This window comes from Silene latifolia, chromosome 11 (assembly GCF_048544455.1).
Source record: "Silene latifolia isolate original U9 population chromosome 11, ASM4854445v1, whole genome shotgun sequence".
Lineage (NCBI taxonomy): Eukaryota > Viridiplantae > Streptophyta > Magnoliopsida > Caryophyllales > Caryophyllaceae > Silene > Silene latifolia.
Genome location: NC_133536.1, coordinates 190,205,267 through 190,349,445, shown reverse-complemented (window position 1 = coordinate 190,349,445; position 144,179 = coordinate 190,205,267). Strand labels below are relative to the sequence as shown.

The 144,179-nt window shown below is 40.1% G+C and overlaps 1 protein-coding gene and 2 non-coding genes across 3 annotated transcripts; 2 read left to right on the top strand and 1 right to left on the bottom strand.

The window, feature by feature from the left end:
- Positions 1 to 12,808: 12,808 nt before the first annotated feature.
- On the top strand, positions 12,809 to 12,915 carry LOC141616477 (small nucleolar RNA R71). The gene has a single exon (XR_012530824.1). It is a non-coding gene; the product is annotated as a small nucleolar RNA R71 (small nucleolar RNA).
- A 43,093-nt stretch (positions 12,916 to 56,008) lies between these two features.
- On the bottom strand, positions 56,009 to 131,187 carry LOC141614521 (uncharacterized). The gene is made up of 9 exons (XM_074433266.1): positions 131,143 to 131,187; positions 129,579 to 131,059; positions 129,000 to 129,435; positions 128,156 to 128,885; positions 120,429 to 120,501; positions 120,077 to 120,317; positions 57,560 to 57,862; positions 57,068 to 57,106; positions 56,009 to 56,029 (listed from the first exon to the last, which is right to left on the bottom strand). Exons 1-9 carry the CDS (start codon positions 131,185 to 131,187, stop codon positions 56,009 to 56,011), a joined length of 3,369 nt encoding a protein of 1,122 aa, XP_074289367.1.
- LOC141616136 (small nucleolar RNA R71) lies at positions 98,934 to 99,040 on the top strand. The gene has a single exon (XR_012530505.1). It is a non-coding gene; the product is annotated as a small nucleolar RNA R71 (small nucleolar RNA).
- Positions 131,188 to 144,179: the final 12,992 nt, after the last annotated feature.

The following is a 144,179-nucleotide window of genomic DNA, read 5'->3' as shown; positions in this document are numbered from 1 at the left end:
ATTGTTGAGGACACATTTCCCAACAATATCTACATGGAGCCATCTATCAACCAATAGCCTCAAAGAATTGTAAGGCTTGGTATGAATTCTTCCAACATTCAAAGTTTATTCAAGGAGAATAAAATCGAGTCCCGTAAAATGATTGGTGTCTTTTCTAGCAATTATGGTATTTCCCACAACTTTGTGCCATATTCTTATGCCCGGATGATGGACCAAAAGAGCACGACAAGCTTTAAAATCTTCAAATTTCTTCCCGGAGATTGCCTCCCAAAGAGGCTCGGGATCATACTTCCCATATTGCTTATAAAATTTATGTTCATCGCTAAGACCCAAAATTTTACCCAATTCCGGAAAGGTAATGCGTCTACTAGTGTTAGCTAGACGAAACTCAATATTTTCCCTATTCTCAACTTTTGTCACTTTTAAAGAACTTAAGAGTTCCAAAACAAGGGAGGGGTATGTTACTTCCTTCATTTCAAACAATTTCTTCAAACCCATGGCATTGAAAAAGACTCTTGTTTGCTCAAGAACACCTAATTTCTCTAAAGCATCTTGACATATGAATTTGGTGGATTGGATTTGTTTCATAGCAAACTTAACAAATGTATCCCTATGGGCATCGGAAATGAAAGTTACCTCCGGATAATGCAAGAGTTGGTTAATTACCGGAGTAGAAGGTGATGCTTCCATAGAAATTTGTTGAGGTGGTTGTACTTCCAAGCTTGGTGTTGCTACCACCATTGCCATAGCTTTCTTCATTTGTAGAGCTTTTTGCCTTTGAGAGAGAGATGTAGTCTTTGGTGCCTTTGCTTTTGCTTTTGTTGCTCCCTTTGTTCTTGCCATTTTATGAGCTAACCAAGTAAAGAGTCAAAAATCTTCAAATTGTAGAATGCCCAAATCGATTTTGAAGGTGAAAGGCCTTGCCTTTATAAGAACAAAAATCAATTCAAAGGTGAAGATTTTGTGCTTGGTTTTGATTTTTGATGAAGATGGAGTGATTAATTTGTTGTTTGAAGGATGATTTGATTTGATTTTGGTGAGTTTTGATGAGGGTTTTTGTTTTTGAGATGGATAGGATGAGGGTTTTGATGTTATGGGTAGTGTTTATGAGTGAATGAATGAATGAATGAAGGTGGGGGTGGGTATTTAAAGAACTCGGCAACATTAGGACGCAGGCGCAATCCGTGCGGATTAGGCGCAATCCGCTCGGATTCTTCAGCTTCAAATTTTCAAAAATCCCGCCTAAAGACGGGCGGATTCTGGGGGATCCGCTCGGATTCCTTGACATGAGACGGGCGGATTCTTATCAGGACGGACGGATTCTTGTCCAGAGATTTTTCTTTGTTTTTCTTCAGCTGCAAGACGGGCGGATTGTCCATAAGACGGACGGATTCTGTGAGACGGGCGTCTTTCAAGAAATCCGCTCGGATTCTTCAACAGACAAGAAATTGCAGTTTTCAGCACAGCCCAAGACGGGCGTCTTCTCAGCAGGACGCTCGGATTTCTTCAGACGGGCGGATTATGAGGAATCCGCTCGGATTCTTTTCCTTTGCTCCCGGATTTCCCTTATCATTCTTTCTTTCTTTCTTTCAAATCTTGTGTTCTTCATTGTGGGGGCACTACTAAGGCATGAATAGCCTAGGCAATTGCCATCCCCACACTAAGGTAAAGCACTACACATCATTAGTCCCTCCCTCACTTCTCTCTTTTTATGACAATTATTTTGATCAAAGTAAATAAAATCCAAAAATGACGAAAATGCAATACAAAAATTAAAAAGTAAGTTAGGGAGTTAGAAATATTTACAAGTGGTGGTTTAGGGAGGACTCCACCAAACTCTCATTCTTGATGAGATGTCAAGGGGGCATGTTCAAGGTGTTGTTGATGTTGCTCAACACCTCGAAGAAATAATTAAAAGCTTGTTCATTGTTGTGGTAGAGGTCCTCAATAGACCGTGGCCCTTGTTGTTGATCATGATCGATGGCATGCCCAATGTAGGGATTAAAGATCCCTTCAAATTCGTCGTCCCAAAGACCACAAACTTCATTGAGTTGATCATTGAAAATCTCTTGCTTGGATGGAGACAACTCTCCCAATTTCTTCTTTTGGCCAATGAGGCCATCATCTTCCTCCTTGGTTGATTTTGATGAGCTTTGCAAGCTCTCCTTGCCACAATTCACTTGCTCTTTGTGAAGGAAATGTAGATCTATATACATACTAACATACTCATATATGTTAAAATTAATTTGTCATAAAATTAAATGTGGATTTTATGCATGCAAACATTAATAAAATAAGATAAGAAAACATTTTCTCACCATAAAGATTTCGGTCATAATGGGCACTAACAAGATCTCCTTCTTGTTAGTTCTTGAGCTTTCCATTAATGGATGAACATTCTTGACTTCAAATTAGAAGCCCTCCAATTAGTAGCACCCAAGACAATCCCTTAATCCCACAAATAAACATGTACTAGATGTTTGTATTGTAGTTTACCTTAAAATCTATTACTTATACTCATATACTACTTCTAGTAATCTTAGTAATTTATATGAACAATTTAGATTAAAATCTCATCCTTTTTGATGAAGATGGAAGAGAGAGAAGAGAGAAAAGCATGAACCATTTTGCATGTTTTGTAAGAATGAATTATATCATCATATGAATGTGTGTAAGGAAAATAAAATAACCAACCACCCAAAAAAGAGAGTGTCACGTTGGAATAGCCAACATTGACATCATTTCTTTTCCTTTTACTCTTCTAAAAAATAGTAGGTGTGTAAGAGGTGTAAGACTAGTAGTAGGTAGGCATCATTATGTTTGTTTTATCAAATAAAATAAAACAACCAAAACCCACTAACACACCCTCCATTTTCGGTCCATATACTTAAAATGGACTACCATTTTATTTTGTCAATTTGTCATTTGTCACACAATATGTCATATGTAGCATGATACATGTTATTAATTAATTTAATGCATATTTATCACATAAATATCATTTTATGAATTAATTAAATTTCATACAACAAATTGACTAGTGATACTTGATCACATAAATAAAATGGGTCATATAGTTATAATTCACAACTTCTTGTAATTATAATTAACCATTCATTCTTATCTTTTATTGTTTCTCAAACAATAAATAATTTTAGCAACAAAGCATTTTATTACTAAAATAAATCTTATTTAATCCCATTACAATAAGATATCAATATTCTCTCTCACAAATCGAATTGTTCAATTTTAAGGAATTAATTAATCTGTATCGGTATACAACTAATTAACCTTTTCAATTAAGGGAATCGTCCTTTAGGTGTGACCTCAAGGGATCAACTGATCACCACCGTCGCACGACAGTAATGTCAAACTCTAGCCAGCCAATCATTACCGATATGTGTGGACCAGTTGACTATATATGTAATGTATCATCCCTTTCGTATTCTTGTAATGAGATTTAATAATGATATTTAAATCATGTGATCGCACTATTGTTGAGGACACATTTCCCAACAATCTCCCACTTGTCCTCGACAAGTGTGCGTCACCAATTCTCTTGTCCTATTACTATCTCCCACTCAATGCAAGGTGTCTTTCGGGTCGTACTTGCAAGTGATCATATCGAGAGTGGTTTCCTCGATCTGGAGAATAACTGATTGACCGGAATTTATCCACCATGGATACCTTCCGAGCGTGGCCACGCATTTCTAGTTAATTACTCCTCGAGTGGCCCTGAGATATTGTTTTAACCCTGACAAGGGGGTGGACAATTCCTATCGCACTTATTCCCTTCGACTAGCCACAACCATCATAACCCAAAATATGCCCATTTGACCCCATTTACGAAGGTCGTAGTAACATAAATCAAAGTTAATCTGAAACTGTGCCATCTTAGCTGAACAGTCTTTAGTCAAAAGAATCGACTCATTAGAATACTATAGTAGCTCTCGCCACGACCAGGCTATATAAATTTTCCAGAACTCTATAAGCGGTCACTGCCCGACAAAGTGTTCCTAACAGTCTGCCTATGTGATCGACTAGTCATCTCACATGACTCTATGGCACTTGAACTTGCCATCAATCGCATCACACTCTAGTCACTTCGAGACGTCACCTCATACAAGTGACTATGGGCGAATACAATGCTAATCCGTGTTCACTTTAACGGGGTTCAATTGTCTCTACAACCCGTTTGGATGTAACAAAGTATAATAAAAGAGTTTTAAAGTAAAACTCGAACGACAAATGCGATTATCACATATGAATAGTCAATGCCTGATTACTATTTCATGTTCTATAATCTAATTTGATCTTGTACGTAGTTGTTCATTTCAATTCAATTGAAATGACATGACTCATCATGTTTAGCCTTTGAGAAGGCTTTGGTTAGTAGGTTTTATCAATTTCTTGTACCTTACTCAACCTCACTACATACTCGTTTTCCTTTGTAATGTATACATTTGCATTACAAAACTTTCTGAGTACGTGTCGAGATCCAATCAAGACATAGGCCCTCTTAGCCTAAGAATAGCTCCCACTGTTTTCACAGTGTGCGGGACTCATCCTCTTGCACATCTCATGATTGCAAGTGTACTCAATTTCCGTTATAAATATCTCTCATTGTTCTTTATTGCCTAGAACGATTCTAGAAAATCTACTTCTTAATTATCATAGCAACAATGGTATCTTAACCATCCTAATGTGTTTTGATTATGGTTTTGTCGGAAACCATGCGCAACCTCAATTGTCAATTGTCACTTGTGTAACACCCTTACACAAAATTGCATCATAAACACTTTGCTTTACTTCCTTAATGCTTCTGCATGCACTTAAGGGTAATCTTTATGGCTTATTTGGCAAAGATTACTTAAATTCGATTTTGAAACAATTCATCATACTCAAGGTATATGAAGTGCTATACATCATTACTCATTTAATTGATCCGGCAGCGGAAGCAAATGGAATCAATCAAATATGTTCAATTTAATTTGAACTAATCATGAATCTTATCAACATAAGACTTCTTATTGACGCTAATATCATGTGGATTTATCTGCATAAATCTAGATATTAAAGATGTATTATAATACTCCAAAAGTCTTAAATCATTCTTGATGATCAATATGTCATCCACATATCGGACTAATTAAAATTTCCGTAACTCCCACTAAACTCCATGTATAAACACCACTTCTCGACTTATCGAGAAATGTTTTTATCACATGATCAAAATGTTGATTCTAACTCATTGATGTCCTACTTAAGACCCTCTCTTAAGTTTCACATTATCTTAGGATTGCAAGAATCTACTAAACTCAAGACATGTATTGAATACATTCCTTCTATTGAAGAAGTGGGTTATAGATTCACTTGCTGTATGCATATCCTCATAATGAAACGCAATCCCTAAGAAGATCCAAATAGACTTAATCATTTCAATTAGTGCAAAACCCTTTGCAACCAATCTTGCTTGAAATATCTCTTTATTAGTCCAAAACCCTTTGTCACTAATCAAGCCCTTTCGTTTCGGATTTTCATGGCTCTAAGCCTTGTATTGAGTTGTGACTTAAACACTCTTATGTAAGTCATATGTTCATTACTTTCTAGAAGTAATCAACTTGAATCAAACAATTTCTTTTGTAAGTTATAAGCTCTTTACTTTCTTAAAAGTAGCATGAATTCATCATTTTTAACAAGTGACGAATTTAACCTCCTAGGTTTAAAAGAAACAACTTCTTACACAAAACGTCTCATGTAGTCAAGAAAGACCAGTTTCTTGCGACATAAGATTCTTTGTGGCTCTTTGAATAATTTCTCCCACTCTGTCTTCTAGAAATAAACTTGTATTTCAGAAAGACAGCTTCATGAGCCGCAAACCCGTCGTACTCGTGATAATTGAAAGGGAAAAATGAGCATTTGTTTCTTGTAAAAACTTACAAACATGGTACCCTTACCATTTCATATCTCATATGATTTGATTTAGTGGAAAAATAATTTAGACAAAATGATAAAATCCCCAAAAGGATCAAGTAACTCAAAATAACTTGATCGAAGTCCAAACCTTATCGAATAGTGTTTGAATTCATATCCAATCACACATTATTCCATAATGTGTGTTAAGAGAGATTAATTTGTGATACAATATCACATTTCCTTTGGCTTATATCAAAGTCTTCACTTTGATAATCCCATCACGACTAAATCGTGATTCCTTGAATTCTTGAACTTCTTCAAAGATTTCTCTATTTACCTTATTAAGTGAACACACTAGTGTCAACTTAAATCGTTGGTAAAAGAAAATGATCAACCTATTTTGGATAAATGATTTATAATCTCGATCTCCTTTTTCAACCAAAAAGGCACGAGATATCTTGCTTTGAATACAAGATACGCATACCATTAACAATCTAATGGTTTCAAGAGTACTCGATAACTCTTTGCGTTCATCATTCCAAAATTTAAGGTTTAATCTTGGGTTACCAATTTGAATCTTACATCATCTACATGATATATCATTCTAGTTTGGTTTAGAATATAATCACCTTGATAATGGGCTAGCCATACATCAAATCGTGGTGTATAGGGTCACAAAAGTGAAGACCTCTTTTTGTATCTTAACAAGTTTGTATTCTTATTTAGAGTTTATGTACTTAATAGTCACAATTAAGTACAACTCCAAATCCAAAAACTAGCTTGAGTACACAATTACTCTATCTCTCGTCATTATTGATGCTAGTCGTCATATTCTAATCATCTTATGTGTTGAAAACAATGATGAAAACCTCCACTGGTTTCTAATATTGACGAAGTAGTACTAGCAAAATTTATGTTTAATCAAATAAACATTTAAAGAAGAAGGTCCCATTAGATGTCCCACAACTAACTTGTTAATTCTTCAATAATTTAGGGTAGTTTCCTTTCTTGTGTCCAACATTTAAGACAATGGAAACTTCATCGGTCGGGATTGATAGGTTTAGTATCGTCATTCTCAACAACTTTACCTTTAACATTACCTTGTATCAATTCCATTATAATCTTTGCTTCTTGAACCTCGTCCTCATCTTAACGGTTTAAGAGAATGCTCCCACTCATTTCAATGAGTCTTTGCTTTGAGAAGCAAAATTGAATTTATGAAGATTACTCTTCATTTGTTCGTTTTAGTCTTAAAACTTTCATTGAAGTGGTTGCGTTATTTTGGTCAATTACGAATTCTGACAAAACTAATTACCAAAACAATTTATTGCTTCAAGGTACTTAATTCAATTAAGTATATGAAGAACAATCCATTGTAAGTAGATGTGTTAGTCAAGAATCAAAAACCTGTTTGATAATGAATAACTTTTATCTATACTCTTTACAAGAGATCCTTAGCAATGGTTCATTTGAGGTTTTAGAAGCAAATTCAAATTTGTCTTTAGTTACGATATTTTAATGGAGTTTTGAATCAAAAACGAAATGATATCGTATATGAATTGTGGTAAAGAAATAGAACAATATGATAACGGAATAGTGGAAAACATAACATTCATCGTTATATTAATACTTGTAAACAAGTATAGCATTTACATAGTGACCTCTACCCAACTATGATAAATGATTCCAAGATCCAAATTCATATTAACTTGGGCACGGGGTAGCCGATGAAACCCTTATCAATATAACTCGGTGGATTAACTCTTTAATCGATTCTACTTTTAGAACTCTCGGTCGATAAAATTACTCTAATATTTATCTATAGCCCAAAACACATCAACAAGGGCACGGGGTAGCCGATGAAACCCTTATCAATTACTTTTGTTGAGTTCAATCCAAATTTCGAATAAATGTGTCCATTATCCAAACCCACATTAATTTAGGCACGGGGTAGCCGATGAAACCCTCATCAATATGAATTCGGTGGATTAACATTTATCACCCACTTCCCCTACGTAACAAGGTTTGTACCCCGGGGTAGCCGAGTGCACTCCCTCGCGAAATAGGTTTTCATGGTTTCTACTATTTGGTAAGGCTATGTCTCAATTGATTGTTTTAGCGAGAGGTCGTGTCAATTTATTATCTATCACGTTTTAAGTGAACTAAAGCGGTGAACTACGATAATTCTAATTGACACGGTCGATAAACTCGATAAGACGATGCATGTTTAGTTATGGCGATTTAGCGATGCATGTGACATAAAATAAAATGCAAGCATAAAGATAAATAAATCCTAGTATGGCCTTTCCTAAAATAGAAAAACTATTAATCTATTACATATTCGGAAACCAACTCCATTGGTCCCTTGAACTTCGGTTGTGGCACGCATCTCGAGGTAACACCGTCTTTATGTATCGCCATTCTTGAAGAAATCCGTCTTTTGGAACTCCGGAATGAATAAAATTACATAATAAATTACATAATTTCCTATTATACATTTGTAACTAAAATAAAATAAATCTATTAAATTACAAAACGGTGATACGAGATCACAATAAAAATTACAACCGAATCGATATTCCCATACATTTCGGGAAATACCAATTAAAATCTAAGGCCATACTAAGTAAAATTACATAATTCAAAATTACATAAATTAAAATTATGACAATCATAAAGAAAAATGCAGCATTATAATATGTATGAACATGCTCAATTTTTATGCTAAATCGCCTTTTAATTAGCCAATATCGTATATTACTCGGTTTTTACGGATTTGCGTGATTTCAACATTTTATAATCACAAAATACATAAACTCATATTTATGCATAAGTTAATTACCCTAACCTCTTAGGACTCAAAATATAGTCTTCACTAATAATTTGACCATAATTAACTTTTATTTACTTAAATTGTTCATAAATGGACAAAAATTACAAAAATAAGCTATTTAACTTCAAATAAATCCAAAAATTTCAAATAAATTCAAAATTTGAAATTTAAAATTCATGAACATTCTGGAAAAATCCATGACACTCATAATGTTCAAAAACTTAGGTTAAAAATTTCGAAATTTTTCCGGAAAAACAATGTTGCGGTTTATCGATATTTAATAAAATAATCATAAAAACATGGATAAATTATTTTCATTAACTTTTCAATTTTAGATCTGAAAAATATAATAAAATGCAACATTAGACGTTTTTCCTAAGTCATAGGTTATGTTTTATTAATTTTCAACTAATAATGTCACTATTTATGCCATTTTTCTTCAAAAATTCATAAATCATGCTAAAAGACTTCTTTATAGCCAATTATTTTACACACATCTTGTAAAATTGCATGTGACAACATATTAATTTTCTATGACCAGATTCGAAATTTAACTCATATTAACCTATTTTTCTCTTAAATTCGAATTTAATAATGAAAAATTCATTTTTCGAGCATAACAAGTCCAAAAATTTTGAAAATTTGCAGGTTATCTCAAAATAATATATGTAACAACATATCCAAAAACCAACTTAAAATTCGAAGTATAGCTAATTTTCGACCAAAAATGACATTTTTACTCATAAAATCACATTTAAATGTCATTATTATTAAATATGAACAATAAAAATCCGAAAAATTAACCAAAATATCCTAAAACACTTTAGGACCAGAAGTATTAACATGCATGTAATTATTTCGTGATATGTCATAATAACACAAATTTTATAAGTTTTATTTTGTTATTCATATAACTCGGAAAAACTTTTAACCAATTTGCATGCAAACAACCGTGGCTCTGATACCAATTGAAGGAAATGTAGATCTATATACATACTAACATACTCATATATGTTAAAATTAATTTGTCATAAAATTAAATGTGGATTTTATGCATGCAAACATTAATAAAATAAGATAAGAAAACATTTTCTCACCATAAAGATTTCGGTCATAATGGGCACTAACAAGATCTCCTTCTTGTTAGTTCTTGAGCTTTCCATTAATGGATGAACATTCTTGACTTCAAATTAGAAGCCCTCCAATTAGTAGCACCCAAGACAATCCCTTAATCCCACAAATAAACATGTACTAGATGTTTGTATTGTAGTTTACCTTAAAATCTATTACTTATACTAATATACTACTTCTAGTAATCTTAGTAATTTATATGAACAATTTAGATTAAAATCTCATCCTTTTTGATGAAGATGGAAGAGAGAGAAGAGAGAAAAGCATGAACCATTTTGCATGTTTTGTAAGAATGAATTATATCATCATATGAATGTGTGTAAGGAAAATAAAATAACCAACCACCCACAAAAAGAGAGAGTGTCACGTTGGAATAGCCAACATTGACATCATTTCTTTTCCTTTTACTCTTCTAAAAAATAGTAGGTGTGTAAGAGGTGTAAGACTAGTAGTAGGTAGGCATCATTATGTTTGTTTTATCAAATAAAATAAAACAACCAAAACCCACTAACACACCCTCCATTTTCGGTCCATATACTTAAAATGGACTACCATTTTATTTTGTCAATTTGTCATTTGTCACACAATATGTCATATGTAGCATGATACATGTTATTAATTAATTTAATGCATATTTATCACATAAATATCATTTTATGAATTAATTAAATTTCATACAACAAATTGACTAGTGATACTTGATCACATAAATAAAATGGGTCATATAGTTATAATTCACAACTTCTTGTAATTATAATTAACCATTCATTCTTATCTTTTATTGTTTCTCAAACAATAAATAATTTTAGCAACAAAGCATTTTATTACTAAAATAAATCTTATTTAATCCCATTACAATAAGATATCAATATTCTCTCTCACAAATCGAATTGTTCAATTTTAAGGAATTAATTAATCTGTATCGGTATACAACTAATTAACCTTTTCAATTAAGGGAATCGTCCTTTAGGTGTGACCTCAAGGGATCAACTGATCACCACCGTCGCACGACAGTAATGTCAAACTCTAGCCAGCCAATCATTACCGATATGTGTGGACCAGTTGACTATATATGTAATGTATCATCCCTTTCGTATTCTTGTAATGAGATTTAATAATGATATTTAAATCATGTGATCGCACTATTGTTGAGGACACATTTCCCAACACTTTGAATGGAGCATCTTCAATTTTCTTCCTCCATTGGAGTTCCGATTTCTTCCTTTCATCTTTTCGGCTATAATGATCAATCATGAAACATGGCTCATGCAAACGAGGAGCTCTCATGGTCTTGTCAAGATTAAAAGTTATGCTTTCATCTCCCACTTCTAGAGTGAGCTCTCCATGTTTCACATCAATCACCGCACCCGCGGTGTGTAGGAAAGGTCTTCCTAAGATGATTGGAATGTTGGAATCTTCCTCCATATCAACGATGACAAAGTCCACCGGGATGAAAAACTTCCCAATTCGCACCGGGACATCTTCCCATATGGTGTCTTCGTCGATCTATCGGCCATTTGAAGAGTGATATTGGTACATTTAAGCTCTCCCATTCCCAACCTTTTACTTACCGAGTACGGCATGACACTCACACTAGCCCCTAGATCACACAAGGCTTTGTTGATCGTTGTGTCGCCAATGGTACACGGTATTGAGAAGCTTCCCGGATCCTTTAACTTTGGAGGTGAACTCCCTTGAAGTATTGCACTACTCACCTTAGTAAAGGCGATAGTCTCTAGTTTCCGGATTGACTTCTTCTTTGTGAGGATATCTTTCATGTACTTTGCATAGGCCGGAACGTGATTGATTAATTCCGTGAAAGGAATTGAGACTTCTAAATTCTTCACAATTTCCATGAATTTTCCAAGTTGATCATCAAATTTGGGCTTGGCTTGACGACTTGGAAAAGGAAGTCTAACCACAATGGGCTCCTTCTCTTTGGCTTTGTCTTCATTTTTCTTTGAACTTTCTTCTTTCGATGATTCCCCTTCTTTGGGACCTTGCACCACAACTTCATTCTCACTTTGCTCCTTCGGTGCTTCATATGTTGTACCACTTCTCAAGTGAATGGCACTAACCGTTTCATGTCTAGGGGGATTACCTTGAGGCGGTAATTGCCCTTTTTGCCTTTGTGAGTTTGAGGATGCTAGTTGGGTCAATTGTGTTTCCAACATCTTGGTGTGAGCTAGAATGTTGTTGATGGTGGTATCCTTTGCTTGGCTATCCTTTTGCATTTGGGTGAAAAACTCTTGTTGATTTTTTTGCATTTGAAGGACCGCTTTTTGGACATCAAAACTTTGGTCATTGTGGTGATTGTATGGATTTTGATTTTGGTAACTTTGGTTTTGATTGAAAAAGGGTCTTTGATTTTGATTTCTCATGGGTGGTGGAGTGTATGTTGGTTGAGGATTTTGGACATTTTGGCTCTTGTATGAGAGATTTGGATGGAACTTGGTATTTTCATTGTAAAAATTTGAATAAGGGGTGCCACTTTTGTAAGCTTGGAAAGCATTAACTTGTTCGGTTGTTCCCCTACATTCACTTGAGTCATGACCCAAGGTTCCACAATTCTCACATATCCCGCTTGGGATTGATGAGGATGCCGTCATGGCATTGACATGATGCTTTGATGATTTTGAGTTTTCCTCAAGCCTAGCCATAGCTTGTTCAAACTTCAAGTTGATTGTGTCAATGTGAGCACTAAGTTGAGCACCCAATTGAGTAACGGTGTCCACTTCATACTTTCCTCCTCTAGTAGCCTTGCGAGGCCTACTATATTGCGAATTATGGACCGCCATTTCCTCAATCTTGTTCCATGTTTGATTGTCATCAACTTCGGTGAACATTCCATTTGATCCCATATTGAGAATGTTCCTTGAATCTTCATATAAACCATTCCAAAATTGTTGCACTAAAAACCATTCGCTAAGTCCATGGTGAGGACATGAGCGACAAATACCTTTGAACCGCTCCCAAGCTTCATACAAAGACTCTTCATCCCTTTGCTTAAAACCCGTAATTTTAGCTCTTAGCATATTGGTCTTCTCCGGTGGGTAGAATTTTTTGTAGAAAGCTAGAGCTAACTTCTTCCAAGAATCTATTCCAAGAGTGGCCTTATCAAGGCCCTTCAACCATTGCTTTGCGGTGCCGATTAACGAAAAAGGAAATAAGACCCATCTTATTTGGTCTTGAGTCACGCCCGTTTGAGAGATAGCTTCACAATAATCACAAAATGTTTCCATATGAGAATGAGGGTCCTCACTAGGCATTCCCCCGAATTGGCTCCTCTCAACTAGTTGGATGAAGGCGGACTTGGCAATAAAGTTTCCGGTGAGACGCTCGGACTGGCAAGGACGGACGGATTCTCTACAATCCGCTCGGATTGTAGTTCAGCAGCTTTCCTTCTTCTTTTTCTTCCCTTTTCTTCACGAATTCCTTGGGGATTTCCTTGGGGACTCAAGGATCCTTTTCTCAACAATGCTCTTCTATTATGCTATGTACAAAGGCCTTCTAGTCTTGTCTCTCCTTGATGCTTGGTCATTGAATACGATCAATTTAGCCTCGTTTTGCCATGAAAATGCAAGATTCTTACTCCTTTCCTACCAAGGGATCAAAATCTCAAAGAATATGCAAAACAAAGAACTAAAGATAAGAAATGACCCAAATAGGCACTAAAAAGCATGGAAACAATGGTAATTCGGGGGCTAAATATGCGCTAATTATGGTCACATCAATATACTTATAGTTTTTCTTGTTTTAATTTAGTATATATTCATCATTTAATTTTGTTCTTAATTTGTTCTTTCCTTTTCTCATTTTTGGCGGAAATGAGACAGCAACAACATTTTGGCAGAGGAGAAAGCAGATTGGAATTGCCCTTTTTTGTGTCCAACAAAGCAGAAAATGACACCTACTGGGTTATGGAAGAGGTCACGAGAATGAAGCAGAGGTCACAAATTGACATTTTAATGTATTTGGTCACAAATTAACAACTTTGGTCACCAATTAAGTAGCTTAATTAAGTCATTAACCATGACCAAGCAATTGACCTTGCTTGGGGATGGTCTAAGGCACCCCTCTTCAGACGCCCAATATTAAATCCCAAGTAACCACTTCAGCTGCTTGCTGGAAGAACAACTATTACCGTGATTGGCATGTACCTGTGTGTGGTCCCCATATTTGCGAAAATTTGTTATTGCTAATCTATAATTAAAATAATCTATTTCACAGCCGGGACGACTTATGACAGATAATGTCCTTATTGCTTTCGAGATGTTCTATCATATGAAGAACTCGAGGAGTGGTGGGGGTCACATGGCGTTGAAACTCGACATGTCGAAAGCTTATGATCGGGTAGAGTGGGGCTTTTTGAGAGCGGTGCTGAGTACTATGGGATTCGAGGCTAAGTGGGTGGATCGGGTGATGATGTGCGTGGAGACGGTCTCTTATGATGTGAATATTAATGGCCGGTTGTCTGAGGTGTTTGTACGTGAGCGTGGACTGAGACAGGGAGATCCTATTTCTCCTTACTTATTTATACTATGAGGAATTCTTCTCGAGTATGATTCGTAATGCGGTCATGAATAACTCAATTCATGGGATTAGGATCTCTACAAATGCTCCTGTGATTTCGCACTTGTTTTTTGCCGATGATATTATAATATTCGTGAAAGCTAAGGAATCTGAGGCGGGATGTGTGAAAGATATTTTACATAGGTACGAAATGGCGTCAAAGCAAATGGTCAATACGGATAAGACGACGGTGTCATTTAGTAAGGACACGATAATGGCTAGAAGGCAGGGCGTGTTAGGGGTTCTGAATGTGTGTGTGGTCGATGAACAGGAGAAGTGTTGGGGCTGGTGTCCTTTACAGTTAGTGCAAGGACTCACAAATCTCTAAAAGGATCAAAGGGCATACTTTTGGTATTATTATCAGTTGATCCACGTTTATCAATAACGGTTGGCTTGCTAGATAAGTTTGACGTTATTGTCATACAGATGGCGGTGATCAACTGGTCCCTAAAAGTCACACCTATAGGATACGTTTGAGAGATGTGACAGTATGAAAATACAGTCATGTTGATGCCAAATTTGACTAACCAGTTAGTCGGAGTTATTGACTAGTAATTAGTCAAACGCGATGTTGAGATAATTATTTAATACGGATTAAATAATAATGGCTAAGGCTTAATTTAAGATTAATTCGTAAATTAAATATAAACGATTTATATTTAATTAATGTATATTGAATTTATTTAATTATACAATATTGTCTTTGTCGGACATGTATTAATATATCGACTGAGTCATGTTACTAGTTGATACGTTAATAACCGATAACCGATGACGATTTATAATTGAAAACCCGTCATATACATTTTAGTAATTTCGAGCTGAACTACGAGTTAGAATAAGGAGGAAGTGAAAGCCCACTCCCTCCCCTTGGGCTCTCGGTTTGGCCGAACAAGACAAAAGGAGAGAGCCTCTCTCCTTTTGACCGAAGCAATTCATTTTGTCTCAGAAATTAGGTTTTGAGAGTATTTTTCTCTGGAAACCTAGATCTCACATCAGAAACTCACAAAACGATTCTCTCAATATTGCAAGGCAATTAGAGAATACATTTCTAGCACAAGGGCATAGTCTCAGACGGTCTTGGGTGCAACGATTAGGAGGAAATCTCTGTTGATTTCTGTTCTTTACGCCGCACATCAAAGGACCCGAGGTTGATTCTTAATCTTTATCGTTTTCTATTGTATTTCGTTTATGACCATAAATCGCATGTTAAATTTACGTTATAGTCCTAAATTTAAAGGGTCTTATACAGATATTACCCTACAAGAAGTACTTGGGGCTACCTACAGTGGTCGGGCGGTCAAAGCAGGCACTAACGAAGATCGTGCAAGATAAGATGAGTAAAAAAATTACAGGGATGGTGAGGTATGCTGCTCTCTAAAGGAGGTAAGGAAGTCTTGATAAAGGCAATTGGCCAATCTATTCCTACCTATATTATGAGCGTCTTTAGGCTACCGGCTAATTTTTGTGATGAATTACGCTCGCTTGTCTCTCGGTTTTGGTGGGGTGGGGAGAATGGTAAGCGAAAAATACCTTGGATTGCGTGGGCTAAGATGTGCTGTCCTAAAAGTCGGGGAGGATTAGGATTTCGGGACTTCAATAAATTCAATAGTGCCCTTCTTGGAAAGCAAGCATGGCGGATGGTTACTTGCCCGGATTATCTCATGGTCCGTGTTCTTCAAAGCAAATACTTTGATGGAAGCTCGTTTATGGAAGCCGAGTTGGGGAGCTGTCCAAGCTATACTTGGCGGGGTATATGGGAGGCGAGGAGGGTTTTGGAGAAGGGATTAAGGAAGCGGATTGGGGATGGAGTTTCGACAAAGGTGTGGAGTGACATGTGGGTGCCCAACACGCAGTCCACGTGAATCGTTACGGCGAGGGGGAGCTCTGATGCGAATATGCGGGTGGCTGACCTGTTTCTTAATGGTGGGAGTGGCTGGGATCGAGATAAGGTACGTTCTCTTTTTATTCCTTTTGAAGCGGAGAGGATTTTAAATATCAGTCTATGTGAAACAAGCGTAGGTGATGAGTGGTGTTGGGACCCCGACAAAGACGGAGAATACTCGGTCAAGTCAGCATACAATATTTTGACAGGCGAGGGGATTGATGATGTGGGACAATCGTCTGTGTCTAGGGAGAAGGAGTTGTGGAATATGGTTTGGAATGTTCCCGTTATACCTCGAATTAAAATTTTCTTTTGACAGCTATGTAATGAAACTTTATCTACAAAAACAAATTTTGCAGCCTGATCAGAATTGACGGATACTACTTGCCCACGATGTCGAGATTGTGTGGAGACTTGTCTTCATGTGACTCGGGATTGTGGTTGGGTTGGGGGGGGGGGGGGGGTTGGGATGGGCTGTCGATTGAGGTAAGGCAGGACGAGGGAGTACGGGGGGGGGGGGGGAAGAGAGTAGGTTGATGCGGTTTTTAGGGCGCTTGGGAGTAGAGAGCGAATGGAATTTATGGGAGGGTGTTGGGCTATTTGGGAGAGGCGGAATAAAGCGGTCTTTGAGGATGGGGAGTGGAGAGAGGATTGGGTTGTGAAAAGGGCACGAGACATATTGGAGGAGATTAGGGGAGTTGGTGCTAAGACGACAAGTCAGAGGCCTGGTGTCGGGGTGGGGAAGGTGGATGCAGCGAGTTAAGGGTAGGAGAGTAGTGGGTGAGACTGCCTGAGGGTGTTCACAAGGTTAATGTAGATGCGGGTTTTGTGAAAGGGGAAGGCGTGGGGGTGGGGAGCAGTGTGGAGGAACTGGTCGGGGACGATAGAATGGGCGGTCACGGAACAGGGCAAAGGCGATGTTGTACCAAAGGTGGCGGAGGCGCTAGCTATTTTTCATGGTGTAAGTGCAGCTCAGGGGATGGGGGTGAAGGATCTCATTGTCAAGAGCGATTGTTTGCATGTGGTCGAAGATTTGAAGAAGCGAAGACTTGGTCGAGGCGATAGTTTTCTTATCTACAATGACATTTTTTCTTTGTGTTCCTCTTTTGATTCATGTTCTTTTGTTTTTGCTAGTAGGAAACTTAATAGTGTAGCTCATGCTCTTGCGCATTTGTGCCCTTGGTCGGTGGGTAGGCGTATCTGGTTACATGATGTACCTTGTTACATTACGATCTTGGCTGAACCTGATTTAGTAATGCATTGAACCCGTTTTGGGTTACTTCAAAAAAAAAAAAATCTATTTCACATAATTGAAATTGGTTCGTCGTTCATATTACAAACTTCAGGGAAGCTATTTTGGGAGAGGCAATTGGTACAACCATTAGATTTGAGATTAGCACAAAGATTAATTACGCGGTGTAACACCCCCACTTACCCGGCCAAGGTAAACAGAGATGTTACTCATCTCGGTTTTCCGAGGTAGTGCAATCAAAAACGCAATTGAGAAACAAGTTAGGTTTTTAAAGTTTAGTGACATAATCATTACAAACCAAGTGTCAAAACTGTTAAATTACAAGTTCCAAAATTCAGAATGAAAGCATGAGAAATTAAAGGGTCAAAAACTACAACTCAAGGTGATTATCAACTCGGTGTAAACAGCATCCCAAGTCCTCAAGATCCAATGCATCACCAAGTACCTGAAAATCAACCTTTACATATGATCGGAAATATTATATGGATCACGATAGATAGTTAAAAACGGTTTTGACACAAGTAACACATAAGTCAACCACGTGGTTGAGTACAGAAGTTCTATACACAATTAAACCTCAAGTAGTGACAATAATGAATGGCATATGGTCAACAACAACCTCAAATATAATAATAAATTTAATATTATGAATATTATTATTAATGATAACTTTAGTAGTGTATAAATAGAACGCTTTCTTTATCAAAATTAATCTTCACGCAATTCAGACTATTCTTTTCTACAACACTTTTGTTGTGAGGTTTTAACTAAAAGAGGAAAAAAATAATAGTTTTAACACATAGAAGCTATCACTAAATAGATAGGATGGAGTTGAGTCTTGGATTTCTAAGACTCAATTTAAACTTTATCGAAATTATTGTAGATTATCGGGAGTTTTGAGTCAAGACTCACCAATAATCTTACCCTAATTCTTATATTATACAAGTAGCATTTATAAGATCATGTAAAATATCATAGTATCATACTTATATCATAAGATAATGTATTAGTTAATGTAAAGCTCGTAGTAAATAGGAAAAGGTCGATTAGTGACCAACTTTTGCGACCAATCATTTATTGGTTGCTAATCAGCAACCGTTTTCAAATTGGTCGCTTATTAACAACCAATTTACCATTGGTTTCAAAATTTATATGTTAGTTAACAACCATTTAGAAGTTGGTTGCTAATTAGCAACCTCCTTGAAATTGGTTTCAAACATTAGAGCAACTAGTATTGGTGCCCGGCTTCGCCCGGGCTACCTCTACTTACCATTAATTTTTTTTCATTAAATAAAATTTACTTAAAGTTGCATAACCCATAAATTTATTATTAATATATTTTTCTATGACATATCTTAAAATTACGATAAATAAATTTTAAGACAAATTCACTACTCCCGCTATTAATATTTTACTCTTATTAATGAAACAATAGTAATAACATTTCACTACTTGCCCGTAATCATTGTTAGTTTCACTACTCCCGACGTAATTATTGTTATTGTCACTACTGCCGCATTAATATTGATAATTTCAGTACTCCCGCCGTAATTGTTGTTACTTCCACTATTGTCGCATTAATATTGATTATCTCACTACTCCCGTTGTTGTTTCTTCCACTTTCACTAATCTCGTTGATAATATTGTTACTTTTACTATTTAAATGAGTGATTACTATCATATAACTATATCCAATGTTACTACAATTCTTTTCTTTACTGACGAAATTACTTTTACTACTTAGGCATGCAATTTTAAGTAATCAATACCATAAGTGAGCATATTTATACTAATTAATTATTTTATTTTAAGAAATTTTACCATATTCTAGTCTTCTATAAATATTTAGGAAAATTACCAAGCATCTTCTTTCTTTTAGGCTCCTTGAAATTGACCATCTTAATTAATTATTTTATTTTAAGGAAATTGACCATCTTAATTAATTATTTTATTTTAAGGAAATTGACTATGTTTTAGTTTCTTATAAATGTTTAGAAAAATTACCAAACTTCTATATAATTTAATTTTAACCCAGACTATATAATATTTGCATTGAGATCCCTTAATCGGGTCCATCACACGGTGCTAGTGATTTAAAACTATATAGTATATTTAATTTGTATAATTTTCTTTAATTACATTGAAGTCCCTTGGTTTCTGAATTTAATATATAGTACTAGATTTGGTGCCCGGCTTCGCCCGGGCTACCTTTATTTACCGTTAAATTTTATTTTCAATGAAATAAACTATGTTAGAGTTGTCTAACTCACACGTTTACAATTTGTAATATTTCTACGACATATCTTGTAATTATGATGGAATGTAAAATTTATTTTTAAATTATGAGTCACGTTCACTACCCCGCTAGTAGAGGACAAGATGATGGAAAACCGACTAAGATGGTTTGGCCATGTGAGAAGGAGACCTATGGACGCACCAGTTAGGAGGCTGGAGACTTGGAGAATAGAAAATGTCCCTAAAGGTAGAGGAAGACCGAGACAGGCATGGTTGAGAGTGATAGAGCATGATATGAGATTTCTGGGGCTTGAGGAGAGTATGGTGACGGAGAGGGCACAATGGAGGGAAATGATACATGTGGATTTTTAGTATTTGATATTTTTTTGACATATTTAGCGTTTTTATTTAATTTAAAGAAATTAAATTATTTATTCTTATCTCCTTTATTAAACTTTTTTACCAACCACTTTTTTATAGATTTTACTTGGTTTACTTTTAAGGCATTCCGGATCCTTAATTCTATTTCGGTTTTTAAAATCGTTTTAATCTTTTCTCTCAAATTAAATTTTAAGTTTTTATAAAAGAAATCCGGAATTCGATTTTAAAACCCCTAAGTTTACCTTGACTTTCCATTACATTTTCGTTCTTCCTTTTGTTTTTCATTTTCCCTTTTTATTCGCATTTTGAGGCATGCGTTCACCCATGGACGGTTCGAAAGGATGATTCATGTCAGCCGACCCCAAATCATTTTGGGATTAAGGCTCTGATGTTGTTGTTGTTGTTGTTGTTGTTGTTGTTGTTGTTGTTGTTGTTGTTGTTGTTGTTGTTGTTGTTGTTGTTGTTGTTGTTGTTGTTGTTGTTGTTGTTGTTGTTGTTGTTGTTGTTGTTGTTGTTGTTGTTGTTGTTGTTGTTGTTGTTGTTGTTGTTGTTGTTGTTGTTGTTGTTGTTGTTCACTACCCCGCTATTAATATTGTTACTTTCACAACATTCTTTCTTAATATCATTACGTTCACTACTCCCGTGGTTACTATTGTTTCTTTTACTAATTCCTCTATTATTTTCCTGTTAAATTCATTATTCCCGTTAATTTTATCCGGCCTATATTTAAATAAATAAAATATTTCCTTGAGTCGATTGGTTATTTAATTGTTCATACTTTTTCTCATTGTTACCACTGCCCACTATCATTATTATAAGGGTTTTTTGATAACTACTACATTTGTACTACATTGTTTTAAGAACTACTACCAAAATAATTTTCGTTTAAAAACTACTACTAATAAGTTTGATTTTTTTTAAAAACACTACCAAATCTCATCGAAACCCAATAAAACACAATTTCAGCCATTTATTTTTGAATTTTCATCTTAAGTAGTAAGTTTTATCGCTTAAACCAGTTAGTCTGAAGATGTTTAAGCAACTTTTTTACCTTAGATTGGTGAATTAGATGAAGCTAAGTTAAAGTGATTTTGTCCCAAAATGATTGACAAACGGTAATGTTGGTAGTGTTAAAAGGATAAAATGCACAACTTAAGATGAAAAATCAAAAATAAATGGCTAATATTGTGTTTTATTGAGATTTGGATGAGACTTGGTAGTGTTTTTTAAAAAATTCAAACTTACTGGTAGTAGTTTTTAAACGAAAATTATTTTGGTAGTAGTTCTTAAAACACTATAGTACAAAGGTAGTAGTTATCAAAAAACCCTTATTATAACTTTCACTACTCCCACATTAATACCGTTAATTTTATTAATCTCGTTGTTGCTACTATTACTTTTACTACAATTAATTTAATGTATAATTCTATGATGATACTAATTAATTCCATAAGTGTGGCATGTTAATTTTAAGGAAAATCACTATATTCTTGTGTTTTCTAAATTTAATTACCTTAATTTAATGTAATTTCCATAAATATTCTTCATCAAGGCATCTTTATATTATACTTTTAACCAAAACTATATAATATTTACATTGAGGTCCCTTTATCAGGTCCATCACACGGTACTATCGATTTAAAACTATATAGTATAATTAATTTATATAGATTTCTTTAATTACATTGAAGTCCCTTGGTTTCTTGAATTAATATATAGTATTGATAGCAATGGGTAGTTTTTGTTTTTGGGTTTGTCACAAGAACTTTATTTTGGTGAGTTTGTCCATTGTGACAAAAAAGTTTTTGTTCTTGGGTTATTCATTTGACAAACTTGGTTTGAAAATAAGAACTAAGTTTGTACCAAAAACCAAAAAAAATTGACCAATAAATATATATCTTTATTATGATTTTGTCTATTACCAATACTCTTAAGAACTTTATTTAAAGTTCTTCTATTGCAGGTAAAAGTTTCAAGTTTGTGTAGTTTGTCAAAATATGACATGAAAATGTAGAACTTTATTTTAAAAACTACCATTGCATTTGCTCTTAGATGCTAATTAGCTAACTAATGTCTAGTTGGTTTCTAATCAGCAACTAACATTAGCAACCAACTTGACATTGGTAATATTACTGTTTGTATTGATTTACATGAGCCGGTCTATTGGATGAGAGTATTTGAATAAACTATTTGCTTAATAAGAGCAATAGCAATAGTGGTTCTTATTCTTGGGGTTATCAATAAGAACCCAAAATAAAAAGTTTTTCTATTGCAACTACAAAGTTGTTTTTAATTTTAAAAATTAAGTTCTAAAATAAGAACTTGGTTGTTTATACATGGGAATTTGGGGACAAATAAACATGACTTTGAAAATTGTGAATACTAATTACATATTTTACTATTTTCCATTTAAGAACTTTATAAAAATGTCATCTATTGTGAATAAAAGTTCTTAAACATTGGAATTAATGAAATGTGACATGACACGATAAAAAATTTATGTAGAGTTCTTCTATTGCTATTGCTCTAAGATCATCTATAGGATGAGCGAAAATTAAGAAAACCCAAATATATAGGTCTCATTATTACTAATACTTCCTCTACTCTTTTCATTTAGCCTTGGCCCTTGGACCTACATTTTCTCATCACAAAATCTAGGTCAATGGGACTAATTAACAAAAATGAAGGGAGTAAATGGAACGTGCTCTTTCACATACGAATTTTACTCTTTCACATACGTCTTTTACAATATTACCCTTGTCATTTTTTCATTCCCTCACCCAATTGATTTTTTTCTCCCTTCCCACATCTCCTTTCTCCACCGAGTCACTAACACCACCCCACCACTGCTCCATTCACTCCCCCCGTTCACCAACTCCGGCCAATCTCGTCGCCGGAAAACCTCACACTGGCTAATCAATACTATATATTAATTCCAGAAACCAAGGGACTTCAATTTAATTAAATAAATTTATACAAATTAAGTATACTATATAGTTTTTAATCATAGCACTGTGTGATGGACCCGACCAAGGGACTTCAATGTAAATATTATATAGTTTTGGTTGAAATATAAATTTAGGGAACACTATAATATGGTGATTTTCCTTAAAATAGCATGCCCCACTTATGGTATTGATTAGTATAAAGATGTTAATTATTTAACATACACGAATATAATATAATATAAGTATTTTATTTTTTGGAAACTATTAGACGGTAAATAAATCAATCTAGATTTCCAAAAAATATAATTTTCCATAATTCATTAGATTTGTAATTTAATTAGCCAATAATAATGATTACTCTTAAATAATATTCTAATCTAAGATTTATTTAAATATATAACTTTAGTACAACTAGATAATCAACTACTATGATATGATAGTAACCACCAATGTGAGTAGTAAAAGCAACAATAATAGCAACCGGAATAGTGAATGTCATACTAACAACAATGGGAGTAGTGAAATTAACAATAATAAATGCGCAAGTAGTGAATGAAAAAATTATGACGGCTGGAGAAGTGAAAGTAATAGTACTATAGTAGTCACAAAACATGTAATGAAAGTAACAGTAGGAACAACGGAGAGATTACGAAAAATTAACTAACAATTCGATTTTAAGAAAATATTAATTTATTTAAATATATGAGTTTGACAAAACTAACGGGTTAACCGTAAAAGTAGCAAGAGTAGGTAAACAAACAACATTAACCGGAGAAGTAGTGAACATAATAGTATTAACAGGGGATGTAGTGAAAGTAATAATATTGACAGCGGGAGTGGTGAACGTGTCACATAATTTGTTGATTAATTTTATCTCATCATAATTTCAAAATATAAATTGTAAATGTATGTGTTAACCAAATTTAGCGAAACATATTTCATAGAAAATAAAATTTAATGGTAAGTAAAGGTAGCCCGGACGTTAGGGGTGTTCATTCGCGGTTCGGTTCACTGAACCTCTAATTTAATTCGGTTCGCATACGGTTCGGTTCGGCAAAACTCCAAACCTAAATTGCACCGTTAGAAACGGTTATAAACGGTTCGATTAACCATTTTAAACGGTTATTAGCGGTTCAGTTACCGGTTAACCGATAATCGTTCTATATTACTTTTTTTTTTTTCAGTTTTCGTTAATTTTTTCTAATAGTTTAATTAAATTTTCATTATATATTGTACCCAACAATAAAGTTAATAAGCTAAACTTTAGCATTAATCAATTTAAGAAATTTTAAATTTGGATACACTAAAAAAATTAAACGAAAGAACATTTTTTTATATAATATTTTAATTTTTTGCTTACTTTTTTTGAAACGGTTCGGTTCGCGGTTAACCGGTTATCTAAAATTGCGAACCTTAACTGAACGTTTTTCATAATAAAGTTAACGGTTCGGTTCAACGAACCGCTTTGTCAAAACAGTTCGGTTAATCGAACTTTAAAAATGGACTGTTTTTCGGTTTTGCGGTTCGGTTATTACGGTTCGGTTTATTCTGAACCCCCTACCGGGCGTAGCCGGGCACAAAACCTAGTTATTATATAGAAAGAACAAACTAATTAATATTAAAAAAGCAAAAAAAAAAAAAGAAAACTAAACAACACCACACAGCAACAACAACGGCACAACGCAATCCCGTCATCTCTCTTACCCACCTGACCACCACCACCCCTGTCCCTGTCGACCAGACACCCCCTAACCACCGTGCACGCCCTTAACAACCACCCAGCCGTCATCTCACTTCCCCGCCACACACTCGACCACAACCAATCGCACCACCCAGCCATCCGCTCACACTCAGAACAACCGTCAACCACCCTAACCACCTTGCCTGCAACCACCCATGAGCCCTAATTAATAATAATTGCTAACCTTTTTAATTTCACTAAAAATTACCTAATTATTGCAATAGAACGTATAAATAATTATTAATAAACAAAAGTAGTTCACTAATTGGAAAATTATAATCCATTGTTCAAGTTTTTAGGGTAATTAAATTCATATACTTTGTATATGAGTTAATTTGATTAGATTTAGAAAAAAGGATATGATATGAAAACTTTATGAAAAAATATAGGAGTATATGAAAGAGTAAAATTCGTACGTGAAAAAAGTAATTCCGTAAAATAAAAGTAAGAAAAACAATACATTTGGCTAATTGCTAATAGACGGGTCTTATCATAACCACCTATCTTACAATATAATTTCTATATAAACAGTACTTGGTTGATTGTGGAAATTTTCATGGTGGGGGTCGTGGCTTGCGAAGGCCTGATTCTATCGGAGGAGTAGGGTACCCCTGGTTGACTGGGTTAAAAGTTGGGTAAGAAGAGGGATTATTATTAGGTCCCTTCACCTGATTTGTTGGAGTCATGAGCAAAGAGATTATTAAGGCAAGAATGGCAACCCAACGAAGTTGAGTGGGGATATGCATTTTGGAAGACTAGTTCTTCTTTTAACTAATACTCCGTATGGTGTAAGGTTTTTGTTTTTGGGTGTGGGGGGATGAGGAGCTTAGGTCAGGTTAATTTATATTAATTGCATGCATGCATAGTGGATTATCAAAGTCAAGGTAGTGAATTTTCTCAAGGCGTTGTTGAACAAGCACCTAACAAGAGTTACAAATTTCAAATTTATACTCCCTCCGTCCCGGTCAATTGTTGTCCTTTCGTTTTGGCACAAAGACCAAGGAAAGAGGAAAAGACCAATAACTAAATGACAAGTGGAACAAATTGAATGAGAATGATCAAATTACTCATCAAGTTCATTCTTAAAATAGAAAGGACAACAAATGACCGAGACACCCAAAAATAGAAAAGAACAACAAATGACCGGGACAGAGGGAGTATTATGCATGCATAGTGGATTATCAAAGTCACGGACTCACGGTCATGATGGACGTGATCTTAGGTTGATAGTTAACCCCGTTTGTCTAGTTAGATAACCCGGTTCATCCCGGTTCATCGTTGACGACTTGACGGGTCTGACTATAATTGGTCTAAGTTTAATTCAGCGGACTTAAATTGAATAATTGAACTCAATCAACCTAAATTAATTATTTTTTGGTAAGAAAGTTATAATCCTTTTATTCATCCTCATCGGTCAAAGAAAAGGATACATGTCATTACAAAAGAATATCCCCTAAAGCCTTTGAAACTGAAGACTAAAGACCATTTAGGCCATTAATAATCCTAATAATTGAACTCAATCAACCTAAATTAAATTGAACTAAATTTAACGAATGAACGTAACATAGTTTTAAACTTACTTATTGATTTTAATTTAATTTAACTATTTTTAATTAGCTTAAGTCAACTGAACTATAGTAATTTAACTTAATTTAGTTTATCTTGGTTAAACTTTATTTAATAAAATTTTAACATTTCGTAACTTAATTCTTTTTTGTGAGGAAAAATCCATCTATTAATCAAATGTTATTTAATATCTACAAACAATGTCAAAGTTGCGAAATATGTATTTTAAAATAAAACAAACTCACCTATACAAACAATGTTCACTATTTTGTATATAAGACGATTCTGCATGGTCTATGTTATATCATTGCTTCTTCATACAACCTTTAATGAAGAAAAATAATTGGATCTAACTAAAGTTTCGAGAAAGATGGATTTATCTGGCCTAATTATGTAATCTCGATGTATGGCTTTGTAATGCTAGATCTAGATGTCAAGGGTCTGGTGCTACCTAGTCGAGTAGCTTACTTTGTATTGGTTACAATAATGTAAGTTATTCACCTTCTGTCAAAAAAAAAAAAAAAAACCACCGATCATAAATCACACCCCTAATAAATGGGATGTGCACTTTTGGCCCATTATTATAACACCCCTTTTTACTCGGCCAAGGCAGTGAATCGGAGATACAATTAAGAAACATTTATTATAAATGATAAGTTTAGTAAATTACATAACCATGAATGAATAAATACAAGAATACAACTCATGACTACTATACTCTTCTAGCCAACTATACTCGACTCGGATGTCATCAAGGCCGTCCCGTCTCCCACGTGCTACCAAAGATAACCTGTACTTAACCTGCTCCCCATATGATTGGAAAATATCATATGGATCGACACAGGCCATGTAACACCCCCATACTCCAAGTGCCTTACCAGGACCACTCAGGTATGAAGACATTACCATCTCGGTTGCCCGAGGTATGATAATCAAACAACAACAATAAAGAAACAACATTTATTATCAATAGATTAGTGAATGAATACAATCCTTGAAACCAAACTGAAAGTAAGATACATTATTCCAAACTGTCTATTCAAACTGAAATATAAATAAATGCTAAACTACAGCGGAAGACTCTATCGTCATGTCGTGGCCATCCCAGCTATCCCAGTACTCATCTCAATACCTGCTCAATATCTGCTCACCATCCCCGAATGGATCACCGCAGGTTTACAAAACAACACCGGGGTCAGTACTAATCACACAATCAATATAGATAACAATAAAAGACAAACAGACAGCTGAACTGCCACATACACACACACACACCACCAACTCCCATCATCTCAATCACCGACCGTCCACCTTTGGACCGCCGCCGCGATGGGGGACCGCAGCCGTTCCCACCTAAGCCCCGCTCATCGTACGAGCGATAACCCTGTCCATTAATGTGCACATCCCCTTTCGTGGCGGGTTCCACGAAGGGCGAAACTAGGGCGTGAAGTCACTCCCGCAAGTGACCCCACTCAGCCGAGAACGCATCTCGAGAACCAATCAAGAACAAACACAACCACAATCACAACAATCATTATATCAATCCAACTACATACAACACATCACCAAGATCCCATTATGGGACTAATACTGAGTAGGAAATCCTACCTGGAAAGCACAACACGCGGACGGTATCTACAGCTGTATCAAAACGGCTCCTCTACGAATTCTCCTCCTATCATACAACACATAGATGCTACCATTCAAATACTACTCATAAAAACCCCCAATAGCTAAATTAGGGTTTCACCAATCTTAACAAAACATTATAGAAATTATATTAAAAGCTTACCCTCGACGCAAGGAATCCAACGACACGAACTACGATACGAACTGACCGTCTGAACTCCGGGAATTGTCAAGAACGCGATTAGGAAGAAGAACCAGTTGCTCTCTCTCTTAAACAGGTTTTAGGTTTTGTAAAAAGTGATTTAGAACAATGACGAATATGTTTAAATACCTTAATCGCGTAATTAACAAAACCCGAGAAAACTCCCCCGTAAAACCGGACACTCGATCGAGTACCCAAGGTACTCGATCGAGTACTTTCCTACTCGATCGAGTGCCCCAGCTACTCGATCGAGTGCCCAACAGGTCAGAAACTATTTAACTTCGCAACTTGCCCTTACTCGACAGAGTAAGGGCTACTCGATGGAGTACCCCCAAGACATATAAATACGGAGTATTACAGTCTTCCCTCCTTAAAAAGAACTTCGTCCCCGAAGTTCAAACCACTACTAAACAAAGGTACTCCCTCAACCTTCCCGACTCAAAAGCCAAACAAAATACAACGTAAAACATGATACTAACTCACTTATCCCGACAAAACATCCCGACACTACATATAAAAAGGTGTATAAAACTCTTAGAAACTGCTCGCGATCATCTCCTACCCCCCTAAAAGAAACAAGGTTACGTCCCCGTAACCATACATACCTGATCAAAAAGGAAAGGGTAACGCTCTTTCATGATATCCTCTGCCTCCCATGTAGCTTCCTCAGTCTCGTGGTTAGACCAAAGGATTTTAAGCAACACTGTCTCACCACTCCTGGTCTTTCTAACCTTTCGGTCTAGGATCTGCTTAGGCACCTCAAGATATGATAAAGACTCATCCAGCTCTAAGCTCTCTGCCTCCAACACATGCGACGGGTCACTCACATACTTCCGCAGCTGCGATACATGAAACACATTATGCACTCTCTCTAACGCAGCTGGTAAAGCTAGACGATAAGCAACTTCTCCAACTCGCTCTAAGATCTCATAAGGACCGATGAACTTCTGACTCAACTTGCCCTTTTTCCCAAATCTCATGACTCCGCGCATAGGAGACACTTTCAAAAGAACTTTGTCCCCAACTTGAAACTCTATATCCCGGCGATGTAGATCTGCATAACTCTTTTGTCTGTCCTGAGCTGCTCTCATCCGTTCCCTGATCATCTTAATCTGTTCCACCATCTCATGCACCATCTCTGGTCCTAAAACCACTGCCTCAGCACTATCGTCCCAACAGATTGGACTCCTACATCTCCTCCCGTACAGAGCCTCAAATGGTGTCATGCCAATAATGGTGTGGTAGCTGTTGTTGTAAGAAAACTCTATCAAGTCCAACCTCTGCTCCCAGCTACCACCAAAATCCATCACACAAGCTCGCAACATATCCTCAAGAGTCTTGATTGTTCTCTCAGTCTGCCCGTCTGTCGCAGGATGAAATGCTGTACTCATCTTCAAAGCTGTTCCCAACGATTCCTGCAACTCCTTCCAAAACCTTGATATAAACCTCGCATCTCTGTCAGACACTATGTCCTTAGGGACTCCATGTAACTTAAGCACGTTCTTTTGATAGGCCATAGCCAATTGTGCCTTAGTCCATGTATCTTTCATTGGAACAAAATGAGCTGACTTGGTCAGACGATCCACTATCACCCAAATCATGTTGTTACCTTGTTGACTCTTAGGCAAACCCACAATGAAATCCATGGAAATGGATTCCCACTTCCACTCAGGCACCTCTAAAGACTGAATCTTACCTTGTGGTCTTCTCTGTTCCCCTTTAACTCTCTGGCATGTCAAACAACGGGACACAAACTCAGCTGTCTCTTTCTTCATCCCAGGCCACCAAAACGTTTTCTTCAAATCTTTGTATAACTTGTCTCCACCTGGATGAACTGAATATGGTGTGCAATGCGCTTCTGTCATGATAGTCTTTTTCAACTCCTCATCATTAGGGACACACCACCTACCGTCAAACCTCAAACTACCATCTGTATGAATAGAAAACCGGGACACTGTCCCTTTCTCTACTCCCGCTCTCCACTCCACCATCTTAGGATCCAAAGCCTGTTTACCTCGAATATCATCATAAAACTCAAGATGTACTGTCATATCACCCATGGCATCTCCTTTCTGCATCATATGAATCCCAAAGCTTGCTACCTCATCCCTCAGCCTCATCAAAGATAGAGCTGTACACAGAGAATGTACACTCTTTCTACTCAAAGCATCAGCAACAACATTGGCCTTCCCTTCATGGTAGATGATCTCCATGTCATAATCGCCAATCAACTCCATCCACCTCCTCTGTCTCATGTTCAACTCCTTTTGAGTGAAGATGTACTTGAGACTCTTGTGATCAGAAAATACCTTAAAGACTGCTCCATAAAGGTAATGTCTCCAAATCTTTAGAGCAAACACCACTGCACCCAACTCCAGATCATGGGTAGGGTAATTCTCCTCATAAGGCTTCAATTGCCTAGAAGCATAGGCAATTACTTTACCCTTTTGCATCAACACACATCCCAACCCATTCTTCGAGGCATCTGTATAAACCTCAAAGTTCTCGTTCCCTTCAGGCAATGCTAAGACAGGAGCTGTGGTCAAACGCTCCTTTAATGTTTGGAACGCCGTCTCACAACTCTCATCCCAATGATACCTGTTCTCTTTCCTCATCAACGCTGTCATCGGTCTAGCTATCTTGGAGAAATCTTTCACGAACCGTCTGTAGTATCCAGCTAAACCCAAGAAACTCCTAACCTCAGCAACATTCTTTGGTGCTTCCCACTTTGTCACTGCCTCAATCTTTGCCGGATCTACTGTAATACTCTGTATTTATATGTCTTGGGGGTACTCTATCGAGTAGCCCTTACTCTGTCGAGTAAGGGCAAGTTGCGAAGTTAAATAGTTTCTGACCTGTTGGGCACTCGATCGAGTAGCTGGGGCACTCGATCGAGTAGGGGGGTACTCGATCGAGTACCTTGGGTACTCGATCGAGTGTCCGGTTTTACGGGGGAGTTTTCTCGGGTTTTGTTAATTACGCGATTAAGGTATTTAAACATATTCGTCATTGTTCTAAATCACTTTTTACAAAACCTAAAACCTGTTTAAGAGAGAGAGCAACTGGTTCTTCTTCCTAATCGCGTTCTTGACAATTCCCGGAGTTCAGACGGTCAGTTCGTATCGTAGTTCGTGTCGTTGGATTCCTTGCGTCGAGGGTAAGCTTTTAATATAATTTCTATAATGTTTTGTTAAGATTGGTGAAACCCTAATTTAGGAATTGGGGGTTTTTATGAGTAGTATTTGAATGGTAGCATCTATGTGTTGTATGATAGGAGGAGAATTCGTAGAGGAGCCGTTTTGATACAGCTGTAGATACCGTCTGCGTGTTGTGCTTTCCAGGTAGGATTTCCTACTCAGTATTAGTCCCATAATGGGATCTTGGTGATGTGTTGTATGTAGTTGGATTGATATAATGATTGTTGTGATTGTGGTTGTGTTTGTTCTTGATTGGTTCTCGAGATGCGTTCTCGGCTGAGTGGGGTCACTTGCGGGAGTGACTTCACGCCCTAGTTTCGCCCTTCGTGGAACCCGCCACGAAAGGGGATGTGCACATTAATGGACAGGGTTATCGCTCGTACGATGAGCGGGGCTTAGGTGGGAAAGGCTGCGGTCCCCCATGGGTGGTGGTCCAAAGTGGACGGTCGGTATTGAGATGATGGGAGTTGGTGTGTGTGTGTGTGTGTATGTGGCGGTTCAATTTTGTCTGTTTGTCTTTTATGTTATCTATATTGATTGTGTGATTAGTACCGACCCGGTGTTGTTTTGTAAACTGCGGTGATCCATTCGGGGATGGTGAGCAGATATTGAGCAGGTATTGAGATGAGTCTTGGGATATTTGGGATGGCCACGACATGACGATAGAGTCTTCCGCTGTAGTTTAGCATTTATTTATATTTCAGTTTGAATAGACAGTTTGGAATAATGTATCTTACTTTCAGTTTGGTTTCAAGGATTGTATTCATTCACTAAGCTATTGATAATAAATGTTGTTTCTTTATTGTTGTTGTTTGATTATCATACCTCGGGCAACCGAGATGGTAATGTCTTCATACCTGAGTGGTCCTGGTAAGGCACTTGGAGTATGGGGGTGTTACATGGCCTGTCTCGATCCATATGATATTTTCCAATCATATGGGGAGCAGGTTAAGTACAGGTTATCTTTGGTAGCACGTGGGAGACGGGACGGCCTTGATGACATCCGAGTCGAGTATAGTTGGCTAGAAGAGTATAGTAGTCATGAGTTGTATTCTTGTATTTATTCATTCATGGTGGTCACGGCCATCTCCCAGTACCAACACGCCGCCCAACACGAGCCTAAACCACCAACATACAACAACAACAACAACTAACAACAAATACCAACACAACCCGACACACTCCTTTTTACCCTTGGTTTCCGCCACTTACATCTGCCTATACCGCCACCCATGACCACCACTAGGCTCTCTTCACCACGCACGACCCAACTACCCCAACCCCAACCCAGGTCAGTCACGGTAAGGGGGTAAAAAACCCGTCTTAAGACGGTTTCACAATAACAACAAAACCTTAGATCTAGGTCGGTCAAACCCATTTTTACGCAGTCAACGGTGGTCCCATGATGGTCAACGATGGTCCTAGGGCGGGTCAAGGTCGAGGTGGGTCAACGGTATAATTTAAATAATATATAAACTAGTGTAAGACAGTCTTACCTTACGATCTCAAGGCGGAGGGACAAAATCTTCAAGTTTCTCTTCTCATAAAATGTGTGGTGGATTGTGTTGTGATAAATAGATATGGTGGGTGGATAAGGGATAAGGTCACTACGCCAAATAAGACCTTTAATAACGGTCAAATAATGCAATTACCGTTTTTAAATAGAAACACGGGACCATTATTGCAACGACGGTTGTTAAATATATACAACGGTTGTACAAATAACACGCGACCGTTATATAACATCAAGAACCGTTATAAAATCGTTTAAGAAAACGTTATTAAATCTTAATAACGGTTTCAAATCCGTTATTGTAGTTTACTATTGACAACGTCTTATCGTTCCAAAACCGTTGTTAAATATTATATATGATAACAGTTCATTTCATTATCTTATTTAATTGAATGTCAAAATTTAACAGCGACTTTATTGCATGTATAACCGTTGTTATTGAAAGTGTATAATCCCTTGAGTAGGGTTGTTATTATCATACCGTATATATAAGAAGATTACAACCGTAACTAGCTATATTCTAGGCTAAGTACATGATTACAATGTGAACTCTATATTCTAAAGAATATACATACTATACTAGGAAAATACATAATATTGACAAGATATTGACTAATACACCCCCGCAGTCGTAGCGGGGAATGGAGAGAACGCTAAGACTGGATCAAAAACGAGTAAACAGGTGCTTGGGAAGACCTTTAGTAAATATATCCGCATATTAGTATTCGGCAGGGACGTGTAAGACTTTGACCATACCAATACGTACTTTTTCACGAACAAAATGAATGCCAATCTCGATATGTTTACTTCGCTGATGTTGAACATGATTGCCGGAAAGATAAAAATCGGAAATATTGTCACAATAAACAAGACTGGCACGTGAGATTGGAATATGGAGTTCTAAGAGTACATTGCGTAGCCAGCTCGTCTCGGCAACCGCATTAGCAACACCTTTGTATTCGGCTTCCGCACTAGACTTAGATATAGTGGGTTGGCGTTTAGAGGACCAAGACACTAAATTATTACCAAGAAAAACACAATAGCCGGAAGTCGATCGTCGTGAGTCAGGACAACCCGCCCAATCAGCATCGGAATAGGCAGTAATATTATGAGAAGCGGATTTTGAGATGGTTAATCCACGATCAAGGGTTCCTTTTATATATCTTAAAATTCGCTTTATGAACTGGAAATGTGGCTGACGTGGGGCGTCCATAAACAAACATACCTGTTGAACGGCATAAGTAATATTGGGCCTCATAATTGTAAGATATTGAAGCGCACCTACGAGGCTAGGATATAGAGACGGGTCTGTAATAAGGGGGCCATCCGTGGAGGATAGCTTTGCACCAGGTTCAACAGGAGTACAAACGGGATTACAGGAACCCATGGAAGCGCATGTAAGTATGTCACGAGCATACTGTGTTTGCGAAAGGAAGAGGCCCATGGTATTGCGAAGTACCTGTATCCCAAGAAAGTGATTGAGCTTCCCAAGATCAGATATGGCAAATTCATCAGAGAGGGCATAGATGAGTCGTCGAAGAAGAGAGGCACTTGACGCGGTTAAGATAATATCATCGACATATAATAGTAAGTAAGCCATATGAGCATCATTGCGATAAATGAATAGAGACTGATCGTAAACGCTACTTCGAAAACCCCGAGACTGAATAAATGTCGCAAAGCGATGATACCAAGCTCGCGGAGCTTGCTTGAGACCATATAAAGATTTATGAAGGCGACACACATGGTGAGGAACAGAGGGGTTAACAAAACCTGGCGGTTGATGTATATAGACTGTTTCAACAAGATCGCCATGTAAGAAAGCATTCTTGACATCTAATTGGTGAATTGGACAAGAGCGGGAAGTAGCAAGACTAAGCACAGTGCGGATTGTAGTGGGTTTAACCACCGGACTGAATGTTTCATCGCAGTCAATTCCTATCTATTGACATTTTCCATTGGCCACAAGGCGAGCCTTGTAGCGCTGCAACGACCCGTCAGACTTATATTTGTAACGAAATAACCAATGGCACCGAATAATAGGAGCATTGCGAGGTCGCGGTACTAATTCCCATGTTTTATTATCAATCAAAGCACGATACTCATCAGTCATGGCTGCATGCCAATTCGGGTCTTGGAGGGCGAGTTTAGGTGATTTGGGAAGTGGGGATATGGCGGGTTTGGTCGTGGAAGCGAGAGAGGTAGGAACACGGGGTTGAAGATCCCGTGCATAGCTCATGTATACATCGTGTGCTCCCGAGGTGGTGGAGGTGGTGGGACTGGGGAAGGGGGGGGTCTGTTTCTGGTGGGAGAGGTTGTGGGTTCGGGCTGTGGGTATGCGTAACAGGGAGCGACGGGTGTTTGTCGTGGGCAAAGACGAGGGCACATGAGGATCGTGTTCAACCTGATACGATGAAAGTGTATAATCCCTTGAGTAGGGCTGTTATTATCATACCGTATATATAAGAAGATTACAACCGTAACTAGCTATATTTTAGGCTAAGTACATGATTACAATGTGAACTCAATATTCTAAAGAATATACATACTATACTAGGAAGATACATAATATTGACAAGATATTGACTAATAGTTATATTTATCTGTTGACAATGATATGTAACCGTTATCTATTTTTATTGATGAATCTTTGACAACGGTTCTGCTTAAATAAACCGTTGTAAATGTTTTGAACTTTACAACGGTTATCGTTCGTTATCTTATATTTTTGGCGGTTTGAATGAGAGGGAAAACATGTCAACGGTTATTTATCTAAATAAAACCGTTGTCAAATAATTGTTTGCAACGGGTTGTTTTTAACCGTTATCGTTTTTATTTTATTTTTAAAAGTGATTTTAGCTTGTTCTAGCAGCTGCTGAAATGCTATTTTTTCAGCAGCGTTTGTAGGAGCAGTGTTTGGTGGAGCTACTGAAATGCTATTTTTTCAACTGCTGCTAAAAAATAGCATTTCAGCAGCTGTGCAGTGCAAAAATTAATCCCGCATCAAAATATTACACCCCGTGATCAATTAAACCCAATTTAAAAACATTACAAACAAGATGATCAAAAGCCAAAACACAACTTCCTCAGAAAAACAAAAGAAGCCAATACACAATGACTCTATATATACACACTCATACATAAAGCATGAGCAAACTATTGAGACTCCGCTAATGAAAAAACATAACTGGCCCACATATTTCTTAAGAGGGTGATGTTCTCTGGCGAATATTTTGGGGCTTTGTTGAGTATTAGTGGAAACTACAATTCAAAATATACATAATCAAAATGGATATAATACATGGAAGTATACAGAACTGAACTCAATTTACGTCTGAAATAGTTTTTAAATCACACTAACCCGTATCGGAATGGTAGAAAGTTTTCTGTTGAGAACCTCCCACATGGACTGACAAACGTAAAAGGCGCATTGTTTGTCGTCTGGTGTTTTAGGAGACTATTATATAAATCACACACAAATCAACTGAATTAGATAATCAACCTCTCGCATAAACATAAATTAAATGATACGAGTAATTATTAAGAATACACTTACTAATGGCGTGATAAAATTGGGAACAACGTTGCTTTCATATTTTCCAAGTGGACATAATATTTGTTTTGCTTCAAAAACACTAATTCATAAATATACACACATGCCATTATTATTTGCATATATATGGCTCAAGTAATACAATAACAAATGACATTATTGAAGGTTGTAAACTTACTCAGTTATCATCCTTACACAACTGTCAGAGGGTTTGCCTTCGCGAGAGTCAATCCAGTACACTGTTTTTGTTTCCACTTGGATTGTTAGTAGCACCCAATGCTTCCTATTCAATTTGAGACATTGAACTGTTAGTTCATTTACACGCATGTAAGCATGTTAATAATAAATTTATAGAACCGTGATTCATTACAATAATCACGTACTATACATACATATTCTCATTGTAGGGGGCAAGCCATAGTTTTTTGGTCGACATCAACCGACGAGCGATACTATTGATTTGTTCTTCGTATGAAATTCTGTGCACAGAGAACGCCTTTGGACTTAAGAATGCGTAGGCGTGAATTGGGACCTTCCACTCAGCGATCTGATTATTCAGGTACCTATTACGTCACATGGAATGAAGAATGTTATTGTAATTGATAATTTAAACAAACATCATTATTCGTAAATTGAAATGACTAAATATTTTTATTAATAAAACTTAATTCATCCAAATCAAAATGTGAACAACATCTAAATTGTCAAGGTCGACAAATTCCATCAGTTGCTTCGGGTCTATATCAGTTGCGCCCATAATTTCCTCTTCAATGTTAATCATGACTACATCCCCTCTAGGTGACTTCTTTACAACCAGGTCGTGCAAAGCCTTCAGCGAAGCAGTTTTCATTTTTTTCTTATATTCACATGATTCATAATAACAATCATAAGCAGATTTGACTGCAACAACTTCTGTTGACGCAGTAGTAATTGCTTTAGCTGCCGCTATGACTTTGCTTAACTTCTGCAAATGTAAAGATTAAAGTACTTACGATATGTTAATATTCGTACCCTAATATATTTAAAGAACAAGTAATAATTAACGTCTGCGTATAGGAACCTCGAGGATGACAACATTGATGAGGTTATTAGGCCATTGCACATAAGAGCTTAGGGCTTCTTTCAAATAAGTGATCTCCTCATTAGGAAATGGTACTTTTATTTCCCCATACTCGTCTTTATATAATTGGGACATTTCCACTTTCTTACAATTGTCACGAAGGGGTATACCATGAAATTTAACTTGTTGAAGCCGGTCGTAAGCGAACACGTATCCTCTGGCAACATCAACTTTCTGTTTCCCCTGTAAATAGAACAGACGACAAGCCACCTTGCAATCGCCTTTCACGTCAGCTTTAATCAATTAGTACACATACATTCACTACCTTTAATAAATTTCATAAGTAAAAAACATGTAATGAGATGAATAATTATAAACTAGCAGGTATTACCTTTTTCGGTGTAGAGAAGAACGTCTGATCATCAACTACCTCAATCTCATCCTGTGTCACGGCCTTCCTGGCTTCCTCTTCAACTGCCTGATATCGATCGTCGGCTCCCACCTCAGTCTCCTTTGCCATTTCCTTCTACTTCCCATGTCCTCCCCGGCTTCTGTAACACCCCCATACTCCAAGTGCCTTACCAGGACCACTTAAGGCATGGAAGTGCTACCATCTCGGTTACCCGAGGCAATGATAATCATAAGACAATAAAGAAACGTACTTTAAAAGTAAATATAGTTTAAGTGATTACATGATCAAAACCAAAACTTATAAACTGAAATACAACATTCTCAGACGGTCTACTGCTAAAACTATCAAAGCTATAAAACATCGTCTGACACAGCGGAAGACTTCTAACTGCCACGTGATGACTCATCCCAGCTATCCCATACACGTCATATTTTACCTGCTCAATAACTGCTCACCACCCCCGAATAGATCACCACAGTTTTTAAAACATTAAACGGGGTCAGTACTAATCACACAATTTATATAAACCATCAACACATTAAACAAACAGCTCAAACGGTCACACACACAATCACACCCACTCCAATCAATCTCCGTCACCGATCGTCCCCTTTGGGACTACCGCCCGATGGGGGACCGCAGCCGTACCCACCAAATCCCCGCTCATCATACCGAGCATAACCCTGTCCCATTAATGTGCACATCCCCTTCCGTGGCGGGTTCCACGGAGGGCGAAACTAAGGCGTGAAACCACTCCCGCAAGTGACTCCACTCAGCCGAGAACGCATCTCGAGAACCACAGACAAACAATCACAACCATTAAACAGCAATCAAAACCAACGACCGTCACAATACGAATACGATTATATTCAACAGTCACAAAACACCAACAATGCATTATGGGACAAATAATGAGTAGGGAAACCCTACCTGGAAAGCAACACAATCAGACGGTTTCAACAGCTGATATCAAAAGGCTTCTTCTACGAATCCTCCTCCTAACATGTAAACATATAAACACTACCAATCACGAAATACAACAAAACCCCCAAATCCCAATATTAGGGTTTAACCAACTTTAACGAAATAGTATAAAAATTATATGTAAAGCTTACCCTCGACACAAGGATCACAACGGTGTAAAGAATGATGAAATCCGACACCTCTAGCTCCGGGATTTGCTAATGATGCGATGACAGACAAACTACGTAACTCCTTTTCTCCTCACTTAGGTTTTAGAATAGAAAAAGAAACTAAGAAAAGTGACGGGCAACCTTTTATACTTATCTCGCATCATTAACAAAACCCGACAAAACATTACCCGTAAACCGAGCCACTCGATCGAGTAACTGACGTACTCGATCGAGTGCCGCCTACTCGATCGAGTACCAAGGCTACTCGATCGAGTACCCTACAGGTCAGAAACTATTTTAAAATGCAAAACACCCTTACTCGACAGAGTAAGGCCCACTCGATAGAGTACCCTGAGGCTCATAAAACCGTAGTATTACAGTCTTCCCTCCTTAAAAAGAACTTTGTCCCCGAAGTTCAACCCATACATAAAAACAAACATACTAACTCGACCAAGACACAACAACATAGCTAAGAACTCAAACGAAAACCCAACCTATAAAACATGAACTCCTAACACCCACTCCACCAACTATGTTTACTTCCACAACATGACTCACGATATCGTATCTACCACATATATATCTCTCACGACACCAACTCCATACATAACCAACTACCGTCCACAAACGCTGCTAGCTCCGTAACATATCATCCACTAGAAAATCCAATATCAAGATACTCATAAACATCAAACGGAATATTACATTCTACCACCCTTAAAAGGAACTTCGTGCTCGAAGTTTACTCACACTTATAACATCACCATCCAACTCTCAACACTATCGAACTCATAAACACGATCATCCAACTCTCAACACTATCGCAACATTCTCGCACTCCTAGACATCACACTACTACAAGCACGGTCATGACCTTTAACAAAATCAACCACAACACGAATCCATCTTTTATTCTACATCAAGACTCAAACTTCCAAATCTACTATAACCTATACAACCATTAAACTCTCTTTGTCGCATCCTACTCCTCTTAAGATAAATGTTACGTCCTCGTAACTTACTAATACGAAATCCTTAGCTATATCTTCTCATTATCCTCATCGCCAGCACATGTCAAAGATAACCGCCTATAATCTAAACACTCACCATTCCTATATCCAAGGCTCTCTACATAAACAGCTCTCGTACCTCAATTCATTTTGAACTCCGTCTAACCAATACCATAAAATCCTTATCATAACCCATACTCCAACTCTTCCACATTACCGCAACACGACATACCTCTCTAAATAAACTATATAAAACTCCTATCGTCAAAAGCATATATCACGATCCACACTTGTTACGTACACTCACACTAAATCCTCCAGTTCTTTTCTTTCATTACCGCAAAACCCATACATGACTTAACATGACACTAATTTCCAACACCCTATGCTCACTGTCTCAAAAAGATGATGAATTATCTGCAGCTTTCAGATCCGTATGACACATGTTCCCCAAATCACTTTCCATTACTATGTCCACCAATGCCCCATCTAAAACAAGATCAAAAGTACTGTAACAACCTCTCACAACTGTGCCCCATCAACAGAATATCACTATACCATGACAACAACGAAAATATACAACTCTCTTTCATATCTTACTCTACCCTCATTCCCCAAACTGAAACTGGTAAGAAACATTAACAAACAAACAACAGTCTACATGTTCAAACTGAAACTCACAGGAAACAACAACAAACAAAACAACAATCTATGTATAACGGGTATATACTTTCGAAACTCGAATCATAATCATCCCGCCTACTCCACCACAACCGGTGACGGCATCGCAACACCGCCACCAACAGCCACACCGCAGTGCGAAAATACCCGCATCACAACACTAAGTACCGTGCCCGGGTCACCACATGAGGCACCACAACCACACCGATAGACATCACAACATACACAATCCCATAAACACTGACTCAATATGACATTTCGAACAATAAAACTCACTCAAAACCGTTTTACTAGATTACAACGCAACATATTATACGGAATAAACTGACAAGAATCTCATGAACATCATCCTTACCATTTCACGGAATAAACAGGTATCATCCATACACATACAATTTTAACTATTCATGCCAGATCAATCAAATTATTACCTTTTGAACCTCATTCCATTAGTATACCGTACCCAACATAAATTACAAAACAATCATATAACAACTTTATAATTATCACACCACACCACTTCTTGTGAGGTCAGAACCTCACACAAACATTTACACATATCATAGACCCGTAATCACATCCACCTAGTCAATCTTGATCACGTAAGTTACCACCTGATAAAAGTTACCTCTCACTCGAGCTTAACTCGTACACTCCTCATAACATATTCTCCCATTCGCATATCCATCACCCCCTGCCAAATGTAACCATACCATTAATAATCAACTACTAACAACTGCCTTATATAACCACATCTTATAATCTCTCACAACCATACATATTAATCTGGTCTCTACAAAATCAACCTATTTAGAATTGCTACCTTTCTAATATACCATTACCCTTAACCACGAGTCACAAACCATAACACTACCACTGCCCGGACATCAAACCTCTTACACTCATCTCTAAACATCACGATTTCTTTCCTATCTTTGGTTAACATCCCAAATAACGAACATCGAATCCATCAACAAAATTACCTCAACATTTTTCCCAATACTATCCTTAATTGTATCATCATCTAACTCTCCACCAAAAATCTCGTGTCGTGCAAATACTCCACCAACTTCATACTCCCTTAATTCCTCGAAACTCATGATTAATCATGTTGTCCTGAAACTTCTGTATAACCATTAACTTACTTATTCTTGATAATATCATACATCTCGACGATTCCTTACTTTTGTGTCACATAACTCCGGTGAACATTTTTCTCAGGTTACTTTTATCCTTCTTTTCTCTTTATACTCAACAATACCATTTAATAGCTCAACTCCTTATTACTTCTACCTAACTCTTTAGTGCTCCAATTACCTTCTCGTCGCTCCAAAACTCAAATCCCATTATTTTATATCGATATCATCTCACTCTTTCTTACCATGGATCTTCTCTTATTATGCTATCACTCACACTTGCCACTAATCTATCCATAAAATCAACGTTCACTGTTCAAACAATTGCATCTCCTTTGTCCTCTCTAAAAATCAGAATTCATTTCATACCGTTAATTGCCCAAGGAACTCACACAGTAGTTTCATCTCTTAATAAACCAAATCTCCCAAACTCACTCACTGTGTACAAATCCACCTCGCGACATGTCTCCATAAAGTTCACTGTATACTACTCTTCTCAACCCCTTTAAAACGAACTTTCACTACACATATATCCTTAACCCACACGGCTCCTATTCATCTCCCTCCATAGTTCTTTACACATCTCAAGCTGCCACTATCCACATCCTTACTTTCAATCTTTTTATTCTCATGTTCCTTAGACTCACATCATCCCTTGCTCATATTCACTTGCTTTTACGTTACTCAACACACAATCATATCACTCATCTCATCTCAGAAAACATTCTCTATATCTCAATTAAGACATAACGATCTTCCTTTTCTTTTTCCACTATCTATCGCAACCGCATATAACTCATGTCCTCCCACCGAACTCATACTCACCACAGGTGCCACTCCTTACATCATAAGATTGGGTAACTTGCGCATCAGGATCAACATACATATAAAACAATGCATAAAGAAGCAAAATAACACCTTTGAATTAAACATAATATGCAACGAAGTCAAAAGATAAGCATATGACCCAAAACAGAGGTCACTAGATCGACTACAGGCCACTCGATCGAGTAAATGACTTACTCGATCGAGTAGGTGAAAGTCAGAGACACGTATAAAATTTCTACCAGGGCTACTCGATCGAGTAAGGGGTACTCGATCGAGTACCAAGGTGCACTCAATCGAGTAAGGGCCACTCGATCGCGTACCCTACGCATTTCTCAACACTGTCCAGTTTTCGTAAAACGGTCATAACTCACTCATTTCTTGGTCGTTTTGGGCATGTGACCTATCGTTAGAATTGTAAAAGAACAAGCTATCACCACCAATTGGAATCACATTAAAATCATTTATGCATCTCAAGTTATAACAGTTTAAAGACAACCTCTCTATAATCGAAAACACAACTACTTGATTTTACTTCCAAACTACTTAAACGACAACGTGGTAAACAAAAACAACTCGATGCTCATAAAATCAGTATCCCTAACCACATGTTACTAACTTCAAAAGCTAAGCAACAACATCCATTATACACATGCATCATTTAATTTACCAAGCATGCATTACATGCATTACCTACATGCTTTTATCAAAAATCATATTATCATGCAACAACTATCATCTTTTTCCACCAATTATTCATGCTCTTACTTAAACATTCAACTATATACACTCGTACAACACTACCAACAACATATATGTATACATAACTCAATGTATAACTCAAATCAAACAAATTTTCTTTCCGTATTTCTATAATGCCATCTTGTAAAACAACTATCATGCTTTCAATCAATAACTTACGAAATCACATCATCACCATCTTTTCTTCACATTCCCCATTCTCCACATACATACATCCACTGATTCATGTCACACATCACTATATAGATACACAATTCACAAAATAAATACATAGCGATCCCGACTCATATCCCATGGTGACCGGTTCGAAGTTATAGGGCGAGTTCGCGACTTTAGGACGTCTCCCAAGTCTTTGCATTAGCTCCTACAACTTCTACCCCGGGTTCATTTTAATTTGACTCCCTATGTTCATTAGGTTCATTGGTTACAGGTTTCAGGATCGTCGCTCTGATACCATTTGTAACACTCTCATACTCCAAGTGCCTTACCAGGACCACTTAAGGCATGGAATTGCTACCATCTTGGTTACCCGAGGCAATGATAATCATAAGACAATAAAGAAACGTACTTCAAAAGTAAATATAGTTTAAGTGATTACATGATCAAAACCAAAACTGATAAACTGAAATACAACATTCTCAGACGGTCTACTGCTAAAACTATCAAAGCTATAAAACATCGTCTGACACAGCGGAAGACTTCTAACTGCCACGTGATGACTCATCCCAGCTATCCCATACGCGTCATATGATACCTGCTCAATAACTGCTCACCACCCCCGAATAGATCACCACAGTTTTTAAAACATTAAACGGGGTCAGTACTAATCACACAATTTATATAAACCAGCAACACATTAATCAAACAACTCAAACGGTCACACACAAAATCACACCCACTCCAATCAATCTCCGTCACCGACTGTCCACTGGACCAGCCCTGCCAGTGGGGGACCGCAGTCGTACCCACCAAATCCCCGCTCATCATACCGAGCGATAACCCTGTCCCATTAATGTGCGCATTCCCTCCCGTGGCGGGTTGCACGGAGGGCGAAACTAGGGCGTGAAGCCACTCCCGCAAGTGACTCCACTCAGCCGAGAACGCATCTCGAGAACCACAGACAAACAATCACAACCATTAAACAGCAATCAAAACCAACGACCGTCACAATACGAATACAATTATATTCAACAGTCACAAAACACCAACAATGCATTATGGGACTAATACTGAGTAGGGAAACCCTACCTGGAAAGCAACACAATCAGACGGTCTCAATAACTGATATCAAAAGGCTTCTTCTACGAATCCTCCTCCTAACATGTAAACATATAAACACTACCAATCACGAAATACAACAAAACCCCCAAATCCCAATATTAGGGTTTAACCAACTTTAACGAAACAGTATAAAAATTATATGTAAAGCTTACCCTCGACACAAGGATCACAACGGTGTAAAGAACGATGAAATCCGACACCTCTAGCTCCGGGATTTGCTAATGATGCGATGACAGACAAACTACGTAACTCCTTTTCTCCTCACTTGGGTTTTAGAATAGATAAAAGAAACTAAGAAAAGTGACGGGCAACCTTTTATACTTATCTCGCATCATTAACAAAACCCGACAAAACATTACCCGTAAACCGAGCCACTCGATCGAGTAACTGACGTACTCGATCGAGTGCCGCCTACTCGATCGAGTACCAAGGCTACTCGATCGAGTACCCTACAGGTCAGAAACTATTTTAAAATGCAAAACACCCTTACTCGACAGAGTAAGGCCCACTTGATAGAGTACCTAGAGGCTCATAAAACCGTAGTATTACAGCTTCCTTCTGTACATTAACACTTGTCCATATAACACGTAATGATTTTGCAAATCATATAACACATTGTATATATATAAGACATAAATATTATTACCTCTTTTTCCTCCTCCTCCTCCTCCTCCTTCTCCTCTGCTTCATTTATGACTTCTTGAACCATATCCAACTCTTTTTCTGATGGCTCTTCCCAAGTTTCCAACATTCTCACCATCAACCTTGTAACACCCCGGATTATAAAACAAAGGAAAAAAAACTTATATAAAAGAAATATCGGAGTATAGTACTGATAAAAGGGTCAAGGTGGCGGAAACACCTGACCAATCCGGTTCGCTACTAAACCAAAACCAAACTAATACATTATTCAAAGGTTCTCATAACATGAAAACAAACTCCAAATTTATTATTCATCTCGCCGCACAGTACTTCCAAGCAAGATATCATCCAAAACAGCAACTATCTGAACAACCTGAGAAGGGGGTCGACAATCAGTCGGGAGTAACTAGATGCTCTCTCAGTCATGTTTACAACAATTGAATATAATAACAATCATTAACAATTGAAATGTAAAAACCAGTAAACATGTGAGACCATCTATACTCATGAAAACCCAACTTAAACTTACAATTAAACGAAGTCATATTAAGACAATCCTTTAAAAATGATATCTCTATGAAACCACATATTATGAGACACAAACATTACCAATTAACAATAGCAACATAAGGCATAAAGCTAGCAACAAAGCATAGCGAATAGGGTGAACACCACACATTATACCGATTAGATAATATAACCAATGCTTCCACACAATACGCATAGGGTATAAAACGAACACCGGCTCGAGCGTATAACTGACACTCTAACCTGTCAGAGCATATAACTGATACTCTGACTGACGGATTGTATAACTGACTCCCCGTCGGTGTGAAGTATATAACTGATACTCCACAGTCCTATGTATAGCGTATCTCCACTGCCTATATGCCTAAGACCTGGCCCGACCCCTCGATGCAATAACTGTACACCGAACGACACAGGGACCCAGAACGTATAACTGACGAATCTGGCCACTTTCGAACATAGACCAAATAAATCCCATAATGGGTGGCGTTAGTTCATTCCGTTTGGTATATAACTGATACCGCACGTCATCTATACCACTAGCCAACAAACAAATGCATAATATAACTGACTGTACCAACATGCGTGAACAACGTCACGACTCAACTCATAGGATAGTATAACTGACTACCCTACTTATCATGTGAACAAGAGTAACCAAAGATATATGCAACAACAAGGACATAACGCGTTGAACACAATACAACATATGAAACAAGTATAAGCAACCAATGTTATAGTAACTTCAGCTATAACTTTAACATTAACCATTCAATGTTATAGTAACCCTAACCATAACATAACCTCTGGATGCGAGGTTATAGTAACCTCGACTATAACTTCAACATATACGACTTGAAGTTATACTTACGTCAACTATAACCTTGACACGAAACTCAAAGTTATACTAGTTCCAACCATAACCTTGAGCCATAATTTCAGGGTACGTTAGTTCCGGCTATAACCTTACTCGTACTTTAACGTTATAGTAGCTTCAGCTATAACCTTGAAACATGTTTCCAAGGTTATACCTCAAACAGCCATAACTAGAGTAACAACCCAAAGTTGTATTAACCTTAGCTATAACACTTGAATAATCATCAAGGTTATACTAGCTTTAGCTATAACTTTGGAGAGCACTCTTGGCCTATCATGCCGCCACTAGTGTTTGATTCGGAAACCCTAATTATGCTCATGACACCCATAATAAACATATAAACAACATACGATATATAATTAATGCATTGAAACATACACAAACATCAGAAAACATAATTAACATGATAATTAACAATCAAACATGTACTAATCATACAAAACATTCATAAATCATATTAATGACATCAATTTGCATAAACACAATTAAAAGAGAAACACCTAGTGACCTTATTAAGCAAATAATCCTAAAGATCGTCTTCCACGATATAAACGTCCTCTCCAGGAGCAACTTCCACGCCTTCATTGAATCATCCACGTGCCAAAGATAACGAAACTAATAAATATACTAACTATATATATATAAAAACTATAAAACTATAAAAACTAAGCGAAACATAAAAACTTACGAACAAGATAGATAAATCCAAGAAGTAGGATCGATCTAAGCACGAAGAACGATGAAGGAGGAGAAAGGAGGAGGCGCACGAAAAACCATAAAAGAGGGGTAGGGCGTGCGACACAAAGAGGGAGAGAAGAAGGAGGAGATTAGGTTAAGGGTTTGAGAGAAATTATGAGAAAAGAAGCTAGGGTTTGGTTTCCCTTCTTATTTATAGAGAAGCTCATGGGTTTATTTCAAGCTTAGGCCCAAAACTTACCCATCTACACCAAGAATCACGTGAGACCCAAGGAAGGAGCGGGTCTTCACCGTTTTCGAGCCCAACGAGCCCAAAAGGTAAGAGACGGATATTTTCCCGGAAAATAAAATATGAAATATGGGAAAATAAAATTATAAAATTATATTATGGAAATTAGGGGTGTTACAATCCAACCTCCTAAAAAGAAGTTTCGTCCTCGAAACTTGATAAGAGAACTACCTCACTCAAAAAGATATGGATGCTTCTCTCGCATAGACGCTTCAGTTTCCTAAGTCTCTTGCTCAAACTTCTGACTCCTCCACAAAACTCGAACCAAGGGTACATCCTTATTCCTTAACCTCTTCTCCTGACGTTCCAAAATACGAACGGGTTGTTCATCATAAGTCAGGTTAGGCTCAACCTCGATAACATCAGCCTGAAGAACATGAGAAGGATCACTGCGATAACGACGCAACTACGACACATGGAAAACATTGTGAACCTTCGACAGATTTGGAGGTAAAGCCAACCTATAGGCTACTTCGCCAACTCTCTCGAGCACCTCATACGGTCCAATGTACTTAGGACTAAGCTTGCCCTTAAGCCCAAATCTCCTGACACCTTTCATCGGCGAAACCTTAAGAAAAACCTTATCGCCAACCTCAAACTCAATCGGCCTACGCCGCAAGTCCGCATACGTCTTCTGTCGATCTTGGGCTGCCTTAAGCTTCTCGCGGATCAACCTCACTTGCTCAATCGATTCCTGAACCAACTCTGGACCAAGAACGACAACCTCACTAGAATCGTCCCAGCACAAAGGGCTACGACACTTTCTCCCATAAAGTGCCTCAAACGGAGCCATCTGAATACTAGCTTGGTAACTGTTGTTGTAGGAGAACTCCACAAGCGGTAAACTCTTCTCCCAACTAACTTGGAACTCCAAAGCACAAGCTCGCAACATATCCTCAAGCGTCTGAATCGTACGCTCAGTCTGACCATCAGTGTCAGCATGAAAAGCCGTACTCATCTTAAGCTCACTATCCAAAGCTAACTGCAGCTTCTTCCAAAACTGAGAACAAAACCTCGGATCACGGTCAGAGATGATATCCTTAGGAACCCCATGAAGACGAATGATCTCACGCTGATAAGCATACGCTAGATCCTCGAGACTCCAAGTCTCCTTCATCGGAATGAAATGCGCGACCTTAGTCAAACGATCAACCACGACCCAAATCGCATTCATTCCTCTCGGCGACCTCGGCAAACTCATAACGAAGTCCATCGAAATCGAATCCCATTTCCATGTGGGAATCGCGAAGGGTTGCAGTAGACCATCAGGTCTCTGATGTTCGAACATAACCTTCTGACAGATAAGGCAACGACTCACAAACTCGGCGATCTCTTTCTTCATACCCGGCCACCAAAAACGTAGCTTCAGATCCTTATACATCTTATCACCACCAGGATAAACCGAATAGGGGGTACTATGAGCCTCTTTGAGAATCTTACATTTTAAGACCTCACAGCTAGGCACACACCAACGACCTTGGAATCATAGACCATCATCAGGTCCAACGTCAAAGTCTCTGGCGCGCCCCTCGCTTATAGCGACTCGAACTCCTTCTAAGTATTCATCCTCTCTTTGCTTAACTCGGATCTCAAGAAGAATCTCGGGTTCAGCAACCATCGCACTCAAATCTAAAGTACCAGGAAGAACTACCTCAAGGCTCATCTTCTGGAACTCTCGACTCAAGTCATTAGGTAACACCAACACAGATCTCATAGTATGGCACACTTTGCGACTCAAAGCGTCGGCAACCACGTTTGCCTTACCCTCATGATACTGCAGCTCAATCTTGTAGTCGTTAAGTAGCTCCAACCAACTACTTTGCGTCATGTTAAGATCTCTCTGAGTGAAGATATACTTCAAGCTTTTATGATCCGTATAAAAGTTGCAAGAGACTACATACAAGTAGTGTCGCCACAGCTTAAGTTCAAACACCACTGCTGCTAACTCAAGATCGCGAGTCGGATAGTTCGTCTCGTGAACTTTCAACTGACGGGAAGCATATGCCATGATGAGTCATAATTATATACATATTTATGCCTCCCCTTAATTGCTTTTGATACGGTTTTCGTGCTAGTTTATATCATTTACTTGCCTTTTATGTTAAAATGTTGATACTTCTGCCTTTTGATGTTTAATGCAGGAATGATGCATTTGAGGAACAAAGGAATGAAATGGGCATCACGGAGTGAGCATGAAGGGATACACGAAGCATGGCACGAGAATCCATAAGAATGAAGGAAGAGAGGTTAAGAAGAAAACACGAAGAAAAGAGCTTCTTATTACAAGTGCCTACTTTGAAGAGCCATATCTCGAGTTCTACAACATATTTTCAAGGGATTCCAATTAGAGGTGAAAGCCTATCTTTTTAGCTTTCCAACGCCGTGAAAATCGCTTGTTTCTGACAAGTAACGAAGAAATAGCGGCCGTTTGAAGTTCAGTGCGCGAAGCAGAAAATTGGTGCCTCGATCGAGTCAACCTTGGCTCGATCGAGGAACTTCATGCTCGATCGAGTCACTCTCGACTCGATCGAGGAACCAACCTAATCAACTAAATTTCGCAATGTCGAGAGTTGGGTGTTCTTGAACTTTGGTGCCTCGATCGAGTCACCCTTGGCTCGATCGAGGAACCTTCCAGTTTTATAATTCCCGCAACTTTCCTTAAGTCGGTTATGTATTGCTATAAATACCAAAACTCGTACCCTAGGTTATTTTATGCTTTATTTTCAGTAGGTTTAATATTGCTACCTTAGAAAAATCTCTCAAATACTTAGTTTAGTTTATTTATTGTTCTTACTTCCGGATCTAGCTATTTACGGTATTGTTCTTAATCTTTCCTTTATTATTAATCATTTATTTCATTGTTCATCTTTTATGCTTGCAATCATGTTTCTTATTAATGTTATTGTTGTTCTTCTTTCTATTATGCGTAGCTAAATCTCTTATCTAGGGTGAAAGGGGATCTAGGTTGTTAGAAAAGGGATTATTATGAATTGATTGTTAAATTGCTCTTAATTGTTGTTTGATTATCGTACTACTTCTAATTAGTTAATTACTGATCAGAATTGATTAATTAGTCTTGCATAAACTAGGATTATCACCGACCGGGTTAAGACTAGTATAGGCCACGATAATTGAATAGAGATAATTTAATGATAGCGACCGCATGTTAAATTAGATCTAAAAGAAATATTGAATCGACCGATCATATGACTTTCAACAATATAAATTGCTCAATCAATGAATTAAATTCTACCCTTTGACGACGACCTAGTGAACCCGATCCCTAGACCTTTTAATATTATTGTTATTCATCTTTTATTTACTTGCAATTAGCTGATTAGCATACAAACAATCAAACCCCCAAAATTGGTTACCTTAAGACGGATTTAAATATAAACAAATTAGATAATCACCGCCTCCCTGTGGATTTGACCCTGACTTGCCGCTAGCTATTTTGTTAGTACTAAGCTAGGATTTATTTTGATTAAGGCAAACGACTGAAAATAACCTTATCAAATTTGGCGCCGTTGCCGGGGACGCAACAATTTTTCTGTTTGTTTTTGTTTAGTTTGTCTTTTGTCTCAGGGAACATCAGTTCCTTGAGACCGTTCTAATGTTTTCCATCGAGTTTCTACAGAGTGAAGATGAGAACTTCCATGATTACATGCATAGATGGAATGATTGGATTCATTCCCATAATTACGAAGCTAAAATTCCGCGGCTTACTATGTGCCTTACCATCATAAAAGGTATGAACAGACAAACCCAAGCCTACATTGACTCCATAGGTATGGGAGATTTTGGTGGTAAGAATATTGAAGATGTCCTTTCTTTCTTTGAATGGCTTGCTATTGAATGTATTAAACCCACTTTTTCATTTCAGCCATACATGGATGAGGGTGTGGGTGGGACCATAGAAACCGTTTTAAAGAATGAAAAGGATATTGAGGGAAACATAGAGGATGAGACCATATGCTCAGTTGATAACCCCTTCTTTGACGACAATCTAGAACCCATCTATGACGATTTTACAGACAGTGAGTCACATGAGGAAGACTTGACAGACCCCTTAGATTACCCCTTTTGTGATGAGTCTTGGGATAAGGAGAGTGATGATGCGCGATTCGAAGATCTTGAGGTTAAATGGGACTCATGTGACGATATGTTGACTCTTTCTTTGGATACTTCCCCTTCAGTTATTGAATTTGATTCTAATTTTGAGTCTAGTGTGGTTCATTTTAAAACACTTGTGCAAAATGCATATTTTGATGTTTCTGATGTTGAAGATGATATTGATGAATACTCTGCACAAGGGCCCCCTACTATGGACCCTTCAGATGCTTTGATATGTTTTGAGACATGTGCAGGTGAATCTTCCATATGGAAAGCCGAGTTGGATGCTTTAGAGGCTGAAGTATATGGGATAGAGCCTATCAACAAAGGGAATGAGAAGGCATATGAGTCAATGAATACTCCTAGCCTGGTAGAGGTAGTATGTTCTTTTGCCACCGATTCTGATATTAGGAGTGGTAGACTTCCTGACTAAGAGGTAATTTTTGACGATAATTTCATGAGGATTACTGGTGTAGTGAGTGATAAATTACCTTGTATGACCTCTACTTTGTGCTTTCATACTCCATACTCTTTTGGTTGGACGAACAATTTACTGCGGTTTTCCTATAATTGTCATCAAAAATTTGATATGCTGAGACGGTCTTTAACATTGATTTTATATGCTCTTGTTATATCTTGGTTCTACTTATGCTTTTGTGTAGCACATGCGCAGATTTATGATCGACTCTTAAGAGCTTTGAGCTGTTTTGATTGTTCCCAATTGCGGGTAATTGATATATAAAGAAAGGAAGAGGACGGCAACAGGTGCCTCGATCGAGTGGCATGGGGCTCGATCGAGTCACCACGTTTTGGGTTTATTCATAGCCAGACGATGATAGGAATTGCGCGGATGATTATTTTCCCCTGTTTTGCAGCTGGTTTGGGGGAATTTATTTGCTCTTACCCGGTATTCTCTTCCCTTGTACCTTCTTTTATTGTATTATCTAGTTATTTCCCATTCTTTTTGTTAGTTGTGTCCTTTAGGTTGCTGGATTTGTGTGTGATTGCTATGTTGTAGGCGTCACAATGAGGACACTGTGACATTTAGGTTTGGGGGAGGAGTCTTTTATTATGTTGTGTGCTTTTTATTTATGTTGTGTGCATTTATATAAAAATCCATAAAAATTAAAAAATTTCAAAATACAAAAACATGTTTTTACCTTTGTTTTAGGTCGAGTCTTGGTGAATTGAATAACAATGATGTTAAATTGCATTGTTTGTGCATTTGAATCCCATATAGTTGTTCATGTACATTGTTTTGACTCGTTAGCCATGAAAACAAAGCTCATAATTCAAGTCTTTACCGCATTGACAAGCCTTATATTGATTAGATTTGACACAATTACGTTGGTAAACTACTTAAATTCTGAGGTCTATAGAGCTTCCTAGGCCAGGAACATCAATAAACCGGTCTCATTGTCAATTAGGCTTGAGTGTGGTTTCTCCTTTTGGAATGTGTAATATCAAATTGCATAAGTGTGACATTGATTTCTTGATACTTTTATTGCTTTCATTTGACTAAGTACATGTGGATAGGCGATTCTTATCGTTCAAATAAGCCTTACATTACCTTTTGTTAGCCCGTTTGAACCCTTGTCGCCAATATTAATTACATCCTATGAGCTACAATCTAAGAATTTGCCTACCTTTTCAGGACAGTCGCAGTTGCTTGTTTATCATGTTTATTTTGCTATTATGGTTGGGTTGGGACTTATTTTTGTCATATGGGTATAGCAAAGTATTTATTTAGCAATTGTGTTGTATCCTTGTGTTGGAAAAACAAAAATATGAAGCAAAAGAAAAAGAAAAGAAAAAAAATCGAAAGAAAAGAGAATTGAAAGAAGAAAAGAAAAGAGAGTGCTTCATTTGGTTTTGTCAAGGATCAAAAGGATGGTTGTTGGAGTCTAATGCATAGTTGGAGAATACTTCATTCATTCTCATGTGTTGTAAAGTTGGTTTGGTTAGCGCTGCGACTACCGTCTTAGCTCCACATATCCATAAGGTGCCTCGGAACAAACCATTTCTATCCCTTTAACCCATTTGCCACCCTTATTGTCCTTGATACATGTACTTTTGTCTACATATGGTGATTACATATTAGTTGGGGAAATTTCTATCACATTAGATTGCATGCATGTTTCATAAGTTGAGTGAGTGCTTCTACTTCTTTCTATCTTCACATATAACTCACCCTTACAATACTTATGAGTGCATGAGTGAATCCGCGAGAATCCGACTAATTTGTCTTGCAAGATCGAAAGGTATTTGGCATTTGTCTATATTATGGTGACTTGAGACTTGAGCTACGTTTTCTATTTTCCGTACCTTTGAATTTGTTTTATTGGTACACTTTAGTCATTACTTTGTTACAGATATGGATAGCTTGAGATTTGTATGTGCATTAAACATTAGCTCTGAGTCGTTTATTCGCCATTTGTATGATTGCCTTTTGTATTGTGTGTTGCTTTGCTTGAGGACAAGCAAAGAGATGGTTTGGGGGAGTTTGATGAGTCATAATTATATACATATTTATGCCTCCCCTTAATTGCTTTTGATACGGTTTTCGTGCTAGTTTATATCATTTACTTGCCTTTTATGTTAGAATGTTGATACTTCTGCCTTTTGATGTTTAATGCAGGAATGATGCATTTGAGGAACAAAGGAATGAAATGGGCATCACGGAGTGAGCATGAAGGGATACACGAAGCATGGTACGAGAATCCATAAGAATGAAGGAAGAGAAGTTAAGAAGAAAACACGAAGAAAAGAGCTTCTTATTACAAGTGCCTACTTTGAAGAGCCATATCTCGAGTTCTACAACAGATTTTCAAGTTATTCCAATTAGAGGTGAAAGCCTATCTTTTTAGCTTTCCAACGCCGTGAAAATCGCTTGTTTCGGGCAAGTAACGAAGAAATGGCGGCCGTTTGAAGTTCAGTGCGCAAAGCAGAAAATTGGTGCCTCGATCGAGTCAACCTTGGCTCGATCGAGGAACTTCATGCTCGATCGAGTCACTCTCGACTCGATCGAGGAACCAACCTAATCAACTAAATTTCGCAATGTCGAGAGTTGGGTGTTCTTGAACTTTGGTGCCTCGATCGAGTCACCCTTGGCTCGATCGAGGAACCTTCCAGTTTTATAATTCCCGCAACTTTCCTTAAGTCGATTATGTATTGCTATAAATACCAAAACTCGTACCCTAGGTTATTTTATGCTTTATTTTCAGTAGGTTTAATATTGCTACCTTAGAAAAATCTCTCAAATACTTAGTTTAGTTTATTTATTGTTCTTACTTCCGGATCTAGCTATTTACGGTATTGTTCTTAATCTTTCCTTTATTATTAATCATTTATTTCATTGTTCATCTTTTATGCTTGCAATCATGTTTCTTATTAATGTTATTGTTGTTCTTCTTTCTATTATGCGTAGCTAAATCTCTTATCTAGGGTGAAAGGGGATCTAGGTTGTTAGAAAAGGGATTATTATGAATTGATTGTTAAATTGCTCTTAATTGTTGTTTGATTATCGTACTACTTCTAATTAGTTAATTATTGATCAGAATTGATTAATTAGTCTTGCATAAACTAGGATTATCACCGACCGGGTTAAGACTAGTATAGGCCACGATAATTGAATAGAGATAATTTAATGATAGCGACCGCATGTTAAATTAGACCTAAAAGAAATATTGAATCGACCGATCATATGACTTTCAACAATATAAATTGCTCAATCAATGAATTAAATTCTACCCTTTGACGACGACCTAGTGAACCCGATCCCTAGACCTTTTAATATTATTGTTATTCATCATTTATTTACTTGCAATTAGCTGATTAGCATACAAACAATCAAACCCCCAAAATTGGTTACCTTAAGACGGATTTAAATATAAACAAATTAGATAATCACCGCCTCCCTGTGGATTCGACCCTGACTTACCGCTAGCTATTTTGTTAGTACTAAGCTAGGATTTATTTTGATTAAGGCAAACGACTGAAAATAACCTTATCATGCCACAACCTTACCCTTCTGCATCAAGACACAACCTAACCCAAACTTCAACGCATCACAAAAGACATCGAACTCAATGCCCTCTTCTGGTAGAGTCAACACAGGAGCGGTAGTCAACCTTTTCTTCAACTCTTGGAAGGCAGATTCATAAGCCTCAGTCCAAATGAACTTGGGTTCCTTCTTCATTAACTGAGTCATCGGTCTCGCGATCTTAGAGAAATCATGAACAAACCAACGATAGTACCCAGCTAGACCAAGGAAACTCCGAACCTCGTTCACATTCTTTGGACTTTCCCACTCGACCACGGCTCGAATCTTCGACGGATCAACCATAACTCCATCGCCAGATATCACATGACCCAAGAAGGTAACTTCCTTTAACCAAAACTCGCACTTTGAGAACTTAGCATACCACTTCTGCTTACGCAGAATCTCGAATATAACATGAAGATGATGCTCGTGCTCAGCCTCATCTTTCGAGTAAATCAGTATGTCGTCTATGAACACCACGACACACTTATCCAAATACTCGTTGAAATTGCGGTTCATCTAATCCATGAAAATAGCAGGTGCATTCGTCAACCCAAACGGCATCACCACGAACTCATAGTGGCCATACCTCGAATGAAAAGCAGTCTTAGGAATATCCTCATTCCTAACTGGAATCTGATGGTAACCTGACCTCAGGTCGACTTTCGAGAACACGCTTTCACCACGGAGCTGATCAAACAAATCCTCGATCCTCGGCAAAGGTTACTTATTCTTGATAGTAACCTTGTTCAGCTCACGGTAGTCAATGCACAACCGCATACTACCATCCTTCTTCTTGACGAACAAAACAGGAGCACCCCACGACGAAGCACTCGGTCGGATAAAACCCTTATTGATCATCTTCTCAAGTTGCTTCTTGAGTTCCTGTAACTCAGTTGGTCCCATACGATAAGGAGCTTTCGAAATGGGACCAATTCCAGGTAGCAACTCAATCGAGAACTCTACATCTCGCTCAGGAGGAATACCAGGTAGATCCTCAGGAAAGACATCGGGAAACTCCCTAACCACAGGGATATCCTCTAACTTAGGCTCAACTGAAACACCCTGAATACAGCACAGATAGATATGATGACTCTTTCTACCCATGTTAACCATCTTCATAGCAGAAACCCACTTGACCGTAGGTGTAACCCTAACATCCTGATAAGAAACCCTTGAGCCTGTAGGACTCTTAAGCACGATCTTCTGATCACGATACAGGAACCGAGCGTCATAGCGAGATAACCAATCCATACCCAAAATCACATCAAACTCTCCGAGTTTGAATTGGACGAGATCGGCAGGAAGGATCGCCCCGCGATGCATCGCAGGTACGTCCTTGAAAAGAACGGAGCAAGAAACAATCTCACCCGTAGGAAGGGATATAGAGGTATGAACAGATGAAAAAGAAGAGAGTCCAGCACGGACGGAAAAGGATTCGGATACGAAAGACATCGATGCACCCGTATAAAAAAGAACAAAAGCAGATAAAGAGTGAACGAGAAAGGTACCCGTAACCACATCTGGATTAGCATCTGCTTCAGCACAGCTCATAACGAACACATGACCAGTCTTCGGAGCATCAGCCTTAGGAGCATCAAACTTTGGCTTCTGGGGGCAATCGATAGCCTTGTGTCCCGGAGCTTTGCAGGTGAAACATGTGACCGGATTACCAGTGTCACAATACTTACCTGGGTGGTAAGCCTTTCCACACTTGATGCAAATCATATCCTTCTTAGCTTGACCTTGATCACGCGGAGCATACGGACGATCTTCGAACTTCTGCTTCTTCTGGGAGGAACTAGGCGCAACATAAGGCCTCTTTAAGAAGTAGTATTGATCTAAGCACGAAGAACGATGAAGGAGGAGAAAGGAGGAGGTGCACGAAAAACCATAAAAGAGGGGTAGGGCGTGCGACACAAAGAGGGAGAGAAGAAGGAGGAGATTAAGTTTAGGGTTTGAGAGAAATTATGAGAAAAGAAGATAGGGTTTGGTTTCCCTTCTTATTTATAGAGAAGCTCATGGGTTTATTTCAAGCTTAGGCCCAAAACTTACCCATCTACACCAAGAATCACGTGAGACCCAAGGAAGGAGCGGGTCTTCACCGTTTTCGAGCCCAAAAGATAAGAGACGAATATTTTCCCGGAAAATAAAATATGAAATATGGGAAAATAAAATTATAAAATTATATTATGGAAATTAGGGGTGTTACAAACCTGGCTATTTTCTGTAGCTGTGTAGTAGAAATTAATGTCAGCATATATAGTTATAAATTACGTTGGTTCAAATACAGTATTTATAGATTACCTTCTTGGAATCATCACCACTTGGAGTAGTTTTTCCACAATACGTAGTGATACCAACATGCATCGATACCCCTCTCACACGACCTGGATGCTCTGCTTTGCCGATTGCCCTAGCAAGAGTGTCATCACGTCCTTCAGGCTTTCATTTTTCTTCCTGTACCTCCTTCTCACAGATTCTCTACATACACATAAAATCATTAAGCAACTAAATTTTATTTAAACTCAAAATTATATAACTCCGACCACCAGTTTGCCGTAGGAGTGACATATTAAGTCAAACTTACAATTTCCTTTTTGATGTCCTTATCATATTCAGTTTTCGACTTCCGTCTTTCCGTTCTTAGGAGTGTGACCTTCCACCCAAGCGTCGTGACTCGTGACGACTGAATTTTCCAAGCTTTGCCTACAATTCATTCATCACATTGATATCCTCTCAAAATATGTATGATTACTATGAACATATATAACATCCGACTAAAACACCTAATAGTCTAATACAATAAGAATTATGTACTTACAAGTTTCTTCTTAATCAATCTATAACCACCTCAGGAGCCGTAAAAGACGGTCTTTTTCTTTGAAATATTCGCCTTGTTCCTCTCACTCATAGCCTTCCTCAAATAAATTTTTATCAAAAAACGTAAGCATGACCAAACACTAAACTAAGTATATTCTTTACTTATTATTATTAAGTTACCTTAAACTTGTGAGACTGCCTATAAGCGATATCGCTAAGTAGCTATCCCAATGGTCTTGACTGACATACAGATACTTCTTTGTTGGCGGTTTCTTGTTCATCTCCCCGGTTTCCTTGTTGAACAAGTGGTTCTCAGCAATCTTTAACTTCCTAGAACTGAGGGCTTCCCCTGTCTTTTTTTAGGTACTTATCATACTCTTCGGGGACAACGTAAGCTAACTGCATATATGATGAGCATATATAGTTGGTACAAGTGTTTCTGCTAATACATATATCAAGTAGTAACTTAATTTCAGCTAAAACATTTTTTATTGTATATACATACCTTTATTCTGTTTATTAACACGGTGTTCCGTATTTTACTCAGTTCACTGATATGCGACGTACCGAGAGGCACATACTGTCTTACACAACAACCAATCCAACTCGCAAAATACCCGACATTCTCACCATATGGCAGCCTCGTATTTTTATTCCATTGTAAAGGATTAGGTATCTTTGAATTTATTGCTTCTAGAGAAACCCTGTGGCGCATTCGACCCGAAGTATTTTGCAAATTATTCTCATCACCGGAGTCGTCGCCTGTCGCATTTCCATCGTTTCTTTTCCGCTTTTCGACCATATCTAAAGCAGAAATTAATAAACAAATAATAACAATGCATACTTATAATAACAAATAAATCTCTAGAGAGGAGGATTTATTACTTCTTATTACTTCTTTAAAAAGGAGAATCCGAATTGATCTGGCGGCGCCAATGGCGATGATGACGATGACTGCGACGGCGATGGGGTAGCCTGGTGGTTGAGGGGAAGCTCAGTGTTTCAGGATAGTATGTGGGGGAAGGGAAGCTCAGAGTATATATGTGTGATACAATAGTTGCAAGACCTTGTTTATGGGAAAGTAATAAACACAGTATAAGAAAAACCGTTATATTTTGTTTCCAAACAGACAACGGTTTTGTTTTAAACTGTAATTGATTAGTATTATCTACAACGGGTTAGAAATAACCGTTGTCTTTAATATTTTCATTTTTTTTGATTTTCCCGCCAAGAAATAAAGCATCATTTTAATATACATAACAACGGCCTAAACCGTTATAACTGTATACGTCCTGAACAACGGTTTAGGTATAACCGTTTTATTTTATATTTTAATTTGTTTGAATTTACCGCCAAGAAATAATGCATCATTTGGTATATGCCAGCTAATTACAATATGTTTCTCAGAAAATCTTGCTTATTTCCATTAATTTAGAGTATTACAAGTTTACACATAAAGAGTACAAACTACCACCATACATAATAAACTAGGTAAATAACAATTAGAAGAAGAAATTTGACAATTAACTTAAGCCGTGCTTCATTATTTTTGAGTTCTACGATATCCATGGTTAACTTCTTGCATTCTTCTTTTGCCTTCAATATTTCACCATCATTTCCCCACTTCGATTCTTCAAGTTGATGTAGTATATTTCTCACTTGAGTAATCTCGATATTCATGCTCTTTTTCTCATTCACTAACCTGTTTATAACCTTCCGCTGCCACTCAGTCATTGGTTCATCAACCCACTTGAAGTAATTGCATCCACGCATTTTAGTCTCGGGATTATAGAATTTGTAAGTAAGGAACTTTCTTCCCGGATTTTGCAAAGTCCAAGAAGTCTCCAATGCTGCCGGAACTGAGCAATTATATGTCCCTGTTGAAATAGAGGAAGAAGAAGAGCTACCACTTGACATAATTTGAGTAATAAGAGAGAGAGAGAGAGAGTGAGAGAGAGAGAAAGAAAGAAGGTTATTTAAATATATGTTATTCAGCAATTGTATAATCTAACACGATTCTAATAAGAACCGTTGTAATTATCTTATTAATATGTTCCAATTTCCATTTATTTTTAGAGGTGTTTATATTCTAACAGAGTTCTTATGCACTACCGTTGTCTTTATATTATATGTTATTGTTTCATTCATTTGTCTGTTCGCAAATTATTTAAAATTTATGTTAATAAGCATTTGCATGTAATAAAGAGTAGTACTATATATTAAAACGAGCATATCATACAATGGCAAAAAAAAAGTACAACAAGGGAAAAAAAGGAAACACAATAAAAAATAAAAAATCACAAAACAAACAGCTAACTAAGTAAATTAATTAAACACCCTAACAAGAGTTTGACTAGGAGGTGGTTCGCGAGGTGCGTCCTCGGCTGAGTGGAGTCACTTGCGGGAGTGGCTTCACGCCCTTGATTCGCCCTCTGTGGAATCCGCCACAGAGGGGATGTTCACATTTAAGGAACATGGGTTATCGCTCGGATGAGATGAGCGGGGCTTAGGTGGGAACGGCTGCGGTCCCCCACTGGCGGTGTGGAATACTTGTTGAGATGGGTATTCTGGCTGGACTACACACTTTAGTGTGTAGTCAGGTGTGTGGAATTATGATGGAGATTGGGTGATTGTTGTATTGTTTCTATTGTATTATTTTTGTGTAATCAATAACTGACCCCGTTTAAATGTTTTGAAAACTGTGGTGATCCATTCGGGGGTGGTGAGCAGTTATTGAACAGGTATGAGATGGATGCGCATGGATAGCTGGGTTGAGTCATCACGAGATGTCTAGAAGTCTTCCGCTGTGTCGTTAAACATTTATTTACTTTAGTTGGTTTGACATTTTTGGGAAACAGTTGTATTTTCTTTAATAGTTTTGGTATTGGACATGTATCGCTTTAAATTTACTTAATAAAGTACGTTTCTTTATTGTCTATTTGATATACATTGCCTCGGGTAACCGAGATGGTAGCATTCACATGCACTGGGTGGTCCTGGTAAGGCACTTAGTGTATGAGGGTGTTACATCGATCGAGAGGTTTTCTATCTGAACGCGAGATTTTATCGCGTGAACTTATTTATTTTATTAAGTGCGTGTTTAATAAATATCTTTCCTATATAAAGGAAAGACGGCATTAGGTTTAGGTTATCTTTTATCATTTTTAATCATCTCTTAATTACTCTTAAGCAATCAGTTTGCAGCATTAATCTTGTAAACGTTACCTTGTTCATTATTTCCGGATCTTACCTTTGTAATCTTTATTTACTCTCTCTATTTAATTTAATTCTCCCTTGCATATTTTATATTGTTGTCTTTAATTTCTGCTTTATTAGTATCGTTATTAGTTTATGCAATTTAGAGTTATTAATCTCTATATCATGTCTTCTATTATTTCATCAATCGTTGTTGTTTCATTTACCGATATGCGTAGCTAAATCCTTTACTGCTAGGATTAGGGGAGCCATGATAGTAAAGCAATAATGTTATAATTAGATTAGACGGTCTTGATTATGAGAATTGATTTATAACAATTTAATTGTAATTGTTTAGTTGAGTGCACGCTTCTAAATCAGTTAACCCGGTTAAGTTCAGACCTAGAGCGGAAGATTGGACTAAATAGACCTGTTATGAACAATAGATTACTCTAATTAGGGCGGAAGCTAAGTTATAGTATTTTAGGGCAGATAGCGGACCGGAAGGACCTTTCCTTTACCCTTCTCACATCAGACCGACTGACCTACCCTTAGCAGAATTGTGTGATATCATGGTGAAGCGACATCCTAACATTTCTCTCTATTTTTGATCACATCCTCTCATCTCTATTAATTTTATTGTTGTCTCTCTCTCTTTGCCTTTTATTTCAGTTATTAGTTTTGAAAACAATTCAAACAGCCCCCAATTTGTTACCGTGACGGACTAGAATAACAAGTAGATATAATAGCCTCCCTGTGGAGTACGATACCCGACTTACCTCTGCTATATTAGTTAGAGCCAGTTGGTTTATTTTTGATAGGGTTGCGACAGCCTCATCAGTGGGTGGGTGTATATAAGCTGAAAGGTGAGAGTATATTATTATCATTATTATTATCATTATTATCATTATTATCATTATTATCATTATCATCATTATTATTATCATTATCATTTTTTTTATTAAAAGGATGCGCGCAGCTTTCATTAAAAGAAAAATAAAAGTTTACATGAAATTGGTGGGGAGCCGAGAAACAATCTGGGCTCCCGCACCCTTAGCAACAGCAAAGCTAAGTCTAGTAAAAATGTAAGCGGCCACCCGAGCCCCCGCATCCTGAGATACAGAGAATTTCTGGATCTGCTTGAGCAAGGCAACAACATCCGAACCCAGCTCCCCAAGTGATGAGAAAGAGAAGGGAAGGAAACCATAACCCGCTGCCGCGCACAAATCCCCGTACTTAGCACACTTACGCTGAGCAGCATCAGCAACAACCCGGCCAGGCACAAAATCCGTCGCGAAATAAAAGTCTGCCAATTTTTTCATAAGTTTAGGGGCAGAAATTTCACTAGGGTTACCTAAGATAGCAGAGCCTGTAGTCGCAGTAAAACCCCGCGCGGCATCGTCAAAAGCCGGGCCAGCAACTACAATACCAGAAGGTCCGAGGAGCTTAGCCTGCAAATCAGCAAACTGAAAACGGGACGCAATAAAAGCATTATGCAAAACATCTCCCGCCGCATAGACACCAAGACCACCAAGATGAAAAGGGAAAGTAGCAAGGCGCCACTGCCAATCCCCAAAACCCGGGCCAGACGTGGTGACAATACGTTCCAAGCTGGAACGAATAGCAGCATCAAAAGGAAGATGGACGGACCCAAAAACACTAGGGGAGCAAGTACGAAGGGAGAAATAGAGCTTGGAAATACCAGTACAAGCTCGAAGTAGAAGCAACTCACATTGCTGGTCCTCAATCCTCGCAACCAAGTCCATTAGCTGAACGGTTTTAGTTACTCTCCTCGCCACAATCTCACTGCCAAAACCAGGACAAGTACTGACAGGTCCACCCAAAACTGTAACACCACGCAAGGGTCGAGCAATAGAAGGGGGGAAAACCCCAGGAAGCCGACTCCGATGATCCTCAACACGCCAAAAGACCTCCATCTTGGAGACATTAAGGTGCAGTCCAAAACGGGGGCCATCCGCCATAATCATATCCAAGACCTTCCTCACCTCCAAAGTATCCCCCACAATGGTGCCATCATCCAAGTACCACGCCTGCATAGTGAGGTCAAAAGTGTCCCGGATTTTACATACTAAGGGATGCAAAACCAAAGCGAAAAGCAACGGGCCCAAAGGACCACCCTGCTGGACATCCTGACAAGACCACAAGCAATGCTCCCCATAAAAAAGACGAGCAGGGCTGGAATAACAAAACTCCACCCAACGGGAAAGAACCGGGAAACGACGGCGGACTTCCTGAAGCATGGTCGTACAATCAACAAGGTTGAACGCATTCTGGAAATCAACCAGTAACATGGAAAGTCTTACCTCAGCACCCCGAGCCTCAATGAGCCGATTCAAGGCATGTAAGATAGCCTCTCCTCCACCGGACACACCCACCACAAACTGAAGCCCAACAAAATAAGAAGACAAAGAAGGACCAACCATAAAAGCACTAACCTTAGAGACAAGCCGTCTCCAAACAGTGCCAACAGCAATAGAACGGACCCCACCACCTGGGTTAACAAGCGGCGTGAGAGGGGCACTGGCAATGTACTCACCCAAAGCAAGAGGACACCGGCCCTCAAGAAAAAGATTAACCACCCTAGTAATAGAAGTGATCAAATCATCAGAGATAGCCACAACATCGCCACTCAAACAGTCCATAAGGTGTTGGGCACGAAAACCATCTCTCCGACAAGAAGTACCACGTGGGAAGCTCCAAATCATATCCAAAACCACTGACGCATGTGGACATGGCCCACCTGCAAGCCCAGCCGATCTGTGGACATACAACGGTCTTTTTGAAAGCCACGCTCGCCGACGTAAAAATGCCTTCGACCGGATCGTTTTAGATCGGTCGGTTTCGTCTCGGTAAGGGTCTCGAAACGATTAGAGATGTTCGGAGTCACCACCAAGCATTTGGGGGATGCCTGGAACCCGTTCGAATTCCACTTTATACCTTGGTCAAATCGAAGCACAAAGCAGCGTTTGACATAGGTACTAAAGATAAGGAAATCGTCCCTCTTTAGCATCCTATCTCTAGAATGACTCTCGTACGCCCTGGATAAGGTCGTCCACTATCCAAAGTTTCTGAGTAAGAGGTGAAGGTACGTATTGGGAAGCCCTTTAATCAAACACCCAATCCCGCCCGCGTTTAGCGGCCTCTACTGATCGATCTTGGTTGGTTGAATGCAAAAGTTGATAAAACGGTTTAAATGCATGAATGCGCATCCAATAATTTAAACCTAACATGTGAGAGCTTTCTAAGTCAGTTGATTTAATCCAAGTATCAAGTATAAGATGTCGAGTTGGATTAATGATTGATTTGCATGCAAGACGGAAATTAAACATCCATTTACCGTATTAGGTTTAGGGTGCATAACATGATCCATTTGTCTTAGTAAGGCATTTTGCAAATGTGGTTTGAATAATCGAATAGTCGTCTGATCTGTCCTATATCCGGGTTAACCGGAGTCGGGATCGTCCTAGACTAATGCTGGTAGGGAACATGCCCTGTACCAGACGGCTATATGAGGCGCGAGCCAGCCGACGGTGTAAGGGGCCTCCCTCTAGTTTTGAAAATGAGAAAGAAAAGGCATGCTTGAGGCGCGGGTTAGCCGACGGGTGTATGCCGTGTTCTGACTATTTAGAAAACGTGTTGAAAATGGGTATTTGAACCCGGTTTGATTTGAAGGGGTCGTTTTGGACCGCATTTGTTGATTTGAAGAACTAGACCCGAATAATCATCATTATTTGATAATATTCGGTGTCGGTTTCGATTTGACAAAACTTGACATGAATAGTTTTGAAAATGATTATGGACTAATTGTTTTAAGTCCATTTTGGATGTAATTAGTCGATACTCGTCATCGTACCCGGGTTAAAATCCGGCATGGTATGTAGAACCAAGGATGACTTTGTGTTGGTGACTAATATGCTTGTTTGAAAATGTAAAGAAATGAAATAAAAGGCTTTAAATACCTTTTAAATGTCATTAACCAAATATTATCACCGAAACACGGATTTAACCGTCATGGTATGTATAACCAAGTGTGAAAAAATGCTTTATGGTTAAAACATGTGCAATAAAATAAAAATGGTTCGAAAATACTTGAAATGGTGAAAACCGATTACAAATATGAAAAATGGATTAAGGGAAATGACGAGAACAAACACGGTTGATCTCTGGTCTGAATACCCCATTTAGGCGCGAGCCTGTTGGCGACCTAAGGGGCTTCTGCCTCAGACCAAAAATCAGTTTTGGCTCGTTTATTCCATGTTTTGGTTCATGTTATGTATGTTTTAGCATGTTAGAGTCATGAAACAAATGAAAACATAATAAAAGAGGATTTTTAGACCCTCATACTTACATGTTTGGTTATGGCGAGTGACCGACGTAAGTGTAACAACTCGTTTGATCGGAAAAAACTCGGTTTAAAACCGTTTTGGTAAGTAAAAGAGTGTTTTAAGTTTAGTGATGGTGTAGTGGTCACAGTGGTCGGACAAGTGATTTAATGCACGATGACGGTACCAAACAATGTGTAAGGCTCGTATTTACGATCGGTAGGTCGTAAATACGCGTCGGATTGTGACTTAAGAAGTCGAGTCGAGAATTTTAAGGGAGAAAATAGGGGGCAGACACTCGCGTAAATCTTAAATGGGTGGCATTTGAGGGGTATTTATAGGAGAATGAGTGGTTGTGTGAGTTTTGAGCGACGTGGCCACCTGGGCTGCTCAAAGAGGCGCGGGCCACGTCGCGGCACTTCGAGTTGTGTTGTCACTATCACAACAAACGCAATCATGATTTGTTCTATCCTAGGTTTTGTAGTCACATGTTTGGTACTTGACCATTCATGAATCCGGGAAAACTTAGGGTAGAAGGCTTGAGATATTTTTCGTTTTTGTGTTTGACTCGGTTTGACTCGTTGTTGGAGTCGGGATTTGAATTTTCGAGTCGGTTTTTGGTCCGGTGTCGGTTTTGACTCTAGTTAGTGTCATTGCGATCCCGTCGCCGTGCATTAAACACTCCAGGTATTTTTGAAATGTTTTGAAATGTTTTGTTTTCGAAATCGTTTTAAGTTTTCCGACGTAAAGTTGTACACAAACTGTCCATCAAACGCTGCGATCCCAAAACATGTTGTAGTCCGATAATCATCGGGTGTTTGTTGGAGTCTCAAGAATCGGGTATCTCTGAGCCCCCACTTTGACTGAGGCTTGGACAGGGCGAAAGTCAAAGTAGAGTCCCTAGGTCAATCGAAGATTACAACCTGAAGACCCAAGCGACGTCGAGGCGGCTCGAAAGGATTCGGGCCAAGGACCTGCCGTCGGGAAGGGCGACGCCAAGGCGACTCGAGGGTACGAGCCAAGGACCTGTCGTCGGAAATAGTTTAGAGTCTGTCGACTTCATGTTCGAGTCGTTTAAAGTCCGTTAGACTACGTACAAAGGCTCGCCAGCCATAAGAAGGAGTCATACTTGAGGCATCTTCGGATATGTCCTTGCGCGGTTGCGGATAAATGCTCGCCAGCTGTGGTGCGTATGTGAGGAGGGCTCGCCAGCCACGGTGCGTTGTAAGGCTCACCAGCCGAGACAAGGAAATGTACCCGAGGCATCTTCGAGATGTATCCTTGAAAGGTTGCGGATAAAGGCTCGCCAGCCATGATAAGGAAATGTACCCGAGGCATCTTCGAGATGTATCCTTGAAAGGTTGCGGATAAAGGCTCGCCAGCCATGATAAGGAAATGTACCCGAGGCATCTTCGAGATGTATCTTTGAAAGGTTGCGGATAAAGGCTCGCCAGCCATGATAAGGAAATGTACCAGAGGCATCTTCGGGATCTGTCCTCGAAAGGGTGCGGGCAAAGGCTCGCCAGCCATGGTGCGTATGTGAGGAGGGCTCGCCAGCCGCGATGCGTTGTAAGGCTCGCCAGCCGAGACAAGGAAATGTACCCGAGGCATCTTCGGGATGTATCCTTGAAAGGTCGCGGACAAAGGCTCGCCAACCAATGTACGGTCGATTAATGGACCATGGGAATAGCCGCGTCAAATGGGCTTGTTTTGAAAGTAGCGAACTCGTGATGCCGCTGTGGAAATAGTGAGTACGGATTTTCACTATCACTGTTTTTTGGAATGAGCGGGTTCCGCGAGGAAGTTCCCTTGCTGGTGTTCTGAAGGAAGAGTGAATTTGGAATCTTCACTATTAATTGAAGTGACGGTTTATGTGCCGCCGTCGACATTTTGAGAGAAATAGTTAATTTTGGAATCTTCACTATTGATTGAAGTGACGGTTTATGTGCCGCCGTTGCCATTTGTGGTGAAAATAGTGGAATTCTATTTCCAACTATTAGTTTGAAAATGACGGTTTTAATTACCATCGTTCGGATTTTGAGGAAATAACGATTTTGAATTTTCGCTATTATTTTTGAAATTGAAGGGAAATGGCGAATTTGATTTCACCATTATTTTTGAAGTTGACGATTTTGGTCGCCGTTTGCTTGAAATTTTTGAAAATAGCGAATTTTAAATTTTCACTATTTCGTTTTGTTTGTTTTCGAGGAAATGACGACATTCAATATCGTCAACGAAAATCCGAATTTGTTGTGGGAAATTGGGCCAAAGCCCAAATTTCGCTGAAAAGAAAAGGGTAGGCCTAGTTTAGGCGCGAGCCTTTTGGCGATGGAAGCCAGCTTCCCTATTTTCTGTTAAAAAGACGCGAGGTTGAGCTGCGGATGATTATTCATCTTCAACCTCCATATCTCGCAAAATCGCCATTAAAGGACCTTCTAGCTTGGTTTCACTTGTGCCATTGTCAACAAATGTCATCTCAAGGTAAGTATTTCCTCTTGAATCCTTTCAAATTTGTCGATTTTAGCTTGATTGAATTAGGGCGAAATTTTGCCTTAAAAATCGAATTGGGCGTTTTTGATTGAGCCAATTTCGAGTGAAATTGATGTTTGCATTAGGTTAGAAACCTGTTTAGGAGTATAGGGGTGCTTTTAGTTTGCATTTTGGTCTCTGTTCCCGCTCCCCAAGCTCGAAAAACGTGAGTGAGGCGAGAAACCGTTTCATTTCACAATGCCAAGTTTATTTGCTTGGGTAGTGGGTCCCACTAGGTTGCATTGTAGTTGGGAAAACCCGTGTTTGCCATCTAAGGACCTTCATTGGATGTTTGTGGGCGAAAATTGAATTTTTGCCCTTTGCGACGGTCTTACGTCTGACAAAATGAGCGCCTGTTTGGGTTTGAATTGAGTCAGTTTGCCTTGAAATGGACCTTATTGGCATTTTAGGTCACCTTGAGGCGTGATAAAATCACGTTTGCCTTTTTGCGGTTTTTTTTGAAATTTTGACCGACTTGGGCTCAAATTAGCGTACGAATTGCCTTTTTGTGCCGTAGAAAAATCCCCATTGTGTCGGGAATGTACTTTGGGTTGTTGGCGGACCTTGTAGAGGTCTTGAAATGCCGTTTTTTGGGGTTTTGACTCGTCTTTTGCTTGAAAAGAGGGGCGAGTCGTTTTTGTGTTTTTTTTTGTGAATGGTTTGGGGCGGGATTGCCCCGTGTTTTTTGTATTGCAGGTTGTTTTTTTGTTTGTCGGGGTTTACCCATTTCATGCCATCGTAATGCCGAAATTCCGGCTGACGTTTTTTTGTTGTTTTTTTTTTCACAGGGTATCGTCTGGGACCGATGGGGTCTGTTGTCGAGGCTTTGGAGGAGGAAGTCGATCCCGGAGGGGGAGAGTCGACTGTTTTTTGTTACAGGCTTGGTTGTGTTTCTCCCAGGCGGCCTTTGTCCGGCCAATGATCGGGTATCGATCGTTGGTCGTTGTTTGTAGAGATCCGGATAGGCGGCTAATATGGCCGGTTTGTCCTTTTCGTTGTGGCTCATAGACAGGGTGGCTGATGATTGGGGTTCAGTATCGGAATGGTGCATCGCATCATGGTTCTTGGCCTCCCTATCATCCAAAATCTGCCAGGCACTTTCTTCTTTTTTGTCATGGAGCAGGAGCGCGGGGTTACCGCCATGGTAACCTCCTCTGCTTTCGTTGTTGCTCCTCTGTTCCCTATGTTGCTCTCTTTCTTTTCTGTTTGAGAGGATAGTGTTAGGAAATGTGTCCTCAACAATAGTGCGATCACATGATTTAAATATCATTATTAAATCTCATTTTAAGAATACATGTGGGATGTAATATTTTACAGTCAACTGGTCCACACATATCGGTAATGATTGGCTGACTAGAGTTTGACATTACTGTCGTGCGACGGTGGTGATCAGTTGATCCCCTTAGGTCATACCTATAGGGAAATACTCTTAATTGATTATTTAATTGATCGTATACCGATACGAGTTAATTAAATTGCTTAAAATTGACGGATGATTTTTGTGAGTATAATTTACGTATCTTATTGTAAATATGATTAAATAAGACACGGTTTAAGTAATCGAATTATTTTATTACTTAGATGAAATTATTGTTTACAGAAACAATTGAAACGGAATGAATAAATTATTATAAATACAGAATGTTGTAGTTTATAATTTGGAAACTCTTTTGGCACAAGTAATTGTGAATTACTAGTCGATTTTGTAAATGACATATTTTATGAGTATGTTGATTTTTAATATGATAAAAATACATTGCATTGTTACATGTCAAGTAACATGTAACACATGACAAAATTGACAAATGACAAAGTTAATATGGACTACCATTTTACATGGTAACCGAAAATTAGAAGGGCATTAAGGGTTTGTATTGTTTAATTTATTTTATTCAAAACATCATGATAACCCTAGTGTTGCATGCCTAGCTTCTTGTGAAGAGCAAAAATGAAATGCATTGGGCATACTACCCAATGCATTTTTTCGGCCACTCCAAAAGAAAAGAGAGAAGAGCTTTTCTCTCACACATCTTTATTCATTCTTTTTACCATACAATTTTCTAGAGTAAGAAAATGAATAATCTCTACAATATGTGATTTTTCTAGAGAAATAAAATCTCACATATACTCCCTCTTGACCGAGTGATTCAAGAGCCAAAAATACAATTTATTTTGTATCATTTTTATAGCAAAACTAATATTATTACTAGATCTACATAATATTAGTTATTATGAGTATTCCTTGGGTATATGCTTTTGGGAGGGATTCTATAATTGAATCTTGTTCATCCATAAGGAAAGCTCAAGAACTATGTAAGGTAGGTGACCTTACTAGTGCCCAAATATCCGAAAATCACAATGTAAGATGAACATTTCTTCTTTAAATTGTTTATAGTTTGCATGAATAAGATCATTAGTTAATTTTATGACAAATTAAATTAAAACATATATGAGTATGTTAAGTATATAGATCTACTTTTCTTTCAATCGGTATCAAGAGCCATGGTTGTTTGCATGCAAATCGGTTAAAAGTTTTTCCGAGTTATAAGAATAACATATAAAACTTGTAAAATTTGTGTTATTATGAGATATCACGAAATTAATCCATGCATGTTAAAATTTATGATCCTAAAATGTTTTAGGATATTTTTGGTTAATTTACGGATTTTTATTGTTCATATTTTACAATAATGGCATTTAAATATGATTTTATGAGTAAAAATGTCATTTTCGGTCTAAAATTAGCTATACTTCGAATTTTCCAATAATTTTTGGATATGTTGTCACATATATTATTTTGAGATAACCTGTAAATTTTCATAATTTTATGAGTTTTTATGCTCGAAAAATGGATTTTTCATTATTAAATTCGGATTTAAGTGAAAAATAGGTTAATATGAGATAAATTTCGAATCTGGTCATAGAAATTTAGTATGATGTCACATGCAATTTTACAAGATGTGTGTAAAATAATGGGCTATAGTGAAGTCTTTTTGCATGATTTATGGATTTTTGAAGAAAAATTGCATGAATAGTGACTTTATTAGTGTAATATTGATAAAACATACTCTATGACTTAGGAAAAACATCATATGTTCCATTTTATTATCTTTTTCAGATATAAAATTGAAAAGTTAATGAATATAATTTTTCTCATGTTTTTTATGATTATTTTGTTAAAAACCGATAAACCGCAACATTGTTTTTCCGGAAAAATGTCGAAATTTTTAACCTAAGTTTTTGAACATTATGAGTGTCATGGTATTTTTCCAGAATGTTCATGAGTTTAAAATTTCAAATTTTGAATTTATTTGAAATTTTGTGATTTATTTGAAGTTTATAGCTTATTTTTGTAATTTTTGGTCCAATAATGAACAATTTTAGAAATATGAGTTAATTATGGTCAAATAATTAGTGAAGACTAAATTTTGAGTCCTAAGTGGTTAGGGTAATTAACAAATGCATAAATATGAATTTATGTAATTTTTGTGATTTTAAAATGTTGAATCACGCAAATCCGTAAAAACCGAGTAATATACGATATTGGCTATTTAAAGGCGATTTAGCATAAAATTGGGCATGTTCATACATATTATAATGCTGCATTTTCTTTATGATTGTCATAATTTTATTTTATGTAATTTTGAATTATGTAATTTTACTTAGTATGGCCTTAGATTTTAATTGGTATTTCCCGAAATGTATGGGAATATCGATTCGGTTGTAATTTTATTGTGATCTCATATCACCGTTTTGTAATTTAATATTTTATTTAATTTTAGTTACAAATGTATAATAGAAAATTATGTAATTTATTATGTAATTTTATTCATTCCAGAGTTCCCAAAGACGGATTTCTTCAAAAATGGCGATACATAAAGACGGTGTTACCTCGAGATGCGTGTCACAACCGAAGTTCAAGGGACCAATGGGGTTGGTTTCCGAATATGTAATAGTTAAATAGTTTTTCTATTCTAGGAGGGCCATACTAGGATTTATTTATTTTATGCTTGCATTTTATTTTATGTCACATGCATCGCTAAATCGCCATAACTAAAACATGCATCTTCTTCATCGAGTTTATCGACCGTGTCAATTAGAATTATCGTAGTTCACCGCTTTAGTTCACTTAAAACGTGATATATAATAAATTGACATGACCTCTCGCTAAAACAATCAATTGAGACATAGCCTTACCAAATAGTAGAAACCATGAAAACCTATTTCGCGAGGGAGTGCACTCGGCTACCCCGGGGTACAAACCTTGTTACGTAGGGGAAGTGGGTGATAAATGTCTATCCACCGAATTCATGTTGATAAGGGTTTCATCGGCTACCCCGTGCCTAAGTTAATGTGGGTTTGGATAATGGACACATTTATTCGAAATTTGGATTGAACTTAACAAAAGTTATTGATAAGGGTTTCATCGGCTACCCCGTGCCCTTGTTGGTGTGTTTTGGGCTATAGATAAACATTAGAGTAATTTTATCGACCAAGAGTTCTAAAAGTAGAATCGATTAAAAGGTTAATCCACCGAGTTATATTGATAAAGGTTTCATCGGCTACCCCGTGCCTAAGTTGATATGAATTTGGATCTTGGAATCATTTATCATAGTTGGGTAGAGGTCACTATGTAAATGCTATACTTGTTTTTCAAGTATTAATAAAACGATAAATGTCAAGTTTTCCTTATTCCGTTGTTATATTGTTCTATTTCTTTACCACAATTCATATACGATATCATTTCGATTCAAAACTCCATTAAAACATCGTATCTAAAGACAAAATTTGAATTTTCTTCTAAAGACCTCGTATGAACCATTGCTAAGGATCTCTTGTAAAGAGTATAGATTAAAGTTATTCATTATCAAACAAGTTTTTGATTCTTGACTAACACTTCTACTTACAATGGATTATGTTTCATATACTTAATTGAATTAAGTACCTTGAAGCGATAAATTGTTTTGGTAATTAGTTTTGTCAGAATTCGTAATTGACCAAAATAACGCAACCACTTCAATGAAAGTTTTAAGACTAAAACGATTGAATTGAAGAGTAATATTTATAAGATTCACCTTTGCTTCTCTAAGTAAAGGCTCATTGAAATGAGTGGGAGCATTCTCTTAAACCGTTAAGATGAGGACGAGGTTAAAGAAGTAATATTAGAATGGAATTGATACAAGGTTATGTTAAAGGTAAAGTTGTTGAGAATGACGATACTAAACCTATCAATCCCAACCGATAAAGTTTGCATTGTCTTAAATGTTAGACACGAGAAAGGAAACTACCCCAAATTATTGAAGAATCAACAAGTTAGTTGTGGGACATCTAATGGGACCCTCTTCGTTAAATGTTTATTTGATTAAACATAAATTTTCCTAGTATTACTTCGTCAATATTAGAAACCGGTGGTGGTTTTCATCATTATGTTTGATACATAGGATGATTAGAATATGACGACTAGCAACAATGAAGTCGAGAGATAGAGTAATTGTGTACTCAATCTAGTTTTTGGATTTAAAGTGGTACTTAATTATGACTATTAAGTGCATAAACTCTAAATAAGAATATAAACTTGTTAAGAGACAAAAGAGGTTTTCACTTTTGTGACCCTATACACCACGATTTGATGAATGGCTAGCCCATTATCAATGTGATTATATTCTAAACCAAACTAGAATGACATATCATGTAGATGATGTAAGATTCAAATTGGTAACCCAAGATTAAACCTTAATTTTTGGAATGATGAACGCAAAGAGTTATCAAGTACTCTTGAAACCATTATACTATTAATGGTATATGCGTATCTTGTATTCAAAGCAAGATATCTCGTGCCTTTTGGTTAAAAAAGGAGATCGAGATTGTAAATCATTAATCCAAAATAGGTTGATCATTTTCTTTTACCAACGATTTAGGTTGACACTAGTGTGTTCACTTAATAAGGTAAATAGAGAAATCTTTGGAGAAGTTCAAGAGTTCAAGGAATCACAATTTAGTCGTGATGGGATTATCAAAGTGAAGACTTTGATATAAGCCAAAGGAAATGTGATATAGTATCACAAGTTAATCTCTCTTAGCACGCATTATGAAATAATGTGTGGATGGATAAGAAATCAAACGCTATTCGATATGGTTTGGACTTCAATCAAGTTACTTTGAGTTACTTGATCCTTTTGGGGATTTTATCATTTTGTCTAAATTATTTTTCCACTAAATCGAATCATATGAGATATGAAATGGTAAGGGTACCATGGTTGTAAGTTTTCACAAGAAACAAATGCTCATTTTTCCCTTGCAATTATCACGAGCACGACGGGTTTGCGGCTCATGAAGCTGTCTTTCTAAAATACAAGTTTATTTCTAGAAGACAGAGTGGGAGAAATTATTCAAGAGCCACAGAGAATGTTATGTCGCAAGAAACTGGTCTTTCTTGGCTACATGAGACGTTTTGTGTAAGACATTGTTTCTTCAAAACCTAGGAGGTTAAATTCGTCACTTGTTAAAAATGATGAATTCATGCTACTTTTAAGAAAGTAAAGAGCTTATAACTTACAAAAGAAATTGTTTGATTCAAGTTGATTACTTCTATAAAGTAATGAACATATGACTTACATAAGAGTGTTTAAGTCACAACTCAATACAAGGCTTAGAGCCATGAAAATCCGAAACGAAAGGGCTTGATTAGTGACAAAGAGTTTTGCACTAATAAAGAGATATTTTAAAGCAAGATTGGTTGTAAAGGGTTTTGCACTAATTGAAATGATTAAGTCTATTTGGATCTTCTTAAGGATTGTGTTTCATTATGAGGATATGCATACAGCAAGTGAATCTAAAACCCACTTCTTCAATAGAAGGAATGTATTCAATACATGTCATGAGTTATATAGATTCTTGCAATCCTAAGATAATGTGAAACTTAAGCGAGGATCTTAAGTAGGACATCAATGAGTTGGAATCAACATTTTGATCATGTGGTAAAACATTTCTCGATAAGTCGAGAAGTTGTGTTTATACATGGAGTTTAGTGGGAGTTACGGAATTTTAATTAGTCTGATATGTGGATGACATATTGATCATTGAGAATGATTTAAGAATTTTGGAGTATTATAATACATCTTGAATATCCGGATTTATGAAGATAAATCCACATGATATTATCGTCAGTAAGAAGTCTTATGTTGATAAGATTCATGACTAGTTCAATTAAATTGAACATATTTGATTGATTTCATTTGCTTCCGCTGCCGAATCAATTAAATAGAAAATGATGTATAACACTTCATATACTTGGAGTATGATGAATTATTTTCAAAATCGAATTCTAGTAATCTTTACCAAGTAAGCCATAAAGATTACCCTTAAGTGCTTGCAGAAGCATTAAGGAAGTAAAGCAAAGTGTTTATGATGCAATTTTGTGTAAGAATATTACACAAGTGACAATTGACAATTGAGATTGCACATGGTTTCGGACAAAACCATAATCAAAACACATCAGAATGGTTAAGATACCATTGTGGCAATGTTAATAAAGAAATAGATTTTCTAGAATCGTTCTAGGCAATAAAGAACAATGAGAGATGTTTATAACGGAAATTGAGTACACTTGCAATCATGAGATGTGCAAGAAGGATGAGTCCCGCACACTGTGAAAACAGTGGGAGCTATTCTTAGGCTAGAGGGCCTATGTCTTGATTGGATCTCGACACGTACTCAGAAAGTTTTGTAATGCAAATGTATATATATTACAAAGGAAAATGAATATGTAGTAAGGTTGAGTAAGGTACAAGAAGTTGATAAAACCAACTAACCAAAGCCTTCTCATAGGCTAAACTTGATGAGTCATGTCATTTCAATTGAATTGAAATGAACAACTACATACAAGATCAAATTAGATTATAGAACATGAAATAGTAATCAGGCATTGACTATTCATGTGTGATAATCGCATTTGTCGTTCGAGTTTTACTTTAAAACTCTTTTATTGTACCTTGTTACATCCAAACGGATTATAGAGACAATTGAACCCCGTTAAAGTGAACACGGATTAGCATGGTATTCGCCCATAGTCACTTGTAGGAGGTGACGTCTCGAAGTGACTAGAGTGTGATGCGATTGATGGCAAGTTCAAGTGCCATAGAGTCATGTGAGATGACTAGTCGATCACATAGGCCGACTGTTAGGAACGTTTGTCGGGCCTAATGACCGCTTATAGAGTTCTGGCAAATTTATATAGCCTGGTCGTGGCGAGAGCTGCTATAGTATTCAAATGAGTCGATTCTTTTGACTAAAGACTATTCACCTAAGATGGCTCAGTTTCAGATTAACTTTGATTTGTGTTACTACGACCTTCGTAAATGGGGTCAAATGGGCATATTTTGGGTTATGATGGTTGTGGCTAGTCGGAGGGAATGAGTGCGATAGGAATTGTCCATCCCCTTGTCAGGGTTAAAACAATATCTCAGGGCCACTCGAGGAGTAATGAACTGGAAATGCGTGGCCACGCTCGGAAGGTATCCAGAGTGGATAAATCCGGTCAATCAGCTATTCTCCAGATCGAGGAAACCATTCTTGATATGATCACTTGCAAGTACGACCTGAAAGACACCTTGCATTGAGTGGGAGATAGTAATAGGACAAGAGAATTGGTGACGCACACTTGTCGAGGACAAGTGGGAGATTGTTGGGAAATGTGTCCTCAACAATAGTGCGATCACATGATTTAAATATCATTATTAAATCTCATTTTAAGAATACATGTGGGATGTAATATTTTACAGTCAACTGGTCCACACATATCGGTAATGATTGGTTGACTAGAGTTTGACATTGCGTCGTGCGGACGGTGGTGATCAGTTGATCCCCTTAGGTCATACCTATAGGGAAATACTCTTAATTGATTATTTAATTGATCGTATACCGATACGAGTTAATTAAATTGCTTAAAATTGACGGATGATTTTTGTGAGTATAATTTACGTATCTTATTGTAAATATGATTAAATAAGACACGGTTTAAGTAATCGAATTATTTTATTATTTAGATGAAATTATTGTTTACAGAAACAATTGAAACGGAATGAATAAATTATTATAAATACAGAATGTTGTAGTTTATAATTTGGAAACTCTTTTGGCACAAGTAATTGTGAATTACTAGTCGATTTTGTAAATGACATATTTTATGAGTATGTTGATTTTTAATATGATAAAAATACATTGCATTGTTACATGTCAAGTAACATGTAACACATGACAAAATTGACAAATGACAAAGTTAATATGGACTACCATTTTACATGGTAACCGAAAATTAGAAGGGCATTAAGGGTTTGTATTGTTTAATTTATTTTATTCAAAACATCATGATAACCCTAGTGTTGCATGCCTAGCTTCTTGTGAAGAGCAAAAATGAAATGCATTGGGCATACTACCCAATGCATTTTTTCGGCCACTCCAAAAGAAAAGAGAGAAGAGCTTTTCTCTCACACATCTTTATTCATTCTTTTTACCATACAATTTTCTAGAGTAAGAAAATGAATAATCTCTACAATATGTGATTTTTCTAGAGAAATAAAATATCACATATACTCCCTCTTGACCGAGTGATTCAAGAGCCAAAAATACAATTTATTTTGTATCATTTTTATAACAAAACTAATATTATTACTAGATCTACATAATATTAGTTATTATGAGTATTCCTTGGGTATATGCTTTTGGGAGGGATTCTATAATTGAATCTTGTTCATCCATAAGGAAAGCTCAAGAACTATGTAAGGTAGGTGACCTTACTAGTGCCCAAATATCCGAAAATCACAATTTAAGATGAACATTTCTTCTTTAAATTGTTTATAGTTTGCATGCATAAGATCATTAGTTAATTTTATGACAAATTAAATTAAAACATATATGAGTATGTTAAGTATATAGATCTACTTTTCTTTCAGATAGAGGTGCTTAGTTCGGTAGGTGGCGGATAGCCCCCAGTTCGTTGTCTTAGGCCAGTGTCTGTATGATAGACGTTTGTTTTAGGCCAGTTTCTGTATGATAGACGTTTGTTTTAGGCCAGTGTCTGTACCATAGACGTTTGTTGATGTATTTTGCGTAAGGCGGTTTGTATATACGTGTTTTTGGATTGTGGTTTATTTTGTGATTTTGGGTTTTTTGTGTTGTGTTTCGGAGGAGCGTTATTGGCTGTTGGTTCTCCTTTTGCTTTGCACCAGTTCCTGCATCGTTAGTAAAGAAAACAGGCAACATATAGTACATACGCAAAAACGTAAACACGTAGAAGCAAATGATTGAAAACGCGTAAAGCATTTGAAAATCAAAATTAACCAAGATAACTTGAAGTTAAAATTGAAATTTTGAAATGAATTTTGAAAATTCCGTGACAAATCGTCACGTTCGGAATTCAAAAGGAATTGTTGAAAATTTGAGCAATTAACTCGTGTCGTGAATTGAATTGCATCGAAATTTTTGAAAATTGACTCGAAAAATTCAAACTCAGACCCTCAGGAAATAACTTTAGAAAAGGATTTTTGCGAGTATATTTGCTTTTTGAGGTCAAGACTCGAATTTGTGAGTGCTTGAATTTCGGAGGAAAATTGATGTCGTGTTATCAATTTTCGATTTTGATTTTTGCCGGGAAATTGCGAAAAAGCGAAAAATTTTCGGAATTTGACTGACACGGAAACGATCCATCGCGGATCGGGGCGACTAGCCCTTCCCCCCTTGAAAAAAAGAAAGAAAAATCTGTATGTTTAAAGCTGCGTCATGGAAACCGTGTCGGATTTCGTAAAACGCGAAAACAAGGAAATGTGAGTGTGAAGAAACACAAAACTTCCTGAATCATCCCGAAGAGGCGCGAGGTTCTTGGCGGGAGGTTTGAGGTGTCAGGAGAAAACACATGTTGAAAGAGACAAGTCGACAGCGGGAATCCTGGAGAAGCCTCAAAGAGGCGCGAGCTGCTTGGCGATGTAAGCCGGCTCTCCTCTTTTCCTGGAAAATGCGCTGATCATTTTGTATAAATAGGGACGAGCGCTTCATTGTTTCATCATCCGAAACACAAAAACATCACTACAAAACCTCTTCTTCTTCCACAAAAATATTTCATGGATGCTTTTGAGAGTGCATTGCGACAATGGTGCCGGGATTTGTCACCTCCCGAGAAGTATCAACTCGATTGCATGGGAGTTGGTCAATTGTTGGTGCTTCGTCAAGTCAAGGTGCAACCTTCGTTTCTTGAAGCATGTTCTCGGTTTTGGGATTCGAAACATCATGTTTTTGTGTTCCCGAAGGGTGAAATTTGTCCTCTTGCCGAAGAAGTAGGAGTCATTGGTGGGTGGCCGGGTTGTGCGCCGGTGCTTCCCCCGACTCGCTTGTGTTACAAGGAGAAATTCCGTTCCATGTTGGGCTTATCAACAGGCCAAGTCAACTTTCTTCTTGCTCCACATGGTGTGGATATGTTGGCTCTTATCAACATCTTCTCGAATCGGTTAGATGCTAATGTCTCGGAGATTGCTAGGAGAAGGGCTCTTGCATTTTGCCTTGTCCATGTGTACCTCTTTGTTGATGTCTTGAAGAAGGAGGGGCCACGATGTCATGGTAGCATGACCCTTAACCATGTGATTGAGCAAATGGAGCATGGTAGAGATCCATCATGGTTGGTGCTTGGAGAGATTATCCAAGCTTTGGACAAGGAAGGCTCTTGTGGAGAAGCTCCCTCTTTTGGATCGTCAAGGATCCTCCAAGTGTGGCTATTGGAGAGGCTAAGGTATGTAGAGCCTCCGGTTAATCCTTCTTCTTACTCCTTCCGTCACCTTACTATGAGGAATAAGTTGTACCCGGATAGTTTTGCTTCCACCGAGGCCTATTGGGCCGCAAGATTGGCGAAGGAGGGTGGTCCCCATATCCGTTGGGTGGTGCCGTGGTGGCACTTGAGATACTTCACGGGGTTGCCCGCTTCGGGTGTTAGTCCTCGTTCTTTGATGGTGGTGGGCTTGAAGGTTGTTTCCTTCATTTATCTCGAAAGGCTCATGAGGCAAATGGGGCGTCAACAAAAGGTGCCCGCTCAAGATACTCTTGTCCAAGAGAAGGTTTTCCGAAACTCCGAGCTCGTGGAATTCTTTGAAAGGTGGTGGGCCACTCGGCCGCTTTGGGAGGTACCAAACCCCGTTGCCACGACATGGGTGACTCCCGCTTATGTCAAGTGGTCACGTGCTCCGTCCTTGGAAGAGAGATCCAAATTTCGTAAGGACGAGGTCGTCGATTTGAAGTATCGAGAGGTTGGCAAGGCCAACCGTGCCTTCTTTGAGGAGTATGTTGATGGAGCTACTCCCGATGTGATGAGACCACCGAAGAGGAGGAGTTCCGGCCCCAAGAATATGGTGGGCCGTGCATTGGCTCGTCTTGGGTCGAACATGGGGTCTTGTGCTAGACCGGAGGCCGTCGCTGTCTTAGATCCGTTTAGGATCCGTTCCGAGGAAGAAGTCCATGCTAGGCGGGCCAACACGAAGAACAAGGGGAAGATGTACCCCGAAGGAAAAGGCAAGGGTAGAATGGAAGAGTGTAGACCTCCATTACCCATTTTATTATTATGTTGTATTATTGTTGTAGGTTTTTATTAAGTTGTACTAGCTAGTTGTTGTGTGTTTTGTGCTAGTTTTATTATGTGAGGTGTGTTAGTTGACACCTTAGCTTTGACAAGTTGTAGGGTCGTCGAGCTTTATTTTTCGTTGAAATTGTAATCCCTCCCATTATTAATTAAATAAGAGGATTGCCCGTGTCAAAAGTTGTGAACGCTTATTTCTTCCATCCATTTTGGTAAAGGCAATTCGATTTGAATCGTCCTAAACATTTGCACTTGGGAAAGTGGTATTTTGTGGAAAGGGAGAAAGGCTCATTTTGTATTTTGGTGGGAAAATGGAATGGTTTTCCCTTTTCTTTTTTGATGGGGATGGTTTTTTTGATTGGGGGAATGGTTGTATCCTTCTTATGTAAGAAAGGACTGCCTACGTATTCACCTGAAGAGGTGAAATCAAACCATGATCGTAGTTCGAAATGTTTTGTAAATTTGAATTGGGTTTTGTGGTTGTATCCCTCAGGCATAAGAGGGACTGCCTACGTATTCACCTGAAAAGGTGAAATCAAACCATGCTCGTAGTTCAGGGTTTGTTTTTGTAGTGCAAATGGACGTTGCCTTTGACGGATCAAAGGACATTCGAAACGGGCAAGGTGCCGCAGCTTAGACTCGATAAAACATGCAATTTCAAATCAGAACATTTTGAGGAACTTGACTTGAAGAGGGTTGAGGTCGATGCTAGTTGCAAAACTAGGCTAGGTTGTTGGTTGATAGGGTTCAAGGGTAGTATTTCTTGAGTTGGTCTAGGTTGGTCGGGTTTGTAAAGTCCTCCCCATCTAGGTCACTCAGTCTCACTGCGCCCCCCGAAAGTATTTTCTTGACCAGGTATGGCCCGACCCAGTTGGGTTTGAATTTTCCCCTCGGATCGACGGGTAATTGATTGGTCCGTTTCGTATTCACAATTTATGATGTGGTCGTTGGGTCACGGTCGAATCAAAACACAATTTATAACTTCACAAACAACTCTACAATTAGTAAAGAGGCAAGTAAAGGTCGGATCCCAAGGGACGGGAGTTGAAATGAGATTTCTATTGCAACTAGTGGTGTCTAAGGGGTGTCACAATTTGGGTTGATGTAGAAGGTCACTAAACTAAAATAGCAATGAAAATAAACAAGCAAGATGAATTAAAGGGGTGTAAACAATTGATTAAAGGCACTAGGGTGTCATGGGATCATAGGGGAATCATGGGATATGATCATACAAACATGTTCTCAAATTATAAGCAAGCAATTATTGTTGTGATGGATTGAGTTGGGTTATATCTTACAATCCTAGGAAAGTTTGGGTCCGAATCGATTAGATTGTACAACACCTACAAGTCGACTTAATCTTCCCTACTCAACAACATGCATGGTCTAATGAGACTCGAGTTGGGTTATGTCTTACAAGTCTCATTGAAAAGATAGGTGATGATAGTAAATGCAAGGATTCATAGGCTTAGCATTTCATCAAACATAACATGTGCATGAGTTGAGATCAAAACAAGCAAGCAAATAAACCATGAAAGCATATTAATTTAAGCATGAATCATTCCCCATGTTGGTTTCCCCTAATCACCCATTAAACCCTAGCTAAGAGACTACTCACTCATTATCATGTTGATCATGCTAGCAAGGTTGTCAATCATACCAACAAAATGAAACATGATGAATAAATGAAAGTAATTAACAATAATTAAAAAGAGATTAAGAGATTATACCTACTAATGATTCCAATAATAAAGCAAAGATAATAGAAGTACTTGATGTTTGATTGAGAGGTTGTCAATCCCCCAATAATAACCCAAATAATCTTCAATTACCCAAAATAAAGGATGAACAAGAGAGAGATTAAAGAACTAAAACTTGGATTAAAACTTGATTAATACTTGATTACAATATTAAAGAGAGATTTGATTGATATTAACTACTCTAATTATTGATAAGAAGAACATGCTCCTTTAATTAGACTAATGGGGTATTTATAGTGAAAATTAGGGAGGATGCATTAGGGTTAACTAAGGGCTAAACTAGTAATTACACTTTTTAGATTGAGCAAGGAGGACCCGGTATTTTTCGAGAGAAGGGCTTCTTTCTTTGTAGCTTGGAGAAGAGGAAATCGTGTTGTGCTGGAATCCGGGCGGAATAAGGTCGGGACGGGAGGATTCTTGTGATGGAATCCGAGCGGATTCAAGGGAATTCGGGCGTATTGTGGAGGTGGAATCCAATCGGAATAGAGCAAAGCCGCTCGGATTGTGCAGCTGCGGGACAGACGGATTGGTGACAATCCGCTCGGATTGTCACTCAGCAACAAATCTTCTTCTTTTCTTCCCTTTTCTTCATAAATGCCTTGGGGATTTCCTTGGGGACTCAAGGATCCTTTCTCAACATTGCTCTTCTACTATAATATGTACAAAGGCCTTCTAATCTTGTCTCTCCTTGATGCTTGGTCATTGGATTTGATCAATTTAGCCTTGTTTTGCCTCGAAAATGCAAGATTCTTACTCCTTTCCTACCAAGGGATCAAAATCTCAAAGAATATGCAAAACAAAGAACTAAAGATAGTAAATGACCCAAATATGCACTAAAAAGCATGGGAACGAGGCTAATTCGGGGACTAAATGTGCGCTAATTATGGTCACATCAAATATCCCCAAACCGAACCTTTGCTCGTCCCGAGTAAAGAGGTGACAAAGACTAGGACCAATACTAATCTATCCTAATATTAATAGCCGATATGAGACAATTAGCGGGTCTCACTCCGCCCCTTCAACTCACAACAAGACAACCATGAGGTAGGATGCCTTCTTGCAAGGCAAGGTGGGTCTTGCCAAAATGGCGACACATCCAAACATTAAGCACCCAAAATCAAGTAATGGATGCATCTACAAAAGAATAGCCACTTTCCTCATCTAAGTGGCGGAAATTATCTACAAGGGAAGCAATTCAAGGGTACACACTCCTTCATAGATGCAATTTGTTCAAACTCCTAAGCCTAGAAGGATACCAATAAATCACCTCCAAATTGTGTCAAGCTAGGGTACCTTTGTCCTCAATCGTTAAATGCTTTTGTCAAGAGTAGACTCCCTATGGTGTTAGAAACACTGGAGGATCGCGGAATTCCCCCTCTTGCCTAGACAAGAAGAAGGGTCGTCCCCTCTCTACCATGCACAAAAATGGATACGATGGATAAAGGGATCAATAGAATTTGAGTTTCTCTTTGGGAGTTTGCTTTTTGATGCGTGTCTTTTATATGATGTTTTACATCCCATTTTACACGCATTTCAGAGCTCATTCTTGTAGTTTATGCTACATTTCTCCCTATTTCCGTCTACTTCCGTATTTTGTACATTATTGCAGAAATGTGAAGAATTCAACGGGAAAATCGAGCTAAATCCGTCCCCGAGTAATCTGCATTGCAAATGACGTGAAGGAATCACTTAAGGAACGAGCTTGGTGCGCAATCCAAGGCCCAAAAGACAAGTCCACGAGTTTTAAGAAGTCAGGTAGCAGCTCAAGTAGTCGATCGCCCATCACCCTCAGTCGATCGACCAATGTTCGGGTTCCAGAAGCCACTGTTCATTGCTAAGCAGTCGATCGACCACCTACCTTCGTCGATCGACCAGGCTGCTATTCCAGACGAGAATTAAAATATCGTGAATCTTGAAGCCCAAAGTTATGCTAGGTTTAGGAAATAAAGTTGCGTTAGTTGCTATATAACGTAACCTAGAAACATTCAATCATCATCAAGTTATTATTCAGTGTTCATTCAAAGTTTTATTCAGTAATTTTCATTAAGTTTTCGCATACGGTTCTTGATAGTTAGGGTTTGGGATTGTTGAGCATTGGATTTTCGGTTCTTAATAACTAATCTTTCCTCTGCAATTCGGTATTCTTCTGCCCTAATTATAGTTCATCTTTATTTTATCAATAGTTTAGAATTGCTAAGTAGATTCCCGCAACCGTTATCATTGTTTATGTTAATTGTTTATTTTACTGTTTTTAGCATGAATTCAGTAGTTAACTTTATCGTTTATGTTGTTGTTTCTACCCTTAGCATGAGTAGCTAATTCTATAGTGCTAGGATGTAGGCGATTTATGGCATAGGCGGCAATAGATTATACACGGACTGTCTCGCGTGTTGGTCGATCGACTGACATTGTAGGTCGATCGACTGACCTCGTAGGGTTTTATATTCGTTTTAATTATTTTAATGTTGTATTTAACGAATCGAATGCATGCGACCAGTTAGATACCTAATTTATGACCGACCCATTAGATCGAAAGATAGGGAAAGTTATTTGACCATCAATTAAATCGACTAAACTGTGCTAAGATCGAAAGATAGGTATAGTTTAGACCGTTAGTCACTTTTCAGGACGAAAGTTAGTATTAGTGACATTAGGGACCTATAGCGAGATCGAAAGATGCTATTTGTTAAGAGTGGACCGAGAGGACCTCTTTATTTCCCGCCTCACCTGTGTTTGATTCAGACCGACTTAGTTTGTTGCCGCCGAAGCTATAATGAACCGATCATCCTAGTACCCTTCTTTTATCTGTTTAAATCGTTTATTTAGTTTATTGTCTTTATTCACTATTAGCTGTAGACCAATTCAATTCAACCCCCACAATAGTTACCTCAGACTGAATATAAATCAACTAAAATTTACATCTGCCTCCTTGTGGTTCGACCCTGTTACCACTAGCCTAGGTAAGTCTTAATAGGAAATATAAATTTTATCTTTGGTACTCACAGCGACGGGTATTAAATTTTAGCGCCGTTGCCGGGGAGGCAATAGTCCTAATTTTAGTTGTTTTAATTTTAGTCTTTCTTAGTTTAAGGGACATCTGTTCCTTAAACTTTTCTTATATTCTTTTTGTAGTTTCTTCTTATGCGCAGGTCACAGGGTGGTGAACTAGTACCGTTGAACCCTGAGCTTGAAAGATCCTTTCGCGAGTTGAGACGAACACAAAGGGTACTACCGACAGAGGAAGAGCTGAGTACTCTGTCAAGCTATTACGAGAACGATCTGTTCGAAGAAGACCCACAGTCTTCACAAGTTTCCACTTCTTCAGCCGAGACAGTTACTTCTCCAGAAATTCCAGTCATGGCCGAGGAAGCAAGTATAGCTAGTCATTATGAGCCGACAGCCGGAAACTTATATAAGGGGTTCGAATTACCAGGAGATGCCAGGAAGTTCGAACCAAAGCCTTCATACATTAGCATGGTTGAGAAGAACCAGTTCGGAGGAGCTGCAAATGAAGATGCAGCTAAGCACATGGAGACCTTTATTGACTACTGATGTTCCATACCCCCACCAGCTGGCGTGACCCAAGATCAGATCAAGGAGACCATGTTCATCTTCTCCCTTCGTGATGCTGCAAGGGAGTGGTATAGAGATCTGGACCGAACCGCTCAGGGGATCACCGATTGGAATTCATTGGCATTGGCATTCTACAACAAGTACTTTTCTGCTTCAAGGACGATTGCTATTAGAGCTCAAATCACGGGCTTTAAACAAGGGCCATATGAGAACTTCCACGAGGCATGGGTCCGATTTAAGAAACTGGAGCTTGTGCAATCATTTCTACAATGGGTTGTACGACGATCAGAGGGCCATTTTGGATGCTGCAGCCAATGGCCGATTTACTGAGAATTTGGGAGCAACAAAGGGGTGGAAGATCATTGACGATTTAGCTACCCACAAGGCCAAGTATGGGAATTCCAGAGGGAACCAGAGGAGAGCTGCTGAATCTTCCTCTGTTGCTGCGCTTGAGGCTCTTACTGCGAGGTTTGATAAATATGAACTAGGGGGAGCTTCAAAAGGAGGGATGTACCATGTCAATGCTGTTTCAGACGGTCCTTTCGTCTGTGAAAGGTGCGGAGCTGAGGGACACGTTTCGAAGAACTGCCCTATCCTTTTGAGTCTTGTGCTGCCTTTCAACACTATAGGCAGACAAACACCTACTACGAGCCAACCTATCCAAACTTGAGTTGGAGAAGGCAAAATGTCCTGAACCCAACTCAACCTCCGCCGCAGCAGCAACCCTATGTGCCTCCTCATCAAAAGCAACAACAATATCAGAAACCTCCCTATGTGCGCGCGCGGCAACAATCGTGAATTCTGAATTTTCCGAGCTAAAGAACTTGTTGCTGAAAGAGTCCCAAGCAAGAGAGGCCGGGATGAAGTTACTAGAGAGCCAAATTGCTCAATTGGCTAGCAAAAGTAACACTCGAGCTCCGGGACACTTACCAACTCAACCTGAACAAAAGGAGACCCTAAATGCCATCCCTTTGAGGAGCGGGTCCACCCTTGAAGGTCCTGCCATGGTCGAGGACGCTGTTGAAAAAGATGAGCCGGAAATAAGTCAAAAGAAAGCTTCAACGAATAAATCAAAAAAACAGCCGTCTACCAGGTATATCAGTCGATCGACTGATATACCCAGTCAATCGACTAAATCACGGGTTACAGGAGCTTCTGGAACTGTACATCTCAGTCGATCGACTGAGAGCAGTGGTCGATCGACTGAGATCGCTGCTGATGCTGAGGAATTTCGTCCTTTAATGCCAAATAATCTGCGAGACCACTTGTTTCGGGGTACCACGGTCCCGAAAATTTTGAAGCGGACCGAGTCTTGATGGGTCAGTCCCAACTCCGAAGTTCGATCCAATGACAGTTAATGGTTCTCATTTGAGACGGTCTGAGGAAGGGTCAAGCTTCAACAAGGAAAAGGTTGTGGACTTTCAACCTAAGTCCACGGATACCGGCACGCGCGATTTAGAGGAGAGGGCTAAGGTACTCCTTACAGCCCCATATCCGGAGAGACTCATGCCGACGAAGGAACAGGTATCTTTCAGTAAGTTTGAGAAAGTTATTCGTAGCTTGAATGTTCAGGTACCCTTCCTTGAGTTAGTTAACCAAGTGCCAGCATACACTAAATTTATGAAACAGTTGTTGCCAAAGAAAAAATCGCTTGAACATGTTCACACTGTTGCGTTAACTAAAGAGTCTTGCTCCTACTTGTCTCACACTGCGCCCCATAAGTTAGAGGATCCGGGTAGCTTTTCTGTTCCTTGCAAAATAGGTACCTTCTCAATTGAGAAGGCTTTATGTGACTTAGGAGCTAGTATAAGTGTCATGCCCTTGAGTCTAGCTAGGAAGCTTAAGTTGACCAGGTTTGCTATTACCGATATGACATTACAGATGGCTGATCGATCTGCGGTCCAGCCAATAGGGGTCTTAGAGGACATTCCTGTCCAAATAGGGAAGTTTTTTTTCCCCATTGACTTCGTTGTACTTGACATGCCTGAGGATGCCCATATACCTATCATTTTGGGTAGGCCATTCCGCACACCGCTTCGGTGTGCGATCATCGATGTCGGTCTAGGAACCTTGACTTTCAAAGTGGGAAAGCACTCTATTGTCTTTGCCCAGTCGGCTAAGAAAAAGGACCCCATGTGGCCTGTTACTTGTAATACGGTTTCTGAGAAGAAATCGTACTTTGTGCTTCCTGAATTGCCTGTCTCTATTACTACTTCTGTGTTAACCCCTCCGCCCCAGACTGGGAGCAAAAAGGAGGAAGAATTTGTTGTTTCAGACATTGCAGGGGTTGGTTTGGGGAAGGAAGTGCTGCAAGTCACTTCAGCTGTGACAAGGCCGATCATTCAAAGAGAGGGTCTTGGATGCCTAGGCTATGGGACTGATGAGGAAGTGGAAGATGAGCCAGCCAAGGTGAGATGGTCTGATCTGGATTCTGACGAGTCCGAGGAAGTCCTTGATTGGGGAGATGACCAAGTTGATCAGATGAGCTCTCCGACTGTTGAAGCTAAGAAGGGAGCAGCTGATAACATAAGCACCAATGAGGCTACCTCTAGTGGCCAGAAGTCGACGAAGTGGGCCATACCTTGGCCTTTCTTGATCAACTACTAGTTGATCAAAAGCTTTACAAACATTTTATTGCTTTCGAACTATTTTGTTTTTTATTGCTTTTGTGTGCGCGAAAACTTCGCATTTATTTTGTTTTGTTTAGGATTTTTATGCACTTTAGGCATTGTTTTGGGTTTTGCGCAATTTTGGGCGCGTATTATTGTGCATTTGCAGGTTTTTAGACCTCCGTAGCTCGAGTTATTGAGCTAATACGAAGAAATAAGAAGTTGCAGCAGTGTTTTCAGTCGATCGACTGACCTATATGGTCGATCGACTGATTTGCAGGTTTACAGGAGCTACTGTTCACGCCCACCTGGTCGATCGACTGATCATTTGGGTCGATCGACCACTGCTGCTGCTATATTTGTTCACGACCTCTCCTCTGCTGTGTTTGGTCGATATGCGGACTTAAAGGAGTTTTCTACTCCGCTTTACTTTCCGTCATGTTACTTATTTCTTCAAATTTTCTCATTTTTGCACAATTTTACCGCCTAAAAATTGTTTTCTCAGTCTTATGCGTGGTATTCTCTGTCTTTCAGGCACTCTTGTTAGTAGCACTGCTAGCTACTGAAACCTCCTAGCTCACGCTGGTTTGGGGAGGTTTCCTTTGCTGCGCTTAAAAGTCTAGTGAGTTCCATATCTTTCCTTTGTGTCTTGCTTATTTATTTTCTCGCAAATTCCCATTTTTCTTTTCTTCATTACATGATTTTGCACAATGGGGACATTGTGCGATTTGGTTTGGGGAAGGGTTTTGCGTCGCATATCATTTGCTTGCATTCACGTTTACATTTTTGTTTTGCATTGTTTATTTCATTTTTCATATATACAGAAAATTCAAAAAAATGAAAAAATTTCAAAAATTTCCATAAAATGCACGTTTATTTTAGCATATAGGTCGAGTCGGAACGGTAGTATTTCAATGATGATACTGCAATTTCAGCTGTTTATGCCTAAGCCTTGCTAATTGACATGTTATTAGTAGAATCATAAATGCATATCTACGAGTTTTCGTTACATTCTTGCTGAACTTGAGATTTGACTTTGAAAATTGGCAAACTACATCATATATTCTGAGAATTAGAGCTTATAACTGGTGACATTCATGACCAGTTTATCTAGGAATGTGAGTAGTACTCCTTATGAGACATGTTTCCTTAATTTGCATAATTATGAATTTGATCTACTTAATACCTGTATGCATTCGGTTTGTGGTTAGTTGACACATGTGGTAGAGGTTTCCCTTTTCTTATTATGCCCAATAGCCCCACACCGCCAAAAATATCTTTTTTTTGTCCCATTTACTACATCCTACAAATAGCCTGCCTTTGTCAAGCTAGTAGCCTAGTTTTTGGGATTGTTACTCGTTTTTGGTAGCATATGCTCATATTGAGATATTGTTGGAATGATGAAAAGGAGGAAAGAACGAAGTACAAAAAAAAAAGAAAAAAAAAGAAAGAAATGAAAAAAAATGATTCGAAAAAGAAAGAAAAAGAGGTTCTGTACTGTTCATAGCAGTCGATCGACTGCCCCTTTTGGTCGATCGACTGACGTTCGAGAAGAAAAAGAAAGAATCAATTCGCATAATTCAATCCTTATCTTTTGGCGATTTTTGCTCCCATGTTTTATTCATATTTTATGGGGAGTTAATTGATTACTTTTATACCTGGAGATTGTGAGATTTGTGCTTGCTATAGCACCGTTTTGTTTGTCTATGAGAAAGAAGTTGGATGTTGCCATATGGTTCCGTTTTGGTACTAGCTTGATCACCTGTACCTCCACTTTTCCATAAATAGTTTTGCCTCTTCTTACCCATACCTCACATATCCCATATATACCTCGGCATGTGTCATGGTCTTTTGTTGGTTGGAATGCATATCTACGGTTATAGAGATCATTTTCATATTTTATTGCTGGCATGTCTTCATAGGTCGTAGTTAGGTGAGAGTCACTACAAAATTAATTCTTTCTATCTTACATATATATCACCTGTGCTTATTGAGTGATTTGAGCGACCCGCGAGAGTCCAATTTGATAAGTCTCTACAGTTGACGGTTCATCAGTCTTTAACGACTTTATAATTCGTTTGCATGATTCGCATTACTAATTGATTGTTGGTTATGCATTAAATTGGTTTAGGCTTTACAGTTGACAATTCGCTCTGAGATTGAACTCGTTCCATTAGGTCATTAGATCGAGTCTAGTTCTTGCTTGGGGACAAGCAAGGGTTTGGTTTGGGGAAGTTTGATGCGTGTCTTTTATATGATGTTTTACATCCCATTTTACACGCATTTCAGAGCTCATTCTTGTAGTTTATGCTACATTTCTCCCTATTTCCGTCTACTTCCGTATTTTGTACATTATTGCAGAAATGTGAAGAATTCAACGGGAAAATCGATCTAAATCCGTCCCCGAGTAATCTGCATTGCAAATGACGTGAAGGAATCACTTAAGGAACGAGCTTGGTGCGCAATCCAAGGCCCAAAAGACTAGTCCACGAGTTTTAAGAAGTCAAGTAGCAGCTCAAGTAGTCGATCGCCCATCACCCTCAGTCGATCGACCAATGTTCGGGTTCCAGAAGCCACTGTTCATTGCTAAGCAGTCGATCGACCACCTACCTTAGTCGATCGACCAGGCTGCTATTCCAGACGAGAATTAAAAGATCGTGAATCTTGAAGCCCAAAGTTATGCTAGGTTTAGGAAATAAAGTTGCGTTAGTTGCTATATAACGTAACCTAGAAACATTCAATCATCATCAAGTTATTATTCAGTGTTCATTCAAAGTTTTATTCAGTAATTTTCATTAAGTTTTCGCATACGGTTCTTGATAGTTAGGGTTTGGGATTGTTGAGCATTGGATTTTCGGTTCTTAATAACTAATCTTTCCTCTGCAATTCGGTATTCTTCTGCCCTAATTATAGTTCATCTTTATTTTATCAATAGTTTAGAATTGCTAAGTAGATTCCCGTAACCGTTATCATTGTTTATTGTTAATTGTTTATTTTCTTGTTTTTAGCATGAATTCGGTAGTTAGCTTTATCGTTTATGTTGTTGTTTCTACCCTTAGCATGAGTAGCTAATTCTATAGTGCTAGGATGTAGGCGATTTATGGCATAGGCGGCAATAGATTATACACGGATTTGTCTCGCGTGTTGGTCGATCGGCCCGACATTGTAGGTCGATCGCCCGACCTCGTAGGGTTTTATATTCGTTTTAATTGTTTTAATGTTGTATTTAACGAATCGAATGCATGCGACCAGTTAGATACCTAATTTATGACCGACCCATTAGATCGAAAGATAGTGAAAGTTATTTGACCATCAATTAAATCGACTAAACTGTGCTAAGATCGAAAGATAGGTATAGTTTAGACCGTTAGTCAATTTTCAGGACGAAAGTTAGTATTAGTGACATTAGGGACCTATAGCGAGATCGAAAGATGCTATTTGTTAAGAGTGGACAGAGAGGACCTCTTTATTTCCCGCCTCACCTGTGTTTGATTCAGACCGACTTAGTTTGCTGCCGCCGAAGCTATAATGAACCGATCATCCTAGTACCCTTCTTTTATCCGTTTAAATCGTTTATTTAGTTTATTGTCTTTATTCACTATTAGCTGTAGACCAATTCAATTCAACCCCCACAATAGTTACCTCAGACTGAATATAAATCAACTAAAATTTACATCTGCCTCCTTGTGGTTCGACCCTGTTACCACTAGCCTAGGTTAGTCTTAATAGGAAATATAAATTTTATCTTTGGTACTCACAGCGACGGGTATCACTTTTATTTTTGTTTTTCCCCCCAATTTCTTGTGGCATATAACATCTGAGAACACTTTCTTGCCATTTCTTTTTTATTTTTGGCAATTAAACACTTGACAACTTTCAACTTTTTTGCATTTTTCTTTTGAACATTTTCAAAGTCACCCTATATGTAGGGAGGGTGGCTTGTATTTGAAGCTTTAGGAGTTCTATTTTTTTGCTCCTTTTTCATTTGATGCATTTTTGCAAACTTTCTTTCACTTTTCATTTCATTGAACTCAAATTGATTTCTTTTTGTGCCCATTCCCTTTTTGATGACAAAAATGTGGTAGAACATGGATGAATGATGGTTGCATGGTTTCAAGGGTCACCTTGGAATAAACGGTAGCCAAGGAGTTATCACACCACAAGGTACTCTTGACTAGGCCTTAATCCATGGGTCAAAGGATACTAGCATGACACATCCTAGGGTGTTTTACAAGTATTCTAACAAGCAAAGTCTTAAGAACAAAAATCATCTACTAGGGCCTATATACACTTGTCAAGCTTCCCAAGTAGACGGTTTCACAAAATTTTTCTAACATGCAACTACATGCCATGATGCAACTGACATTTATACATCCTAATGCAAATGATTCTACCAACTAATATGCCATGTAAACTAAATGCAAGTCCTAAGTTCACATTGTTTATACCGCATCAATCAAAATAAAGCCACATAGTCATTAACATAAAGAGGAAAAAGGAGATTGGAAAGATCATACCATGCGGTCTTCAATATCCTCATGTCTCGAATGTGGCGTAGTCGATCAATGTGAACAAGGATGAACAAACACAATATATACAATAACATATACAAGACTACACTACAAAGGAAATGAACATGTTTTTGGTTTTTTGAAATTTTTCAAATTTTTATGGTTTTTGATTTTTTGAATAAGAGTTAAATGTTAGAATTCCCATCCCCACACTAATATGGGCATTGTCCTCAATGGCCAAAGTGATGGAAATTATGCAAAGATGATGCATGATTTCTACACTAAATGCAATCTACACTAAGCTACACTACATGATGCATGATTTTTGTTATGACGGAGAGGATAATTTAGATTACCTCCCGTTGTGTATGCATTAATTTCCCCAAACCGAGTGGGACACTATTGCTAATGTCCAAGGATTGGTGTAGTTCATGCACACACTATGCAATGCATGAGACTATTTTGTCATTTTGGATTTTGCAAAATGGGAACAATAGAATGAGAACACCTCAATGGTACCGAGGTGTGAGTCCTCTATGGTGCTAGGACTACTCCAACAATGATCAAAATTATAATTAAAACAAAGAGAGAAATAGACAAACCATGAGAGGGTAGGAGTCTCCAAGGCTTGCTAGTCTTCCATCATGCTATCATCAGCATCACTTTCCTCATTAGAAGTGGCCACATTGCCACTTCCCTTGTCATTCGCTTCTTCACTTTCTTTTTCATCTTCCTCATCATCATCTTCACCATCCTCTCCTCCTTCTTCACTTGCTTCTTCACCAATGTTATCATCAACTTCTTCATCATTACCAACAACCTCATTGTCACCCAAAACGACCCTAGATGCACCCGGAAATAGGACTTCTTTATCCGCCCAACTAGGCAAAGGACAAGATGGATCAAAGAGTCCTTGCCTAGCTAAGTGTAGGAGGGGTGGATATTGAGCCAAGTAAGCATTTTTCCGATCTTCAAAGGCTTGCTTGTGGATTGCTTCCATGAGAAGAGTCACATAATATTTTCTAACTTCAACTCCTTCCGGCTTGAACTCTTCATATTCAAAGGGGTAAGGTGGTTGGTATCTTTCCTTGCAATTACGGTGTTTCCCATGACCTTGTGCCATACTCTTATGCCCGGATGGTGGACTAAAAGAGCACGACTCGCCTGAAAGCTCTCAAATTTCCTTCCGGAAATCGCCTCCCAAAGAGGGTCGGGGTCATACTTTCCATAATTCTTGAAATATCGCGGTTCATCAGTAAGACCCAAAATTCCACTCAATTCCCTAAAGGAAATGCGTCTACTAACATTAGCTAGACGAAACTCGAGATTTTCCCTATTCTCAAATTTGGTGACTTTCAAAGAACTTAAAAATTCCAAGGTAAGGGAGGGGTATGTCAATTCCTTTGTTTTAAACAATTTCTTCAACCCCATGGCATTGAAAAAGGCTCTAGTTTGCTCTAAGGCACCCAATTTTTCTAAGGTATCTTCACATATAAACTTGGTGGATTGTAATGACTTCATAGCAAACTTGACAAAGGTGTTTCTATGGGTATCGGAAATAAAAGTTACCTCCGGATAATGCAAAAGTTGATCAATTTCCGGAGTAGAAGGTGTTGTTGCTCCCATAGAAGGTTGTTGTTGTTGTTGTTGCACTTCCAAGTTTGGTGTTGCTACCATCATAGCCAATGCTTTCTTTGTTTGAAGAGCCTTCTGCCTTTGTGAGAGTGCCTTAGCCTTTGGTGCCTTTGTTGGTCCCATAGTCCTTGCCATTGATGAATTAAACCAAGAAAAGAATGAAAAATCTTCAATTTGTAGTATACCCAAGTCGATTTAAAGGTGAAAGGCTTTGCCTTTATGAATTCAAAAATCGACTCAAATGTTGAAGCTTTTGTGCTTGGTTTTGATTTTTGATGAAGGAGGAGTGATTAATTTGTTGTTGAAAGGATGATTTGATTTGTTTTTGTGAATGTTGTTGAGGATTTTTGTTTTTGTGATGGAGAGAATGAGGGTTTTGATGTTGTGGGTAGTGCTTATGAATGAATGAATGAAGGGGGGGGGGGGGGGGTTTATAGAGACCGAAATTTTCGAATCTGCAGAAGCAATCCGTGCGGATTCTGCCTAATCCGTGCGGATTCTGCTCTTTCTGGGCTTTACAAAACTCGCCTAAAGACGGGCGGATTCGGTGGAAGACGCTCGGATTTGCTTGACACGGGACGAGCGGATTCGGTTGAAGACGGACGGATTTCAGTCCAGGAAATTTTTCTTGTTTTCCTCAGCTGCAAAGACGGACGTCTTTCTTTCAAGACGGGCGGATTCTTCAAGACGGGCGGATTTTACGCTCGGGACGCCGGATTGATCCACGATCAAGAAATTTTCAAAATTCAGCTCAGTTCAGGACGGGCGGATTTTCTGCAAGACGCTCGGATTCTTCAAGACGGGCGGATTCTGTTCAATCCGCTCAGATTCTTCCCCTGTGTACACGGATTCAGTTCCATCCGTGCGCAATGCAATTCCCTTATCATTCTTCTATTCTTTCTTCAACTCTTGTGTTCTTCATTGTGGGGGCACTACTAAGGCATGGATAGCCTAGGCAATTGCCATCCCCACACTAAGGTTAAGCACTACACATCAATTGAAGTTGTTAGTCCCTCCCTCACTTCTCTCAAACATGACAATTATCTTGATCAAAGTAAATAAAGTAAATCCAAAGATGACAAAAATGCAATACAAGAATTGAAATGCGAGTTAGGGAGTTAGAAATATTTACAAGTGGTGGTTTAGGGAGGACTCCACCAAACTCTCATTCTTGATGAGATGTCAAGGGGGCATGTTCAAGGTGTTGTTGATGTTGCTCAACACCTTGAAGAAGTAATCAAAAGCTTGTTCATTATCATGGTAGAGGTCTTCAATAGACCTTGGCCCTTGTTGTCGATCTTGATCAATAGCATGTCCAATGTAGGGATTAAAAATCCCTTCAAATTCGTCGTCCCAAAGACCACAAACTTCATTAAGTTGATCATTGAAAATTTCTTGTTTTGATGGAGACAACTCTTCCAATTTCTTCCCTTGGCCAATGAGGCCATATTCTTCTTCCTTGATTGATTTTGATGAGCTTTGCAAGCTCTCCTTGTCACAATTCACTTGCTCTTTGAATGGAGCATCTTCAATTTTCTTTTTCCATTGGAATTCCGACTTCTTCCTTTCATCCTTCCGACAATAATGATCAACCATAAAACATGGCTCAAGCAAATGGGGAGCTCTCATAGTCTTGTCAAGATTAAAAGTTATACTTTCATCTCCCACTTCTAGAGTGAGCTCACCATGTTTCACATCAATCACCGCACCCGCGGTGTGTAGGAAAGGTCTTCCTAGAATGATCGGAATGTTGGAATCTTCCTCCATATCAACAATGACAAAGTCCACCGGGATGAAAAACTTCCCAATTCGCACGGGGACATCTTCCCATATCCCTAATGGTGTCTTCGTCGATCTATCGGCCATTTGGAGTGTGATGTTGGTGCATTTAAGCTCTCCCATCCCCAACCTCTTACTCACCGAGTACGGCATGACACTCACACTAGCCCCTAGATCACATAAGGCTTTGTTGATCGTTGTGTCGCCAATGGTACACGGTATTGAGAAGCTTCCCGGATCCTTTAGTTTTGGAGGTGAACTCCCTTGAAGTATTGCACTACTCACCTTAGTGAAGGCGATAGTCTCAAGTTTCCGGATTGACTTCTTCTTTGTGAGGATATCTTTCATGTATTTCGCATAGGCCGGTACGTGATTGATTAATTCTGTGAAAGGAATTGAGACTTCCAAATTCTTCACAATTTCCATAAACTTTCCAAGTTGGTCATCAAATTTGGGCTTGGCTTGGCGACTTGGAAAAGGAAGTCTAATCACAATGGGCTCCTTCTCCTTGGCCTTGTCTTCATTTTTCTTTGAAACTTCTTCTTTTGATTGTTCTCCAACCTTGGAGTTTTGCACAACTTCTTCCTTTTCACTAGCTTCCACAACTTCATCCTCAACTTGCTTCTTCGGTGCTTCATACCTTGTGCCACTCCTCAAGTGAATAGCACTAACCGTTTCATGTCTAGGGGGATTACTTTGAGGTGGTAATTGCCCCTTTTGTCTTTGTGAGCTTGAAGATGCTAGTTGAGTCAATTGGGTTTCCAACATCTTGGTGTGAGCTAGAATGTTGTTGATGGTGATTTCCTTTGCTTGAATATCTTTTTGCATTTGAGTGAAAAACTCTTGTTGATTCTTTTGCATTTGGAGGACCGCTTTTTGGACATCCAAACCTTGGTCATGTTGTTGATTGTATGGATTTTGATTTTGATAACTTTGGTTTTGGTTGTAAAAGGGTCTTTGGTTTTGATTTCTCATGGGTGGTGGAGTGTATGTTGTTTGAGGATTTTGAACATTTTGGCTTTTGTATGAGAGATTTGGATGGAACTTGGTATTCTCATTGTAAAAATTTGAATAAGGGGTACCACTTTTATATGCTTGGAAAGCATTAACTTGTTCGGTTGTTCCCCTACACTCACTTGGGTCATGACCCAAAGTTCCACAATTCTCACATATCCCACTTGGGATTGATGAAGATGCCGTCATGGCATTGACATGATGCTTTGGTGATTTTGAGACTTCTTCAAGTCTAACCATTGCTTTTTCGAACTTCAAGTTGATAGTATCGATATGGGAGCTTAGTTGGGCACCTAATTGAGTAACGGCGTCCACTTCGTGGTTTCCTCCTCTAGTAGCCTTGCGAGGCCTACTATATTGTGAATTGTGGATTGCCATATCTTCAATTTTGCTCCAAGTTTGGTTGTCATCAACCTCGGTGAACATCCCATTCGATCCCATATTAAGGATATTTCTTGAGTCTTCATAAAGACCGTTCCAAAACTGTTGAACCAAGAACCATTCGCTAAGTCCATGATGAGGACATGAGCGACAAATTCCTTTGAAACGCTCCCAAGCTTCATACAAAGATTCTTCATCCCTTTGCTTAAAACCCGTAATTTGAGCTCTTAGCATGTTAGTCTTTTCCGGTGGGTAGAATTTTTTGTAGAAAGCTAGAGCCAACTTCTTCCAAGAGTCTATTCCGAGAGTAGCCTTATCAAGGCCTTTCAACCATTGTTTGGCGGTGCCAATTAGATAAAATGGAAATAAGACCCATCTAATTTGGTCTTGAGTTACACCGGTTTGTGAGATCGCATCACAATAGTCACAAAAAGCCTCCATATGAGAATGATGGTCTTCACTAGGCATCCCCCCAAATTGGCTTCTTTCAACTAATTGGATAAAGGCGGATTTGGCAATAAAATTTCCGGTTAGATGTTGTGGTGTAGGAGTACCGTTGGGTAGGTTCTCCTCGGTGGGTACGGAGTGTGACGAGAATTTAGGCATTGTAGGTGGATTTTGTGGGGTATTGTGTAATGGGTTCTCTTCTCCTTCTATTGCGAAAGGATTGACAAACTCACTAGTGGTTTGAACAACTTCACTAATACCTCTCAAATTCCTCCTAACAAGTCTCCTATTGTTCGTCAAGTTTCTTTCGATTTCACGGTCAAAAGGTAGCAAGTCACCTTGTGACCTTCTAGACATGCAAAATATCAAACAACTCGAAAATAATTAGAACAAACCTTGAGGAGTTTTACTTCCCCAAGGCAAAGAAAGACACAACTAATAACAATAAAAAGAGATCTAAATCAAACAAACACCGTCCCAGGCAACGGCGCCATTTTTGATCGGTCTGTTTCGTATTCACAATTAAAGATGTGGTCGTTGAGTCACAGTCGAATCAAAACACAATTTATAACTTCACAAACAACTCTACAATTAGTAAAGAGGCAAGTAAAGGTCGGATCCCAAGGGACGGGAGTTGAAATGAGATTTCTATTGCAACTAGTGGTGTCTAAGGGGTGTCACAATTTGGGTTGATGTAGAAGGTCACTAAACTAAAATAGCAATGAAAATAAACAAGCAATATGAATTAAAGGGGTGTAAACAATTGATTAAAGGCACTAGGGTGTCATGGGATCATAGGGGAATCATGGGATATGATCATACAAACATGTTCTCAAATTATAAGCAAGCAATTATTGTTGTGATGGATTGAGTTGGGTTATATCTTACAATCCTAGGAAAGTTTGGGTCCCGGAGCCGAATCATTTAGATTGTACAACACCTACAAGTCGACTTAATCTTCCCTACTCAACAACATGCATGGTCTAATGAGACTCGAGTTGGGTTATGTCTTACAAGTCTCATTGAAAAGATAGGTGATGATAGTAAATACAAGGATTCATAGGCTTAGCATTTCATCAAACATAACATGTGCATGAGTTGAGATCAAAACAAGCAAGCAAATAAACCATGAAAGCATATTAATTTAAGCATGAATCATTCCCCATGTTGGTTTCCCCTAATCACCCATTAAAACCTAGCTAAGAGACTACTCACTCATTATCATGTTGATCATGCTAGCAAGGTTGTCAATCATACCAACAAAATGAAACATGATGAATAAATGAAAGTAATTAAAAATAATTAAAAAGGGATTAAGAGATTATACCTACTAATGATTCCAATAATAAAGCAAAGATAATAGAAGTACTTGATGTTTGATTGAGAGGTTGTCAATCCCCCAATAATAACCCAAATAATCTTCAATTACCCAAAATAAAGGATGAACAAGAGAGAGATTAAAGAACTAAAACTTGGATTAAAACTTGATTAATACTTGATTACAATATTAAAGAGAGATTTGATTGATATTAACTACTCTAATTATTGATAAGAAGAACATGCTCCTTTAATTAGACTAATGGGGTATTTATAGTGAAAATTAGGGAGGATGCATTAGGGTTAACTAAGGGCTAAACTAGTAATTACACTTTTTAGATTGAGCAAGGAGGACCCGGTATTTTTCGAGAAAAGGGCTTCTTTCTTTGTAGCTTGGAGAAGAGGAAATCGTGCTGTGCTGGAATCCGGGCGGAATAAGGTCGGGACGGGCGGATTCTTGTGATGGAATCCGAGCGGATTCAAGGGAATCCGGGCGGATTGTGGAGGTGGAATCCGAGCGGAATAGAGCAAAGCCGCTCGGATTGTGCAGCTGCGGGACAGACGGATTGGTGACAATCCGCTCGGATTGTCACTCAGCAACAAATCTTCTTCTTTTCTTCCCTTTTCTTCATAAATTCCTTGGGGATTTCCTTGGGGACTCAAGGATCCTTTCTCAACTTTGCTCTTCTACTATAATATGTACAAAGGCCTTCTAATCTTGTCTCTCCTTGATGCTTGGTCATTGGATTTGATCAATTTAGCCTTGTTTTGCCTCGAAAATGCAATATTCTTACTCCTTTCCTACCAAGGGATCAAAATCTCAAAGAATATGCAAAACAAAGAACTAAAGATAGTAAATGACCCAAATATGCACTAAAAAGCATGGGAACGAGGCTAATTCGGGGACTAAATGTGCGCTAATTATGGTCACATCAGTAATGGTGCTCGAACTGACTTGAGGACCAAGTCGCCCTCCTGGATGTTTCTGGGTTTAACCTTCTTGTTGAATTCCCGTTGTATACGTCGTTGGTATAGCTGGACGTTGTTCAAGGCGTTGAGTCGCCATTCGTCTAGGAGAGTGAGTTGCTCGTACCTTCGACGGGTCCATTCCGCCTCAGGGACTTGACTCTCTAGCAGGATGCATAGAGAAGGGACCTCTAACTCCACCGGTTGAACCGCCTCCATACCGTATGCTAGGTAGAAGGGTGTGGCGCCTGTCGGTGTTCGAATGGAGGTTCAGTATCCCCAGAGTGCGAATGGGAGCTTGCTCGGCCAATCGCGGTAGTTGTCTTGCATTTTATTGATAATGGTGACAAGAGTTTTGTTCGCTGCCTCCACCGCTCCGTTGGTTTGGGGATGGTAGGGGGATGATCGATGTCGTTTGATCTTGTATTTGTCCAGCAAAGCTTGAGTTTCCGCCCAGAAGTGAGAGCCTTGATCGCTGATAATTTCATGGGGTACCCCATATCGGCAGATGATGTTGTTTTGACTGAACTTGGCCACTTGTTTGGCCGTCAAGACTGCATATGACTGTGCTTCCACCCATTTGGTGAAGTAGTCGATGGCGACGAGGACGAAGCAATGCCCCTTGGTGCCTATCGGGTTGACTTTCCCGATGATGTCAATGCCCCAGGTTGAGAATGGCCAGGGTGATGTCATGGTGTATAAAAGGGATGGTGGTATGTGTTGTATGTTGGCGAAGATTTGGCAATTATGGCAATGTTTGACGTAGTTACGGCAATCGGCTTCCATGGTGGTCCAGTAGTAACCTAGCCGCATGATTTTCCGTGTAAGCATCATTGCACTCATGTGAGGGCCACATTCTCCTTCGTGAACCTCCCCCATGACTTTTTTGGCTTTGTGATGGTTAATTCAAAGGAGGAGAATTTCTTGGGGTGTTCTTTTGTAGAGTTGATTTTGGTTTATCACGAATTGTGATGCAAATAAACGGATGGCTCTTTTTCCTGTTTGATCAAAGTTGGGAGGAAATTCGTTTTTGGTTTTGTAGTTGAGGATGGCTTGGTACCAAGGTTCATCATGGCTTTCCTCGTCGTCGATAATGGCACAAATGTGAGCTGGCTCGCTCCGTCTCTCGACACATAGGGGCATCGATGTCATGTCGTCAGGTATGTTGACGAGCGCGGCAAGTTTTGCCAGGGCATCAGCAAATTGATTTTCCTCTCGTGGCAAGTGGAAGTAGTCGACTTGGTCGAAGAACTCGGCCTCTTGATTGATCTTTGCTCGGTAGGGAGCTAAGCTGTCAGATCGGATTTTCCATGATCCGGATACCTGATTGATGATGAGCGAGGAATCGCTGTGGACCCTCAGTCTCTTGATGCCAAGTGTGATGGCGGCTTGTAGGCCGATGAGGCATGCTTCATATTCAGCGGCATTGTTTGTGACGGCGAAGTCTAGCTTGTCTGAGATCGGAACATGTTCTCCCTCCGGTGATATTAGAAGGATTCCTATCCCGAAGCCTCTCAGATTAGATGCACCGTCAAAGTATAGGTCCCATGCGTCAGAGTCGGCACAAAGGATATCTTCGTCAGGAAGTGACCATGTGTCGGTCGTTGGATCCTCGTTGACGGGATTTTCTGCTAGGAAATCGGCAACTGCTCTTCCCTTGATAACCTTGAGGGATACAAACTTGAGATCAAATTCGGACAGCATTAGTGTCCATCTAGACAGCCTTCCGTTTAGTACGGGTTTTTCGAAGATGTATTTGACCGGGTCCATCTTGGAGTAGATGTGGACCGTGTAGCTGAGTATGTAATGCCGCAGCTTCTTTGTTGACCATACTAGGGCAAGGCATGTCTTTTCCAGTTGGGTATACCTCGTCTCGTACTCAATGAACTTTTTGCTGATGTAGTAGATGGCTCGCTCCTCGTTGCCAACAGTTTGTGCTAACATTGCTCCCATGGCTGTGTTGGTTACAGTCAGGTATAGGGATAGAGGAATCCCTGGTTGAGGTGGCATGAGAACAGGAGGTTTGGATAGGATCTCCTTTATCCTGTCGAGGGCGTTTTGACAGTCGTCGTCCCAATCGGTGTGATCGGAGGCGCGAAGCTTCTTGAATATTGGTTCACAGATCATAGTGAGCTTGGCAATGAACCGGCTGATGTATTGGACCTGACCGAGAAATCCCCGAATCTCCTTCTCGTTCCTAGGCCGAGGCATTTGTTGAAGGGCTTTGATTTTGGTTGGATCAATCTCAATGCCTCTTTTGCTAACGACATGTCCCAAGAGTTTTCCGGAGGTGACCCCGAACGCACACTTCTGAGGATTTAGTCTCATGTTATATTTCCGCAGACGAACGAAGTATTTCCGGAGGGCATTGATATGTCCGTCCCGTTCTTTTTATTTGACGATCATGTCATCGACATACACCTCTACCTCCTTGTCCATCATATCATGTAGGAGAGTGGTAGCGGTTCTTTGATAGGTTGCTCCGGCGTTGATGAGGCCGAAAGACATGACTGTGTAGCAATATGTACCCCACTGTGTAGTGAACGCAGTTTTGTGCATGTCTTCCTCTGCCATTTTAATCTGGTTGTACCCAGCATACCCTTCCATGAATGATAGGAGAGCATGTTCGGCGGTGTTGTCCACCAGAATGTCAACATGTGGCAAAGGGAAGTCGTCTTTTGGACTCGCCTTGTTCAGATCCCTGAAGTCGACGCAAACCCGAATTCTTCCGTCTTTCTTTGGTACCGGCACAATGTTGGCCACCCAATCCGAGTATTCAGACACTTTGATGAACCGAGCCTTGAACTGTTTGTCCACTTCTTATTTGATTTTTAGGGCCCATTCAGGACGCATCCGGCGTAGCTTTCTGTTTCACAGGTTTAGCCCCGGGTTTGATGGGTATCCGGTGCTCTGCGATTTCTCTGTCAATCCCAGGCATGTCTCTCTAAGACCAGGCGAATACGTCCTTGTATTCGTGGAGGAAGTTAATGAACTGTTGTATTTCCGAGGGGTCCAGGGTTGTCCCTATCCTAAGTTCTTGAGGTGTATCGTCGGTTCCTACGTTAATAGGCTCGGTCTCCTCAATGAAGGGGGTTCTGGTTTCCCGTTTGTCAAGTTTTTTGGCTAAGTGAGGTGGGTAGTCACCCAAGTCAAATTCCTCATAATCATTCAGAATTGCATTGCAGTTAAATTGAGACGAGTCATAAGCAAACTTAGCGTTCATTAAGTTGACATGAGCGAAAAGCTCGGAAAGGACAGACATCTCGTGGTCAGTCAGAGGCGACACGACGGAGGAAGTGGCCCCTGGAACAGGCTCCAGGTTGTCACCTTTCATAGGAGTGGGGGTGACCCTAGTAGACTCAGCCTCTGAATCAGCCACGACTTTGTGGTAAAACAGTGGGAAGGGGACCTTGACTGGGACATTAGGAGTGTTAGGAGCTATAACAGACTCTGACTCCGACTCAGACTCAGATTCAGATCCTTCCTCACTTCCTTCCTTGAACATAGGACCTTCTCCAGTTGTTATCTTGAGAATGCGGCCCTGGCGATCGGTCCACTTGATGGTCTTCTTCCAGCCTTGGGTAGCTTTCTCCGGGTCAGTATCGGAGATCAAGGCGGTTGGATCAAACTGAATATCTTTCAGGGCGATGTTGATGATATCCTCATAGTCGAGGCGTTTGATGTTATCTTCCCCAAAGATTAGTGTGACAGCTTGTCCGTCGAGGCATGGTGACGGCTTGGACTCAGTTGATGCAGCTTCGATGTTGTCGGGGATAAAGTAGCAGTCCTGAAAGACTTCCACTCCCGGGTGTCTAGCCCTCGCCACAGAGTCGTAGATTGGCTTCGGAAAGCCGTGGTAGAGTTCAGACTCTCCCTCGGGGACAAAGTATCCGTTGAGAGTCAAGTGGTAGGGACGGAGGATAACCCCGTGCTTCTTGCGTTTTCGGATTAGGAGGTTCATCTCCCGGATATCTTCGTCAGTAGGTTCGTATCCCAGTCCAAAAGGGATGTTGGGGACCTTTTCCTGTTTCAAGGGAGGCAATGGGTCCTTCAGTGAATTGAGCGGCAAACCCGGGAAATAACCCTGACGCATCATGATATGGTTGACAGTGAGGTTGCTGAATGGGTCACAGTCAGAGGGCGCCGATTCATCAGTTATGGCGTTCACGGCTTAGAAACCCCACATTTCATTATCGTCCTCCTCAATGGCTTGGGAGGCTACCTGTAACACTACGGATTTTATAGGTTGGTACTCGACCGAGTATGGCCTACTCGGTCGAGCAAAGTGTGTTGGGTATTCTGTTTGGCTACTGCCCAGGAATACTCGGCCGAGTATGGGTAATACTCAACCGAGTAGAGGATACTCGGCCGAGTATACTCTATACTCGACCGAGTATCCGGTTTGAAGGGTAATATTTTCCGCGGTTGATTTAGAAAGGACTAGAGTTATATTGAGACGCATTTTACAGTTTCTAAACATTTTACAAAACCTAAACTACACAACGTAACTCTAATCCTCTCCAAATCTCCCTCTATTTTGCGTGGATTGTTCGTGAGTCTAACGAATCTTGCCTTGCGTCGATTATGTCGGTAAGTCTCTGATTTCATGAGTCTCATTAAGTTGTCTTTTAGGGTTTTTCCCTAATTATTGTTTTGGGTTAATTTGGGGGTTTAGGGTTTGGTCATTATATGTGTGTTGATTGTTGATTATAATTGTTGTAGGTGATGATGTGGTAATTGTTGTGCCTATTGTATGATTGATTAGAGCATATCGGATTGCGAAAAGGTAGGGTTTCCCTACTCAGTTACTGTTAATTGATTTAAGACTGTGCTTGTGTTGTAATTGTTGTTATCTGTTGATCATCGGAGTATAGGTGTTGTGATGACAGTGGTGACGTGGTTGTGTTGTGACGGTTGTGGTGTTGTGACAGCGGTGAAGCTGTGGTGTTGTGTAATTGTGGTGGAGTCACTTGCGGGAGTGGCTTCACACCCTAGTTCGCCCTCCGTGGAATCCGTCACGGGAGGGGATGTGCACATTAAGGGACAGGGATTGTTAGTCGCTCGTTGATGAGCTGGACTTGGTGGGGATGGGCTGCGGTCACCCACTGGCGGAGTGGATTACCTGTTGCGATGGGTAATCTGGCAGGGTTACACACTTCGGTGTGTAGTCGGTTACTATGGAGGATGATCAGTCGGTTACATTGTTTGTTTGTCTTACATTGATTGAATGGTACTGACCCCGTTGTTGTTGTTTTGTAAAACCTGCGGTGATCCATTCGGGGATGGTGAGCAGACTTGACAGGTATTGCATTTGGTGAGCTTGGGCGGTCATGGGGAAGTCGTCATCACCAGTTGTAGTATCACAGTCACGAGTCTTAGCTATGATTTTGTAGTTGTCCTCAGTTGTATTCCCTTTATTGGTTTTTGTTTGGATTTGGATTGTTGTAAACATTAATACTTTACAGTACTTCTAATAAATGTGTTTAGGACGGACGCTTTTGATATATACTAACCTCGGGCAACCGAGATGGTAACAGCCTTTCATGCTTGGGTAGTCCTGGTAAGGTACCTTGGTATGAGGGGGTGTTACAAAGTGGTATCAGAGCCGAAGATTCTGGCACCTAAAACTAATGAACCCAATGAACTTAGGGAGTCTAAATAAAATGAACCCGGGGAGAGTTGTTTGGAGCTACCGCAAAGACTTGGGAGACGCCCCGAAGTCGCATTAAGGCCCTTACGATCTCAAGCCGGTCACATGGGGGGAAACTGTTGTAGGTTTGAGTCATGTGTGTTTGATATTTATAGTTTGAATCTTGTGCATGGTTGGATGAAATGATGAAAGAAGTGGAATGTGATAGTTGTTGAAAGATGTATCGAGGATTGTTGATGTTAAACTTTGAGCGTGAATATGTTGGCATGTTAAGTGTTGGAGCATGGTAAAATATGAAAGGTGAATTGTGAATTCGTATCTGATTAATATTGAGCATGAAGAATGTGATCATGTTACCTGTTTAATACAATCTTGAGCATGAAGTATGGTAGTGGTACATGTGCATATGAACATGATGATGATAATGCTTGATTGTTGGTAGTAGCATATGGTTACCGGCATGTGTCTATATACATGAATGTCGTATCTAATTTCCATGTGGGTATGATAAAAGTTCACCCATGTACAGGTTTTAGAAGTGTTGAGTTGCTAATGGTTGCTTTATTTATGTTCAAGTTGTTTTGGCTTAGAAAACTTGATTTGTATAAAGACCGATTACGGAAGGGTTGTCTTAAAACTGTCATAAGTCTAGTTCTAGAAGTGATATTGATGTGATTCCAAGTTGAGGTGATAGCTTTTCCTCTTACGATTCTAACGATAGGTCACACGCCCAAAATGACCAAGTAACGAGTGAGATATGACTGTTTTACGAAAACTGGACGGTCTTGAGAAGCTGGCGATACTCGACCGAGTAGCCCTACTCGGCCGAGTATCTTTTATACTCGACCGAGTATTCCATATTCGGCCGAGTAATCTCTCTGTGATAATACTGTTTAGCGTCTGGAGTCGTGAACTCGGCCGAGTAGTCTCATACTCGACCGAGTAAGGTCTACTCGGCCGAGTATTCCCAATACTCGACCGAGTAATCCTTCTGCGACAATTGAGTTTGCTTCTGGAGTCGAAAACTCGACCGAGTAATATAGTTACTCGACCGAGTACCTTGTACTCGACCTAGTATGTTATGTACTCGACCGAGTACCTCATAGGGCGGCCACTTTGAGTCGGTGACTATGTTCTTACTTTTGTTTTGAGCCGGTGGCTATGTTTTTACATTGTTTTGAGTCGTAGGGTATATACACATGTATGTTTTGAGTCTCAACGCATTCTTTTATATGTGAGACGGTCTTGATACGTAAGTTACCGGAAGTTATGACATGGAGAATGACGGCTTATGAGGGACATGTGTTGGGTAAGGAAGACATGGGTTAATGTCGTTGTGAAGGATAGAGGAAAAAGAAAAAGGAAGAATGTGAGCTAATTGAGGCAAAGAGCATGTTTTGTGAGATATGGTGAGTGATATATCGTGTGTTGAGTAATATAAAAGTAAGTATATATGAGCAAGGGTGATGTAAGTGTAAAGAAGCATGAGAATGAAAGATTGAGATAAGGGATACGAATAGTGCCATTTTTGGATGTGTAAGGATTTATGGAGGAAGACAGCTAGGATAGAGTTGCTTAAGGATATATGTAATGGAAGGTTGTTGTAAGAAGATAGGAAAGAGAGGTATATAGTGAACTTAAAGGAAGTTATATCACGATGTGGATTTGTAGATAGTGGCTAAGTTTGGGAAGTTGGAATATCAAGGGGTGAGCCTAGTGTGTAATTCTTTGGACAAACGGTATAAAATGAATTTTGATTCCTAGAGATGTAAAAAGGGAGATGCGGTTGTTTGAACAAATAAACGTTGATTCTATGGATGGATTGGTGACAAGGGTGAGTGATAGCATAATAAGAGAATATTTATGGTAAGAAAGAGTTAGATGATATCGATATGAAATAATGAGATGTGAGTTTTGGAGCAATGAGAAGGTAACCGGAGCATTAAAGAGTTAGGTAAGAGGTAATAAGGAGTTGAGTGGTTAATTGCTTTTGTCGAGTGTAAAAACAAAAGAATTAGGGGAGTAAAACTAAGGAAAAAAAATGTTCACCGGAGTTATGTGATATAAAGTAAGGAATCGTCGAGATGTATGGTACTAGCATGAGGATTTGAATTAATGGTTATATAGGAGTTTCAGAACAACATGATTAGTCAGGAGTTTCGAGGAATTAAGTAAAGTAAAAGTTGGGTAGAGAATTTGCACGATATGAAATCTTGGTGGTGAGTCGGGTAATAATACAATTAAGAATCGTATTGGGAAGAACGTTGAGATAATTTTGTTGATGGATTTGATGTTCGTTATTAGGGATGTTAACCAAAGTTAGTAAAGAAATCGTGATGTTTAGAGATGAGTGTAAGAGGTTGATGTCCGGACAATGGTAGTGTTATCGTTTGTGACTAGTGGTTAAGGGTGATGGTATATTAGAAAGGTAGCAATTCTAAAGAGGTTGATTTTGTAGAGACCAGGTTGATATGTATAGTTGTGAGAGAGCATAAGATGTGGTTATATGAGGCGGTTGTTAGTAGTTGAGTATTAATGGTATGGTTACATTTGGCATGGGATGATGAATATGCGAATGGGAGAATGTGTTATGAGGGGCATACGAGTTAAACTCAAGCGAGAGGTAACCTTTATCGGGGGGTAACTTACGTGATCAGGATTGACTAGTTGGATGTGATTACGGGTCTATGATATGTGTAAATGTTTGTTTGAGGTTCTGACCTCACAAGAAGTGGTATGGTGTGATAATTATAAAGTTGTTATATGAATGTTTTGTAATTTATGTTGGGTACGGTATACTAATGGAATGAGGTTCAAAAGGTAATAATTTGATTGATCTGGCATGGATAGTTAAAATTGTATGTGTATTGATGATACATGTTTATTCCGTGAAATGGTAAGGATGATGTTCATGAGATTCTTGTCAGTTTATTCCGTATAATATGTTGTGTTATAATCTAGTAGAACGGTTTTGAATGAGTTTTCTTGTTTGAAATGTCATACTGAGTCAGTGTTTATGGGAATTATATGTGATTGTGATGTTTATCGATGTGGTTGTTGTGCCTCGAGTGGTGATCCGGACATGGTACTGCATGTTGTGATGCGGGCATTTTCGCACTACGGTGCGGCTGTTGGTGGCGGTGTTGCGATGCCGTCACCGGTTGTGGTGGAGTAGGCGGGATGATTATGATTCGAGTTTCGACATTACATACCAGTTATACATAGATTTTTGTTTTGTTTGATGTTGCTCCCTGCGAGTTTCAGTTTGTGCAGATAGACAGTTGTCTTGTTTATTGATGTTTTCTTTACCAGGTTAAGTTTGGGAATGAGGGTAGAGTATGATATGAAATAGAGTTGTATATATGTTTTCGTTGTTGTCATGGTATAGTGATATTCTGTTGATGGGACACGGTTGTGAAAGGTTGTTACAGTAATTTTGATCTTGTTCTAGATAAGGCTTTAGTAGACATGGTAATGGCAAGTGATTCGTAAAACATGTGTGGTAATGACCTGAAAGATGCAGGTGGTTCATAATCCTTTGTTGAGACAGTGAGTGTAGGGTGTTGGGGAAATAGTGTCATGTTAAGTTATGTATGAGTTTTGCGGTAATGAAGGAAAGAACTTGAGGATCTAGTGTGAGTGTACGTAACGAGTGTGGATCGTGAGTTATGCTTTTAGGAGATAGGTGCTTTACATAAAGAGGTATGTTGTTTTGCAGTAATAATGGAGAGTTAGTATGGTGATTTTGCTACGAGTTTTATGGTATAGGTCAGGTGGTGTGCCGAATGAGTTGAGGTATGAGAAATGTTTAAGTAAGAGAGCCTTGGATATATACATGACGAGTGTTTAGATTATATGTGGTTATCTTTGACATGCGGTGGTGATGAGGATAATGAGACGATATAGCTAGGATTTAGTATTAGTGAGTTACGAGGACGTAACATTTATCTTAAGAGGAGTAGGATGCGATAAAAGAGATTTTGATGGTTGTGCATATGGTAGTATAATTGGAAGTAGAGTGTTGGTGTAGCATAAAGGACGGAGATTTGTTTTGTTTGTTTTGATTTAAGGTCATGACCGTACTTGTAGTAGTTCGATGTTTAGGAATGGGAGAATATTTCAATAGTGTTGACAGTTGGATGATGATGTTATGAGTGTGAGTAAACTTCGAGGACGAAGTTCCTTTTTAGGGTGGTAGAATGTAACATTCCGTTTCATTCCGTTTCGATGGTTGATCTTGTTTTGTGGATTGTCTTGGTATTGAGTTGCTAGTGAGTGTTATGGAAGTGAGACAAGGTTGGCAACGTTATATTGTGGTTATTCGATAATATTATGGAGTCAATATCGAGAGGATATGTTAACTAGTAAGAGTGGCTGGTGGAGTTAATGTTAGGTGTTCATGTTTTATAGGTTGGGTTGGAACTTCGGGGACGAAGTTCTTTTTAAGGGGGGAAGATTGTAACACTACGGATTTTATAGGTTGGTACTCGACCGAGTATGGCCTACTCGGTCGAGCAAAGTGTGTTGGGTATTCTGTTTGGCTATCGCCCGAGAATACTCGGCCGAGTATGGGTAATACTCGACCGAGTAGAGGATACTCGGCGGAGTATATTCTATACTCGACCGAGTATCCGGTTTGAAGGGTAATATTTTCCGCGGTTGATTTAGAAAGGACTAGAGTTATATTGAGACGCATTTTACAGTTTCTAAACATTTTACAAAACCTAAACTACACAACGTAACTCTAATCCTCTCCAAATCTCCCTCTCTTTTGCGTGGATTGTTCGTGAGTCTAACGAATCTTGCCTTGCATCGATTATGTCGGTAAGTCTCTGATTTCATGAGTCTCATTAAGTTGTCTTTTAGGGTTTGGCCCTAATTATTGTTTTGGGTTAATTTGGGGGTTTAGGGTTTTGTCATTATATGTGTGTTGATTGTTGATTATAATTGTTGTAGGTGATGATGTGGTAATTGCTGTGCCTATTGTATGATTGATTAGAGCATATCGGATTGCGAAAAGGTAGGGTTTCCCTAATCAGTTACTGTTAATTGATTTAAGATTGTGCTTGTGTTGTAATTGTTGTTATCTGTTGATCATCGGAGTATGGGTGTTGTGATGACAGTGGTGATGTGGTTGTGTTGTGACGGTTGTAGTGTTGTGACAGCGGTGAAGCTGTGGTGTTGTGTAATTGTGGTGGAGTCACTTGCGGGAGTGGCTTCACACCCTAGTTCGCCCTCCGTGGAATCCGTCACGGGAGGGGATGTGCACATTAAGGGACAGGGATTGTTAGTCGCTCGTTGATGAGCTGGACTTGGTGGGGATGGGCTGCGGTCACCCACTGGCGGAGTGGATTACCTGTTGCGATGGGTAATCTGGCAGGGTTACACACTTCAGTGTGTAGTCGGTTACTATGGAGGATGATCAGTCGGTTACATTGTTTGTTTATCTTATATTGATTGAATGGTACTGACCCCGTTGTTGTTGTTTTGTAAACCCTGCGGTGATCCATTCGGGGATGGTGAGCAGACTTGACAGGTATTGCATTTGGTGAGCTTGGGCGGTCATGGGGAAGTCGTCATCACCAGTTGTAGTATCACAGTCACGAGTCTTAGCTATGATTTTGTAGTTGTCCTCAGTTGTATTCCCTTTATTGGTTTTTGTTTGGATTTGGATTGTTGTAAACATTAATACTTTACAGTACTTCTAATAAATGTGTTTAGGACGGACGTTTTTGATATATACTAACCTCGGGCAACCGAGATGGTAACAGCCTTTCATGCTTGGGTAGTCCTGGTAAGGTACCTTGGTATGAGGGGGTGTTACACTACCCCTCTTCTCATGACTGCTTTGATTGGGGAAGCGGGAATCGTGATCGTTTTCCCGTTAAAGGGGACCCTGATCTTTTGATGGAGCGTTGATGTGACCGCCTTGATGGCGTGAATCCAGGGATGTCCCAGGAGCATGTTGAAAGATGCGTCGATGTCGACCACTTGAAAACTGGTTTGTCTTTCTAGTGGCCCGGTTGCGACGGTCAAAGTGACTAGCCCAACGACCTTGCGACGAGTGCCGTCGTAGGCGCGTACTCCTTGGTTTGTTGGGATTAAATCAGATTCCTTAATACCCAGCCTGTGGGCAGTTTTGAGAAGAATGACATTCACGGCGGAACCGTCATCCACGAGGACCATCGGTATATTCTTCTGGAGGCATTGTACGGTGACGTACAGGGCCAGGTTATGATTGGCTCCGAACAGGGGGATATCCTCGTCGGAGAAGACGACCGGGTTACTCAGATCAGGGGCGTCTCTCGTCATATGTGCCACTATTTCTTCTGGGGAAGAGGTGGAGGGCACGGTTAGTTTTCCCAAGGCCTGCAGTAAGGCATGTCGATGCTCAAAAGATGTTGCGATCAGTTGCCAAATAGAGATCTCAGCTTTTGCTTTCTGGAGCTGTTTTAGGATTGAGTTCTCAGGAGCCCTTGGTTGGGTGTCCACCTCTGGGACGATCTGGTCGTTCGTCGTTGGAACGACCGTTGGATTGATCGGATTCTGATAGGGACGTCCGGACCGGGTGAGATGTCCGATTTCCTTCGTCCGCTTTTCCTTCCCCGGGATGATATATACATCTTCAACATCTTCCCGCCATATGCCGTTAATTTCAGGGTCTCGAGGATACCTTGTAGGGGTATTCCTCGGTGGGTAGTTCTTGTGGAGAATATTTTTGTGAGGGCGATTTTTATGGGGGTAATTATTTTGAGGGTAGTTATTTTGAGGGTGATTACTTTAGAGGTGATTTTCATGAGGTCTATGCCAGAATGGTCGCGGGAGCAATCCATCCTGGGGTGGGTAGTTTTTAATGCTTGGGGAATTCTCCCTCGGGCGCGGTGTTGGGGGATTGAATATGAGTCAACGGTAGGCATCGTCGAGTCGGGTGATCCTCTCAGAGAGACTGGCTATGGCCTCTTCAACTTGCTGAAACATAGTGAGCATGGTGGCAGCACTGAATACAAACACTCCGTCTGAAGGGTCCTTTTCCAGAACATTCACCTCGTCGTCAATCGGCAAGATGAGATGAAAGCAGTCTAGGGTCGGCTCATCGTCAGAGATGGCGTGAATTCCCAGAGGATTCGTCTTGTTGTTCGGTTTAGTTGGTGGGGGTATGGGCAAATCTCCCTTCTCAATCATGTCCTGAATGAGGTGTTTGAGTTTGAAGTAATTTTCAGTATCATGGCCCTTCCCTCGATGATACTGGCAGTAGGCGTTGGGGTTCCAAAATCGGGATTTCTTGGCGTCGGCCGGGTCCGGGGTGGGCCCGATCGGTTGTAACTTCCCTTGGTCCATAAGCCTTTTCAGGGCACTCGCATAAGTTGACCCTATGTTGGTGAACACTCTCTGGGGGCGTTCAGTTTTCTTTGCAGATGGTTCGACGAGGTTAACCTCATCAATCTCGTTTGTCTGACCGTAAGGGCGAGATCCGGTTGAGGTGGATCCCTGATAACCCCTGCCAGTGGTCTTTGCTAAGACACCCTTTCGGAGGTCGTTCTCAATACGTGTCCCCAGAATTTGCAGATCTTGAAAATTTTTGATATTCTGATATCTCAGCAGGTTGGCATAAACCGGGTGGAGGTTGTTAACAAAATTTTCTACCAGAGTTGATTCACTCGGCTTACTAACCAACTGAGTACTCACCCTCCTCCAACGGGTTAGGAACTCAGTGAATCCTTCCTTGTCATTTTGGGTTAACACCTCGAGGGTACGGGTGTTGGCCTGAATTTCGACGTTGTCGGCATACTGTTTGGCGAACTCGACTGCGATCTCATCCAAGGTGGTGAGGTTTTTCGGGTCCAAGGAGTAGTACCATTGGCGAGGAATCGGCTCCAGAGAGGATGGGAAGATTCGGGTAAAGAGCTCTTGTTTGACCACCTTAATGGCCATGTAGTCCTTGAAAGCACGGATATGGTTGAGTGGGTCCTCCACTCCCTTGAACTTAGGCACATCAGTCAGGGTGAAGTTTTCAGGTAACTGGTCCCCAACAGGTTCGAACCTTCGGTTATTCTCGAGGTGGATATTGTTGCCCCGGGCTAGGAGCTGTTCTTCCAGAAGTTTCGGCCTCTTCTCACTTTCGGTCAGAGGTGGGGTATTATGTTCCCCAATTTCCTTGTTCTCGAGGGCGTCGATACGGGTCTCGACGCGATCCAGGGTGACCTTAAGAGCGGTAAGCAGGCTGGCTAGCTGATCAGTTGTGACATCTCTGTTGTTACAATTGTTGTTGTGGTTGGACGAAGCTGAAGACGGGGCCATGGCTCTGAGGCAGAAAAACGGCTCACATTACAACTCAATCCGACACGGTTCCAAGACTGAACGCAGACGACACAGAGGACGAGACAAAGATCGACTCAACAAGACGGGGTGACCGTGTATGGTCCGTCGGTGCTGACTCGATTTATGACGTGACGGTGTTTGACCGAACATTTGACACGAGTCCAACATGACGGTGTGATGCCATTGGACGGGTCTCGTGGTGAGACGACTCATAAGTAAAGACCCATAAGTACGTTTGCTTTGACTCGATAGACACGAGGCGGAATTGGAATGGTGGACTGAAGTTTTCGAAAATAAAATTTTTCAAAAATATTCATTTGTCGCTTTAATGGGCAGCTTCCGAAGATAGAAATCTCCGCAAGTCGATCAGTTGAAAAGGGTTGTCTTAAGTTTATTTGCAAAAGACGGTTTGAGTTTGAGTCGGCTCGGAAAATAGTGCATTGCTTCCCAAGACGGTTTTGAAATTCAAAATTGTATGTTTTGAAAATCGAGTTATGAAATGTTTGAAAAGGTCTCGGGGATAGTGTATGGTCCTCGGGATCTCGAAAGTGTCTCGAGAAAAGGGTGTGTGCTTTTCTCGGGTTTTGAAAGAGCCATTGTCGGCGCGAAACGAGTTAAAATCCGTGTCTAGACGCGGCGATTATAACGGCGTAAAAAGGTGATTTGAAACGGTTATACAAAACCGGGTTTGAAAATCGTCATTACGACGGCCTAGAAAGGCGATTTGAAACGGTTATACAAAATCGGGTTTGAAAATCGTCATTACGACGGCCTAGAAAGGCGTGTTGAAATGGTTATACAAAACCGGGTTTCAAAATCGTCATTACGACGGCCTAAAAAGGCGAGCATCGGTCGGCGAAAGACCGAGGTTTGAAATGGCCATTATAACGGCGCAAAAAGGTGTTTTTTTTTTAAGTTTGAAAATGACACGGAAGGACTTATGATCAATTAGCACATAAGCAATCGCAGTTCATTATATTATGCATTATGCTGACACGGGTTTTGGCTTAAAAGGGTGGGTTACACACCAAGCAATCAAACCCCGATTTGCGAGAGGGATACCAATCCAAACAAAATGTGTAAGGAGGGTGCCCTAGCCTTGTGCTCGAAAGTGATGAAAGCTCTTTGACGAAACAGAAATGTGTAACGTCAATGGTATGCTTGACTCAATCGGGATTCGAAACGCGGGGATGAGAAAACTCACGCCGACGAAACGAGCCAATTGGTCGAAAAGGGTTAGGTTGTGGGCCCGGACAAGGAACCTGACCGTGACCGTAATATCAATTAATGCATTCTAACTAAGACCTCGTTCGAGTCTCACCATCTAGGGATCATAAAGACGTAAGTGTACTACTTTTCCCCAGCGGAGTCGCCAATCTGTGGACATGGCCCACCTGCAAGCCCAGCCGATCTGTGGACATACAACGGTCTTTTTGAAAACCACGCTCGGCGGCGTAAAAATGCCTTCGACCGGATCGTTTTAGATCGGTTGGTTTCGTCTCGGTAAGGGTCTCGAAACGATTAGAGATGTTTGGAGTCGCCACCAAGCATTTGTGGGATGCCTGGAACCCGTTCGAATTCCACTTTATACCTCGGTCAAATCGAAGCACAAAGCAGCGTTTGACATAGGTACTAAAGATAAGGAAATCGTCCCTCTTTAGCATCCTATCTCTAGAATGACTCTCGTACGCCCTGGATAAGGTCGTCCACTATCCAAAGTTTCTGAGTAAGAGGTGAAGGTACGTATTGGGAAGCCCTTTAATCAGACACCCAATCCCGCCCGCGTTTAGCGGCCTCTACTTATCGATCTTGGTTGGTTGAATGCAAAAGTTGATAAAACGGTTTAAATACATGAATGCGCATCCAATAATTTAAACCTAACATGTGAGAGCTTTCTAAGTCGGTTGATTTAATCCAAGTATCAAGTATAAGATGTCGAGTTGGATTAATGATTGATTTGCATGCAAGACGGAAATTAAACATCCATTTACCGTATTAGGTTTAGGGTGCATAACATGATCCATTTGTCTTAGTAAGGCATTTTGCAAATGTGGTTTGAATAATCGAATAGTCGTCTGATCCGTCCTATATCCGGGTTAACCGGAGTCGGGATCGTTCTAGACTAATGCTGGAAGGGAACAGGCTCTGTACCAGACGGCTATATGAGGCGCGAGCCAGCCGGCGCTGTAAGGGGCCACCCTCTGGTTTTGAAAATGAGAAAGAAAAGGCCTGCTTGAGGCGCGGGTTAGCCGACGGTTGTATGCCGTGTTCTGACTATTTAGAAAACGTTATAAAACGTGTTGAAAATGGGTATTTGAACCCGGTTTGATTTGAAGGGGTCGTTTTGGACCGCATTTGTTGATTTGAAGAACTAGACCCGAATAATCATCATTATTTGATAATATTCGGTGTCGGGTTCGATTTGACAAAACTTGACATGAATAGTTTTGAAAATGATTATGGACTAATTGTTTTAAGTCCATTTTGGATGTAATTAGTCGATACTCGTCATCGTACCCGGGTTAAAATCCGGCATGGTATGTAGAACCAAGGATGACTTTGTGTTGGTGACTAATATGCTTGTTTGAAAAGGTAAAGAAATGAAATAAAAGGCTTTAAAATACCTTTTAAATGTCATTAACCAAATATTATCACCGAAACACGGATTTAACCGTCATGGTATGAATAACCAAGTGTGAAAAAATGCTTTATGGTTAAAACATGTGCAATAAAATAAAAATGGTTCGAAAATACTTGAAATGGTGAAAACCGATTACAAATATGAAAAATGGATTAAGGGAAATGACGAGAACAAACACGGTTGATCTCTGGTCTGAATACCCCATTTAGGCGCGAGCCTGTTGGCGACCTAAGGGGCTTCTGCCTCAGACCAAAAATCAGTTTTGGCTCGTTTATTCCATGTTTTGGTTCATGTTATGCATGTTTTAGCATGTTAGAGTCATGAAACAAATGAAAACATAATAAAAGAGGATTTGTACACCCTCATACTTACATGTTTGGTTATGGCGAGTGACCGACGTAAGTGTAACAACTCGTTTGATCGGAAAAAACTCGGTTTAAAACCGTTTTGGTAAGTAAAAGAGTGTTTTAAGTTTAGTGATGGTGTAGTGGTCAAAGTGGTCGGACAAGTGATTTAATGCACGATGACGGTACCAAACAATGTGTAAGGCTCGTATTTACGATCGGTAGGTCGTAAATACGCGTCGTATTGTAACTTAAGAAGTTGAGTCGAGAATTTTAAGGGAGAAAATAGGGGGCGGACACTCGCGTAAATCTCAAATGGGTGGCATTTGAGGGGTATTTATAGGAGAATGAGTGGTTGTGTGAGTTTTGAGCGACGTGGCCACCTGGGCTGCTCAAAGAGGCGCGCGCCACGTCGCGGCACTTCGAGTTGTGTTGTCACTATCACAACAAACGCAATCATGATTTGTTCTATCCTAGGTTTTGTAGTCACTTGTTTGGTACTTGACCATTCATGAATCCGGGAAAACTTAGGGTAGAAGGCTTGAGATATTTTTGGTTTTTGTGTTTGACTCGGTTTGACTCGTTGTTGGAGTCGGGATTTGAATTTTCGAGTCGGTTTTTCGTCCGGTGTCGGTTTTGACTCTAGTTAGTGTCATTGCGACCCCGTCGCCGTGCATTAAACACTCCAGGTATTTTTGAAATGTTTTGTTTTCGAAATCGTTTTAAGTTTTCCGACGTAAAGTTGTACACAAACTGTCGATCAAACGCTGCGATCCCAAAACATGTTGTAGTACGATAATCATCGGGTGTTTGTTGGAGTCTCAGCAGATACTGGGTATCTACAACGCAGAGGCAACCAGGGGATGATGATCCCCAGACAAAGGAGGCAATGAAGGAGGTGGGGCAACATGATGCTTTCACGCAAGACCACAAGAGTGGCATTGGAGTAGGGGGCGACCCCAGAGGAAGAGAGCACCCGAACAGCAGCAGTATAGTGACCATCACAAATCTTCCTCCGACATTGACAGAGGTTAAGCTCACTCAAATCCAGATCCTCCTCTATAGTAAATAAAGAAGGACCCTTTATCCAAATACTCCTGCAACAGCTGCAACCCCCCCCCCCCCCCCCCTCAAGGTACCCTCCAAGCAAGGATTGCCCTGACAATACTCTCCTCCTGACGCTGGCGCCGAATAGCAGTCCTACACTCAAGATTACTTCGAGGAGCGAAAGTCTTAAGCAGACAAAGTGGTAAAACAAGAAAACGAATCCAGCGGGAGAGATCACTAGAGGAACTAGCCACATCATCCATGGCTCCTTTCAAAGCCCGAGCAAACCCAAGACGACACTTAGGAGGAATAGATTTCACGGTGCGTAGGCCCAAAGACAATAAACGATCAAGCGAAGATATAGACCACTGAACAAGCCTAACACTATCATTAGAAGAAACCGAAGTAGAAGGAGCCAAAGGTCTTGGAATACCATAAATATGAAAGCTGTAGAGGCCATCAACATACCCCGGAGGCATCACAATATCACCCTGACTATGCCGACATCTATCGCGAGTGGTACGGGTTTTAAAGCATACCCCACACAACCAAAGGCCCATCCGCTTCAAAGTACTCTCGGCATTAGAGAAAACAGTCAGACTATCAACAAGAGTTTGACGCGTAAGCTCTAAATCACCACCATGACAATGCTGGACCTGAAAATGTTTCTGCCATGCGGCCTTAGTAAGGCCTTTACCAAACCCATCCGGACACGCATGAAGACTCGAAAAAGGACAATGAAACCGCACAAGTTTAGGCATGAAAGAACTCACCTCCAACCTGCACGAAAAATATAGCCACCAAAGAAAACCACCAGGACGAACACCACCACACGGAACACCCACAAGCGGCTAGAGGCTCGAAGAAAACAAAGCAAAATAAACCACTCACGGCCAGCCTAAACCACCCGCAACCAAATGTAGCCAACCCAAGACAACCACGAGAACACCAAACGCCAGTAACCCTGCAAGTAGCAAATGGCAACAAAAGAAGAAGCTAAATAACACACTGCCAATACTACGACTAGTCTACACTATCCAGGCCATGGTGGCAAGCACAGGCAGCAACAATCGACAGGCAGCAGCAGCAAAGCAGTCGGAGTAAAAGCAAATGGAAAAGGTGTAAAAAAAACGCATCTACTGGCAGTAAGAACAGGCGGCAGCTAGATGAACTCCGACGACCCAACTGTTACCCAAGCACAGGACGACCCACCGCTGATCAATGCACGTGTAGACAGTCAGATGTTAACGCCGTCGTCGACAAAAGCAGCAGGCAGAACTGAAATCGAATTCGAAAACTTAGACAAACAGCCGCAACACAAAAACCTCTCAACAGCCGGACCACCGCACGAACAACCAACAACTACCACACTAGACAGGCGACGTGAGGTCTAAAAGTCAATGTGAAACGAGGTTGGCCAGAGTATGTGGCTAGAAGACTGAAGAATTCGATGCCCTAAAGAAACCAACACGCGATGCAGCAACCCTAAAAACACCAACGTTCAAAACCCACGGCCGACGAAGAGGAAAGCCGACGTGAGCAGTGACGGTGATGCGACGGCAGCCGGAGAAACGCTAGGTCGAAAACGCCTGGAATCGCTGATCGCCCTCTCCTCTCTCACTCTTATTATTATTATTATTATTATTATTATTTTTTTTTATTATTATTATTATTATTATTATTATTATTATTTTTTTTTTTTTTTTTTTTTATTATGAAGGGATGCGCGCAGCTTTCATTAAAATAAGAATAAAAGTTTACATGAAATTGGTGGGGAGCCGAGAGACAATCTGGGCTCCCACACCCTTAGCAATAGCAAAGCTAAGTCTAGTAAAAATGTAAGCGGCCACCCGAGCCCCCGCATCCTGAGATACCGAGAATTTCTGGATCCGCTTGAGCAAGGCAACAACATCCGAACCCAGCTCCCCAAGGGAAGAGAAGGAGAAAGGAAGGAAACCATAACCCGCTATCGCGCACAAATCCCCATACTTAGCACACTTTCGCTGAGCAGCATCAGCGACAACCCGGCCCGGCACAAAATCTGCCAACCCAGTCTGAGTCAAAGGTGAAGAACCTGTCAGGTCGACGCACACATCACGCCCCCTGTCCCAAGAATAAAGCAATAAATCCGCAGGACGAAGAGAGCCACCATGCCCATCAACCAAACCGATATCAACCTCCTTCCCCGCAGTAATACAGATACGTAGCGAGATGTCGAAAAGAGTGTCCGGACAAGGTTATGCCGATGTTTAACGCCCACGATACCAAAGACAAGAAACAGCGTGGTCCCCAAAAACATCCCCAAAGCAAAAACCCGAGAGCAAGCGGACGGGGCCTAGATACCGAGAATAACGGAACACCAGACGATACCCCAAAGACACTACGGTAAGTCCTCCCGTTCATAGTCCGCCCCAACCCCGAGATAGGAACCGCACGTAACCAATCGAGGAGTGAGAACCCCTGCCGAGATCGCCATAAAGCAAGTGGCGAGGTGTCAAAAAGAAAACAGGACTACGACGAGGCAAAGAAGAACCGTCGTGAAATAAATGTCGCAATTTCTTCATAAGTTTGGGGGCAGCAATTTTCACCGGGGTGACCTAATATATCGAACTCGTAGTCGCAGTAAACACTGCGCGGCATCATCAAAGCGGGGCGGCGGCTACAATACCGGAAGGGCGAGTAGCTTAGCTCGCAAAACCAGCAGATCGCAAGCGGGACGCAATAAAAGCATAAAATAAAACATCTTCCGCCGCATAGACACCAAGACCACCAAGATGAAAAGGGAATGTAGCAAGGCGCCACCGCCAATCCCCAAAACCCGGCCCCGACGCGGTGACAATACGTTCAAGTGGAACAAAGAGCGGCATCAAAAGGAAGATGGACGGACCCAAAAACACTAGGGGAGCAAGTACGAAGGGAGAAATATAGCTTAGAAATACCAAGACAAGCTCGAAGAAGAAACAACTCACATTGCGGGTCCTCAATCCTCGCAACCAAGTCCATTAGCTCAATGGTCTTAGTTACTCTCGTCGCCACAATCTCACCGCTAAAACCAGGACAATCTTGTGGTCCTCCCAAAGCGTAACACCGCGCAATGGCCGAGAAATAGAAGTGGGGAAAACCCCGGAAGCCGGCTCCGTGGATCCTCAACAGGCCAAAAGACCTCCGTCTTGGAGACATTAAGATGTAAACCAAAACGAGGGCCATCCAACATAATCAAGTCCAAAACCTTCCCCACCTCCAAAGTATCACCCACGATGGTGCCATCATCTAAATACCAAGCCTGCAAAGTGAGGTCAAAAGTGTCCCGGAGCCTGCAAACCAAGGGATGCAAAACCAACGCGAAAAGAAAAGGCCCCAACGGATCACCCTGCTGAACACCCTGACAAGACCACAAACAGTGCTCCCCATAAAAAAGGCGGGCCGGGCTGGAATAACTAAACTCCACCCAACGGGAGAGAGCCGGGCAACGACGGCGAACCTCCTGAAGCATGGTCGAACGGTCAACAAGGTTGAACGCATTGCGAAATCAACCGAAAGATAGAAAGCCCCTCCCGAGTCCCCGAGCCTCAATGAGCCGGTTCAAGGCATGCAAGATAGCCTCTCCTCCACCAGACACACCCACCCCGAACTGAAGCCCATCAAAATAAGAAGATAAAGACGGACCAACCATAGAAGCACCAACCTTAGAGACAAGCCGTCTCCAGACCGTACCAACAGCAATAGGACGAACCCCACCACCCGGTTTAACGAGGGGTGTGAGAGGGCGCGGCAATGTACTCACCCGGAGGAAGAGGACACGGCCCTCAAGAAAAAGATTAACCACCCTAGTAATAGAAGTGATCAAATCATCGAAGATAGCCACACGAGCGCCACTCAAACGATCCATAAGGTCTTTGGGCACGAAAACCATCTCTCCCCCGGGAAGTACCACGAGGAAGCTCCGTATCATATCCAAGACAACCGCCGAAGAGGCAACCAGAGGTTGATGATCCCCAGACAGAGGAGGCAATGAAGGAGGCGGGGCGACAGGATGCTTCTCACGCAGGGCCACGAGAGTGGCATCGGAGTAATGGGCGACCCCAGAGGAAGAAAGCACCCGTACAGCAGCAGTATATTATTATTATTATTATTATTATTATTATTATTATTATTATTATTATTATTATTATTATTATTATTATTATTATTATTATTATTATTATTATTATTATTATTATTATTATTATTATTATTATATTATTATTATTATTATTATTATTATCATTGTCATTGTCATTGTCATTGTCATTGTCATTGTCATTGTCATTGTCATTGTCATTGTCATTGTCATTGTCATTGTCATTGTCATTGTCATTGTCATTGTCATTGTCATTATCATTATTATTATTATTATCATTATTATTATTATTATCATTATCATTATTATTATTTTATTTTATTTTATTTTTTTTATTGAAGGATGCGCGCAACTTTCATTAAAAGAAAAGTAAAAGTTTACATGAAATTGGTGGGGAGCCGAGAGACAATCTGGGCTCCCACACCCTTAGCAACAGCAAAGCTAAGTCTAGTAAAAATGTAAGCGGCCACCCGAGCCCCCGCATCCTTAGATACCGAGAATTTCTGGATCCGCTTGAGCAAGGCAACGATGATCCGAACCCGGCTCCCAAGTGAAGAGAAAGAGAAAAGGAAGGAAACCATAACCCGCTGCCGCGCACAAATCCCCATACTTAGCACACTTTATTTGAGCAAAGATCGGCGACAACCCGCCAGGCACAAAATCCGTCATCCCGATCGAGTCAAAGGAGAAGAACCTGTCAAGTCGACGCACACATCACGCCCCTGTCCCAAGAATAAAGCAATAAATCCGCAGGACGAAGAGAGCCAGCATGCCCATCAACCAAACCGATATCAACCTCCTTTCCCGCAGTAATACGGATCTATAGCGGATGTCGAAAAGAGTGTCCCGGACAAGGTTATGCTGATGTTTGACGCCCACAAGATCAAAAGACAAGAAACAACGTGGTCCCCAAAAACATCCTCAACAAAAACCCGAGAGCAAGCAGGACAGGGCCTAGATACCGTGAATAACAGAACACCCAGACGATACCCAAGCACACTACGGTAAGTCCTCCCGTTCATAATCTGACCCAACCCCGAGATAGGAACCGCACGTAACCAATCAGAGGAGTGAGAACGCTGCTGAGACTGCCATAAAGCAAGCTGGCGAGGTGAAAACAGACTCTAAGGCAGCAGCAACCGTCGCGAAATAAATGTCTGCCAATTTCTTCATAACTTTGGGGGCAGCAATTTCACTAGGGTTACCTAAAATACCAGAGCCTATAGTCGCAGTAAAAACACATGCGGCATCATCAAAAGCGGGGCCCGGCGGCTACAATACCGGAAGGGCCGAGGAGCTTAGCCTGAAAACCAGCAGACTGCAAGTGGGACGCAATAAAAGCATAAAATAAAACATCTCCCGCCGCATAAACACCAAGACCACCAAGATAGAAAGGGAATGTAGCAAGGCGCCACTGCCAATCCCCAAAACCCGGGCCAGACGCGGTGACAATACGTTCCAAGCTGGAACGAAGAGCGGCATCAAAAGGAAGATGGACAGACCCAAAAACACTAGGGGAGCAAGTACGAAGTGAGAAATAGAGCTTAGAAATACCAGTACAGGCTCGAAGTAGAAGCAACTCACATTGCGGGTCCTCAATCCTCGCAACCAAGTCCATTAGCTCAATGGTCTTAGTTACTCTCTTCGCCACAATCTCACTGCCAAAACCAGGACAAGTACTGACAGGTCTACCCAAAACTGTAACACCACGCAATGGCCGAGAAATAGAAGGGGGGAAAACTTTAGGGAGCCGACTCTGAGGATCCTCAACAGGCCAAAAGACCTCCATCTTGGAGACATTAAGATGCAGTCTAAAACGAGGGCCATCCACCGTAGTCAAATCGAAGACCTTCCCCACCTCCAAAGTATCACCCACAATGGTGCCATAATCTAAGTACCATGCCTGCATAGTGAGGTCAAAAGTGTCCCGGATTTTGCATACTAAGGGATGCAAAACCAAAGTGAAAAGCAAAGGGCCCAACGGGTCACCCTGCTGAACACCCTGACAAGACCACAAGCAGTGCTCCCCATAAAAAAGACGGGCCGGGCTGGAATAACAAAACTCCACCCAACGGGAAAGAACCGGGCAACAACGGCGGGCCTCCTGAAGCATGGTCACACGATCAACAAGGTTGAACGCATTCTGGAAATCAACCAGCAACATAGAAAGGCCCACCTCAACACCCCGAGCCTCAATGAGCCGGTTCATGGCATGCAAGATAGCCTCTCCTCCACCGGACACACCCACCCCAAACTGAAGCCCATCAAAATATGAAGATAAAGAAGGACCAACCATAAAAGCACCAACCTTAGAGAGAAGCCGTCTCCAGACCGTGCCAACAGCAATAGGACGAACCCCACCACCCAGTTTAATGAGTGGCGTGAGAGGGGCGCTGGCAATGTACTCACCCAGAGGAAGAGGACACCGGCCCTCAAGAAAAAGATTAACCACCCTAGTAAGAGAAGTGATCAAATCATCATAGATAGCCACAACAGCGCCACTCAAACAGTTCATAAGGTGCTGGGCACGAAAACCATCCCCCCCACAAGAAGTACCGCGTGGGAAGCTACGAATCATATCCAAAACCACCGTCGAAGAGGCAACCAGAGGATGATGATCTCCAGACAAAGGATGCAATGAAGGAGGCGGGGCGACAGGATGCTTCTCACACAAGGCCACAAGGGTGGCATCGGAGTAGGGGCGACCCCAGAGGAAGAAAGCACCCTGACAGCAGCAATATAGTGGCCGTCACAAATCTTCCGCCGACATTGGCGGAGGTTAAGCTCACTCAAATCTAGGTCCTCGTTCACAGTAAATGAAGAAGGACCCTCATCTAAACACTCCTGCAACAGTTACAAACCCCCCCCCCCCAGGTACCCCCCAAGCAAGGATAGCCCTGGCAATACTCTCCTCCTGACGCTGACGCCGAATAGCAGTCCTACACTCATGATTACTCCGAGGAGCGAAAGTCTTAAGCAGGCACAGCGGTAGAACAAGCAAACGAACCCAGCGGGAGAGATCACCAGGTAATTCAGCCACATCATCCATGACCCTTTTCAAAGCCCGAGCAAACCCAAGACGGCATTTAGGAGGAATAGATTTCACGGTGTGAAGCCCTAACGACAATAAACGATCAAGCGAAGATATAGACCACTTAACAAGCTCAATACTATCATCAGAAGAAACCGAAGTAGAAGGAGCCAAAGGTCTCGGAATACCATAAATATGAAAGGTGTAAAGGCCATCAACACACTCCGGATGCTCCACAATATCACCCCGACTATGCCGACATCTAGCTCGAGTAGTACGGGTTTAAAAACATACCCCACACAATCAGACCCCCATCCGTCCCAAAGAACTCTCGGCATTGGAATAAATAGTCAAACTATCAGCAAGAGTCTGACGCATAAGTTCCAACGCCCCCTCATGATAATGTCGGTCCTGAAAATGCTTCTGCCATGCAGCCTTAGTAAGGCCCCTACGAAAACCATCCCGACACGCATGAAGACCCGAAAAGGGACAATGGTACCGCACAAGCTCATGCATAAAAGAAGAAATAAAAGCCTTCCTCCTCACGTGCAAGGACCCACACAACACTAACCAAGGCCTAAAAAAAGTACCCAAAACGCAGCAGCCAACAGGTGAAGCAGGTCAACTCATAAAGGCAACACAACAAGTCAACGCTGCACAAACACATGCTAACCTGCACCACGCTTCAACGCACCACGCTACAACGCACCAAAACACCGAACCCTAGCAACCCCTAACCCAGCAGCGGCCACCACAGACTGAACCCTAAACACCACGGCCCAAATAGACCGAGGAAAAGCAGCGGGCAGAAGGCATCACCACCACCGGAGAAGGCAGCCAAGGAGACACAAAGAAGAAAAGGAAAACAGAAATGCCGAAAAAACCAAAAGGAAGCCTTTACACAACGAACCTGACCGGAGACGACAGCCAGTGAAGATCAACGGCAGCGACAGCCAAGAAAACGTCGAGCAAGAAAGCCGGCAACAATTAACGCAGTAGCCGAAAACAAAAAGATCTCGAAACCGAAAACCCCACAAAAGACAAAACCCGGCGCAGATCCCTAACAGCAACCACACAGAAAACCAACAAACGACCACCCTTGACCGGCGACGTGCGGTCTGAAGGTCGACCCGGGGTGGTTGTTGATGGCGTACAGCGACAGAAGGACCCGTAGGGTAATGTCCAAAAACCAAAAAAACCCTCACGCGAACCCGTAACCAGACACCCTAAAACCCAACACCGGGAACCTGACAGCCGACAAGATGATGGCCGGCGTGAGACAGGAGCAACGGTGCCGGAGACGAGGGCAAGAGCAATGACGTCAGCAGTGATGATGGCATCAACAAATCGTTCAAAAAATCACCTTCCCTCACTCTCTCTTATAATAATAAAAAAAAGAAAGGACAAGTCTCCAAACAAAGCAATATCCCCTAAAGCTACACTAAATCTATACAAGACTTAGCTTACTAGTAGCCATCTCATAATGTAAGCAAGAGATTTTGCTTAGAACACGACTACTAACAGTGACTCTAATGACATGTAGCAGCTGCTCAGAAGTTCGTTCAAAGCCGTTGAACACACGAGAGTTCCTTTCCTCCCAAAGATAGTAGCAGGTAGCAGCAATACTAGCTCTCACCCAACCATTTTTCCAATGTCTACCATGCCGTCTGTCAGAGCTCCAGAGGAGTTCAGACTTAGCATCAGAGCTCCTTCCAGATATTTGTAACCACCTCTGAATACACTCCCAAATTTTGCTGGAGAAGACACAATTAAAGAAGAGATGAGCATGCTTCTCATTATCCTGCTTGCAGAAAATGCAACGATTAATAATGGACAATCCTTTCCTTGCAAAGTTATCAAGGGTGGCCAACTTATGCTGAAGATCAAGGGATGTGATAACCCTATGACTTGGTATAATAAACTGATGATTCAAAGCTGCAGTCCAGTGTAGCATAGGGAAATTGTTCCTGAACCATGAATATGCTTGACTGAGACTGAATTTCCCATTATGAAACCAGGAGCTAAGAAGGGAAATAGCATTAGTTATAGAACCAGTTTTGGCAAGGAGATCATCTCTAATGATGAGAAGACTCCTGAGACTCTCAGTATAGTGATTCTTACTTTGTACGGTCCAAATGGAGCTATTAGTGAGATAATAAGCTTGAGTCCATTCAAACCAGAGACCACTTTTTTTAACCTAAAGGATCCATAACCATTTACCCAATAGGGATTTGTTCCAAGATAAAAGCTCTTTGATATTCAATCCTCCTTCTTGCCAAGGAGATCAAATGCTTTTCCAGCTTTTGAAAACCAGTCTTCTCTGACCATCCTCAATAGACCAGAAAAAATCTTTGCAAAGTTTGTTGAAAGCTTTGATGATGTTCTTGGGGAGAAGAGCAGTGGCACGCCAAAAGTTGGTGAGAACAAAGATCACAGAATTTATAAGTTGGATTTTCCCAGCATAAGAGAAGAATCTGGTAGCCCAGTGTTGAAGGAAAGATTGAATTTGATTGATCAGCACCCCATAACTATCCACAGTGAGCCTGGCAGTATTAAGGGGCAGGCCAAGATATCTGAAAGGAAAGTTACCTTCAGAGAAACCAGTATCCTGAAGAATGTGTTGTTTAACAGCATCTGATACTCCTCCAAAATATATTTCAGTTTTCTCAGTGTTAGCATAGAGTCCAGACCAAGTAGAGAAACTCTCAAGGACTTTCAAAACAGCAGAGACAGAGGGGACATCACCCCTAGTAAATATCATCAAATCATCATCAAAAATAAGATGTGTGAGCCCAAGCTTAGTGCACTTAGGGTGGTAGGAAACATTTGGAGAGGCACAGATCTTCCTAAGGTATCTTGACAGGATTTCCATAGCAAGAGGTCACCTTGCCTGAGACCACTCTTCCCTTGAAAAAACCCATGTACAGATCCATTAATCTTGAGGGAGAACCAAGATCTGGTGATGCAACCCATTATCCAGTTCACAAAAACCTCAGGGAATTTCAAAGCTTTTAAGATAGCCTGGATAAAACACCACTGAAGAGAATCAAATGCCTTCCTAATGTCAACTTTAATCAAGCATCTAGGGGTCAGATATTTCCTGCCATAACCTTTTACCAGAGATTGGGACATCATGATGTTTTCATGGATGTTTCTCTTCTTAATGAAAGCAGCTTGTTCAGGTCCAATGATTTTAGGAAGAATAGTTTGAAGCCGAGTAGAAAGAATCTTATTGATGGCTTTATAAAATGTAATACAACAAGATATAGGCCTAAAATCCATGACCGTACTGCTAACCTTTTTCTTTGGAATTAAAGTGATAAGAGTTGCATTGGCTTGCTTACTGAGCCTACCATGTCTGAAATAGGCATGTACAGCAGTGCAAAAATCAGGGCCCACCAAATCCCAAGAAGCCTTGAAGAAAGCAGAAGAGAACCCATCAGGGACATGGCTCTTATCAGAGCCAATTCTAAACACATCAGCTTTAATCTCAGCATCAGTTACATGCTTTATCAAGAAATCAAAGTCCTCAGCTGGAACACATGAGCCTTGCTGAATATAATGAACATCAATAGGCTGAGTAACAGTAGAGGAGCCTAACAGATGTTGGTAATAATCAATGAAACCCAAGGCAACATTGCCAAGACCTACCCTGTCATGGCCATCCTTATCTTTAATTTGTCCAATAATTTGCTGGTGCTTCCTTTCATGAATCCTAGCAAAGAAGTACTTAGAAGAAGAATCACTATAGGAGATATGGTGAACTTTTGCTTTTTGCTGGATGATGTTACCCTTAGCTCTTTTAAGTTTCATATAGGTATCCAGAAGGAGCTTCTCTTGAGCATAAAGTTCAGGCATTTGAAGATTAGCTTGGATTTGTCTTTGACATTCATGAAGAGCCTCTTTGCTATCCTTAACTCTTTGTTGAATTTGAGAAAAACTCTGCTTATGCAAAGCTTTCATCTGAGTTCTAACATGCTTAAGCTTGCTGAACAAAGTAAAAAATTTTGAGCCATGTACAGGAGTTTGCCAGGCTTTCAGAACATAATCATGGTAACTAGGGTGATCAACCCAGCAGTTGAGAAAACTGAACCGAGGCCCCACATACTTGTCCTCAAAAACAGTGACAATGCCAGGAGAATGGTCAGAAATACCAGGAGGAGGAAAATGAGCAGCAGTAGCTGGGAATTGAGCCATCCATTGAGTATTAACTAAAGCTCGATCCAACTTTGACCAGACTAGAGTTTCAATATCTTGATTATTAGTCCAAGTCATATCACATCCAGTACTATTGAGATCATCCAGTCCACATTTAAGAAGACAGGAGTTGAAATCCAAAATATCAGCCAGCAAGGAGAAGTATTGCTTACCCTCTCAAGAGCATCATGAACAACATTAAAATCACCAAGCACTATCTAGCTATTAGTAGTAGAGCTAATATTAAACAAATTTGCCCAGAGATCATCCCTAACCCTGGCATTATTGCTAGCATAAACCATGGTTAGATGGAAATTATGGCAAGTAGCATGATGGGAAACATCACAGTGAATGAATGGAGCATGAATGATCAATGGAGTAATAGTAACAGAGCTAGGTCTCTAGACCAGCCAAATTCTCCCATTAGCATGTGCTGAGTAATTGCAAATGACATTATATGCATGGAATTTATTAGTGATGATTTTAGTAGCTTTATTCATCCTTATTCTGGTTTCCAAGACTCCCAGAATATCCAATTTGTGGTCCTTAAGCAAATCCAATATTTCCTTTTGTTTAAGGGGGTCATTCCCTCCCCTAATATTCCAAGAGGCATTTTTCATTGATGGAGATTAGGATCAGGGTCCCCTTTTTTCATTCCCCCATTAAGCTCTTCCTTAATGTGCAAAATGTTAAGAGTAGCTGCACTAAGCTCAGGATCATGAGCTACAGTGCCTGGTTCAGTGTCAAAGGCAGATTGGGAATCAGATGTAGAGGCTCTCTTCAAGGCTATTTGAGTCTCAATCATCCTATCCTCCTTCCTGCATCCTGAGTGTATTTCAGTATTCTGAGAGGAGAGAACTGCCACATAATTTGGCTGCTGCAAGCCTAGTCCAGGATATTCTGAGCTCGCAGACCCAGTCAGAGTGACAGTCTTTTCTCTAGGAACTACTGAAGTGACACCTAGCAGATAAGGTTCAATTTCCATAGTGTGATCAATAGCTAGAGTAAGGAGAACAGATCCACCCTTATCCTGCAAATCAGTGTCCTGTGCAATAGATGAAGAACCTCTCTTCAAGGCTATTTGAGGCTCAAGCATCTGTTCTCCTGTACTGGATTCGTGATGCATTTCAGAAGTCTGAGAAGAGGAGGAAGCTAGGGATGCACACTCCCCTCCCAGACCAACTGAAGTACCATCTAGCAGGTAGGGGGCAGTGTCCAAAATTTTATCATTAGTTGAAACTACAAGCTCAGTATTACCAGTGGTATCCAATACTGAGAACCTCTTACGGGTTTCCATCTGAGAAGAATCAAGCTGATCATGTGATAGTGGTGATTGGTCTCTCTTCAAGGCTATTTGAGACTCCATCACCCTACCCTTCTTGCTGCATTCTAGATGCTTTACAGTAGAGACAGACAGATGAAAAGTTGCCAGGCTAGGAGTTGAGGCCTTAAAGGGGGCAATCTTACTATTAGTCTAAGCCACTGAGTTACCACCTAGCAGACAAGGTTTAAGAGCAACAGATTTAGGTTTATAGACCATTTTTTGGGGCTTTTTAGACCCAGCAGGCCTTCCTTTGTTACAGAATTTCACCTGGTGTCCCATTTTTCCACATTCAGTGCAATAGTGTGGAATCCATTCATAGTCAATCCTTTGTTCAGATGGCCCAAATGGGGTATTCAGAGAGACAAGGTCAGGCAGGGGTGAGGAAATATCAGCCTCAACCAGCACTCTAGCAAATGAGAGCTTAGGTTTGCAAGTAGTTGGAATATCAGCAAACACGGGTCTACCAATTTTGCTGGCCATTTTGCTAAGGACAGTAGAAGGTTGTAGATACCTCATTTCTGCACCTCCCGCAAACCACCCGGTGATGATTGGGCCGCATGTTTGATACGCGGAACGATTTGTGACAATTCGTAAGATTATCGTCAAGTGATTGCTCAAATATTAATGTCTACCTCTTAGTTGTCATCTACGTGCCGATACGGTCGTTTTGACAGTAATTAGAGTACATTTGGAGTCCGGGCCTAAAACCGTCTTCATTTTCTGATAACCGTTAAATCCCGAGTCAGAATGTTCTGGAATGTTCCGGATATTTCTATTCCATATTTCACAATTTTAATCCTTTGGTAAACAAATCTCCGTAATATTCACACAAAATATTAAGGAAAACCAATTTATTTCCGTCCTACCATAACTTAAACACGGAAATCTTTCTTCCGCATGAGGAAACCCCTTGGGAACAGACGCAGCAGGTGCTGCGCCTCTTCCAAGAGACGTAGTGGCTGTTGCGCCTCTTCCCAGGCCCTTTTCTGCATGTTTCTCGTATCTTTTTCATATCTTTCCGAGATTCACTTCCAAAGAGTCTCCGAAACCCTATTCCTTCACGTGATTAGTATAAATAGGAGCCTTCGCTCCTCATATTTCTCACGCGAGTGTCCGCCCTTCTCTTCTCCCTTTGCATTCTAGACTTTGTTCTTACTTTTTGGCGCCTACGTGCTTGAACTTTCGACCACGTAAACTCGGATCTTTCTGAGTACCAGCCTCTCCGTTTGCATGACCGACCAATTTGACCAACTACACATCAATCAACTTAATTAATCTTAATCGTTTTCCTCTTACGAGGGCACTTTCTTTGCATTCGCGACGAGCATCACTAATCGATATCTTAGTCCTTCTCGTTTCGTCAACATGTAAGTCTGAGGGTGTAAATCTCTCTTTTATTTATTGTATTTTAATTATTGTATCATCAATTGTAAGATTTATGTCGAAAATACCGATTAAAACCGATTTCCAAAACCATGCTTTAAAACCTCTTTTTACGGATTTCCAGAAGACAAACCGTCGAGAAAGGACGCAGCAACTGTTGCGCCTCTTCGAAGGAGCGCAGTTCCTGCTGCGCCTCTTCGTGAAGCTGCCGCAGTTCCTGCTTCCTTTCTTCTTCCTTCGTCCTCTGTAATTCGTTCTTGTTTTATTTGTATTCGTTTGTTCTATATTTCTTCATCATAATAGCATATAATTCACATGTACATTAATCATCATCATTAACATATGATTCATTGCTAATCCGACTTAAATCCCTTATAATCTAATATTTGCGGGTTTTCGTCATTAAATTCAATTCCGGGTTGTAGAAATTCGATTCATCAATATTGGGTTTCTGGAATTCGTCTTTGATATAGTTTTCATCTGTTCGTTCACATATTCGTCACTAATTTGTTATTAATTCATCATATTTAACTATTTCATTCACCATGTCACTAATTAATATTGTTCACTCCTGTAATTAATCCATCTTAATTCCGTCTCACTCATATTTTATTGCTTTCATGACCCATTCATATGTTAAATAACCTATTAATCACTTTCACCCGACTAAATAATTTAATCGATCTTTAAAAACACCAATTAGCATTAACGGCTTGGAATTACGGCTTCACAACCAGAACTAAGCCAAGGAACAGACGCAGCGTCTGCTGCGCCTATTCCAAAGGACGCAGCTCTGCTGCGCCTGTTCCTGGCTGAGTTCTGTCCCTGAACTCCGTTTCTGCCTTGACTTAGTTTTATTAATCTACGTATCAATGGACTATTAACCGTATTATCACCTTCTGATCTGTTCGTTAATCCTTTCTTTTATTCTTTTCCTCAAATTATCCGTTTTAAAGGTATTTTCGACATAAATCGCCTAATCCGTTGTAATTATTGTAATTTTCATTATTGTAATTTATAATTATTGTATTTCTTTTATTGCTTGAATGTTTTCACATGTAATTGAGCATTAAATCCTACTTCGACCTAATTGCGTGATAAACTACTTGGCTCACCGACTTAGTCTAATCTTCACATGTTAGGATTAAAACTTGGATGTTGCATTGCATGCATACAATCGACGATATATCAAGTACGAATAAACTCCCTAATCATTAGTAGAGGCCGCTATCGAGGCGGGCGGGATTAGGTGTTCGATCAAAAGAGCTTCCTAATACGTACCCTCACCCCTTACTCCAGATCTCCGTGAGCACCCGTGTTCATTGGCATCCACGAGAGTCATTCTAGACATAGAATGCTAAGGGTAACGATTGCTTAGTGTTCATGTCACTACTTTATGTCTTGACATGACATGAGGTATTCGAACGGTTCCAATTTCCCATAAAAATTGGTGGCGACTCCATACAAAAATGCAAACGCTTGTTTCTCTTTTCCTCCCAAGCGCCCCGTGGGCGGCCCGCTATCCACAGTTTGGCGACTCCGCTGGGGATAATACACTTACGTGTAGCTAGGGTGAAACTTGAACAAGGTTAGGGAATAATTTGTACAAGACAATTGTCGGTTTTCATAACTCGGTCTTCCTAGATGGTTTATTCGGCCTTCCTAGGCCCAACCCAACCCATTCGACCAATCGTCCCGTCTAAACGGTCCTAATTCTTATTTGGGCCTAAGGATGAATAGCGATTGACATCATCCATACCATGATGCTTACTCTTGTTTGTATCAAGGGCCTTCACTACTTGAGGAAATGGACTAGGAATCGGCCTTACTCTTGTTTGGCACGAGCCTCTCCACAGACTTCGGGTTTGATGGTTCGGTATGGCAACCCACCCTTTAAACCAAAACCCTTTTAAATGCACTCAGCATCCCGTTATAATGCTTGTGTAAATGTGTATACCTTACGTGATCACCATTTCTAAACGAAACCATGACGATTTTTCAAAAAAAATCAAAACCTTTTTTAATCAAAAATTTCGAAATAGGCTTTTAATTAGCGCAAAATCCGGACAAAACTTTGTCCGTTTGTCGTGTCAAAATTCGGGCCACAAGCCCATTTCAAAACCTCACTTCGAGTCCACTCCTACAACTACACTATAGTTGACTAAGACACATATTTTCAAAAACCTTGTCTTTTTTCAAAGCTCACTCAACACAAGTGGCACACACCCACTTCACGAGTCAAAACATTTCTTCTTTTAGCAAGTGTGTTAGAATGGTCAACCGTGTTTTGATTCGTCGCCGATATCTTATCCAGTTTTCAAGATGCCTGGATCCAGTGATAAAACAAATCTCCACCAACTTCAAGATGGTAATGATCGAATCCTAGCCGCGCTAGCCCAAATGCAAGTCACCCAAGAACAAACCTATGACCGCCTTGAGCTCATCGAGGGCCGTATCTATACAGTAGAGGGAAGGTTGCCTCCTCATGAAAGTGAAGTACTACGTAACTCCGATGATGAATCTAGGGATGAAAATCCTCTCATGGGGATGACTATAGCTGAGAAAAGACTCCAACATCTAGAGGAGCAATTGATGTACCTTAAGAGGAATGATATTTACATGGAGAACAATCGCAAGTATGAGGCCGTCAATTCCAAATTGCCAACTAACTTCAATATGACAGATATCCCTAAATTCAAGAGACACGAAAACCCTTTGAACCACATCCGTGCCTTCAAGGATTACATGTCTATCAAAGGCATCAAACCCGAGATGTTCTTAAGGATCTTTCCTTCATCTCTTGACACTATCCCGAAGCAATGGTTCTACTCCTTAGATCATAAGAAGGTCGCTACTTGGGAAGATGCCACAATCGAGTTCTCTAAACAATATGCTGATAATGCCGAGATCCAAGTTAACATGCGCACTCTAGAGGTTCTTACCCAAAATGACAAAGAAGGATTTACCGACTTCCTAAGTAGGTGGAGGAAGACTAGAACTCAACTAGTTGAGCGCCCAGATGAGGCTACCCTTGTGGAGAAGTTCGTGGATAATCTCAAGCCCATCTATGCCAACCATTTGAGATATCAAAACATCAAAAGTTTCAAGGACTTAACTGTACTAGGGACAAGGATTGAAGATGACATCCGTAAAGGACTCTTGTCCAAAACGGTAGGTCGAGGATATCAAGGTTCAACAAGTCGTTTATACGGCTCCACTAGCAAGACAGATGAAGTTAACCTTCTTGAGCCATCTAAGAAAAGTACCCCACCAAGAAAATTCACAAATCTTGGGGACACTTACTCCAATGCTCTAAAAAGGTTAATGAAGCAAGGTAAACTCCAACCTATTGGACCTACTCCCGAACCCGAAAGGAAGTCCAAATTCTGGGACGAGAACTCGTACTGTGAATACCATAGGGGCAAGGGGCACGACACAGAAAAATGCTACAAGTTGAAAAATGTGCTTCAAGACATGATTGAAGATGGTCGATTGCCAATACCACCGGGAGGTAAACCCAACAACACTCAGAATCCTCTTGGAGTTCTGGTGATCACAAGTGACGAATCTGCCTTAGATTGCTCACACCTCATTTCTCCCATCGAAAATGAAATCCACGCAATCGAGAATGAAGGGTTCTACTCTACTATCTCCCCTACCATTTCCGACTTCATCATATGGGCAAGGAGTGTAGATAGACAAGTTTGGAAATTAGAAAATGTGGTGACAACTTTACATAATCCCAACGCGACGACCGAAGAACATGTGCCACTAATCTTCTCTCGAAATGCTACTATGCAAGAAATAATCACCGTGGTTGATAAACTAGTTAAGCAAATCATACGACTAGAAGATGATATCATGAGGATGAGGGAACTAATTGCAATCAATGGAGTTTGGGCCGACGATGATGAGGATGAGTATCTCACTGAAAACTCCCTAGTCAAAGAAATAGTCCAAAACGGTGAAGATCAAGATGTGGACCACCTAACTCGTTCGGGTCGTCCATATCAAAGCACTACTCAAAATGGTCCCACCAACGTTGTCACACCAAATGACAACGAAGATGACCCCACCGATCATTTGTTCAAGCAATTACAGAAGACAAAGGTTGATCTTTCAGTCTGGAAATTAGTAGCAAGCTCATTCCCACATCGCGAAGCTTTATGCAAGCCTTGGCCAAACTAAATGTAGCACATAACTCCACTCCTGAAGATGTAGTCAACTTGGTCTTCCAAGAATCACCGAGGCTAAGTAATCCTATTACTTTCTCAGACAAAGATTTGCCACCTTTTGGCGCTAGTCACAACCTTGCTCTTTACATCACTGTCATTTGTCTAAATAAGAATGTGCCAATGACCTTGGTAGATGATGGCTCTGCGGTCAATGTCATACCTCTCAAAACGGCATACAAGCTAGGCATGAAAGAGTCGGATTGGACCCCTACCAATCAAGGTGTGCGCGCATATGATGGTACACGACGAAAGGTGGTAGGACTTGTCAACCTAACCATAGCCACGGGACCAATTGAACGAAAGGTTAACTTCCAAATAGTGGACATCGAAGCTTCCTTCAACATACTTCTGGGAAGGCCTTGGATTCACGCTTCTAAAGCGGTAACATCCACCCTTCATCAAAAGATCAAGATCCCACTAAATGGCAAAGTAGTGACGATCACTTCGTCACCCATCAAGGCAATAATCGAGAAACAGTCAAACAACCAAGTCCTTGCGGATCCCGTATATGAACTTGGGGGCTTCCAAAGTGTAAGTGTCATAGAAAGTGAGCTAGCACCCTTATACTATAATCCCTACTCCAACTTGGTGGTCAACCACATACTCAAATCCCAGGGATACTTCCCTGGAATGCCTTTAAATCCTATTCGGAAAAACACCTTCGCACCATACAAGGAAGGCAACTTAAAAAGGATACCACTTGGACTAGGGTACAAACCCACAAAAGAAGAGGTTCTCGAAATGCTTGCTCAAGTTCAAAACCGCAAATACGTGGGAGTCCAAATGCGACCCTACCGCCCTACTTTAAATGGGTACTTTGTTCAAGAAGGAAGTCTAGAACTCTTTCACGGATTTCCCGAGCCTTGACATTATCTCGAGAAGAAGCTAGCTGGAATCGAGATCTTTCACGATTGCTACTTTATCCCTCCAGAAACGGTTCCTACCGTAAAAACCCGTCAAGCACCTTGCTTAGACGAACAAGCTGTTAGCCTATTGTTTGGAGAAGATCGATTTGTTAGGGCCGCGCAGGATGAGATCATTACCATGATACTTCAGGACGATCACTTCAACCCCACTGCGTTAATCACAGAAACCAACGCAAAACAGCAAAAAGGATGGAGAAAATCAATCAAGTGGACCAACAATCAAGGAAGACTCTTCAAGCTCACCACTGGAGAAGGAGAGATGTTCAAAGGAGAACCAGAAGACGATGAGTTCGAGTCGGAGTCGGAGTCAGAGTCGGAGTCTAGAGAAGTCATTAGAGAGTCTACTCCTGTCGTCATCCCCACTCCCTTTGTTTCTCCTAGCTTAGCCTCAAGTAGTCACAGTAGTTCGGGAAATGCCCCAACCACTGTCCCTTTGCCGCCACTGACCATGGGTCAGTTGGCTTCTTTGTTTCAACTCTACTCAAATTTTAAATATGAATAAATCAGGTTCTGCCTACTCTCTGTGTTCTTTTGAGTGCAATTCTGTTTACGATGATACTGAGGATGACCAAGACCCAGACTTGACCGAAATACCTCCCTACGTAGCCAAATAAATACTACAAGAAGGGGAAGGGGGACCAGTAATAGAGGACACCGAACCCATCAACGTAGGAACCGAACTAGAACCTCAAGAACTTAGGATAGGGACTACCTTGAGCTCTACCGAAAGGGCCGATTTCATAGACCTCCTAAATGAATTCAAAGACGTTTTCGCTTGGTCCTACAAAGACATACCAGGGATCGACAGGGATATCGCCGAACATAGGATTCCGATTAAGCCAGGTTTCAAACCTGTGAAACAGAAGCTTCGACGAATGACGACAGAGTGGGCTCTCAAGATTAAGGAAGAAGTTGACAAACAATTCAAATCCGGGTTCATCAAAGTTTCCGAGTATTCTGACTGGGTAGCTAACATAGTACCCGTACCCAAAAAGGATGGGAGAATCCGTGTTTGTGTTGATTTTAGGGACTTAAACAAAGCAAGCCCAAAAGATGACTTCCCTCTACCTCATATCGACATATTGGTGGATAATACTGCAGACCACGTGTTACTATCCTTCATGGATGGGTATGCGGGTTATAATCAAATCAAGATGGCCATGGAAGATATGCACAAGACCGCCTTTGTCACCCAATGGGGAACCTATTGCTATACGGTCATGCCGTTTGGATTGATCAACGCCGGAGCTACATATCAACGCACCGCAACTACACTTTTACATGACATGATGCACAAAGAAGTTGAGGTATACGTAGACGACATGATTGTCAAATCCAAAGAAAGAGAGGGGCATATTGCGAACCTTCGCAAGTTCTTCGCAAGGCTACGAAAGTACAACATGAGACTCAATCCTCAGAAATGCACATTCGGGGTAACATCGGGCAAACTCCTGGGATACGTCGTTAGTCAAAGAGGCATAGAAATAGATCCTTCTAAAATCAAAGCTCTGATCGAAATGCCACAACCTCAAACAGAAAAAGAAGTCAGGGGATTCCTGGTAAAAGTACAGTATATAAGTCGATTCATATCGAAACTTACGATGATTTGCGAACCTATCTTCAAAAAGCTCAAGAAGATGGACCACACCATGTGGGATGATGATTGTCAAAAAGCGTTCGACCGAATCAAGGAGATATTGGCCAAACCGCCCGTGCTCATGCCAAGTCAACGAGATCAACCTCTTGGTTTATATCTCACAGTAACCGAAACCGCCATGGGTGCCATGCTAGCTCAAACTGTAGGAAGTGAAGAAAGAGCCATCTACTACCTTAGTAAGAAGTTCTTGGAGTACGAGTGTAAATATTCACAACTCGAAAAGACATGCCTCGCTCTTGTGTGGGCAACAAAGAAGCTACGGCATTACATGCTTAGCTACTCTGTTAAAATATACTCCAAAATGGATCCAGTCAAATACCTCTTCGATAAACCCGTCCTCAACGGACGCTTAGCAAGATGAGCCCTGATGCTCTCAGAATTCGACCTCAAATACGTGCCACTAAAAGTTATAAAAGGGCGCGCCGTCGCCGAGTTCTTCGCAGAAAATCCCATCAATGACGCACAAACGATTGACACTTGGTCATTTCCAGATGAAAATATACTCCAAACTGATGTAGATTCCTGGGACCTTTACTTTGATGGAGCATAAAACTTAAGAGGATTTGGAATAGGAGTGTTGCTCATTTCTCCTGAAGGCGAGCATACACCAATCTCTGTCAAACTCGACTTCGAGGTGACAAACAACACTGCAGAATACGAAGCTTGTCTCATTGGACTACAAGCGGCAGTGAGCTTAGGCATTAAGAACCTCCGCGTACATGGGGATTCATCACTAATCATCAATCAAGTTACAGGGTCTTGGAAAATTCAAAGCGAAAGCCTCGCACCTTATCAAGCTAGAATAGACCAAGTTGCCCAATTCTTTGATCACGTGACATACCTACACCTACCGCGGGAAGAAAATCAATTTGCAGACGCTCTTGCGAAACTCGCATCTTTGATTAATATACGAGATCACATGGTGGAAATGCCTTTGTGCATCGAACAACGGTCAGAGCCGGCCTATGTCCACCAAATCACCGATGAAGAGGAAATAGCGCAGGAACCCTGGTTCCAAGCAATCCTGAATTTTAAGCTTAATGGTACCTATCCACCCGATATGGACAAGAGGGGACAATGCGCTATACGCCTACTCGCTTCCCAATACATTCTCATGCAAGGAGAATTATACAAAAGAACACCTCTTGGTGTAATCTTACGTTGCCTTGATCATTCACAGGCACGAAAGGTGATGGAAGAAGTCCACGATGGAGAATGCGGTCCTCACATGAGTGGGCCCATGATGGCAAAGAAAATCACACGTTTGAGATATTATTGGACCACAATGGAATCCGATTGCATCAAATACGTAAGACATTGCCACAATTGCCAAATCTTCGGGAATGTACAACATGTCCCTCCTTCATTGCCCTATACAATGACGTCTCCCTGGCCATTTTCTGCATGGGGAATTGACATAATCGGGAAGATAACTCCAGCCGGAACAGGAGGTCACTGTTTGATTCTAGTGGCAATAGACTACTTCACCAAATGGGTAGAAGCGGCTTCCTACACTAGTCTCACAGCGAAAAATGTGGCAAAGTTCATACAAAACAACATCATCTGTCGATACGGTTGCCCACATGAGATCATTAGTGATAATGGATCACATTTTCAAGCTGAAACTGAGCAATTGCTAGCCAAATACAAGATTAGGCATCACCACTCTTCGCCCTATAGACCACAGACTAATGGCGCGGTAGAGGCGGCAAACAAGAATGTTGTCACGATTCTCAAGAAAATGATCGACAACTATAGAGACTGGCCAAGCAAGATACCCTTTGCTTTGTGGGGATATCGTACATCTGTTAGGACGCCCACTGGGGCTACTCCTTTCTATCTGACATACGGCATGGAAGCCGTACAACCAGTTGAGCTAGAAATACCATCCTTGCGTATTTTACTCGAAAGTCAAATCCCGGAAGCCGATTGGAAGAGGGATAGATATGAAGAACTCATCCTCCTGGATGAACGTAGGCTACGCGCCTTGCATAATGTCCAAACATATCAACCACGTATCAAACGGGCTTTCAACAAAAGAGTTAGGCCAAGAAACATCAAAGAAGGAGACTTAGTGCTCAAATCGGTTAGAGCTCTTTTACCTGTCGACCCACGGGGAAAATTCAAACCTAATTGGGCCGGACCATTTCTAGTCAAATCCATACTTCCAGGGGGTGCGGTTAGAATCACAGACCTAGACGGGAATGAGTTTTCCAACCCAACAAACCTTGACCAACTAAAACGGTACTATGCCTAGAATAGGAACAAAAAACGCGCCTCGCGTAACCCCACGTGTCGCTCTTGTGGCACTAAATAAACGGCCCCTGGCCAAGCTGAAATAAGCTAATGTCATTATGCTCCTGCATCCTGACATATTTGTCATCCTCATATCATCAAATAAACTGATCTGCACCTTCAGAACAAGCAAAAGCTCATGCTTCTTTTCTAAAGTTCATTACAAGCTCTTGCTTAGAACAATTATTCTTTTACATTTACTCGAACTACGCGCAAGGGTTTGATTTCGCTTTTTGAGTGAATACGTAGGCAATCCTTCACGGGATTCAACCCATCATATTTAAAATGTAAATAGAAGGACATTTGCATTGCATTTAAAATTCGATAAGAATAATAAATAGAAAATCACGACGGTTTCATAACCATTTAACCTTTTTTATTTCATTCATTCTTATAATAATAGTACGCTACATAATAAAAAATAGAATAGGCTAGGATTCTAAAAACCCCACCTTTTTATTACAACAATAAATAATAATAATAATAATAATAATAATAAGCAAATAATAAAAATACTCGGGCTATTCCTCCATCTTCCCCTTGCCCTTGTCATTCTTGTCATATTTCTTGTCACGACCTCGAGCCGGGCGCTCTTGCACCACTTTAGACCTAATCACCAACGGTCTTTCTCGAGGCCTAGACTTTCCATTCTTGCCCATCACCATCTCTATGACAGGAGTAGTCTTTGGTTTCTTCGAAGGATGAACCACTTGAAACCCGGCTTCTTCTTCTCCCTCTGTCAGATGCTTCTCCTTCTCTTTCTCTACCTCACGCACCTTGTAGTCAACGGGCTCATGCTTCCTCAGTTTCTCGCGCTCTTCCGGAGTAGTAGCGTTTCTCCATCGCAGATAGGAATCTGACACCCACAAGGCATTGGCGGAGAAATTCAAGAACCACATGTTTCTTTGGGCCCATTTAATGGCCCACTCCCTTCGGCTCTCTGTAGTAAGCGCCACAGCAGTCTGCGGGACAGTATCAAGCTTCGGGATAGTCTGCTTCAGCCCAACTTGTCTCATCAGCCTTTCTGGGAAGATGCACACCATAAACTCCAATTCAGGAATGCGCACGGACCTAGTGGGATCCAAAGAAGACACTCCAGTGACGGATTTGAGGTGCCACCACGGTACGGCCCACCTAATCAAGGGACCATCGTCGCTCTTCAATTTGTTCTTCCAATAATCACAAACCCGAGTGAAGTCCACCATGTATAACCTCGTCCTCATCGCGATCGAGCGAGCATGATAAGAAAGCACATGAACTGGGGGCTCGATCAATCGGAGTCGTTCCATAAGCCAAACCTACCAAGAGCGGGTATTAGACATCAAAAAAAAAGAAAAAAGAAGAAGAAGAAAAAAAAGAAAAAAGAAAAAAACAAACGAAAAAAAAAAAGAAAAAAACGAAAAAACGAAAAAAGAGAAAAAGAAGAATAAGTGTTCTTTTACCTCTAAAATGACGAGACTTCCCAAGTACGGTA

Excerpts from the sequence above, each read along its gene's own strand:
- LOC141614521 (XM_074433266.1), bottom strand. The coding sequence starts at position 131,187 with ATGGTTTATGCTAGCAATAATGCCAGGGTTAGGGATGATCTCTGG. Across the intron at positions 131,060-131,142 it reads GGGTTAGGGATGATCTCTGG|GGTAAGCAATACTTCTCCTT; the intron begins GCAAATTTGTTT and ends TGCTCTTGAGAG. Across the intron at positions 57,863-120,076 it reads TGGGCCTTTGGTTGTGTGGG|AGGCCTTATGTTGCGCCTAG; the intron begins GTATGCTTTAAA and ends TACTTCTTAAAG.